The sequence below is a fragment of the Ylistrum balloti genome, unplaced genomic scaffold, assembly GCF_031769215.1.
Source record: "Ylistrum balloti isolate Yb309-2 unplaced genomic scaffold, AGI_CSIRO_Ybal_v1 Utg370290, whole genome shotgun sequence".
Lineage (NCBI taxonomy): Eukaryota > Metazoa > Mollusca > Bivalvia > Pectinida > Pectinidae > Ylistrum > Ylistrum balloti.
In genome coordinates this window covers 942,274-1,063,194 of record NW_026782220.1, presented here as the reverse complement: position 1 = coordinate 1,063,194, position 120,921 = coordinate 942,274, and the positions used below count along the sequence as shown (strand labels likewise).

The window sequence follows — 120,921 nt, the reverse complement described above, 5'->3', positions numbered from 1 at the left end:
TCTCATGAAGTCGTCGGTGTAGGTACACACTCATTTGCATACAAAGTGCTGTTTCACTTAAAATCCAATGCAACTAATAAAACCAACCTATAGAGAGGTATTCATGGTTAAAAACTAACAACTACATAGCAATATTTTCACGAAAAAGCTGAAATATGGTGAGATTTTAAAACTATTGTGTTCTGGTGTAGCGGATCTGTTTTACATACGTTCGATAAACGTTGCCTATACCGTGATACATAATGATAGCATGTAAAAATAATGAAATAAAATCAGTTAAACGGAGGAGAAGACTGAAAGTTTATTTTCACAATTTACAAAATGTAATGCCCGACATTACTTCAATGTCTGATGTTCGTTGGTATTCGTAAATTAGTGTATTTTGAAGTGAATAGATTTTAAGTACCGCGTTTAAGATTTTCCCTGTTGTATATATAGAATACAAAAGCAAGTTTAGAACACGTCTTCAAACAGAAGTCAAGTGTGATTTTCCTGGCAAGTCTGGGTTGTCACGTGAACAAAGCGCCCGAAAATAGTGTTCTCCTAATCCCCTGTCCTAGTCGCGTTTATGAAAAGCCAAGGTAATTTTGTTACGGTCTTGCAGGACCTTGTGAACACATGTTGACCGTCTCGTTATTTTACACTATTTATTAATGAATTTCTATTATGGTTTGTGCATGAAGTAAACTATAGGAAATGTGCAATTCCAAAAAGGTCGGTGTTTTAATACGTTTATTTAATTTCTAACTAACTGCCATAAATTGCACACGGTCGATATACTGTATGATCCAGGGCCCCTTATCATGAATGTCAGGGTTATGTCATTCAGACTGGTTGATATAATTCCATTTATTTATATATTAACACCTTTACAAATGGTATACAGAGATGTACAATATATATACAGTATAAGAAATACAGTGCGCATGCGTGACTATACTGAGGGAAGAATGTATCATAGATGTAATGTTCTTTGTTAAACTTATAATTACCCAGGGAACACACGTGGTTAATTTTCTTAATGAGGTTCATATGTTTTTAGGAAAGATATTTTTTGTAGATAACATGCTATTTTGTAACGATTACGCACTATGTTTAATAATTAATTTCGATGTTAAGCAACTTCTTTCATTTTCTAAAGTCGAACATTCAAATATATATTGATACTCATCACCAATGTCTCTTTTATTGTATCTCTGACAGATGCGTTCTTCTCTTGGTATATTTCTCCAACTGTCAATTTCGACAGGGAAATTAAATATTTCTTAATCTAAATTTACAAAGGGTTAAAGCATCCTTTTTAGAGAGAATATCTAAGTATTTTTCATATCAATTTCGTCCTCTAAAACCATACAAATGGTAGATTTTGGAGAAGTGTGGACATGTTTTCGACCAGATTTGTTTGACTGTGCTGTTGCTACATTAGTGGTTCCATATACACTAAGTGTATAGTTTGAATTGTCGATGTTTCTTCCAGGAAAGAAAACCAAACCATGTATATTTGTCTACACTTAGTATTTAAGTTAATAGAATTTACACCTGAAATTTAACACAAGAGACAGTCGTCTAGTGTCTGCGATCACTTTGAATTAGCATTAGTCACCTCCTAGGCTTTGAAATATTAGTCCCTTGATATCACTGACGAGTGCTATAATGACGGAACAGCTGTATGATACAGTTTAATTCGTTATTTGACTCTACTGTATCTAACTCTTAATTTTTATTATGGGTGTTTTCACTTTTGTGCCTTTTGTATAATATTCACAGAAACTTTGGTAAAGGCTACAAATCGACACACATATATAATTTGGAAGGTAAAAAAAAAAACAAAAAAAGTCACCGTTTTGAAAGTTAACTATGAACAACTGTTGGTAAAACCAGACATGTTACACCTGTGTAAATGTATTCATGGATATTGAAATACATGTATGTTCCAATCAGCTGGTAACTAAAAACTAACCTTTGTAGTCAGAGTGTATTACTTTTATAACCTGTTGTTCCTGATCAAGTTTAGACCGAAAATATCGAGAAAATCACATTATATTTAGATGTTTTCAACTGTTGAAGTCTTGCTTTTGAAGCAAGGGAACGCCCACCATCCTCCCTTTGACGTATTTCTTATACGTGTTTCATGAAGTCGTCTGTGTGGGTGTACACTCATTTGCATACAAGGTGCTGTTTCTCTTACAATCCAATGCAACGAATAAAACCAATCTATAGAGAGGTATTCATGTTTACAATTTACCAACTACGCAGCAATACTTTCACGAAAAAGGCTTAAATATGGTGAGATTTTAAAACTATTGTGTTCTGGTGTAGCAGATCTGTTTTACATACGTTCGATAAACGTTGCCTATACCGTAATGATAGCATGTAAAAATAATGAAATAAAATCAGTTAAACGGAGGTGAAGACCGAAAGTTATTTTCATAATTTACAAAATGTAATGCCCGACATTACTTCAATGTCTGAATTTCGTTGGTATTCGTAAATTAGTGTATTTTGAAGTGAATAGATTTTAAACACCGTGTTTAAGATTTTTCCTGTCGTATATATAGAATATAAAAGCGTGATCAGAACACGTCTTCAAACAGAAATCAAGTGTGATTTTCCCGGAAAGGCTGGGTTGTCACGTGAACAAAGCGCCCGAAAATAGTGTTCTCCTAATCCCCTTTCCTAGTCACGTTTCGGAAAGGCACTGGTATGTCTGTCACAGTCTGTTGAATTTGTATACCCTCTTGGGGATCGATGTAGACACATATTGACCGTGTCGTTATTTTATGGTATTTATCAATAAATTTCCGTTATTTTCTGAGTAAGAAGTTAAACTATGCGAGATGAGCTATTCCAACAGTGTCCGTCTTTTAATTCGTTTATTAAAATTTAATTAACTGCTGCAAATTGCATACTGTGGATATTCTGTATGATATAGGGCCCCTAATAGGAATGTCAGGGTTATGTCATTCAGATAAGTTTATATAGACATATTTATATAACCTGGAAAAATTGGCGATCATGACAGGTATTTGTTTTCGTCTAACAATGTAGATTTCTTTGACTGTGGAAGAAAGTCATTATAGAGCCATTTTTGATTTAAGCATATGTCAATGCATATAAATATTTACAAAATAAATCGGATACAAGTTTTCACAACTACCACAATACTTTGCTTTAAACAATCATCAATACAAGCAATAAATAGATAGGGGCAATTTACGCAATTTATTGATAAATGATGTCATATGGAGAGAGAGAGAGAGAGAGAGAGAGAGAGAGGGGGGGGGGAGAGAGGGAGAGAGAGAGAGAGAGAGAGAGAGAGAGAGAGAGAGAGAGAGAGGGGGGAGGGAGAGGGGGGGAGGGGGATTGACAGAGACAGAGAGAGTCGATTTATTAACCTGTTATAATCAGAATTATAAAACAAATGTATTAACAATTCTTTCTTTACTCTCTTGTACACGTAAATATCAAAACACCGACGTGTGTATGCTAATACTATCGTAATATTTCCAAATCACCAAACCAGGCATAGACATATTTTAGCCTTCGGTTTTCCGTATTAAAAAGTTATTAAATTCTACTCTCAGATTCTCTCGAGTCATTTATATACTTATACTGCTGAATTGTCAGTTGGATTTACATTGTTTACTTATTCATAGTCATGAATATCAACAAGCTTATCATTTGATAAGTTACGAATTCTTGACACACAATGTAAATCTCTAAAACTGACAAACTGAAGTCATACAAACTATTCTATACCTGCTTAATTATACCAAAAAATGTATTTCATAACAGTAACAACCCTGTTCTTACCTACACATGTATTCATAGATGTACATGCATGTATAATTGAATATAGCCGAATCACGATCCTTCGATGAGGGTTTTCCAACCTCTTAAGACAGTTTAAGCTCAGGTTTTTTTTAAAGAATGACTTATAGTGTTTAAAATCGGCTGTTGTATCTCTACTATTTGTTCTCTATATTTTTTATACTCAATAAAGTCTCAAATGTCAACATCTTGATGTTAGATGCTTACGTCACAGTTTATTACTGTTCGGTACTTCCCGGTCATTATCCGACAATTTCCGCCATTTAGCAACAAATGTTATGTTAACCTACCTCAAACCAACTCAATAAATATATAATATTTCACTATCAGTTAAGGCCATAGGAAAAAAAAATAAAAAAACGGGATCATATTAAAATGTCAACCTTCTAAACAATTGTTATGGTCAGTCAAAGTGTGTACAACGTGACCAGTCACCCAGTTTAAGTATGTGGCTGAATTCATAACCTTCATTATTACTTAGTGGAATTGTTCTGTCTCTTATTTCACTTAGAACTGTGGAGTAGTGTAACTATGTTATTTCCTGTGAAATGTGATAAAAATACACATGGATATTGCACACTTTTAAGGTTAATACTGTATCCCAAAAATGTCATGCGGCATATGCACGAGAATATATCATTCTTGGAAGTTCATGGTCAGACAAATGAAATATGACTTCTGTACGATTTAAAGCCAGAAAAAGTCTAGACATTTCCATTCTTCTATTGTCATTTTATCATGCCATGAGACTAGAAGTCTTTTAAAAGCTTAAAACTTTTGAGTTTTTGTAAAAAATGTGAAATGAGTTTTGATGAAAAAATAAACAACACATTTTCGTGTCTAAAAATGGCTATAAAATTGAAAAACAAATCACCTAAAAAGCAAAACGTTTAGCTACAACATAATTCCGAAAGCTCAGTAACGATTGTATCAACCAAATGGGAGGGTATTGGTAGTGTACTTTATATGGACAAAAAAGTTTATAAAAATCTTTATACGATTTTGATGCAAGAAATATTAAGTAAAAAATATTGGCATTTCGGAAAAATACCGATCAAAAGTTAAATATTCATTTAATTTCTATAACACCAATTTTAGAACTTTCATAATTATATCTGTCAAATTTTTCCCATGAGGGGGTCCGACCGAGCCTACAATGCAATATGCAATATTCATGCAATATAAAAGCAACAACCTTACTAGATGGAAATGTGGATGTTAGCCGTTAATTCAATATCAGCGTTTCCTGTTCTATTATTTTTTATTTTCTTTTTAATTTTTTCAATGTTTGAACAGAAGTGAAAATCTTACAAACTGCCCTTTCAGATGTAATTGTACAAGATGCTTGACTTGAGCATTCGTCTTTTGTCTTGCATCACAAATCTTTGGCAGATTGCACTTGCATTGATGGTTCGTGCATGAAGTAAGTGCATGAGGGCTAGCGATGACAATCTATCCTCATTCATTGTACTGCGCATATAGCCTTTAATGCGGCGAAGCCCAGAAAATGAGCGTTCGGCCTCACAAGAGGCGACAGGTAAGGTGCAACCAATGTGAAGAAGTGTTTTGATGTCTGGAAAGATGTCCCCGTCTGCAATTTTGTAGGTACCTAAAAGATTGTCCGCTGTGATGCCCTTTTCATCGAGTTTCCCACAAGCCCTCTTCCACTCCAACAAATACCCTTGTAGAACATGGCAAACCTGAGTCACAAAAGAAAAATTCAGAGGAAAGTTTTTGTATTTCAGAATCTGACAGGGTCAACATTTACTTAGGAACCAAACAACCAAATGCATATGCAACACTGTCATCTTTGTGAAATCTGTTATTGAGCTCAGTTGATAAATGATCCAGAAATGGAACAGCTTCCGTGGCTTTGTAATATTGTTGCGGACAGGAACTACCATTATTTGTTCTCTGTGTTTGCCTACCACATATTCTCGAGATCTTCTCTTCTATGTCAAGCTCGTTTGCGATTCGTTTGCAATCTTCATACCACGTTTCAAACTCAACATCCACTCCTTCTCTCATCTCTTTCACCCTCTCAATACGATCAGTAATCAGTGTACGGGCTTCATACACGTCCAAATCACGTTTCTGAAGTTTTGATGTAAGGTGTTTGACTGTCTACAGAACAGCCCTGATGCAGAAGAACGTAACCAAAAGCTGGTACGACATCGGAGTAGCCAGCAATCCCTGTGTTGTAATTTTAGTTTGAGCATCCCACGACCACTCATCTTGAGTGTTTTCCTCAAGCTCTGCGTTTACGATGGACCGGAGACATTCAACGATGGCAGTATACATGCTATAGAATATATCATAGTAGGTATGACGTTCTACCCATCTTGTTTTACACAAACCCAACAATTTTTTACGCTTTGATTCAGGGCCATGATGTTGAAGGTCATGTTTAAAGAAGCGTTGCCTTTTGGGCGAGACATCGCAGAAAACGAATGTGGCATTTACCCCATCTTTTATATTTCTCACAAGAGGTAATCTATGTTCAAGTTCAGAACGTGACTGATGCAGTGTGTGTAAAGGGCATGTTGATTGATAGAGTTTATTCGATCTCGGCAACCTACTTTTTCTGACGACATAGCTACTGCCTCGTCGTACGCCTGGCCCCTCATTTTGTCCACTGGAATATTGTTCTCTGTTAAAACCTCTACTATTTTAATTGCAATTGTTTTCCCAGTAGTACGTTTTAGATGGAGAAAATCAAAGAATTCTTCTCGAATACATAGCTCAGTTTGACTTTCGTCTAAAAATCGCACACACAAAGGCAGAACCTCTTGGTTTGAAAACGTACCCGTCACTTCATCAGCTATGATAGAGTAAAGCCCTCTCCCCTTCAGGCCTTTTAATATTTGATTTCTGATGCACGACCTAATGATGTTTATGACTTCGTTCTGTACGGTCTTGCTGGTATAGATTGTATTTTTCAGTCCATTTTCTAGATGATTTGCCAGCTCTTTGTCATGATTAGCTAGTAAATTTAGAATAGCCGAGAAATTGCCCTTCTTGGATGATGACTTCATGATCTCATACTTCAAAGACTGGAGGATATTATTGGGGACATTGGCCTGGTCAGAGATTGAGCTTTCAAAATTGTATTTAAAATATGTCGGCTTACTTGACATTGCGGTGAATGTTTCATGGCTGGTGTATTTTGAAAAGTTTGTAACCAGCTCATGCATACATCGTACCCGACACTCAACGTAATTGTTCTCTGTACCAAAGACCCAAACTAACTATTAAAACAGTTACCGTCTCCGACAACGTTCACAGGGAAAAGGTGTTTTGCTTGATTCCTGTGTTTTGATACTCCATCATTTGCGGAGGAGATTTTATCTCATGTTACAAGTGTCGTTGGTACGATGTTTTCACGTATAAAGGTGCCTCTCATGAGAGCCTGTAACTTAAGTACACCCCAGCCATTTCTGGCTGCATTTGCAAAGTCATTTCGTAACGACTCCCACTTGGACGGCACACTTCGTGGGTCCATTTTTGCAGCCCTTACCCAAATCAAGAATGGACTTTTCAGCTTACAGTATATATATATATCTAAGTTCAACTCTAATCTGGATCAGAATGGTTTGTATAACAGAAAATAGATTTTATTAGATCTTATTTATTGGCACAGGCCTGTATGAATGTGTGCTTGCTGCATGTTGGTGTAAATGCAAAAATGCGATTTGGTAAGTATCGGCAAATGTGCAGAAGCTTTCTCAAAGCTATAAATGAAACTGATGTCATTGTTGTACTTTTCATTTCCGCCTAAACTCTCAGGTTAAAAAGATGACGTCATTGTTATGTAGTTGAATCAGAGTCAAGTAATCAATTATGACAGCTACTATGACATCACGATTTCGTGGATCATAACGTCATCTTTGTTTTTGAATTGTTCAAATATTACCTCACATAACTGAACCGCGCATGGTTATTACTTAGTATTTATGCTAATAACATTAATATTTGAAGTTCAACAACCTGATTTCAATGTACCTTTTCAAATGGTCAACCACCCCTCCATCACATCATCGTACAATGTACCTGTTATAATAACGTTCAAATTCATACTAGTTCTCATTGTATCAGTTAACCCCCTCACATACAATAGTACTATGTACCTGTTATAAGTACGTACAAATTTATACCAGTTCTCATTGTATCAGTCAACCCCCTCCCCCCTCTCCCTCACATACAATAGTGCAATGTACCTGTTATAATAACGTACAAATTGATATTAGTTCTCATTGTATCAGTCAACCCCCTCCCCCCTCTCCCTCACATACAATAGTAACATGTACCTGTTATAATAACGTACAAATTGATACCAGTTCTCATTGTATAAGTCAACCCCCTCCCCCCTCACATACCCCCTCACATACAATATAACATGTACCTGTTATAATAACGTACAAATTGATACCAGATCTCATTGTATAAGTCAACCCCCCCCCCTCACATACAATAGTAACATGTACCTGTTATAAGTACGTACAAATTGATACCAGTTCTCATTGTATCAGTCAACCCCCTCCCCCCTCACATACAATAGTAACATGTACCTGTTATAATAACGTACAAATTGACATTAGTTCTCATTGTATCAGTCAACCCCCTCCCCCCTCCCCCTCACATACAATAGTAACATGTACCTGTTATAATAACGTACAAATTGATACCAGTTCTCATTGTATCAGTCAACCCCCTCCCCCCTCCCCCTCACATACAATAGTAACATGTACCTGTTATAATAACGTACAAATTGATACCAGTTCTCATTGTATCAGTCAACCCCCTCTCCCCTCTCCCTCACATACAATAGTAACATGTACCTGTTATAATAACGTACAAATTGATACCAGTTCTCATTGTATAAGTCAACCCCCCCCCCCTCACATACAATAGTAACATGTACCTGTTATAATAACGTACAGATTGATGCTAGTTCTCATTGTATAAGTCAACCCCCCCTCACATACAATAGTAACATGTACCTGTTATAAGAACGTACAGATTGATGCTAGTTTTCATTGAATCTGTCAAACACCCTCTTCCCTCACATTTAAATGTACAATGCACCTGTACTAGACCTTACAAATTGACTCTTGTCAACCACCCCCACCCCATCCCACCACGTCCCTCTCGTGCTATCCCTTATACCAGACCATACAAATTGACCCAGAGTCTTGACTTCATTGTATCAAACATCCCTCCCCACCATCTCATATAATAGTACAGTGTTCCTGAATTGTTTGTATAAGACAAATTAAATCTATATTTTTTTCTTCATATTTTTCATTGGTTCAAATACAAAAACCTCCTGTGTCAAATTATCAAATCCTTGTAAATTAAGATTATATAAAGTCTTGTATGTAAGGCTGTTTTATACTGTATATAAATGATGTATTTAAAGTGTCGAATTCTGGGTGCGTGCTGTATATAAAATTATATATATATCTGTATTCGTGTTATTTGTAAACCCTATCAAATGACAGATCATTTATCACTCCCGTCCTGATATCTACATTCCTGGCTTCTTATTTCATCTTTCCTTTCTTTTCCTTCCTTTCCTACCCACCATGAACCCTCTATAACTCTGCTTGCTGAGTGTTCATCTGTAACTGTGTGTACATGTGTAATGAACGGACCCGATCGCCGCACTATATATATAACTGTGTTTGTGTTTGATGATTATGGGTAATAATTTAGTGACCTGGTTTACTTTCGGACACACTGCGTTCTGACTATGGAACACTTTATTTTCTTTATTAATCTCATGAAAATGTTAAAAGGAGTGTGGTTATATATGATGTACACGGTGATCAAATTATCACATGTTGTGAAATTTGTCTTATCTAATCTAATTTGATAACCCGAACTCTTTTTTTAAACAAATACTTCTTTTTCCTGTAATGAGGTTCACCCGAACCCAGGTCCCGTTGAACATCTGAACATACGTAGTTTAAGAAACAAGTTATAACATTTAGAACACATAACATCTTATTTTGATATATAGTTTGTATTACAGAGACTCACCTTGATTTACATATAGCTGACGATGACAAACTCTTGGGTGCCGGAGATTAATGTGTACACTTCCAGTCTCCTGTGCACGTGTCATAGAAATTTCTTATAATTTTCTTCCTGTGAAATTGTATGGGTGGAGGTCCAGTTTCCCCGTAAAAAAAAATCCTTGTATGCACAGTTCGAAGACCACTAAATAGTCCTCACACTTTTTGAGACTTCCTTCGTTTCTCAACTGAAAAAGCTTTGAATGAAACTACACTTGAAGTTATACTTTGTGATATAAATGTTGACTTTCTAGTATTAGATGATAACCACACACTCGTTGACATAATGAAATCCTAAAGTTTAACTAACGTGATCAACAGACCGACATGGATTGGATGCACGCGCAACTCGCTTTTGACCCAATTCTTATTTCTGACACGTGCACTTTTACAACGACAGACGAAATCGACATAGACCGTGACATTTCCGACCAGCAAGCAACAACTGTGGAGGTGACTGTTGGGACTAACATTGTAAAAAGTTATAGAAGAAAAGTTACATATTATAAGGATGCAGATTATGAACATTTTAACAATCTACTTTTAGATACATTTTGGACTGAACTTTTTATGGACAAACATTCAGCAGACGTGTGACATTTTTACTACTAGGTACTTAGAAATTACTGATGAGCGTATTCCTTATAAAACAGTTACAATTGTACCTAATGACAAATCGTGGTTCAACTCCGACTTAAGACGAGAAATAAGAAAAAGAAACAGAATACTACAAACATATAAATGCTGTCGTACCCCTTATAATTTAAGTTTCATAAAACAGCGAAATTGCGTAAACAATCTGAAAAAAAAGACAAGAGATTTTTTATGCGGACATAATTGCTTGTACAATAAATACCAATACCCAGCATGGAAGTTATTGGACACTAAATTATACAGCAACTTGCGTTTTTAAACCACTGGACTGTGCAAGCCGTACTAGTATTCAGCAGTAGGGCTAATCTTGAAAAAAAAAACCCGAACTCACAAATTTTCTCCTCGGTTGTAATTTTAATAACACAATTTCAAGTCATACAATTTTGAGTATAAAATGGAAACGTTACGTCTCCTGGAAGAAAAAAAACGTAATGTTTTCTGGCAAAAATCAATTAGATGTAATCACTGTACTAAAACGCCCTCACTATATACTTAATCATTGAAAACTCGCCGAGAGCAGTTTCTTTATCATTTAACAATTCCAACATTTCACTTAAACGAACAGTTTTTTAAACAAAACTTCAGAACTGTATTTAGTCACTTATATCTGGTCTTTCGTATTGAGAATAGAGCTAGTAGACGGAGAAGTTGTCGTCTTTCTGTTTTCGAAACACATTCAGGAAAAATGTAGAGAGATTCGATGCAGGAAGTCGGGTTCAGGTTGAACTACTAATTTATTGTTTTTTGGCGGGAAATGTACTAATAATTGATTGTTGATTGCTTTTGACGGAAAATGTACTCAGGAACACAGAACAAATGTGATTGGTTCGTGGCAGTTGATTGACGGACCTGTGGTGTATATGTATTGGGTGAAGAGATGGGAGATAATTGCTTGGTCTTATCGCTCCATCGCTAAGGATTAGGTACGATTCAGCATTTAGTATTACTTATATTGGAACTCTTTTGTATGAAAAGTTGCGAAAAGGAAATAAAAGAAATAGAGAGAGGGACTCGGCACTCTGGACAGATTTGTTTATCGTCATTTGTTACCATACCAGATTCCCCGATCACAAAACATGATACAAGCCTGTTATTGAATGTCAATAGACTTGTGTACACGAGATATTTCGCGAACTCGTAACCGCCCACAGAAATATCTCGTGATACACTCGTCTAGACATCCAATAACTGTAACTCAAATCCTAGAGTTTTTGGAAAATCGTCCACAGACTAAAGAAGACAGTGAATTCTTTAAATGTTATACGATCTTTAAAGAGGGCAACTCGAGTTACAGAAATGGACGATGACATTGAGACTACCATACTTAACGACTACTTTGTCTCGATATCTACTTTTGACGGTGCTAACGTTGACGTACCTGCTGTTGAACCCAGAACCGACACTAACAAATCAGACATCCCTTTCACTATTAACGACATAACAGACATTCTGTTGACATTAAAATCAGGGAAAGCAGTAGGTTTATACACCATTAGTCACACCATGTTAAAAACACAACTGCTTATCTTCTCTCTTTAATTCCTTCCCCAAACAATGGAAACATGTTTTAATAATGCCATTAAAAAAAGGCGACGAGTATCAAATTACAAACCAATCACTCTATTAAGTACTATTGGTAAATTGTTTGAAAGACTGGTTGCTAATTTTTTTACTTAATTAACTTTTTAAATAATTCACTCCTTTACAAATTTCAGTCAGGTTTTCAACCAGGACATTCCACTGTGCATCAACTAATTGAAATTGAATCAATATATATGTGTCAATCTTGAAAATAATAAGCCTACATGTTTAGATTTTGTGACATTTCTAAGGCATTCGATCGCGTGTGGCATAGGGGACTGGAAGTGAAAATTGGCTAGTTATGGGATAACAGGTAAGTTACTTGACTGGATAATGAATTAAGTTAGTCAACAAGTTTTTAATGGAAATAGCAAATCCTGTATTGATAAATCAAATGCAGGCGTACTACAAGGCTCTATTCATGACCTTTTACTATTTATAATATGTATCAATGATATAACAGACAATTTGTTAAGTTATCTACAACATATTTGTGCCGACAACCAAGTTTAATCAGTGAAAAACATATATGGTGAACCTACAAACCGTGGATACAGCTAACAGGTACATGTAGGTTCTGTAAAATAGCCTCTCGTTATTTATAACCCTTGTTCCTACCAACCACTACATGTGAGTAAACCAGGACTTCTGATCAGCCCTAACCGTCCAGATTGTGTCTAACATCTGACAAATAAGTACAATGTCATAGCACTTTGTATGTCGCACGTAAGAAAGTTAGTGTCACCTAACTTTTTATCACATATCCTATTTTTCTGTTTAAAGTGAATAAGTCTGCAGCCACATATTATCCCTAGAAAGCATCGTTTTATAAATATTTGTACCTGAAGTACTACAGCCAAACAAATATTAATTCTAACATCTTTTATGTCTGTCTCAAGATGTTATCAGTTCTGTCCATATCTATAACTACTGTTCTTGCTGAATTTGATAGGAATAAATGACATTAATTTGAGATATCCCGTCCACATGGTACGACTTTAAACCAGAGGTCACACAATAAGCTACCATGAATCCCTATACTGGTAAAAAGTGACAAAATGTTTGGTTGTATTCCTTTGAAATTTTGACAAACTTCTAATTAGATGTTTTTGTGACATAGATTACATGTAGGTAAAAAGCTAGTTGTATTGTTAATTTCTAGTTTATAATAATGTCGGTAGGACAAGGCTGTTGTTTAATGTATTTGTCTGTAGTGGAAAATAAAACTTAGGTTTATATATAAACAAAAAATACCTGCAAGTGTTGACTGGAAAAACTGTCAGATTTCTGACAAAATATCATCACTTGTCTAATGACTCAAACTGATGAAGAGTATTGAAACTAATAAAACCTGTATGTTTTACAACACCACTGTTAACTTTAAATAAATCTTCAGTTTTATCAATCAGTATCACATCATTTCTTAATTTTACTACATATTATGTCGGATTGATAACCTGTCACTATTCACCAATATTGTGTATGTCTACCTGTCACTATTCACCAATATTGTGTATGTCTATGTATTGTCTACATGATATCACTAATTAACAAATTTTAACACCTTGATTTTTTTCCCCACATCATTCAGCACCTAAATTTTACAGAGTACTAATCAACATTTGACTTCTAATGAATATAAAATTATCTGTAATTCTAGACTCCATGTAAAGCCCTGGTGGAGGTAACAATTAGGGAAGATAAACACATTCTAGTGACAAACAAATCAAAACAAAGACATTGTAGGTTTTTATATACTTTATTTCCCACTGTTTAGGTGGAGTAATGTTTCATTAGAATTAGGCAAATCATCAGTAAGTAATGACACAGGACTGGTCAAGTGACCAGTGTCCGGAGTGATGACACAGGACCGGTTAACGGACCAGTGTCCTGGGTGATGACACAGGACTGGTCAACAGACCAGTCACTCGAGTTATAACACAGGACTGGTCAATGGACCATTGTCCTGAGTGATGACACAGGACTGGTCAACTGACCCGTCACTCGAGTTATGACACAAGACTGGTCAAGTGACCAGTGACTTGAGTAATGACACAGGACTAGTCAACTGACCAGTAACGACAAAGAATTGGTCAACTGACCAGTATCCCAAGTAATGATTCAGGACTAGTCACATGACCATCGTTCTGATTAAAAACACAGAACTGGTCAATTGACCAGAGTCCTGAGTAATGACACAGAACTGGTCAGTTGACTGGTGTCTACAACAATGTTTGATGATTACAGCACTACACCTAGGTCACACCACAGGTATATAAATATACTGCTGAAAGAAATTCTGGTCATTTAGAGGTGAGATAGTAGTCTCAGAAATAGAGACACGTTTCACCAGTCGAGAGTAAAATGTTTTCTGTCCAGATCACCTTTTTCCAAAATGCTGACAAGTCACCTACTATAGGATCTCAAAATGTCAACAACTCTTGTGATCTAAAAATCACTAAAACTGATGAATATTGTACTACTTTCTCAAAGTTATGACATCAATGCCAAGCTTCCTGTCTGACCAGAATAACCTTCAGCTCTAACACTATACTGAGTTTTACTGGTAACACCTCAGTAAACATCACAATACAAACATAGCAAATCTCTGGACTTCATACTATATACTGTCTCTCTATATTTACAAGAAATAAACACTACAATGTTATATCCATGTAAAGTTGACAGTCCCCCAGACCATTGTAGTACTGCTCCCGGTACTTGATAATAAACAATAATTACAGAAAAAGACAACTGTTACTTAAATGCATATTCCAGGGCTTCCATTTTCATGGATTCTACGTTGCTTTCTAAGTAGGTAAGCAGTTTGGGATTTCCTGTGAGTATTGGTTGATGATGACCATGACAATCAATAGTGGTAATATGAGACATTTGTTTTCTTAATCACTAGTGGTAATGCTAGACATTTGTTTTCTAAGTCAATAGTTATAATGCTACACATTTGTTTTTTTAATCACTAGTGGTAATGCTAGACATTTGTTTTCTAAGTCAATAGTCATAATGCCAGACATTTGTTTTCTAAGTCAATAGTCGTTATACGAGACATTTGTTTTCTAAGTCAATAGTTATAATGCCAGACATTTGTTTTCTAAGTCAATAGTCGTTATACGAGTCATTTGTTTTCTAAGTCACTAGACATAATGCTAGACATTTGTTTCCTTAGTCACTAGTGGTAATGCCAGACATTTGTTTTCTTAATCACTAGTGGTAATATCAGACATTTGATTTCTTAATCACTAGTCATATTACAAGACATTTGTTTTCTTAATCACTAGTGGTAATGCCAGACATTTGTTTTCTAAGTCAATAGTCGTTATATGAGACATTTGTTTTCTAAGTCAATAGTCATAATGCTAGACATTTGTTTTCTTAATCACTAGTGGTAATGCCAGACATTTGTTTTCTTAATCACTAGTCATATTACAAGACATTTGTTTTCTTAATCACTAGTGGTAATGCCAGACATTTGTTTTCTAAGTCAATAGTCATAATGCAAGACATTTGTTTTCTTAATCACTAGTGGTAATGCCAGACATTTGTTTTCTAAGTCAATAGTCATAATGCTAGACATTTTTTTTCTTATTCACTAGTCATAATGCTAGACATTTGTTTTCTTATTCACTAGTCATAATGCCATACATTGGTTTTCACAACCATTTGTGGTTAATGCAAGACTTTGTTTTTCAATCACTAATGGTAATGTAGGAATTCTGATTTCTCAGCACATTTTGTATTATAAATATATTATTATAAATGATGTTTGATTGGTGTTGGGAACAAACTACAGTACCTACAGGAAAGTCACCATTGGAATGTAGAAATAATGCAAGCTACCTAATAACTCTCCGCCACACTCAGGAGATGGACTAAGGGGAGACAACCTACCAGTAGAATATTTCTCTGTATTTAGCATCTTATTTTTAAAATTATTGTACTATAAAGCAAAGCATGAATACTGTTTAATGTCACAGAGCCCTTCTTAATGTACTTATTTCTTTAAAACAGTTAATTTCTCTGTAAAATGGCAATTTTTTTAATACCTTTACTGAGCCAAGAAACATTTCTTAAGAAATACAGTAACTCTTTGAAACTATGAAATTAGTTCAACAAAGCAGCTTCTAATTGGGCCCCAGACATCAAAAAAAGTTAAAAGAACTTATTTTTTTTATAAGCAAAATATTGATCTACAGAGCTGATAGTTCTACAACATCATTCCCTGAAACTTCTACCGCTAAAGGCTAAATAATATATAAAGTAGAACAGATTAATTTATAGTGGTGTGCTGCCATATATACTGTGGATATGGAGTAACCTCCCTTGTCCAGAACTCTCACACTTTTACCTTGCATCACATATAAAAACATTTCCACTTTCACATTAAACAAACACTCTCTCCACATGAATGATGTACACATTTTAGTCTTCATTCATTCTTTAGAACATCTATCATATTCTGTGTTTGTTGTCACATGACCACATACCAAATTGTCATATGACTATAAAGTCACATAATTGCATCACTCATACTGTTGTCACTCATGCATACCTCACAAACAATTGTTTATAAATTACAAAATGTAAACATAGCGTGAGCTTATATGAAAAATGCCACACAGAAAAATTGAAGTAGCCACTAATACTGTACAGTGGAATCTGCCTGTCGACAGAAGGATATCCTCCCATGGGCAAGGAATCCATTCTTTTAAATATGTTTTGGTTTTCACAAAAAAACCCCAAAAAAAACATTGAATTGAAGATTGCACAAGAATTGGCTGACCGTTAGAGATCATGCCACAAATGTGGCTTCTGTATGGCCACTTTGTCCGGGCTATGCCCAATTAGTCTTTGGAAACACCCACTAGAACCTGGGGCCACCCCCATTATTCAAGCCACATCAATAGGCCCTGCTCATTAAATGTCTTGAGCAAAGCTAAGAATAACATCAGGATTTCATCATTTCTTCTTTTCCTGATTGTCAAGCTTCAACCTTATTTACAACTCAATTCACAAGTCGCAAACTGCTGCCACATTGTCAACACCAGTTAAACTATCCTATTGGAGAAGTTGTGTGCTGTCTAATATCTACTCTTCCATATGTTTACGCCTGTGGGTCGATGCATTTCGTCACAACCAAGGACATGAGGTGTTTACAGCATTAGCCATGAAGGTCAGTGCTAAAGCGGGTGAGGTCAGTGGTGGAGATGACCTCCAGGACCAAAGCGTTCGCGATCCATGGCCAGCTGGCGCTGTATTGCCTCCTGGTGAGCAGCCTGGGCAGACAGCTACAAAGGGAGATAACTCATTTTAAAACAAGAACAGCAATTTTTCTGAAATAGTCCAGGCAGACAGCTACAAAGGGAGTTAACTCATAAAATTATAAAACATCCAATACAGATATTTTGCGTGTGACACATTTATCAACATTTTCACTGAAGTACTTTAAATAAAAATAAAAAAACTATCTAAAACAATTCTTTTCTTTTTCCTGTTATTATTTGGTTTTAATGAAAAGCATGTCTACAACTCACAGTTTTCTACATACATTGTCTATAGTGTCAGCATTTAAAGATAAATTTGATGGCTTCAAAATATGGGACTTTTGCCTTCAGGTATGACACGTATGGACCAGAGACAGAAAGACTGACCACTGACAGAAGGATGGACCACAGATACAGGAATGGACTAGACAGAAGGATGACCCACAGAGAGAAGGATGGACTACAGACAGAAGGATTGACCAGACAGAAGGATGAACCACAGAGAGAAGGATGAATTACAGAGAGAAGGATGGACTACAGGCAGAAAGATGAATCACAGACAGGATTGACCACAGTCAGGAGAATGGACCACAGTCTGGGAAGACAGCTAATATGAACATATAGGAAGAAACAGTAAGAACATTTACATGGCTTGGAACAAAAATTACAGCAACTACTGGATTTTCTTTTTAACAAGTTAACAAAATCTTACCTTGATTTCTATCAGATCAGAAAAAGCAAGACTTGAAGGAAAAGCTATATCGTCAGACTACACGAGACATTCCTTGTATCTATGTTTAAGTCTAAGACAAGAGAGAGTTTGGAAGATATAACTAAAACCCACCTGATGAGCAAATGCGGGGTCTGCATAGGCTCGTCTATAGAGATCACTTTGCAGCATCTCCTGTTCACGCCCTGCTAGCAGTGCTGCGTGTGGTGGCAGTCCCTGGGGTAGAGACTGAAGGTGTGGCCCAGCACTTGACGTCGGGGGGTTAGAACTGTTCATTCCTGAGGCTAATGGATCAGCTCCTGCAAAGTCAGATCAAAATTTTGTGTCATATTTCTGTAAAACGTCACACGATAACATGAAACTCAAATACATGTAACTAATAACACACAAATGTTCATACAAAACTCGAATACATATAACTAATAACACAGAAACGTTAATACAAAACTTGAAAACATATAACTAACAACGCACACATGATAACACAAAACTCAAATATATATATCTAATAACCCACACACGATAACACAAAACTCAAATATATATATATCTAGTACCACATATACGTTACACAGGACTAAAATATATAGATCTAATAACACAAACACAGTACTAAAATATATATATCTAATACCACATATATGTAACATAGAGCTAAAATACTTAGATCTTACAACATACACAGGTAACATAGGTTTATAACACCGGTTTATATAATCAAAATTTGAAATATATTTAAATGTATGGAAATGAGAATTTGTGTGATTATAAGAAAGAAATGTTATGTAAAATTATTTGCATAAAAACTTCAACAAAATGATTTTATTTTTAGTTTCTATGTAACAATAGATATTAGCCACAAATTACCACACATGTGGCATTTAATAATCAATTTGATCTCTTTTATTGACAGCAACTAGGCTGTCTCACATTTGATCTTTTAAAACAGTCCCTAGAATACCTATTGTCACTCATGGATATATACTTCTGTCAACAATGGCTATAAATCCCTATTGTGTTTCTCTGGAAGCGGAGAAACAGCTGACATAGTTGTTTCCTAGGGTAAGACACACTTAACCCTTATTGGTCAGGACACTCTCCCAAACATTGTTCAGGTCCTGCTACTACAAGGAGACTCAATTTCAAACTGACCTTGGCTGTTCATTGGCCATAAACCCGGAAAACCAAAATCCCTACAAATCATTTCATCACGGCCAATATTGTTATCTTTGACCAATGACTACCAAAACTGTTCAAGGGTTGATGAGGGTACACAAAATTATCACATTTGATGTTTAGAGAGGCCAGGTACCTATGTTTAACAGTGTCAGTCCTTTGTGATTTTAGTTTATAACAGATAAAACATATTTCATATTGAACAGGAAAATTTTCATTTCTTTTGTTAGGAACAGGTTTAATATACATTTAATAAAATTTTTAAAAAAAAAAAAAAAAAAAAAAAACCAACCAACATCTATTTCAATCAATTTTGACAATATTCCAAAATTTTACACAGCACCAATGTAAATTGTTTAAATTTAGTTTTTTCCATAAATACTGTACACACCGTTTCCTTTTCAGTATATTTTCATAGAAAAGTAAAACATATTAAAATCTTGCAAAAATTTTAAACCATCACAATTCATGAAAGTATGCGATGTTTAAAAATATTTTTTTATGTAAGTGTATATCAACAATAAAGTATCATATATTGGAATGTTACAAAATTCAACAAGGCCACCAAATCAATATTAGGATGCAAGTTTATATAGTATTTCTTTAATGTAAATAACACTGCACAATGTCACATACATCTATACAGTATTCTGCATGCGATATCAAGATTGATACACAAGGAGAAGTAGTAGTGATGGCACGATAAGAGTATGCTGTCTCTCAAAATTTTGTCTGCTTTTTTCATATTTCTTTAATTTGTTTCAGAATTTTCCAACATTGTAGTCAATTTTGCCAAATTTAATTTGAAGAAGTTCAGCACACACAGAGATGGAAAAAATAGACGGAAACACCAGCAGAAGATTTTGTCTTAATCATTACAAACTTATTTCAGATAATTGCATTTACTTAAATGAGAAAATATAGACAAATCAAGAAAAGCACACAATCATGCTTTACATCAGTGTTCTGTAGCAAGGTTTCTTCTACTAAACAACAAATAAACACAAATACAAGGCTTCATCACCAACATTCTTTTATGTGATTCAGTTAACGAAAAAAAAAAAAAAAAAAAAATGAAAATCAAAAATATTTAAAAACAACGGAAGGAGAGAAATAAAAAGCATCTACTTTTGTAATGAAATAATAAGGAACTAAAGAGATTGGAGAAAGCAGGGAAAAAAAACTAAACGGGAACTATGGCAAAAAGGAAAGCAGAGGAGAGTCAATCACTGACAATAGTTGGACATGTATGTTTGTCGTTCTTGAGAACGCACTTACTAGAAAACTGATAGGCCAAATGTGAGGTCGGATCAAGCATACCCCTATCATGCTTTGAGCGGAGGATGCACTCGTTAGAAACTCTTTGCATGTAGATTTGCTCATTTGTAAGGCGCTGAGTGTAAAATTGGTATATCATTCTCCCGGTCAATTGATCAGAATGTAGAATATCTGTAACGACAATTAGAGGTAGTGATTAATCATGAGAGACGACGACAGCTTACCTGGTGGTAGGGGAGGGAGAAAGTGATGTGGCAGGCCGTGCAGCGACGGGTGAAATTGGGAGCCCGAGGCTGCTGCTGCTGCGGCTGCTGCATCCTGCTGGTGAAGGTGGAGATGAGTGTGCGAGTGTGCATGTGTGTGCGTGTGACCAGACGGTGACATGCCCAGGTTGCCCATCTGTAGTCGAACCATGGGGTCGGTGGCGAGGGCCATACGCTCCGCATGTAGCCGCTCGGCCGACAGTCGCTCCACTGTGTTAGAGTATGCAGCCATGTCTGCACCAGCAGGGTGCACTAGATGACACTGAGGGAACCCTACACGTAAACATGTAAAGAAAAGTCACTGGTGATGAGAGCACTATAACCGTGTTACATCAGTCTTCTGGATCTGATAATAACCTGTGAATAACTCTTCCAACTTACCTTTCATATCTTACATGGCAAACAAGACAATACAATAGCTGTCAATTACATTCATACATTTGGTCAAAATTCAAATATTTTTTCTTGAAAAATTGAACCTTGATTTATTACATTCACTATGATGTATAATTATGAATAAATATATAATGAAATTAACATTCATATGTTAGTGCCTGAGGGAGCAAGTTTCTACACATCATCACCCAAATGTTGATAAGGTATAAGGTATGGACTTACTCAGCATGTAGGATATAAAGCAACATTACCAGATGTAAATCTCCAGTATCAATTTTCAGTGAGGTTTATTCACATCTAATTGACAGCTACTAAATTTTCATACATATACATATATTTTATTTAAATCAGGATTTTGGACATGAAATCAAATACATATTCAGCAGTCACGTCAAAATCAGCGTCAAATAATATTAAGAAACATTTGAAAATTCTTCACAGATGTGAGGGCAGTAAAATTTCTTCCATTTTTCCCCCAAGTTGTCTCCATTTAATACCCTGTCCCCAGCCATTAACTTTAGGTAGAAAATATCCCAGAAATTTTTGGCTGTGAAATATCGGTATTGTCTCCCTTACTTTGCTAATGGACCTTATGGTCTTATTGGTTATGTTCCTTCAAAGTTTTAAATTCACAACATCAATGAGAAATTCATTTAGTGATGATGGTGAGGTGAAAACACCAAGCATTTAATCATGTATTCACAAAATCCCTGAGTCTTAATGTATTTTAAATCTTACCAAAATACTCACAACTTACCAAGCCTATTTGGTACAGTTTTCAATGGGCAGTTCACCTCCCTAACATGCATTCCATTTTCTTTGTCACAAAAAAACAAAACATATTGTGAAAATTTCATCTAGATTTTTGCAGTAACAAGACAAAACTGAAAGGTACTCCCTGAAACGCTGTATTTAGGCCTGAAAGAATAAAAACCCTCGGGAAACCTTACACAAGCTGATACCCAACTGTTAAAAACTTGAGGCATCTCTTACGTATGCGGATACACATCTGTTAAAAACTCCAGGCATCCCTTACACAAGCTGATACACGTCTGTTAAAAACTCCAGGCATCCCTTACATAAGCTAATACACATCTTTTAAAAACTTCAGGCGTCCCTTACACATATTCTGATACACATCTGTTAAAAACTCAAGGCGTCCCTTACACAAGATGATACACATCTGTTAAAAAATCTAGATGCCCCTTTCATAAGCTTATATACATCTATTAAAAACTCCTGGCGTCCCTTTCACATATTCTGGTACATATCTGTTAAAAACTTCACGCGTCCCTTAAACAAGCTGATACACATCTATTAAAAACTTCAGGCGTCCCTTACACAAGATGATACCAAACTGTTAAAAACTTCACGCATCCCTTACACAAGATAACACACATCTGTTGAAAACTCCAGGCGTCCCTTACACAAGATGATACACATCTGTTAAAACTCTAGGTGCCCCTTACACAAGATAATACACATCTGTTGAAAACTTCAGGCGTCCCTTACACATATTCTGATATATATCTGTTAAAAACTTCACGCGTCCCTTAAACAAGCTGATACATATCTGTTAAAAACTCAAGGCGTCCCGTACGCATATTCTGGTACACGTCTGTTAAAAACTTCAGGCATCCCTTACACAAGATGATACACATCTGTTAAAAACTTCAGGCATCCCTTACAAAAGATGATACACATCTGTTAAAAACTCCAGGCATCCCTTACACAAGATGATACACATCTGTTAAAAACTTCAGGCATCCCTTACACAAGATGATACACATCTGTTAAAAACTCCAGGCATCCCTTACACAAGCTAATATACATCTATCATGACTCAAGATCTGTTTGACATGTTCGTATCTCATGCCTTAGTTAGTCTATGGTAACTACCTTCCTCAATCATAAAAAACCAAAATTTTTAATTAGATCTAATTGAAATCTGGTGTCAAATTCACCAAAACAAACTTTAATAAGTGAAAGAAACAACGAAAGTCTACTAAATTAGTGACCTACCTAGTCGTTCCATTCTTTCCCGTTCACGTTGCAAGAGATCACTGGCTATGCTGGTAGGAGGATAAACCCCAGGGATGTGATGACCCCCTCCAGGGCCCCCAACATTAGCTGCCGAAGGTAAAACATGACTTCCTGGGGGACAGAACCGTCTCTGTAGCTCTAACCAGTTAGAGTCAATCCCTGGTCCATGTGGTAGAATTCTATCCAATCCTGAAGACACACAAAAAGCTTTACTTATTCCTCAAATATTGATTTTTCCTAAGTAATGACAGGATCTTTTTTCTTTCTCTCAAATCACATGTTCTATCTAAAAAGTCAACATTAAGGATCAAATCTGAATAGAAATTTGAAAAAAAATTAGGTACAGGAACACTTTTTCACAAAAAATCGTTTTAAAACCCCTACTGCATATCTGCATAATAAAGTGCATCATGATGTGAAATTTCAGAAAGTGTCACCTAAGGTCACCTAGCCCTTGAACCAAATGAGCTATATTTTTTTTTAGAATTACCTGTAGGTCACTGATTTTTTTTTCTGAAGTGAGCTGTTATTTTTAGAGAATTACCTGTAGGTCACTGATTTTTTTTTCTGAAGTGAGCTATAATTTTTCGAGAATTACCTGGTTTACTAAGCTCTAAATCTGCTTTCAATTTCTCTCTCATTTCCATTTCACGTATCTCCCGTTCCCGCAATTCTCTCTCCCTGGCATCTCTTTCTCTCTTGTCGCGCTCCAGTTCCAATTCTAATCTGAAATCACAAATAAATAAAACAAAAATTATTGCATATACATTATCAAATGAATATTTTCATGTGAAAATTTTTATCTTCCTGTCTTAACTGTTGATATCTATGTGGTTTCCAGAGTAGGTAATTTACAAATATTTATTTGGATTTTAATGCATGTTTTACCATATTTATACAAATTACTCTTACCATATCATACGCAGAGCAAAATTTTTAATCTAAAAATTGAAATGTCACCTAAAATCTGCAGGCCAATTTCTTTGTGTGTTGAAGTTTGATTCAACGTAGTCAAAGAGAAATAACCCTAAAAATCTAATTCTAATACAAAAAAACACCCAACACATTCCTCATATAAAAAAAAAACAAAAACAAAAACACCTGCAACCAGTTGAACCTTCTCATATCTATAAACTTTATCTTAAAAATATTTTATCATTTTCGAAAATAACTTGAAATTATTATTTATTATTTTTATTTGACACAAGCTTGTATGTTTCAGATTACTGGCCACAATAGTACCTTTCACGAGAGCCAGGTGGATACATTGCTGCCATGCGGAAGTCGAGAAGGTGATCCATGGTATGGGGCATTCCTGCATAGGAAAGAGATCGTGCAGGTTCTGGGCCTGTCCAATCAAAAGAAAAAATTGTCATGAAAAAGTTCAGAAAAATGCAAAGCAATTCTTAAACTCATTAACACTCAAGATTTGTTTCGTTATACAAAATTACTGAGTGATTGACAAAATGAAACAAAGTTACGTTTCATTTCATCATACAATTCATTTGATTTATTTTTTGGAAAAGTTGATAATTTAATGAGGCCTATGGAACAAACCCAGATTTTATTATTTCATAAGACTAAACAGAAACTTTAGGTCCGGTATGTAGGACTATTATCTCATCTCATTTTTATCTTTCACTTTCAGATATTACGATATCAGTTATCAATATAAACACTAGGCTGATAATAGTTATCAGTATATACAGTAGATTGATAACAGTTATTCATATATACACTAGAATGATAACACAGCTGAGTCAATTTATCTTTGGTTGGTTCTGTCTCATTCTTTATCCTACAAGACCCCCCTCCTTTTTCTTTTCACCAACTTACCACTACCCATAACATGAGGTTTTGCATATTCACTGAGCTGACGTAGGGCTGGAGTGTCGGGATAGGATGAGCGAGGGGTGTGGCGTTCATAGGGATTATTTGGTGTTATGCTACTGGTGATCTGAGCATCAGCTGTTGAATTAGGAGGAGGTGTCTCTGGTTTTTTCTGTAGAATAAGAAAAATGTGTAAGAAACAAATCACAATTATCTGGCAGCATATTTTGAGCAAAAATCTGAGGGAGAAAATCATGTACATTTCCAAAGGAAAATTAAATAAAAAAAAAGAATTTAAAATTTTAGTTAACATGAACAGTGTGTAACATTATTTATATAGGTCAATGAACATACCATCTACAAATTGTTTATAGAAGAATTCTAGTAAATGTTTAATGTTAGGAGTCAAAGATAACCTTTCTATCAGGCTTAAATCTATATTTGTAATATGAATTTTATAACTTATTTAAAAGAAAAATATGAAACCATATTTGTATATTTGATTCTAGATAGGAAAATAATGAATTAAAACAAAAATGCTAGATAATGCCCTTTCTATCAGGCTTAAATCTATATTTCCGATATGAATTTTGTAACTTATTTAAAAGAAAAATATGAAACCATATTTGTATATTTGATTCTTTACAGGAAAATAATGAATTAAAGCCGAGAGCTAGATAATGCCAAGACCTGGGTAGTAAATACCAAAGATCAGGGTCACCACTAACTTACAGCACTAACAACCTTCTCTTCAGTTTTAACGGGAGTGGTGTGTGTCGGTGCTGCTCTCTTGCGTGCAAGCTTGGAATCAGGATGGGGTCTGAACACAACATCACAGCGAGAACAGCAATTGTTTTCTCCTCTGTTCAGCACTCTCATTAGTCTACAGATGCAACAGAATTTTTATATCTTTTTTCTAAATTTGTCCATGCTAATATCTCAATTTAAACAGTGTATGAAGCTAAGCAAAGGATATTTTCTTTGTCTTTTCACATTACAATAAAGTATGTTGAAAAAGCACTGAAAAGTCTTCTACTTCTAAAATATATTATTTGAAATGAAAAATAAATTCAATCGCTTTAATTTTCTTCGTCTTTTTACATTACAATAAAGTATGTTTAAAAAGCACTAAAAAGTCTTCTACTTTTAAAATAATATTATATGAAATGAAAAATAAATTCAATCACTTTTAAAACAATAATGTTACCCAGAGGTACTGATAGCCTTTTGGATTTGCTATCTGGTTTTGCTTTGGAACAAGGAATACTACACAAAACCACCAAGATGTACTTACATTGCATTTTCTGATTTGTAGATTTCTAAACTACATCGGGTAGGATCTGGCCCAGGAGAAGTTGTCCCTCCCTCATGGTCTGATTCTTCCTCTTCCTCCATCATAACACTAGTCTCGCCCACTGGTGTAGATGGCTCTGGTTTGACCCCTCCTCCAGGGGTCAATTTCTCTGTTGTACTTGTGTCCGTTGTGGATGAGGGAGAGATCAGTTCTTTAGGGGTGGTGGGCGGTTCATGGATGTGTGGGTGGGACCCATGAGGCAAAGTCCCATGGAGGAGGGGCCTAAGGGGGGAAGGTCCATGTGAGAGAGGTCCATGTTGAGAAGGCCCATGTGACGATGAGGATGATGATCCATGTTGGGTTGGTCCATGTGATGGAAGCCCATGAGGGGATGGTCCATGTGTAGGAGGCCCATGAGGGGATGGTCCATGTGTGGGAGGCCCATGTGTGGAAGGTACATGGGGAGAAAGCCCGTGTGGAGATGCCCCATGAGAATGTCCATGTGAGGAAACCACATGTGGGGGTGGTGGCCCATGAGAAACAGGACCATGTGTGTGTGATATATGGAGGGGTGGGGTTTTACTGTCCGATCTACCCCCACTACTCACAGAATCAGACACTCGACTGTTGGGCACTACAGTACTATTAGCACTGGATTCCAATCCTGGTTTGGAGAATGGTTGAAATGACTCTGTCCGAGAGGTAAAACTAGATAACGGTTCAGACTTCACTATAACACTATTCATGCTAGATTTGTCCTCGATTCCACTTAGTCGAGAGGCCGCATTGTCCATCAGGAGCTTGGAAGGCCCAAAGCTGTGTTTAGGAGATGGTGGTGGAGACACAGGCTCCTTTTTAATTGGTACTGTATTTGTGTGAAAGTCATCAAGTCGGGCTGGTGTTGACAAGGTACTGGCAGTGCTAACCTGAGGTAATGATAACGATGCCCTTGAGTGAAGTGATGACAGAGATGGTGGAGTAAATGGCGATGTTTCCCGGTGGAACGCCAGGTCCTGAGGAGTGCTGCACTGGAGCGACAGCGGCATGGATGGCGAAGTGGTTGACAGCAACTTCTCTGATGGCAATTTCTGCGATGACGGTAGAGAAATGGAAGATGATAAGGGTACAAGTGGGGGACAGGATGACACAGGGGAAAGAGGGTGCGAGTGATGGGGGAGGTGGTGAGGAGGGGGAGGAAGGAGTTGTGAAACTGGAGGGGGAGATGTATGAGGATGGTGAATATGTGCTGGCTCTGGCCGCACAAGTGGCACCTTGTCGTGAAGGTTGGCCACGGTGGCGGTGGAGACAGGAGTGACAATTGTTGCCACCGGAGACTGGACAGAGGTGTTGGTTGTAGAACTTTGTGATGACACCGGAGCTTTACTGGACTTGTAGTCGGTGTCTACAGAACGCGGAGTGCTGGGAGGTGAGGACGAGCTAAGATCATCCTGTAACAGATAGACAGATAGGCTCAGCCACTTAACCCCTCAGTGCCTATAAACCTGGCAAAACCCAACTACAACATGTCTTATCACAGTATCAACCCAGGCCTAAGGTGCAATAATCCAGATACTTTGTTATTATATTGAACCGGTCAACTTCTTCCTTATCATTAAAATAACCCTGTCAACTTGGTTCCTGAAATTACAATAACCCTGTCAACTTGGTTCCTGACATTACAATAACCCTGTCAACTTGGTTCCTGACATTACAATAACCCATGCAACTAGTTCCTTGATATTACAATAACCCTATCAACTTGGTTTCTTGCATTAAAATAACGCAGTTAACCAATAGCACTATCAGTTATTCAACAATGAGATCTAACTAGGATTGAACTCTTTCTGTCTCTGCAACAAACCTTGCTAAAAACTTGATATATACCTACAATCCAATCCCCACCACCCCTCCCAAATTACAAACTGATACAGACCTATCATCCCCACCCCCATCACTCCCAAATTACAAACTGATACAGACCTATCATCCCCACCCCCATCACTCCCACATTACAAACTGATACAGACCTATCATCCCCACCCCCATCACTCCCACATTACAAACTGATACAGACCTATCATCCCAGCCCCCATCCCTCCCAAAATTACAAACTGATACAGACTTATCATCCTAGCCCCCATCCCTCCCAAATTACAAACTGATACAGACTAAACATCGCCCCTAATTTCAAACTGATATAGATCTACAATTCCCCGATCCAAACTGTAACTAGTTCTACAGAATACTATAGCTGATATAAGATCCAATTAACCCTACCAACTGGTCTCAATCTACCATCCCAGTTCTACTGATGGCTGAAGTTAGGTGTAAAGATCTAAAGTGATTTGTTAGGTGCAGGTTAAATAGTAGAGAGTACAGAGTACATTGTAGATACAAACGTAGAAGACAAAACTAATGACACATTAGATGACATGGTACAGTAGAAAACATATTACACAAAACACACAAATACTTCACAGATATAAATATAAAATATGTATTCCTTACAAAATCAAATACGGGTATGATATGAATTTAACTGACAGATTATAGCTATTAAACAGATGGTATATACTCGAATAGACCAGAAAAATTGTTATTAAAACATTTCTAACTTTTAATATAATCAATTTTCTTCACTTTTTAAGCATCAACCATGACGTTTGATTCTATCCGTATTAAATGACCTCTGGTAAGACTTTTGACCTTTAAAACTTACCTGATTGTTCTCAATATCTCCTTCGTTACCATTCTCCTCCTCATTCCCAGATAAACTGCTGCTGTCAGACACCGACTCGGAATCTGACCGATCCTGTCAACAAATCAGTTAAATCTTACACAATCATGATAAATGTAGAATACATGAAAAGGGATTAAATGGTCATCAGACAATAAAGACTTATATATGATATAACTGCAGTACTAGGAAGTTATCAAATGATATAAACAATCAGATTCAGAATATTTTAGCAAATGGGAGGCCAAAGAGGCCTGAATTGCTCACTAGTTCTAAAACTCAAAGAAAGAGAGTTTTTCAACTCATAAAATCAATATTGGCAAACATGAAATCCTATTTCTCAAGCATACTGCTATATAAATACTATGACACAAGACCTGTTGCTTGTTGACAGAAATTTGAATTCCTCAACACATTTGACCCATGTGACCTGTAGAGTGTGTTAAGATCAATCATTTGAATAAACTTGGTAGCCCTTCATTCCAGCATACTACAAGCCTATCAGCACCATCCTGGCCCTTTTGTGTATCAAGAATAACTCATTTGAACAGAAGCTTTACATATGGCATAAAGTAGATGGCTAAAGACAACAGCTGAAACGCAATAGCTAACAGTCATCTTGACCCTTGGGATGGTAGTCTTTCAAGACCCACCCTTCAAAGTTACAAAGAGTTCAAATAAAATTTAGCATGGTTAGGTAGATATTGTATGACCAAGTAAGCTTTAGCTTGCAAACCCACAGAGTGACAAGATGCTCTGGTTACCTCAGCTTTCTTTTTCTTGTTGTGCTTGTCCTCTGAATCAGAGTTGGCTTGTCGCTTCTTGCCTTTGCTTTGGGCCTCAGTTGTCTTCTGTAATGACAAACACCAAAAGTTTGTTACACTTTTTCCACCAGCATTCTCAAGCACAAACAAGCAAACATTGAGTTTTACTTCAATTATAATAGGTCATCCTACTTTAACAAACCTGATATCTCTGTAAATTTTTGAATGCAGGTGTAATAACCTTGACCTAATTTGTTTGCATTTTATACGAACCCTATAATTACCTTTGACCTTCCTCAATTTCTCCCTATCTCCATTACAATGTATGACCTACACATGTGTTGACCCTCGTGACCTTTTTCTGGCAAGTACAACACATGACCTAGGTCTACTCACCTTGACCTTTTTCTGTGTGTCTGTGCTACTGTTGCTACAGGTACTACCAGTGCTGGGAGACTTGCGAGCCAGTGGGACGAGTGGATTAAGTGGGCTATCAATGATATCTGGACTACTAGTACTATTATTTCTCTCTTTCCTTTTGCCTTTTGTCTATAGAAACAAAATTTCAAAATTCATTTAAAACATTTGTTTTAAAAACAACTTCAAAATGAATAGAGAATGTAATTATTTCTGTGATTTTTAACCAAGAAATCTTCACATAGAATCTGTAATTGTCATTAATTTGATAGTCTTTATACTCACCGATTCTCGAGTCTGCCGCGTTCGCATATTGTGCCGACAGTTGACAGAATCCTCTTCCTTGACTGGCTGGAAGAGGAAGGGTGAAGGGTCGCGGGATGAGGGGTCTCGTGTTGAAGAATCGCGAGGACTCTCTAAGGGCCGCTCTTCCCCGTAGCGTTTGAAGTGGAGGCGACATTCTGTACAACGGAGACTCTTATCTTTACCAGCATGGTGCCAGTCTTTAGACACTGTAATAGAAAAAAAATAATACCTACAGTCACAAATATGTCTTACTATACAAACATAACCATGAATAAACATTTTAATTCTCATAAATATGCTAATATTTAGCAGTAGTATGGGGTAAGGCAAGTTCACAGGGATCAATTTCCCCATGTCTATACATGGTACATACATTTGCTTGATCCACTGTTATGGTTGCTGGGTATCTAATATTTGTGCTGAATCTAACGATAGCCAGAAAAACGAACACTAAAAATATAACCAACCCTACAGTCAGTACTAATCAAACTACTGTTGGTAGCAGCTGTGAATCATCTTTTTTTTAAGGTTTACTTGCTACAAAGTTTCAACATTCCTGAGCCCCTTAAGAGAATTCATATTTACGTATAAAGTTTCTTTTTATTTTTAACCTTTAAACCTTTGCTGGATCCTGCTCTTCTGTGGTCAAATTGATCTAAACCTGGAGAAAAATGTTTGATGTGACAGATGGAAGGCTTTCTCAAAGCTGAGTTACAAAACTAGTCGACTTGGGTGAAATCCTAAATGATATGAAAACCAAACCAGGACATCAGAGGACTCTGGAAGGGCTCCAGCCTTCGTTTGATGGACACTCAAAAAGGTTTCTGAATAAATTAAGAATACAAATTCTGTGTCATATCAAAGGGAAGTAACTGTGAGCTTTTGAATTTTCCCCAAGATACTTCAAAGGCTTTTCTCCAGTAAAGGAACTAAAACAGACTTTCTAGGGAACTCAAAATCTTTATATTAGTATCTAAACAAACCAATGCTGGCTGGTAAACATAAAGGTATTTTACTGTACATACGACCGGGTATACTGATTCTATGTAAACAGTGATACAACACTTTTTCTAGTCAATTTTTTGAAGACAGCAGATTTGAATAATGTTTCTACATTTGAAAAAATGATACAGGAAAATTTTAACTGATAACAACATGCGGAATGTTTGCAGACACACTTGTGAACACGGTTGTGTGGATTGGGATGTGACAACAGCACATGTGACATATGTGTTAACGATACTGTGTGCTGGGAAGTTCACAAGAACAGGTGTTATATACCCATATACTGTAATATAATTTAAAATGATAATTTGACAAAAAACTATAGGTATAATAATTACATATAAATGGTCTACCTTGAGTTAGCAACTGGCTACAACACTTGAGTTTAACACTATAATAATATTTACTACATACAAAATCTACAGGTCTGTTTCACTAATCATCACGTTCTCTATATCATTAACAATCTTTGCATGCATAATATATCAGCTATGCTTTGATGATATTTTCTAACAAATATCAGCTGTTATTGATCCTGGAGATAAGTATGTGTCCTTGACAGAAAATGCTTGCTGTTGATCAAGGAGCTAGAGGACTGAGAAAAGTGTTAAACCAACTTCCTGTTTGTATGTAATGAGAATGCAATTTACACTCAATTTTCAGATTTACTTATCAATACTTTCTTCAAATCTCACAGTCACTGGAGCGAATGACATAATATAAAAAAGTCATAGCACTTAATATCTGAATATCATTCTGTCTTGCTGATCATTCATCCATACCTTCGCTGTGAGTCTATTTTAGGACTTACTCGACAAACCAGAAGAACTTGGGTAGTAAGAGTATTTACTCTGGTATAAATTTCTACTTTATATCATACATTGTGAATGTTCAGATTTACAATAATTCTTGATCTAAGCAACTCACCTGTATGATTTAGATTTGTAGTGATCTAAGGGTACCTCTATGATTCAGATTTATATGGATCTATGGGTATGTGTATGATTCAGATTTGTATAGTACGGTTTGTATTATATACAGTTGTGCTGTTGTCGGAGGTCCAGTATGGTTTGTATTATATACAGTTGTACTGTTGATGGAGGTCCAGTTGTATTATATACAGTTGTACTGTTGATGGAGGTCCAGTACGGTTTGTATTATATACAGTTGTACTGTTGATGGAGGTCCAGTACGGTTTGTATTATATACAGTTGTACTGTTGATAGAGGTCCAGTACGGTTTGTATTATATACAGTTGTACTGTTGATGGAGGTCCAGTATGGTTTGTATTATATACAGTTGTACTGTTGATGGAGGTCCAGTACGGTTTGTATTATATACAGTTGTACTGTTGTTGGGAGGTCCAGTACGGTTTGTATTATATACAGTTGTACTGTTGATGGAGGTCCAGTTGTATTATATACAGTTGTACTGTTGATGGAGGTCCAGTACGGTTTGTATTATATACAGTTGTACTGTTGTTGGGAGGTCCAGTACGGTTTGTATTATATACAGTCGTACTGTTGATGGAGGTCCAGTACGGTTTGTATTATATACAGTTGTACTGTTGTTGGGAGGTCCCGTATGGTTTGTATTATTTACAGTCTCACTGTTGTTGGGAGGTCCAGTACGGTTTGTATTATATACAGTTGTACTGTTGATGGAGGTCCAGTACGGTTTGTATTATATACAGTTGTACTGTTGATGGAGGTCCAGTACGGTTTGTGTCATATACAGTTGTACTGTTGTCAGAGGTCCAGTATGGTTTGTATTATATACAGTCGTCTGTTGATGGAGGTCCAGTACGGTTTGTATTATATACAGTCGTACTGTTGATGGAGGTCCAGTTGTATTATATACAGTTGTACTGTTGATGGAGGTCCAGTACCATTTATATTATATACAGTTGTACTGTTGTCAGAGGTCCAGTATGGTTTGTATTATATACAGTCATCTGTTGATGGAGGTCCAGTTGTATTATATACAATTGTACTGTTGATGGAGGTCCAGTTGTATTATATACAGTTGTACTGTTGATGGAGGTCCAGTACGGTTTGTATTATATACAGTTGTACTGTTGATGGAGGTCCAGTATGGTTTGTATTATATATAGTTGTACTGTTGATGGAGGTCCAGTTTTATTATATACAGTCGTCTGTTGATGGAGGTCCAGCTGTATTATATACAGTTGTACTGATGATGGAGGTCCAGTACGCATTGTATTTGCTCCCACCTATTCTACACTCTAAGGTCTGATTTACATTTCCGTGTGGCACGTATTTCGTACACCTCAATACCTTTCACTGCTAGAACCAATCCTTGTGTCAATTCATCAGGAAACTGTTCTATCTAAGTTGTGTAATTTCTCGGTTAGTGGATAAGTTAGTTCAACAGCGTAGAGAGCTACTACCTTGATAATAGCCCTATACCCTGGAGCCTCCTGTTCTACATTCACCCTACAAATCAATAGACATATACTGCACACTAAATTGAGAATAAATGTGTCTGCTGCACATGTTGCAGGAACTGTTCTTAAACTTTGATAACTAGATCAGATAAAAGGTCACTGGGACAGTTCTACTGGGTCAATTCCACTGATAAAACACCTTAACATCAGACCAGCAGACTGAATATCCTGAGTTAGTGACATCATGTCTCCATAGGGAGTTCCCCATCACCATAATATAGGGACCATAGAAGTAGAGGATGATCACCACATGGTAACTACATGGTCACTTCATGGTCACCATATAGTCAACACATGGTCACTTAACACGATCACCTAAATGTAATCACATGGTCACTTAACACGGTCACCTCATTGTCATCACATGGTCACTTAACACAGTCACCTTATTGTCATCACATGGCCACTTAACACGGTCACCTTATTGTCATCACATGGTCACTTAACACGGTCACCTTATTGTCATCACATGGCCACTTAACACGGTCACCTCATTGTCATCACATGGTCACTTAACACGGTCACCTTATTGTCATCACATGGCCACTTAACACGGTCACCTCATTGTCATCACATGGTCACTTAACACGGTCACCTCATTGTCATCACATGGCCACTTAACATGGTCACCATATGGTCAATACATAGTGACTTAACATGGTTACCTCATGGTCACCAGTGCTCATTGTCATCACATGGTCACTTAACACGGTCACCTTATTGTCATCACATGGCCACTTAACACGGTCACCTCATTGTCATCACATGGTCACTTAACACGGTCACCTCATTGTCATCACATGGCCACTTAACATGGTCACCATATGGTCAATACATAGTGACTTAATGGTAATTCGGCTCTTAATTTCTATAAAATAAGACATACTTATTTGGGCTTGAATACTTTTCAAAGCTTTACACTACAATGACAATAAGTGACATCATAAAGATGTGACTTATTTATGACGTCACAATAGCATTATTATATGTGTCTTACAATACTTATGACATGGTCATATGACAAGACACAACAGGTCAGTTGTATGATAAATATAATTTAATCCTTTACTGATTTGTTATGATTTAGACAGGCAGACCCAATAACTGCAAGCATCAGTTTGATTCCTTTATCTCAGCCTATAACTTACAGAGTAACAGGAAAGACATGTATCTATGTATCTCCCAGCTGGCAGTCATTTTAATTACCTATTAAAGCAATAAAGAATGTGCTTTGTTGAAAAGGCAGGAAAGGGAAATTTATTTTTGTGTGCTGTGTTGAAGAGGTTGGACAGGGAAATTTATTTTTGTGTGCTGTGTTGAAGAGGTTGGACAGGAGAACCTATTTTTAAGTTGTCAATGAGAACATGCAATTAAGCATTTCTAGTAAAAGAAGCCTCATAACACATGTGCCCTGTTTTTTGTATATATAAAATATTCTGCTGTTTATAGATTCTCCGTTCTTCAAATAAATTTTCACAGACTGATCACCAGGCCATCAAGTCAGAGAAGTAGTAGATCACAGACTGATCACCAGGCCATCAAGTCAGAGAAGTAGTAGATCACAGACTGATCACCAGGCCATCAAGTCAGAGAAGTAGTAGATCACAGACTGATCACCAGGCCATCAAGTCAGAGAAGTAGTAGATCACAGACTGATCACTAGGCCATCAAGTCAGAGAAGTAGTAGATCACAGACTGATCACCAGGCCATCAAGTCAGAGAAGTAGTAGATCACAGACTGATCACCAGACCATCAAGTCAGAGAAGTAGTAGATCACAGACTGATCACCAAGCCATCAAGTCAGAGAAGTAGTAGATCACAGACTGATCACCAGGCCATCAAGTCAGAGAAGTAGTAGATCACAGTGGTAGATCACAGACTGATCACCAGGCCATCAAGTTAGAGAAGTAGTATCATCAGACTGATCACCAGACCATCAAGTCACAGAGATCACCAGGCCATCAAGTAGAACCAGTAGTAGAGAAGTAGTCACAGACTGATCACCACCAGGCCATCAAGTTAGAGAAGTAGTAGATCACAGACTGATCACCAGGCCATCAAGTTAGAGAAGTAGATCACAGACTGATCACCAGACCATCAAGTTAGAGAAGTAGTAGATCACAGACTGATCACCAGACCATCAAGTCAGAGAAGTAGTAGATCACAGACTGATCACCAGGCCATCAAGTTAGAGAAGTAGTAGATCACAGACTGATCACCAGACCATCAAGTTAGAGAAGTAGATCACAGACTGATCACTAGGCCATCAAGTCAGAGAAGTAGTAGATCACAGACTGATCACCAGGCCATCAAGTCAGAGAAACAGTAGATCACAGACTGATCACCAGGCCATCAAGTCAGAGAAGTAGTAGATCACAGACTGATCACCAGGTTAGAGAAGTAGTAGATCCATCAAGTCAGAGAAGTAGTAGATCACAGACTGATCACCATGCGATCTAGGTTAGAGAAGTAGTAGATCACAGACTGATCACCAGACCATCAAGTTAGAGAAGTAGTAGATCACAGACTGATCACCAGGCCATCAAGTTAGAGAAGTAGATCTCAGTCTGATCACCAGGCCATCAAGTTAGAGAAGTAGTAGATCACAATGCACAAGCCATCAGGTACACGGCCCACACACCTACCATCAAATCAACATTAAACTATAGCGCTACATCCTTCACAATAGCTTTATACTTTTTCCACATCTTCTTCACCATCAAAGTCCTGCCTTTCACAGCTCAAGGCAGTCATATATCTGTGTTATTGTGATGCTATCATTAAATTAATAGAAATTTGTAAACCATCCTTTTTCACGTGTCTACCACTGTGTTGGTAGATTTTGTAAGCTGGATTGATTTGTACACATGACTCCGGCTGTCAGCGCCTTTCCGGTTATAATCAGCTTTAATGCATGAACAGACTTAAAGCAGTATCAGTCACGGTTGAGTGAGAAAGAGAGGAGAACAAGCTATCCTTCCATGTCTTACCAGTGGCACATCACTGTGGTAAGAGTAGGCTTTGTTCTCTTTACTCCAGGTCAATCGTAACCTATTGTTTCAACACCAAAATAACACAAGCTGACAGCTGAACTGTTACCTATAAGGTACAACTGTACCACTTTATCAGCTGTCTGCCAGGGAGGGAGCTCTCAGGAGCATTTTGGTGTAATGATAATGATATTTGTATATCTCAGCCATTCCATCACTCCTGTCATAGACTAATCCTTATCTAAAACAACCATATAATATAGGTCCTATATGTTCCATTTTCCAGGAGTGCAAGTATTTCATCCCCTCATTCAGTTCTTCTGTGTTGCTCATGCCCTGGTATCTCAGAGCCACCGACCTCTAGTACCTGTGTTGTCCATGCCCTGGTATCTCAGTCACCCTCCTCTATTATCTTTGTTGCCCATGCCCTTGTATCTCAGAGCCACCCACCTCTAGTACCTGTGTTGTCCATGCTCTGTTATTTCAGAGCCACCGTCCTCTAGTACCTGTGTTGTCCATGCCCTTGTATCTCAGAGCCACCCACCTCTAGTACCTGTGTTGCCCATACCCTGGTATCTCAGAGCCACCCTCCTCTAGTACCTGTGTTGTCCATGCCCTGGTATCTCAGAGTCAACCTCCTCTACTACCTGTGTTGCTCATGCCCTTGTATCTCAAAGTCAACCTCCTCTAGTACCTGTGTTGTCCATGCCCTGGTATTTCAGAGTCACCCACCTCTAGTACCTGTGTTGTCCATGCTCTGTTATCTCAGAGCCACCCTCCTCTAGTACCTGTGTTGTCCATACCCTTGTATCTCAGAGCCACCCACCTCTAGTACCTGTGTTGCCCATGCCCTGGTATCTCAGAGCCACCCTCTTCCAGTACCTGTGTTGCCCATGCCCTTGTATCTCAGAGCTACCCTCCTCTAGTACCTGTGTTGTCTATGCCCTGGTATCTCGGAGTCATCCTCCTCTAGTACCTGTGTTGCCTATGCCCTGGTATCTCAGAGCCACCCTCCTCTAGTACCTGTGTTGCCCATGCCCTGGTATCTCAGAGCCACCTTCCTCTAGTACCTGTGTTGTCCATGCTCTGTTATTTCAGAGCCACCCTCCTCCAGTACCTGTGTCTCACAGTACCGCTTGCCTTATACACATGAGTGTTGTCCCTTAAAGAGCATCCCAGGGTCCCTGATTTCCTCTATAACATGTCTTGTATCTGTAATCATGGACCCTGACCTCTAACACTGATGTGCTGTCCCTACCTCTATAACATGTCTTGTATCTGTAATCATTGACCCTGACCTCTAACACTGATGTGCTGTCCCTACCTCTATAACATGTCTTGTATCTCTAATCATTGACCCTGACCTCTAACACTGATGTGCTGTCTCCACCTCTGTTACTTAATGGCACCTTGCCGTAAAGCTCTATGTTATGTAAGTAGCTCCATCAGTTATGTGTATATATCTTTCCAACCTACACACAAATCATTAATGGATAGTAGGCCATCAGCTGACCCTAGTTCTCCCAAGTCTTACATTTCAAAAACTATCAGCCTCTGTTCTCAGATAGCAAGAGTGTTGAAAGATTCACTCTTACAAACCTCCATCTATAGGCATGCGAGAGGTTCTTACTTAACAAGACTTAATCTCTTCAGTCTATATGCCACCAGATATAGGTGTCCCCAATAGGTTTTAAAAGTATTTTTGAACAAAAGTGGACACTTCACTGAGCTGAAACATTTCATGTTCCAATCATGTAAAGCTGAAATAGTCTATGAGCTAATAAATAAGGACTGGGGTGACCAAAAGAGGTGTTGCTTTCAGGCTGGAAAGCATGGTACTCCATTTATTTCCCAGTTAAAATTCTGATAATTTGAGATAGTTAGGAGCCTTACCTGTTGTGCAACAGTGACGACATGAGTACCCACTCAGCTCGCGACTAGCACCACTATCATCCGAGTCTTCTGAACACTCACTGGCTGAACAGCTTTGGTCACCTGAAACAGAAAGGGTAAAGGTCATATAACATCAAAGGTTATTACTGCACCTATCTTAACTGAGTCTTGTAATAACAAATTTAGAAGATAATCATATTGTCTTGTAACAAGCCCACCTGCTAACTGCAGTGGCAAGAGGTTATATCTGTAGTCAGAAATTATAACTGTAGTCAGAGGTTATACCTGTAGTCAGAGGTTATATCTGTAGTCAGAGGTTATATCTGTAGTCAGAGGTTATACCTGTAATAAGAGGTTATACCTGTAGTCAGAGGTTATACCTGTAGTCAGAGGTTATACCTGTAGTCAGAGGTTATATCTGTAGTCAGAGGTTATACCTGTAGTCAGAGGTTCTACCTGTAGTCAGAGGTTATACCTGTAGTCAGAGGTTCTACCTGTAGTCAGAGGTTATATCTGTAGTCAGAGGTTATACCTATAGTCAGAAATTATAACTGTAGTCAGAGGTTACACCTGTAGTCAGAGGTTACACCTGTATTAAGAGGTTATACCTGTAGTCAGAGGTTCTACCTGTAGTCAGAGGTTATATCTGTAGTCAGAGGTTATACCTATAGTCAGAGGTTATAACTGTAGTCAGAGGTTACACCTGTAGTCAGAGGTTATATCTGTAGTCAGAGGTTATACCTGTAGTTAGATGTTATATCTGTAGTCAGAGGTTACACCTGTAGTCAGAGGTTATATCTGTAGTCAGAGGTTATACCTGTAGTCAGAGGTTATATCTGTAGTCAGAGGTTATACCTGTAGTTAGATGTTATATCTGTAGTCAGAGGTTACACCTGTAGTCAGAGGTTATATCTGTAGTCAGAGGTTATACCTGTAGTCAGAGGTTATATCTGTAGTCAGGGTTATACCTGTAGTCAATGGTTCTACCTGTAGTCAGAGGTTCTACCTGTAGTCAGAGGTTATACCTGTAGTTAGATGTTATACCTGTAGTCAGAGCTTACATGGTTGATTAAAAGTTAAAAATAACTGCAGATCAATTCCGATTAAACAAAACCCTATCAAAACTTGGTCAATGGTCAGAGAGGATTCATAATTTGACAGCAATCAGTTATCAAGGATCATAATAAGACAACAGATTTTAAAATCTACAACAGAACTTAGAAATAACTGCCCCTGAATTGACCTGTATTTTTAAGGAGAAATTTCTGTTAGACATTTTTAGGAAACTACTTGACTGGCGCTATAAAACTTCAGTCCTGTTGGATTAGTTATTCCAATATCAGTTAGAAATGATCCACAGTAAAGTGTGGTGTCTGGTGATGTATCCCATCTCCCCATACCATGTGACCTCATATAACTGCAAAAGTATATTCATTTTTATCTGGAGTAATCATACTGATACACAGGGGAAGTCAAAATGTTTGCAGAACACAACTGTATTTTATATATAAAACTAGCAAACACATCTTAGACACAGTAATCAATAATCTCAAACAAATGCACCTGACCGTTTTCTATAAATAGTTATGGTGACCCTGACCTTGTAAATCTGAAACAAGAACTTACCAACATCAATAAAAACTCCTGGAAAATTTTGATATCTGTCAAGTGTGACCTTTGATCCTTAGCCTTGACCTTGTCTTATCAGGTGTTATTACTTTAATGCTATATTGTAAATCAAGATCAAATGTACTGAACTTACACAAGTCCTAGTTCCTCCAAACAATGTGGGGAATTATTTTTTGATGAGAAATGAAACTTTCCTTCATTAGTCTTTGGTGTGAATTCAACAGATAGATTTAAAATTTAACTTATCATACACTCAGGGATTTAAAGCAGAGTCTCATGAGACAAAATTTTGTGTTGTGAATTGGTTGTGATGTGATGTTTGAATATCAAAAAAAAAAAAAAAAAATTGTTCTTCCTTATTAAATAGCCATCTATAAAACAGTCTTGCTAAAATAACTGTACTTGTCTTCTGTCAAACCAGCATTCATGTGATACAAACAAATGTTCAGCCAAGCTGGAAACCAAGTTCTGTATCTAGAAGTCACTTTTTCAAAGTGTCCATATCAGACTTGAGATTTCCACAAAACCCAAAAGATAATACTTACCATTAAATTGCGAATTTTATTTGTCTTGACATAAAATCAGAAGTATTCTGATACAGCAAAAAAATAAAAATTCTCACTGTAAAAAATATCCGTCTTCCACTTTTTCATTATCTTTCAATACAATAAACAGAAAGAATGAAATGTATATACACATCTTAGATTTCTGTCAATAACAATTGTCTACATTCAACGCATCTCTATTTCATATCTCTCAAATTGAAGCCAGGATGTACTGAATATCATGGGAGTGTTTGCTTTTCACAATAATGCAGTATTGCAGATATTACAAAATCTTTTTTTTTCTTTTTTTCTTTGTTAGATTTATAAAATGTACTTCCCAAATTTTACTTAGGTGCATAAGTATGACATTTTTGATTGCTTGGTCACTAGTGGTGAACGACCAATAATGGAAAATCCATTAGTCGAAATGATGTGTGACAAAACTACTTCATAACTGGGTCCCATTTTTTGTATTTCTTTTTTTTCCCAACTTTTTAAAACACAGTATCCCAAATATCTAATATTTCTGCTAAGGAATTCCATTGCATCAAGAGAAAATCCCGGTCAAGTAGATACTCACAGAAGTCACTTGAAGTCGGGCGCTGGGAGCGAGTGTTGCGTTTGAAGGCAGGACGTTTGTGTCGTCGGTACGGTCGATTGGATGTGGCACCAGGAGTTTTCTTCCAAAAATAATAGTATTCGACCAGTTCTCCCTGTAAAGACATAAGACCAATACATATATGTAAGTATGTAAATCACTTTGTGTACAAAATACAATTATTCCAGAACCATGCATCAAGCTACAGCCATGAATGTTGATGTTGATGAGAAAATTTCATACAGTAGAAGAATTTCTCACTAAATACAAAGTCCTAAGTAATTTCTGTTTTTATCTAGCTTATGAGGTCTTCTTTGCCTCCTGTGTACCATCTTCAGTTCAACCAAAAGAAAATACCATCATGTGACAAAGAAAACAAACTGAATCTGGTCTGTACATATTACAGATGCTCACGCAGTAATTATCAACAAGTAAGCCCATACTTGTAATGATCTATTGCTATGGTAACAAATACCATGTCACTGTCCTACAATAAGTGTACCTTCTCTACTTTCAGTCAAAACTTGTGGGTTGATTCCCTTGGTTAGATAAACACAGTACTGTTTTGACAGTATAAAGCCCCTCAGGAGCCCATCTGAAGTAAAAACCTGGATATTTAATAATTTATTCAGATTTTCTACGTTAGTCTAGAATATCTTGACAATAGATCTTATTACACACCAAGTTCTGGCTGTATCAGAGTGATGTAGGTAGCTACACCTATAACACAGAGCTAGTGAGCTGTCTGGCTGTATCAGAGTGAAGTAGGTAGCTATACCTATAACACAGAGCTAGTGATCTGTCTGGCTGTATCAGAGTGAAGTAGGTAGCTATACCTATAACACAGAGCTAGTGAGCTGTCTGGCTGTATCAGAGTGATGTAGGTAGCTATACCTATAACACAGAGCTAGTGATCTGTCTGGCTGTTATCAGAGTGATGTAGGTAGCTATACCTATAACACAGAGCTAGCGAGCTGTCTGGCTGTATCAGAGTGATGTAGGTAGCTATACCTATAACACAGAGCTAGTGAGCTGTCTGGCTGTATCTGTGTGATGTAGGTAGCTACACCTATAACACAGAGCTAGTGAGCTGTCTGGCTGTATCAGTGTGATGTAGGTAGCTATACCTATAACACAGAGCTAGTGAGCTGTCTGGCTGTTATCAGAGTGATGTAGGTAGCTACACCTATTACACAGAGCTAGCGAGCTGTCTGGCTGTATCTGTGTGATGTAGGTAGCTACATCTATAACACAGAGCTAGTGAGCTGTTTGGCTGTTAGAGTAATAAAGTTAGCTACACCTATAACACAGAGCTAGTGAGCTGTCTGGCTGTTATCAGTGATGTAGGTAGCTACACCTATAACACAGAGCTAGTGAGCTGTCTGGCTGTATCAGAGTGATGTAGGTAGCTATACCTATAACACAGAGCTAGTGATCTGTCTGGCTGTATCAGAGTGATGTAGGTAGCTACACCTATAACACAGAGCTAGTGAGCTGTCTGGCTGTATCAGAGTGAAGTAGGTAGCTATACCTATAACACAGAGCTAGTGAGCTGTCTGGCTGTTATCAGTGATGTAGGTAGCTACACCTATAACACAGAGCTAGTGAGCTGTCTGGCTGTATCAGAGTGAAGTAGGTAGCTACACCTATAACACAGAGCTAGTGAGCTGTCTGGCTGTATCAGAGTGATGTAGGTAGCTATACCTATAACACAGAGCTAGTGAGCTGTCTGGCTGTTATCAGTGATGTAGAGCTGTTATCAGAGTGATGTAGGTAGCTACACCTATAACACAGAGCTAGTGAGCTGTCTGGCTGTATCAGAGTGATGTAGGTAGCTACACCTATAACACAGAGCTAGTGAGCTGTCTGGCTGTTACAGTGATGTAGGTAGCTACACCTATAACACAGAGCTAGCGAGCTGTCTGGCTGTATCAGAGTGATGTAGGTAGCTATACCTATAACACAGAGCTAGCGAGCTGTCTACTTGTTGTATAAACAGATTGTGGTTTAAACACCTGATCAAGTCTTGACACATCAGGGTAAGAACACCTGATGTCATTCACCAAATTATTTGTCATCTTTAGTTAAAACTTGTCCAGGCAATCTGTGGTAATTACGTTGCACATGGAAAAGTCCTCTACAACATGTTTTTTTACACATAACAAAGGTTAATTATAAATATGTGAAGCAGTTAAATATCAGCTATACATATCAATTGTCAAGGTAACATGTAAGATATATTTCTTAAAGTTTTAGGGTATTCTAAGTTAATATTCTATATGCATGTCAAAAAGATAAATAATTTAATTCAACAACATATGTATGTCTAGAACAGAGCACAATAGTTACAAAAGTCACAGCTGATATCCATCACAAAGTAGGGTGAAAATGAATCCAACCATCAGAGGTTGGTATCTGGTCAAGTGAAGAAATAACCAATTACAGGACACTATAATCAATAAAGGAACAGACTGACCAATACTGTTGTGTGTCCATCAGGAAGAGTGGTACAACACCAGTTGTCTGTCCTTGGTGTGTGTGCACGGCATTACTTTACCTGTCTCCTCTTTGTGCCTGTGTAAGCATACATGACAGAGGATAAAAAAAACAAGCCATGAAGTTTATTTCTGCATATGTCCGGCAATAATAGGCCATCTGAGGCCAACATAAAGATGTTGGCTGGCCTGTCAGATATGTCAGAAATGTGGTTATTCAGAGTGTTGAATGGCTATCAATATTAATATAACAGAGCTTATAATAGCCAACAAGGCTAAAGACAATAGCTAAAAGCTTGCCTTTTGTCCATAAAGCTGGTGTGTCCATTGATTTCTGTGTCAAACAGGGTGTTTGCACATGGACATTGGGCTTAGGGATTGGCCTTCTACTAACCTAAGAGATCATCCTTACTACACCTCCGACATATGACCTCTCTAGGTCAAACAACCTGATAGAGTCTATATAACATTTGGTATCTTAGGTCAGCCAATCATCATGAATCTATTTAACATGTGACCTCTCTAGGTCAGATAACCATCCTTAGTCTATAAAATATCTGACCTCTCCAGGTTAGTCAGGTTCTCTGTCCTATTAATCATATTGCTTTTTCAAAACCATACTGACTGTTTAAACAGCCAAAATATCATTATAGGAAGCAACAGCATTGGTGGTATAACAGGAGTTATCTGCCCCTGAGTAATTAAGTCTTCCCTTTACAACTTTTGTGGTAAGTACCAGAGCCTAATAGAAAAGTTAAACACCAAAATGAATGACAGTTGTAGATACAAGCTAGGAGGCAATACACTTATCAAATTGGCTCACAGATATCATAAGTAGCCCTGATAGTATACAGCACCGTGTGTATAATACTGTAACATATATTTACCTATTAAAGGTTAACCAAAGTAACTACCGGCTTCAAAGACGCCTAAAACAAATATCTGGCCATTAATATGAGAGGTGAGAGATTTTAACATCAACCAGCATTTCCTTAACATTATCTGAAATATTTCAGCTTCTGAAAATATGACACCTTCAGGTAAAGAAACATTCAATTTCCAGGCAACCAGGGCCATAAATGTAAATAGCTGTGACAGACTTACTGATACAATAAAGAGTTGTCGTTAGGTTTCACATTTTTTAAAACAACGTGTGTTCAAATAAATTAATAATTCAGAAAAGACAAGCATAAGCTTGTTGTAAGTATGATACACTATAACAAAAGGCCGATAGGGTTGGTATTGCTCATCTGGATCTTTTAGCTTTCACTTCAAAAAATATTTCATTTCGAATTATATCATTTTCCTGAAACGATGAAGAATCTTGTAGCTTTTAAACTGTTTTCTGAGAAAAAATAACTTCACCCAAGCAGAGAATAACAGTGGGAAATTTAAAATCCTATCTCTATTTCTCATATGCCCGTCAGCAGACCCTTAATTTATGCCAGAATACTTTCATTGCAACAGAATGTGATGGATATAAACAATTGTGTCTATCTATCCTGCCTGGCCATGCCCCTTAGCCTTCAGGAGGACTAGATCAATCAATTACACAAAACTAAGTTCTTGTCTTCCAAGAATGCTTAAGATAAAGATTCAACAAAGTTCTGGTCAGATCCTTCCTTTATACAAAATGAGATTCCTTCACCAAAGGATGCATCCGACCACATTTAAACAAAATCCAAACATTCGGTAGAGAAATAAAATTTTATAAAGAACATTTTTGCTTTGGGCATCCCCCTATGGCCCCTACAGCCCAAGATCAATCATTTATACAAGATCTGTAAACTTTCCCAAGAGATACTTCTAGCCATATGTGGTGAAATTCCCCTTATAGGTCACACCTGTATAATACTTAAATAAAATGTTGTACCTTTAATGAATGGGTCAATTTGTTTTATATTTGATATTTTGAATAAACAAGATCCACACATAAAGTTTCAATTAATTAACAGTAAACTATTGGTGAAATTCAGAAATGCTTTGGGATATACATAAATATAAGTATATTCCAGGTGTAGATATAATTAAATGACAGCTCATGACAGAAATAAAGTACGGAGCTAAAGTTCAACATGGCCAGATTAATTCACTAAGTCCAATTGACCGTACGCTGTTCATTGAATTCCGGTCTGCAATATTTTGTTGAGTTGGTCATACATAAGAAACCAAGCATATTCCAAGACTAGTTATAGAAGCTCATGTGGTTCTAGAAAAAACTCAAATCCAAACAAGCTGGAAAAAAAAAATAATTGGCCCAATTATGAGTCAACTGTAGGTAAAAATTAGAATCTGAAGTGCGTGTTGTCATTTATAGATATATTTGAAGTTTTGTCGTGCTTACAAACTTTAAAGCTTTATGTGGAGCTATACAGAGAAATTGTCATGAAACAAAATCCAATTTATTCCCAACTTTATGTTAAAAGCTTTATTGAAAATATGTATTAAGATGATTTGGTTATACGATAGCACTCGTAATTTTATTGAACACTTAGAGAAAATGTAACATCTATATTTCTTTTTGCAACACCGTGGCAGTTCATTGCAAAGCAAAATGTAAAAAGGTAACGAACTAGGCAGTATGACATCAGCTCACCAGCCCTCTGGACCAGGTGAGATCAACATACTATAGAGTTTTCATGTATATAAGTCAGTTAAGTGACAAACTGTGGTAGGGTGCTAGAAGGTACATGATATAACTGGTCTACATAGTGGTATACAGCTGTCCCCTATATAATATGTATATTAGTAAGTAAAGTATATATTAATACAATGTTGTGTTATCAGTTAGCACACAAATCCTTACACAATCAACAAAACACAGATGAGGGGGATGGGAGGGGACAAGAGCTCTATCTCTCTTACCCTGAGAGGGAAAACTGATATGTATCACGCTATGTGACGGGAGTGTATCTAGAATAACCTCGACACCTGTGAGAAGAATGTATTTGTGCACAAATCATTTGAACCCCACTGATACATACTAGTCTCACACCTCTGGAGCTAAGACATGGCTGACTGGATGTCTCCGATACACTGGACAGCCCTTTAAAGCTCTGTGTTTATACCACAGCAGCAGACTATAATGACATAACAATGGATTGTCCATTCTGACCACCAGGGACCATACCTGTCAACATGCACTAGACCAAATAATCCCCCTAAACAGTTTAACACACCTACCATTAACAATTCATATAAAAGTGGATACTACAGGCAGAAAACACGTAAAAACAGTGTTCAAGCTTAGGTATACATAGGGAGCAGCAGTTTACAGACACTGTCCCTCCGTCCTGAGGAAGAAACCCCCGACAACCAACAAATATCTCCCCCAAACAATGGACAAACAGCTCACACTTACTCAGTACTGGCCCTGGACTCAGCTACATGCTTGTAAAAGTGGTGTTACACGACTTGAAAGTAGTCAAGTGAACGGCTTCCGTTCATTTCAATATGGCGGCCTGTTTATAAGAGAATGTATACAGACAGGCCGCTGTAGAGTCTCTCTACCAAACCCTGTGTGTGTACACTGGTGGGTTAGACAGGCAGTGTTACACAGGCGGAGGACACATACAGTAGAGTACAACATGCACCCTGCACATAGACACACGTTAGCAAAGCCTGTACACAAGGAGACTAAAGGTGCACCCTCTGATACTATAAGGGAATGGACAGGGTCAGGACATCAAAGGGATACACAGGTGGGACAACAGCTGTCACTGTTATGGCCCCATACTGGGGCACATCTACAGTACCAAAATTTGGACTAGTTTATCAAACAATTTGTATTTGAATGGATTTAACTTACACAGCTAGTTCAACAGACTACATTAAAGGTGGAAGGTGGACTGCCCTAGAGTATCTCAAGGAGCAGGTTCTCAAACATTTCATTGTGTACAGTGACAGGGGTATGTGATGGAGAAAGAGAAAGGGGTATGTTTTTGATGGATGACAATATTTGTTGTCGGATGAATGATGATTATGTGTTGTTTATGAATGACATTATTTTGTTGTTGATGATGACATTGTGTGGTTTTGAAAAAGAAAGTATTTTGTTGTAGTGTGGGTGACAGTATTGTGTTGCATTGTGCTGTAGTGAGGGTGACAGTATTGTGTTGTAGTGAGGGTGACAGTATTGTGTTGTAGTGTGGGTGACAGTATTGTGTTGTAGTGAGGGTGACAGTATTGTGTTGTAGGGAGGGTGACAGTGAAGGTGACAGTATTGTGTTGTAGTGTGGGTGACAGTATTGTGTTGTAGTGAGGGTGACAGTATTGTAATGTAGTTAGGGTGACAGTATTGTGCTGTAGTGAGGGTGACAGTATTGTGTTGTAGTGAGGGTGACAGTATTGTGCTGTAGTAAGGGTGACAGTACTGTGTTGTAGTGAGGGTGACAGTATTGTAATGTAGTTAGGGTGACAGTATTGTGCTGTAGTGAGGGTGACAGTATTGTGTAGTAATGTAGTGAGTGACAGTATTGTGTTGTAGTAAGGGTGACAGTATTGTGTTGTAGTGTGGTGACAGTATTGTGTGTAACCATGTAGGGAGGGTGACAGTATTGTGTTGTAGTGAGGGTGACAGTATTGTGTTGTAGTGAGGGTGACAGTATTGTGTTGTAGTGAGGGTGACAGTATTGTGTTGTAGTGAGGGTGACAGTATTGTGTTGTAGTGAGGGTGACAGTATTGTGTTGTAGTGAGGGTGACAGTATTGTGTTGTAGTGAGGGTGACAGTATTGTTGGTAGTGAGGGTGACAGTATTGTGTTGTAGTGAGGGTGACAGTATTGTGTTGTAGTGAGGGTGACAGTATTGTGTTGTAGTGAGGGTGACAGTATTGTGTTGTAGTGAGGGTGACAGTATGGTGTTGTAGTGTGGGTGACAGTATTGTGCTGAAGTGAGGGTGACAGTATTGTGCTGTAGTGAGGGTGACAGTATTGTGTTGTAGTGAGGGTGACAGTATTGTGTGGTACAGTATTGTGTTGTAGTGTGGGTGACAGTATTGTGTTGGTAGTAAGTGGTGACAGTATTGTGTAGCAGCAATAAGCGGTGACACTATTGTGTAGTAACCATCATTGGTGACAGTATTGTGTAGCAACAATAAGCGGTGACACTATTGTGTAGTAACCATCAGTGATGACAGTATTGTGTGGCAGTATTGTGTTGTAGTGGTGACACTATTGTGTGTAGTGGTGACAGTATTGTGTTGTAGTGAGGGTGACAGTATTGTGTGTAGTATTGTGTGGTGACAGTATTGTGTAGTAACCATGACAGTATTGTGTAGTAATTGTGTTGTATCAGTGACAGTATTGTGTTGTAACCATCATTGGTGACAGTATTGTGTTGTAGTGAGGGTGACAGTATTGTGTTGTAGTGTGTGACACTATTGTGTAGTGACAGTACACTATGTGTTGTAGTGAGGGTGACAGTGTATTGTGGTGACACTATTGTGTAGTAACCATCAGGGTGACAGTATTGTGTTGTAGTGAGGGTGACAGTATTGTGTTGTAACCATAGTGGTGACAGTATTGTGTGGTAGTAGACAGTATTGTGTTGTACACTATTGTGTTGTAACCATCAGTGGTTACTGTATTGTGTAGTAAACATCAGTGATGACCGTATGGTGTAGCAACTATCAGTGGTGACACTATTGTGTTGCAGCCATCAGTGGTGACAGTATTGTGTAGTAACCATCAGTGGTGACACTATTGTACAGTAACCATCAGTGGTGACACTATTGTGTAGTAGTGAGGGTGACAGTATTGTGTAGTAGTGAGGGTGACAGTATTGTGTTGTAGTGAGGGTGACAGTATTGTGTGACAGTATTGTGTTGTAGTGAGGGTGACAGTATTGTGTTGTAGGGAGGGAGGGTGACAGTATTGTGTTGTAGTGAGGGTGACAGTATTGTGTTGTAGTGAGGGTGACAGTATTGTGTGGTAGTGAGGGTGACAGTATTGTGTTGTAGTGAGGGTGACAGTATTGTTGGTAGTGAGGGTGACAGTATTGTGTTGTAGTGAGGGTGACAGTATTGTGTTGTAGTGTGGGTGACAGTATTGTGTTGTAGGGAGGGTGACAGTATTGTGTTGTAGTGTGGGTGACAGTATTGTGTTGTAGTGAGGGTGACAGTATTGTGTTGTAGTGAGGGTGACAGTATTGTGTTGTAACCATCAGTGGTGACAGTATTGTGTTGTAGTGAGGGTGACAGTATTGAGTTGTAGTGAGGGTGACAGTATTGTGTTGTAGTGAGGGTGACAGTAGTGTGACAGTATATGTGTGTAGTGAGGGTGACAGAATAGTGTTGTAGTGAGGGTGACAGTATTGTGTTGTAGTCAGGGTGACAGTATTGTGTAGTAACAATCAGGTGACAGTATTGTGTAGTAACCATGTACAGTATTGTGTAGTGTATCAGGGTGACAGTATTGTGTTGTAGTGAGGGTGACAGTATTGTGTTGTAGGGAGGGTGACAGTATTGTGCTGTAGTGAGGGTGACAGTATTGTGTTGTAGTGAGGGTGACAGTATTGTGTTGTAGGGAGGGTGACAGTATTGTGTTGTAGTGAGGGTGACAGTATTGTGTTGTAGGGAGGGTGACAGTATTGTGTTGTAGTGAGGGTGACAGTATTGTGTTGTAGGGAGGGTGACAGTATTGTGTGGTAGTGAGGGTGACAGTATTGTGTTGTAGTGAGGGTGACAGTATTGTGTTGTAGTGAGGGTGACAGTATTGTGTTGTAGTGAGGGTGACAGTATTGTGTTGTAGTGAGGGTGACAGTATTGTGTTGTAGTGAGGGTGACAGTATTGTGTTGTAGTGTGGGTGACAGTATTGTGTTGTAGGGAGGGTGACAGTATTGTGTTGTAGTGAGGGTGACAGTATTGTGTTGTAGTGAGGGTGACAGTATTGTGTTGTAGTGAGGGTGACAGTATTGTGTTGTAGTGAGGGTGACAGTATTGTTGGTAGTGAGGGTGACAGTATTGTGTTGTAGTGAGGGTGACAGTATTGTGTTGTAGGGAGGGTGACAGTATTGTGTGGTAGTGAGGGTGACAGTATTGTGTTGTAGTGAGGGTGACAGTATTGTGTTGTAGTGAGGGTGACAGTATTGTGTTGTAGTGAGGGTGACAGTATTGTGTTGTAGTGAGGGTGACAGTATTGTGTTGTAGTGAGGGTGACAGTATTGTGTTGTAGTGAGGGTGACAGTATTGTGTTGTAGTGAGGGTGACAGTATTGTGTTGTAGTGAGGGTGACAGTATTGTGTTGTAGGGAGGGTGACAGTATTGTGTTGTAGGGAGGGTGACAGTATTGTGTTGTAGTGAGGGTGACAGTATTGTGTTGTAGTGAGGGTGACAGTATTGTGTTGTAGTGAGGGTGACAGTATTGTGTTGTAGTGAGGGTGACAGTATTGAGTTGTAGTGAGGGTGACAGCATTGTGTTGTAGTAAGGGTGACAGTATTGTGTTGTAGTGAGGGTGACAGTATTGTGTTGTAGGGAGGGTGACAGTATTGTTGGTAGTAAGGGTTATGGGCTAGAGTACTGTGATATTTGATGAATAGAAAGTTTTGGATGATTGATTGATGACAATATAATTATATATATTTTGTGAAAGAAAGTGTTTGATGCATTGATGTTTAGACACTGTATATTTGTATGGAAATTCTTTTCAAGGATAAAATTCTTGTATTTTTTTTCCAACAAAGAACAGAAGATTTTTACTTTCATTTTAACATCAGGTTTGATATTTTTCCTCTGTCTATCCTCATTATATTACCGAATCATGAAAGCAGTTTTATATGCCATTTGCAGGTTGTTTGAAAATCTCCCCAAGACAAGATGTTTTTCACATAGCAGATGAATCATTATTTTGTCATTAACTGATCCCAATAAACCATTATTAAAGCTAAACTTTGGATCTTCAGTCAATCGACAGATATGGAGGCTTTTTTATCTTGTGATTCATTATCTACAAACAAGAAGATTAGGCTATCAGCATATTCAACCATCACACAAAATGTTGAATATTTTCATTTCATCTTTGTAGAAACCAAATAACAGATCACCTAAGTTGTTTTTGCATGAAATTTTATATGATAGCCCTTGTAGCTTTCATAACCTTCTTACTGCTAAGTGGAGTCAGACAGATAATTATAGCTGTCTTATGGTTTTCAAAAATAACATACATTCTGAACAAAATAATAAAACAGAAATGAAAAAGAAAAATCACAATATTTACACATTATTTATGTATTTTTTAGTCCCACTTTGTTAGTAATTTTTAAGCAAAATGAAAGTACATCAAACTTAATTTCATCGCCTCTCACCTCTCCACCCCCTATTCCCCCCAAACACCATCAACAGCAAAGTTTTCATTGCTATTTGATATTATGTAAACACCACATGTTGTCAGACAGAAGAATTAATGCATTATAAAACATAAAATGGAAGGTTTTTTTTTAATTCTTCAGTTCATAAAACTCACTCAAGTATGAAAATTTTACACCAAAATTATCACTCTTAGGGAGTGAGAGGAATACTTATCTGATACTTTACAGTTCTTGTTTCAATATTTCAGCTAAATCTGAAGAAACTAGAGTTACCTATCAAGACTCTTAAACATTTCTGGAAATATAAGATGTTTACAAGATGTAATATTTATTTTGTGATCAGATAATGATACTAAAAAATATTCCTGTAATTTTATTTTGTTGGGTTTAGATAATTCTTGTATTCTTGTAATGTTTTTGTTGGGTTCCGATCTTGATACTACAAAATATTCTGTATTTTTTTTGTTTGCTTCAGATAATTATACTACAAAGTATTCCTGTAATTTTCTGTTGGTTTCAGATATTGATACTACAAAGTATTCATGGTATACATGTAATGTGACTGTATAAATAAATATACTACAGGAATAACATTGGTACTATGTGTGAAACTGTGCTACCTTCTCAGCATCTGTGGATCATCAAATCTGATATATTTCAAGTGATGGATGTGTTGAGGTGTTCACCATGTAATTAAACCAAATTTGGAGTTATTCCTTTCAACCAATGAATTGGCAAGAATTGACAGTGAAATGTTGATACTGCCACAGTGAAATTTTGACACTACCATTGCTGCCACAGTGAAATGTTATCACTGCCACTGCAGCTACAATGAAATGTTGAAACTGCTACAGTGAAATGTTGATACTGCCACTGCTGCCACAGTGAAATGTTATCACTGCCACTGCTGCCACAGTGAAATGTTGAAACTGCCACAGTGAAATGTTGATACTGCCACTGCTGCCACAGTGAAATGTTATCACTGCCACTGCTGCCACAATGAAATGTTGAAACTGCCACAGTGAAATGTTGAAACTGCCACTGCTGCCACAGTGAAATGTTGACACTACCACTGCTGCCACAATGAAATGTTATCACTGCAACTACTGCCACAGTGAAATGTTATCACTGCAACTACTGCCACAGTGAAATGTTGAGAAAATAAATACTATTGGCATATAACACCAACATGTATTATCACACCTTCCAAGATTTTTTGTGATGAGAAAATAAATACTTTATTGTTCCTAACTGTTCCTGTATTACTATATAACACCAACATGTCTATTATCACACCTGTACAATACCTGTCTATAAAGGCCATTATTACAACACAAACATTTTGATATGGTAACACCTGTACTACACCTGTCTATAAAGGCCATTTCAATAATACAATCATGTCTATATGGTCACACTTGTACAACACCTGTCTATAAAGGCCAGTATTACAACACAAACATGTCTATATGGTCACACCTGTACAACATCTGTCTATAAAGGCCATTATTACAACACAAACATGTCCCTGACAAGTTGGTCACACTTGTACAACACCTGTCTATAAAGGCCATTATTACAACACAAACATGTCCCTGACTAGTTGGTCACACCTGTACAACACCTGTCTATAAAGGCCATTGCTATAACACAAACATGTCCCTGGCAATACGGTAACAACTGTACAACACCTGTCAATAAAGGTTATTTCTATAACACAAACAGGTCAATATGGTCACACCTAAGTAAAGTTAGGAACTAAAACAGAATTTTTCATCAACATTTTTAACAACAAGGTTTGACAAGGTTGTAAAGATTTGGTTAAAAATGTCCCAAGGCTTTACCACAGAACCTAACAAAGCACAAATCAAGTTGCTACTGAGAGGTATCAGTTCCTGATTCTCAATTAGAGTTGCTTCCCTTTAATCCTGAAAATGAAGCCCCCAACATCAGCCCTCCTCCTCGTCCTGACAAAGTCATGATTGGCAGATGGTTATAGGTCATGTGACTTGTGTTGGTCCACAGAGACAGATATCAACATGTAAATTATAACAGTACATTAAGTGATTAGTATAATTGACGATGATTGGAGTCGACTGGCAGATGTTTCCATTCACACTATACACATCTGTACAATGAATAAAATCTCTCCCTATATCTTAATTCTACAAATGAATATTTCAACAATATATTTAATTTTCTGACAGGCCCAGGTAGATTACAGAAAGACACTGGACACAGACACATGTCTAACAGGTCCATGTAAATATTGAGAAAACACTGGACAGACACATGTCTAATAGGGCAATGTAAATATAAGGAAGACACTGGACACAGACACATGTCTATCAGGTCCATGTAAATATAGAGACACTAGACACAGACACATGTCTAATAGGGCAATGTAAATATAAGGAAGACACTGGACAAAGGCACATGTCTAACAGGTCCATGTAAATATAAGGAAGACACTGGACACAGACACATGTCTAACAGGTCTATGTAAATATAAGGAAGACACTGGACACAGACACATGTCTAACAGGTCCATGTAAATATAAGGAAGACACTGGACACAGACACATGTCTAACAGATCCATGTAAATATAGAGAGACACTGGACACAGACACATGTCTAACAGGTTCATGTAAATATAAGGAAGACACTGGACACAGACACATGTCTAACAGGTCCATTTAAATATAAGAACACACTGGACACAGACACATGTCTAACAGGTCCTTGTAAATATAAGGAAGACACTGGACACAGACACATGTCTAACAGGTCCATGTAAATATAAAGAAGACACTGGACACAGACACATGTCTAACAGGTCCATGTAAATATAAGGAAGACACTGGACACAGACACATGTCTAACAGGTCCTTGTAAATATAAGGAGACACTGGATACAGACACATGTCTAACAGGTCCATGTAAATATAAGGAGACACTGGATACAGACACATGTCTAACAGGTCCATGTAAATATAGAGAGACACTGGATACAGACACATGTCTAACAGGTCCATGTAAATATAAAGAAGACACTTAACTTCTTGCTAAATGATTTTCCCATTAGGCATGTCACAAAAAACCTTCAGATTTGTGAACAGTTAGTTCATTAGCTTTGTTGTGAACAGACTTTATCAGATATGTTTTGAAGAGTGACTTTATCCTACTTTTTGTGAACAATGACTTTATCATATTTGTTGTGAACAGTCACTTTAACAAAACAGTCACTTTATCTGATATGTTTTGACTTCATTTCCAACCTTCAATATTAACTTCTTCATTTTATGAACGAACACTTAACCTTCATTTCGCGTTCAAATTTTCGGCTTAAATCACTCTAAACATTTTAAAATCACATTTCAAATGTGATAACCCTTGCCTCACTGACAGGGCCTAATTTTTACACCAGTCAGCAGTTGCAGAAATTGGCATTTTATCAAAATGTATTGCTACTTCTCAAGTCAAATATTGCTATTAGTCTGCAAGCATTTAACACTAATTTGATAATTTCGCATTTGTAGGGCATGATATAAGAGAAAAATATGCGTTAATTGTGTTACACAGATAGCTTAAATACAAGTCTAAAATCCTTTATCTAACCTGTACAGCCAAGGTTTTTTACCAATTAACACACGAGAAAAGACACCAGAAAACAAAACACAAAGTGGCCCTTGGTGGGATTTAATAGCGCATTTTGAATGCAAAATGTTATCGTGGGCTGCCAACGTCAACTTGTCACCCAACCTGGCCTTCCTCGCACTGTAGTGATGTAGTGCTCTTACCCCTAGTGATGGCAACCAGCGCCCAACAGACATTGTCGATGACACACACAGCAAACACAAGACAAAGACGTTAATTTCACTATTTTTCTAGCATCCCATCAAATTGACAAGAGGAAGTGTGTATTGATTAGTCTAATCCCCTTCTATCATGTACAAATTACTCTTAACCGCATGTATAGTGGTGACAGGATACGGGGAACACATATAGTGATAGCAAACGCAGGCAGAACTCCAGTCCCGTGGGGTGCACCATAAACTCCATACCAGAGATACGTTTGTATTGGACCTAGTCGATCGCCTCACAAACGCTTGTCATCGACACTTCCTGTCTGTCCGAATCAATAGAGACTGGCAAACACAATGCTCGCAGACCTGACTTTTTGGTATGTTTAACTGTGTTTAAAGTGACAAGATATTTTGTGATTGGCTGACCATCAGGTCTGCTGAGAATGTGGTGCTCGTCATCAGCACTGATCAATAGACCCCTGCCATCATAAATTGCCGAGCCATCAAGCAACTGCGGGTGTAAATGTGACATTGTGTCTCTAATACCAGATATACATCCTTTCTCATTGGCTGACCATTACACGAGTTCAGGAACTGACATTGTCCTGACATCTGACAGAGTTAGGGGATATTCTATTTGAGTTCCACGAATCTGCTGGTTGCCACATAAAGGCAGGCGATAAACTCACTTGTCTTGGGTTCGTCACCACTTTCGTACTCATTCAATGAACAGACGACTACAGTTTACAAAACTATGATGAATTTCTTACTGGAACATCGTAATTAAGGGAACCCATGTGAGGTGCCTTAACTTTAGCCAATAAATTGGAGTGAAGCATATGGTGTTATCACCCAAAAGTTGATAAGAACCAAAAGGGTGGCAACCTCAGTATAATATAAACAGGGTTGGTCTAGCTGTGTACATACTGGTGGTCAGGCTCTGTCGCTCACTTCGTCTTAACACTGTTTACTCTGATTAAAGGCAAATCTTCCTGTTATGTTGATGGCTTACATTCTTTATCCTGCTTATTTTCTCAAGAACAAAAGACTATTTATTGATCTGGTGTCAGGAGAGTGAGGCCTTCCAATTATCTCAGCCACATACAGATATGACAGACAGCTCAGAGTGGCATGCTACTATGGTGTACCTAACCTTGTGCACAATGCATGAAAATAAGTGATATGTCACCATTCAATTACAAAGCCTTATCAAACTCTATAACAACAGGCCTTGTGTAGTCCTCCGTGGATCAAACCTCCACATACTTGACATTCATAGTCAACATATCAAATTCTCTGTGTCATTATTCACATCACATCAAACTACTAGTATCCACATCTTAGGATGACTGCCATAGGTTGGCATGGTTACAAAAGGAATATCCATGCTTTTTATGTGATGAAGACCATAAATTTGTTGCCAAACAGTCTATGTGGAATCCATATATTTTATTGTCTAACCTATTACTGTTCACATGTCGATCCTAAATCAATTTTTAAATAAGGTTTATGGGAGTAAACCATTAAAACGATGTGTCTGTTCTGTAGTATACCAAGAAACACAAGCACTACGAGTCTGTCAAACAACCTCTTCTTATAACTTTGATACCTTAATCATGAAACTCAAAATTACATCATAAAGCATTGTGAGTATCAAGTCTGGGTTGTTTTGTAATCTGATTCTGGATTCAATTTTTACGTTACATTTCCCCTGGTCGGTGAAGAATGAAGTACATTCATTCTCATTAGCCAATTAACACTGTGTGAACCAAAAGTTATCCTGGTAACACCAGAGTAACCATAATATTGTGGGAGTTTTTATTTCATTGTTTTTTTTCATTTCTCCTTTCTAGAGTCTTTATTTACTGTATTTATCCTTTCTAGGGTCTTTATTTACTGTATTTATCTTTTCTAGGATCTTTATATACTGTATTTATCCTTTCTGTGGTCTCTATTTACTGTATTTATCTTTTCTGTGGTCTTTATTTACTGTGTTTATCCTTTCTCGGGTCTTAAATTACTGTATTTATCCTTTCTAGGGTCTTTATTTACTGTATTTATCCTTTCTGTGGTCTCCATTTACTGTATTTATCTTTTCTAGGATCTTTATTTACTGTATTTATCCTTTCTGTGGTCTCTATTTACTGTATTTATCCTTTCTCTGGTCTTTATTTACTGTATTTATCCTTTCTCTGGTCTTTATTTACTGTATTTATCCTTTCTGTGGTCTCTATTTACTGTATTTATCCTTTCTCGGGTCTTTATTTACTGTATTTATCTTTTCTAGGGTCTTTATTTACTGTATCTATCTTTTCTAGGGTCTTTATTTACTGTATTTATCTTTTCTAGGATCTTTATTTACTGTATTTATCCTTTCTGTGGTCTCTATTTACTGTATTTATCCTTTCTTGGGTCTTTATTTACTGTATTTATCCTTTCTAGTGTCTGCATTTACTGTATTTATCTTTTCTAGGGTCTTTATTTACTGTATTTATCCTTTCTGTGGTCTCTATTTACTGTATTTATCCTTTCTCGGGTCTTTATTTACTGTATTTATCTTTTCTAGGGTCTTTATTTACTGTATTTATCTTTTCTAGGATCTTTATTTACTGTATTTATCCTTTCTGTGGTCTCTATTTACTGTATTTATCCTTTCTTGGGTCTTTATTTACTGTATTTATCCTTTCTAGTGTCTGCATTTACTGTATTTATCCTTTCTGTGGTCTCTATTTACTGTCTTTATTTACTGTATTTATCCTTTCTGTGGTCTTTATTTACTGTATTTATCCTTTCTGTGGTCTTTATTTACTGTATTTATCCTTTCTAAGGTTTGTTGTGTATAAATGATAAATCTTCAATACCTACAATTTGATGACAAGGGTTTGTTGATAAATCTATCAGAAGAGGAAGAGGGACATAAACAGGCTGACTATCTCAACCCTAAAATGTGCTCAATGATCCTGTTTTATTTCATCAGAAGAGTTAAAGTTCCTCTAAAGGAAGTAAATAAGATTAAGGACTTACAAATTGTTTTCAACATGAAACAACACAAACTTGTGATGACTAGGGGTCACAATGTATGGAGTTAAAACACAAACGTGCCATGTCTTACATGAAAGGCAGTGAACATAAATACATGCCTGCAACAACATACAGTGGTTGAAAGAAAGACAAATTAATCGTCCTCTAGGTGTCGGAACTAGAAAAAAAATCACATCCCTCCTAGAATACATCCATCACGTCACGGTTCACCGACACAACCGGGACTTGCTTCTCGCCTGGATCATACCTTGTACTCATACGCTTAATACCTGTATAGTGCCGATCATTATCTTAATGTAGATTTCAACAACAAATTAGTATTACTAATGATGACCTAAGATGTCACACCTGTCACAGGTATAGTTTGTTACCTGGCTTTAACTGTCAACTACTGACAGTGACTTGGTTTATATCAACCACTGACTAACTACATTATGTGAGGTATCCAAATACCTACCTATATATCAACAGGAGTGAACAGTTCACAACAGACAACAAAAATATCAAACAATGCTTTTAGAGATTTTTTTAATATTTCTCATTAAGTGTTTCTATAAAAATATTGAAAAACATCATTTGAGTGGGATTGATTTGTTTATTAGTAAATTATTTTCATCATGTACTTGACATGACAATATATGAAGGTATACTTTATTCCCAGGTTCACACCCCCTACTTTAAGGGGTCCAATCACCTTTTCTAAATTATCACAAATAATACAAATAATAAAGAGTATTTTAGAAATCTGGAGTTAATGTTTAGGTCAGCTTGAAGGACCATGAGGCCCAATGGGCCTGCATCAATCACAGTAACTAAGTGCTTTTTGGACTCACATTTTATAACTGTGAAATTATAAGTCAAGGTGAAAACAAAATGTGTTCTGAAACCATGTCGAAGTTGCATTTTATTCCAAGCATTGTTTAACTTCTTACAAGTAAGAAAGGTATATTTTCAATTTTCTAATATACAAAAGTGGTTTGTTCATTTGAACCATGAGACTGTGTAGGTTGATGTCATTTATTTGAACTATCTAGTAGCCCAGCTCTTCATCTGAGCATACCAGAGACCCAATATCAGTAACCTAGACCTCTTGAATACCAAGTTGTTTCAACATATTTGACCTGCATGACCTTAAAAAATAGGGTCAAGGTAATTAATTTATATAAACTTGTTTGCCTTTATCCCAGTATGGCACCAGTTCACACTATCAGTACCTAGGGTTTCTAGGGTGTTGAGTAGAAGTTTTTTTTAAAAGAAGAAGTTGACACTTGATAGACAGAAGAAGATGCTGCAGTGAAGCTTAAGCTAATTAGCCCTTTGGGCACTTGTCTTCCACACTGGTTTAGCTAATTATGTAAAATAACACTTACAAGTTTTTCTGATATTTTCATTATTAATTGGGTGAATTATTGGTGACATTTGATAAAAACCCTAGATACCAGTAAACTATTCTCTATACCAGCCTAGAGTCTGTTGGGTACCAGTAAACAATTCTCTATATCAGCCTAGAGTCTGTTGGGTACCAGTAAACAATTCTCTATATGCTCCTAGAGTCTGTTGGGTACCAGTAAACAATTCTCTATATCAGCCTAGAGTCTGTTGGGTACCAGTAAACAATTCTCTATATCAGCCTAGAGTCTGTTGGGTACCAGTAAACAATTCTCTATATCAGCCTAGAGTCTGTTGGGTACCAGTAAACAATTCTCTATATCAGCCTAGAGTCTGTTGGGTACCAGTAAACAATTCTCTATATCAGCCTAGAGTCTGTTGGGTACCAGTAAACAATTCTCTATATCAGCCTAGAGTCTGTTGGGTACCAGTAAAGCCTAATTCCAGTAAACAATTCTCTATATCAGCCTAGAGTCTGTTGGGTACCAGTAAACAATTCTCTATATCAGCCTAGAGTCTGTTGGGTACCAGTAAACAATTCTCTATATCAGCCTAGAGTCTGTTGGGTACCAGTAAACAATTCTCTATATCAGCCTAGAGTCTGTTGGGTACCAGTAAACAATTCTCTATATCAGCCTAGAGTCTGTTGGGTACCAGTAAACAATTCTCTATATGCTCCTAGAGTCTGTTGGGTACCAGTAAACAATTCTCTATATGCTCCTAGAGTCTGTTGGGTACCAGTAAACAATTCTCTATATGCTCCTAGAGTCTGTTGGGTACCAATATACTATTCTCTATATCAGCATGTTGGGTAATCATACCCTACAATGTCAATAACAAGGGGCCGGGTCTTGTCTGATTAACACTGTGTACAAACTTACACCCCATAGAGTAGTCTCAATACCTAGTTTTTACAACATTACAATCCTAGATCAGTATGAATATAGGGCTTATAGCTGTTTGTTTGTCAAACTACACAGATCAACTAAAATATGTGGAGCGAGGACATTTAACAGACAAACAGCTCTATGAAAGTATTCCTTATCTACCTTTTACAAAGTGCACTCTATACTTTGAAGGTAAATCAAGGTGATAAAAAGTTGTGATAACACAAAGCCTTAGAAACACAATCCTAGTCAATTGTACAGGTATTCGAGTGTCCCAAGCTTGCCAGCCGTAGAAACACAATCCTAGTCAATTGTACAGGTATTCGAGTGTCCCAAGCTTGCCAGGCGCTAGTTTGTTGACATACTGATATATTAATTTGTGATAGTGTAATGGACATTAATTTCTTACGACAGTCAAAATGTAGGAGAGCTGTGATTCAAGAGTTACCTCCCTTTAACAGTGCTGGACTTTAAGAGACAAAACAATAATTTGTAATTCCAAATATCGCTCACTTTTCCGCACTAAAATAATGTTTGATACATATGTATGAAGTAAAATCAGAAAATATATCCTGATTTATCACTGGTCGAGTTTCAGAAGACTATATATTACAAACCTTTTTTTGATACAGAATACAAATATTACAGCAGCATATCATTTGTATCAACAATAATGTCAGTGTGATGTAAGGAGTGATTACTCATTAGTATGAAAGGTGTTGGGGGTGGGTGGGGAGGGAGGGGCATTTTTCAAGTGGTAATTACCCCAACAAGCAGATAGACAGTAGCCATGCTCTACCTTGACAACTAATTTTAGAGGGCAGTGACACTTCAATGGAATCGATTGGCTGACAGATCAAGGACAGCAGATGGAAATGTTAGGAGTACCTACGCAGAAATTAAGTGGGGTCTTTGTCAGCTAGAAAGTTGTTATGGCAATAGCAAGTTACCAATCCTCTCAAATTGGTTTTATGTAAAATACAGACTACTTACTGAAGCTGTTTAAGGTGGTGTTTTGTGTGGTCAGTCAGGTGTGACATGAGAAACCAATGGCACATACAGTTCATTAACTCACCATTAAGATATCAAACAGAAGGCGGAAATCATCAAATTTCATCTCAATGCATGACATTAAACCTATGAATAGTGGAGATTACATCTATCATTACGGACTCAATCCAGCATATATCTTACTGTACTACCATCAAACCATTCCCAACACTGGAACACTCCGCCACCAAAGGACATAACTAATACTATTGAAATTCTCATTTACCAGCTTTCAGTACAGCGTTTGCATATTAAATTCTCATTGATCTGGGCCAATCTCCTTTTGAGCTCTCTGTTTGATAGACAGCACTAAGCTTCGATTAGAAAACCTGTTCACCAAAGACTGTCTGCGCTTGACTATTAACACACTGACACATGAGTATTAGAGGTCTTGTGTTATGAAGTGTGAAGGTCAAACATGACCTTGTACTCATCAACTAAGATTCTGGTCTTTACACACATGCATGCTTAATTATTCACACAAACATAAAATGGCAGTTTATGCATTGGCATTCTAAATTGAAAATTAAAAATTCATTTTCACCGGCAACATATGTTGCCGTGCACCACTGATCATTAAAGGGCCTACAAACAAACGAACCTGAGGCATAACATATTGCTAATTGGTAAAATTTGGTACAGAATATGTCAAATTTAATACTCTGCTTGGTCGATAATTTACAATGACACAGAAACACCATTTGACAGATTGGTAATACCACCTGATACATTGGTAATACCACTCAATTCGTAGGATATACCACTCGACAGATCAACAGATTTCTTGCTGAAAATGTTAGTACCATGGTTTACTATTTCCTGTTGTAAATGTTAGCTTCATGGTTTCTTATTTCCTGTTGGAAATGTTAGCTACATGGTTTGTTATTTCCTGTTGGAAATGTTAGCTCCATGGTTTGTTATTTCCTGTTGGAACTGTTAGCTCAATGGTTTGCTATTTCCTGTTAGAAATGTTAGCTCCGTGGTTTACTGTTTCCCATTGGAAATGTTAGCTCCATGGTTAACTATTTCCTGTTGGAATTATTAGATCAGGTCTGGTATGTATATTAGACACAAGAACGTTATGTTACACCATAAAATAAAAACACTCACCGTTTCTTTGTGTGGAAGTAGTTCTTTACGGATCTTGAAGAAATTCTTGCCATACTGTCGAAGACCTTTGATGAAACGTTTCTGTAAAGAATGAAAAAAAATATGATATTGATATTGTTGCATGGAATTCCAGTGAACTTCATTATCTAGAGTTTGTTGGCATAATTATGGAGATAGAAATATATATATATATTGTTGCAACTGAGTAAAATATAAATCACAAGAGTGGTACAATGCAGTGACTCAATGGAGTAATACAATGCAGTGACTCAATAATAGAGTGATACAAAACAGTGACTCAATGGAATGACTCATTGAATGATACAACGAAGTGATACAATGCAGTGACTCAATAATGGAGTGATACAATGCAGTGACTCAATGGAATGACTCATTGAGTGATACAACAAAGTGATACAATACAGTGACTCAATAATGGAGTGATACAATGCAGTGACTCGAAAATGGAGTGATACAATGCAGTGACTCAATGGAATGACTCATTGAGTGATACAACGAAGTGACACAATGCAGTGAATCAATAATGGAGTGATACAATGCAGTGACTCAATAGAGTGATACAATGGAGAGATACAACACTGACACAATGCAGTGACTTAATAATGGAGTGATACAATACAGTGACTCAATGGAATGACTCACTGAGTAATACAATGAAGTGACACAATGCAGTGGCTCAATGGAACGATACAATGGAGTGATACAATGATGACTCAATGCAGTGACTCAATGGAATGACTCATTGAGTGATACAACAAAGTGATACAATACAGTGACTCAATAATGGAGTGATACAATGCAGTGACTCAATAATGGAGTGATAAAAAACAGTGACTCAATGGAATGACTCATTGAATGATACAACGAAGTGATACAATGCAGTGACTCAATAATGGAGTGATACAATGCAGTGACTCAATGGAATGACTCATTGAGTGATACAACAAAGTGATACAATACAGTGACTCAATAATGGAGTGATACAATGCAGTGACTCAATGGAATGACTCATTGAGTGATACAACAAAGTGATACAATACAGTGACTCAATAATGGAGTGATACAATGCAGTGACTCGAAAATGGAGTGATACAATGCAGTGACTCAATGGAATGACTCATTGAGTGATACAACGAAGTGACACAATGCAGTGAATCAATAATGGAGTGATACAATGCCGTGACTCAATGGAATGACTCATTGAGTGATACAACAAAGTGACACAATGCAGTGACTCAATAATGGAGTGATACAATGCAGTGACTCAATGGAATGACTCATTGAGTGATACAACGAAGTGACACAATGCAGTGACTCAATAATGGAGTGATTAATACAGTGACTCAATGGAGTGATTCAATAGAGTGATATAATGGAGAGATACAACAAAGTTACACAATGCAGTGACTCAATAATGGAGTGATACAAAGAAGTGACACAATGCAGTGGCTCAATGGAACGATACAATGGAGTGATACAATGATGACTCAATGGAACAGTATAATGGAGTGACTAAATGAATTGATTGATGTATTGTGTTTGTGACAACCAATCTTAAATTATCTTGTAAAGAATTTAAGATTCAAACAACAGTGAAAAGTAATGAGAAATCTTTAAAGACTATCAGTCAGTTGATGACAGATGATCAAATATCTAAGGATAAGTTTGGCGAGGATGATATACAGGGAGATTACCAACTTTTACATGGGACAAACAGTTTTATACTGTATATACAATCATAACCATTTAATACAGCTTGTATTGACAAGCTTTTCAATACAAACTAATCCTCCGCTTAAAGCATATAGCTGGAATGATAGAACTCTCTTGTTTATGAAGGAACATAAAGGTAGCAGTGTATCCTGTTCTGGTTGACACTTGTTTTGATGATAAATATTTGTTTTCTGTGCTTACAGTCCTTTTCATGATAAAATACTGATCAAGGAGTTTTGGCAAGTTTGTGATATATAGCAAAATAAAAGTCTTGTGATGGGGAGAACCTCGTTTGTATCAACTTAGGTGATATATCTGTTGCCGAGAAAGTCCTTGTTAACATTTACTGATGGGCAAAATGTTGACCACTGGTCAGATATTGATAATATCAAGACATTACTACACTAATTAACAAATGTCTCTTATTGACCAATACACAACATCAGTGAAAAATAATACTGTATCTATCCTGACTGTGTCTGAAATCCATGACAACAGCCCCTCCTGTCATACAACAGGGATCTAGACAGACTCTGCCCCCTTCCTGTCATACAACAGGAATCTAGACAGACTCTGCCCCCTTCCTGTCATACAACAGGGATCTAGACAGACTCTGCCCCCTTCCTGTCATACAACAGGGATCTAGACAGACTCTGCCCCCTTCCTGTCATACAACAGGGATCTAGACAGACTCTGCCTCCTTCCTGTCATACAACAGGGATCTAGACAGACTCTGCCCCCTTCCTGTCATACAACAGGGATCTAGACATACTCTGTGCCCTTCCTGTCATACAACAGGGATCTAGACAGACTCTGCATCCTTCCTGCTTCGTTTTGTTTTTTTTAAAACAGTTTCTTTCAACTCATTTTAAGCCTAGTAACTTGAAATTTCAACTGAAGGCTAATTACCTTAGAATTTTCTTTTTATTCAAGGTTAAAAGTTCAAGTTTCCTTAAAATGTCAACCAATCTAACTTTCAAAAATCAATCAAAATTGAGGAGAAAAATGATCCCATATATGTACATCAAACATAGGGCAATTTTGATAGCATCAGTTGGTATTGCTACACCCAGTAAAATAATTTTACATGTTTTCCTGTACAATGTTACAAGTTATAGCATTCTCTTTGAAGTTGTGCAGATGTATGTAAGAGATAGTTAGAATTGTTGGTATATCAGGACTGTAATATTACCTACAAGGAAATGCACTGCAGGATGTTTACAAATACACATCTGTCTGTTTTCAGAGCCATCATTCTCCTGCTGACTGATAGACTGGATAACTCAAGTGTCAGATAATGAGGTCTCCAATCCATCAATAAATAGGACTTTTGATTGGCTACTCTTTACTCCCCCACCCTCTCATTGGCTAATCTTCTTTCCTTCTATTAATATCAGTTTGTTGATTGGTTATTAAGTAGTATGATACCAGAATAACTAGATGGTGCTGTCTACAATTAGCCCAGGGTTTAGGTTTGTGTGACTGAGACTTGTGATAGGCAGTAAGGGTGTAGTGAATACCTGGTGTTATAGGGCTGGATCTCACAGGAGATAGGCCTTTCTGAAGTGTAGACACTCCAACATCTGCTGCCTGGTAAGACAGAGCCACAGCATCGTTACTACTATACAAACCATGTTATCTTAACTGGTGGGTATAATTTTGAATTACCAGCCTAGCTCCTAGTTGAATATACAGGTACTTTCCTATCAGAACTTGTCAGATCTCAATCCCCTAAATGCATTCCAGCTGGTCGTAACAGCCCACTAATCATAAAACCACCAGATATATAACAGATAAATCATATCTTTTTCTCACAAATCAATAAGAAGCCTGTGTACTAGCTCTCCTGGTATGGCTGTAACACTACCTCCCTTAACTCATCAGACAGAATTCATCACAAGCCGCTGCCATAGTTAAACAATTTGTGCAGAGGCCTGGCTTCCACTGATGTGCGATTGCTGTTGTAAGTGACTTTGACCCAACATCATTATGATTTCTCTTGAATCTTACTGAAAAACTAAGGAGACTTAATTGTGAAATTCATCAGGATTTGTCTATGACATTAGGAGTGCCAACCTTAAAGCTGCTGTCTATACAAGGGAGGTAACCATGGCAATATGAAATAGGATATTCCCTGAAGACAGAAGACAGACCGAATACATAGACATTCCAAAAACTTGGATGTTCCAGACTAAATCAACAGATCAATAAACAAAAACAAACTTTAAGTTTTTCTTCATTTTAGATATTTCAAATTTTTCATCCTTGCGAGCTATTCCAATACAATTATTTTCTGCCGTATTAGATATCTTAAGTTTCTCATTCTCATGAGGTACTCCCATATGATCATTATTCTCTGTGGTATAGATCTTTTAAGTTTCTTATCACTATTAGTCTTACTTAGTATAGGCTTCATAATAGGGCATCATCACAAAGTTGGTATTGATACAATGTGTATCTCCGCAACTTCAATAAAATGTTCTGAAGATCGCAAATTGAGCACTGCTCACAAAAATAGCCAACACAGCTCGAACTGTTCACCTTTGAAATGCCACCTTTCATTGGCTGTTAAATTAGTGGTTGCTTTTAATGGCCAATCAGATGTCGTGAAACATGCATTGGGAAAACCTGGTGTCAGAACATTTTACTGTCACCTTACCAGTGCTCGCGATAATTAAACAATTATAAGATTTGAAGAAAGATTAACACTCCATATGATAGGTTATTTACCCGGAATGGCCAAAGAAAAATGATTGTGATATCAGCATAGATGTAAGCCACCCAGTGAAGCATTTTTTTAATTAAATTAAATTCGGCCTAATACCTGAAGTCCAATTTGGTTATTTTATCATCTTAAGCTTTGTATCAGGAATGCGTTATTGTAATTTTTCAGATGGAGACATTCACCAAACAAACACAATTATCATATATTATAGCTAATGGTTGATTATTTTCTGAAATGTCTTTTGCAAAACAATCCCAGTATGCATACTAAAGACTCATTTTCAAGAAGTTTCGGCAGCATGTCAGACACTTCAGAAAACACTGGTTGCATCATGACAAGTTCCAAAGGACACAGGGTTTAAAAACCCATTTATCACTTGGAATTTGCGAGCCAATTAAGAAAAAACTATGCACTAGACTTCCTTCAACCTAGCTGGACCTTATAGGTAAACAGGTCAATCTTATTGTTAGGGAGTCACAAGGTGTTGGCCAGTAGGGCAATGACAGTGTTTACATAACGCATCCAGGTGTGATGTATGACCCTTCAGGCATGGATACATAGTACCTGTCCTCACTTACCTATGATAAATCTGGGTTTTTTGTGATGGTCATCAATATGAAGTGATACTAAGCGTTGCCCACATGAAAATAAGTGACATTGTCAGATGTTGGATTACAATAATAGGGAAAAATATGATGTTTCAAGAAAACATGATATTAAAAGGAAAGTGACATTAACAGATGTGATATGAAGTAAGTTGTACTGTACTACTAACTTTTTCTTCTGTATAATTTTTTTAAGTTTCTCAGTCGTGTGAGCGTTTTTCTTTGTTTTTAGTATAGATATTTTCAGTTTCTTATTCAGTTATACCAGTACCGTTTATTCTGATTTAACTCTAACAGTTGGCTACAGCTGTTGTTTCCATTCCATTTTACAAGTCTTCTGACTGGAGTTTACATGTCGGAAACATTTAACATGTTGCTGAGCAGTGCCCCTCGGAGTACCATTGACACCTACTTCGGCTGTATTACGGTATAATGAGAAGTGACAAGGCCAGGCTTAAATTGTCTCTTCCAGCGAAAAATCAATATCAGCATACATAACACTGTATGAGCCTCTAGCTGAAACATCGCCATCTAATTCACAATTTTGATCTTTCAATCTTTTAGATTAAAAACCAAATTACAAGTTTTGAGTTGTTTGCACAATTTGATGCACACATTACCCATTTACAATATCCTTTCTTCTTGATCCTTTTTGAAGTATCACTTTAGAATTGATCATATTGAAATTATAATGTTCATATGCTTGTTAAATTGAAGAGATTGTTCACACTGGCATGAAATGATATTTCATCCTGTCACTTTTCATCTTTTGTTTAATTTTCAATGTGATAAACTGCCTCAAAAATTTTTAATAGCAACTAGTTGTAAGTGACATTTTTTTAATTCATATAAATTCAATCAAAAATGCATAAAATAAAATGGAGTAAGCGCCTATTGATGCAGTCATACATCAGGTGCATTTATGTAATTATATATATATCTATCAGGTGTATTTATGTAATTATATATATCTATAAGGTGTATTTATGTTTTAACATATATCTGTCAGGTGTTTTAATGTGATTATCCAACAGGTGTTCTTATGTAGTTATCCAAAAGGTGATATCCAAACATAGACATTAAACATTATCATCATACAATTAACTACAAGCTGTGTCACAACTCCTCTGGAGAATATGATAAAGCTATGACCAGGTCCCCATGTCACCTCCTCCTGTACACACAATGTCTAGGCTATGACCAGATCCCTGTGTCATCTCCCCTTCTACAGACAATGACAAGGCTATGACCAGGTCCCTGTGCTGTCTCCTCTGGAGACAATGACAAGGCTATAACCAGGTCCCTGTGCTGTCTCCTCTGGAGACAATGACCTGGTTTTGGCTATGTCCCTGTGCTGTCTCCGCTGGAGACAATGACCTGGTTATGGCTATGTCCCTGTGCTGTCTCCTCTGGAGACAATGACCTGGTTATGGCTATGTCCCTCTGCTGTCTCCGCTGGAGACAATGACCTGGTTATGGCTATGTCCCTCTGCTGTCTTCTCTGGAGACAATGACCTGGTTATGGCTATGTCCCTCTGCTGTCTCCGCTGGAGACAATGACCTGGTTATGGCTATGTCCCTCTGCTGTCTTCTCTGGAGACAACGACCTGGTTATGGCTATGTCCCTCTGCTGTCTCCGCTGGAGACAATGACCTGGTTATGGCTATGTCCCTCTGCTGTCTCCGCTGGAGACAATGACCTGGTTATGGCTATGTCCCTGTGCTGTCTCCGCTGGAGACAATGACCTGGTTATGGCTATGTCCCTGTGCTGTCTCCGCTGGAGACAATGACAAGTCTATGACAAGGTCTCTGTGGTGTCTCCTCTGGAGACAATGACCTGGTTATGGCTATGTCCCTGTGCTGTCTCCGCTGGAGACAATGACCTGGTTATGGCTATGTCCCTGTGCGGTCTCCTCTGGAGACAATGACCTGGTTATGACCAGGTCCCTGTGCTGTCTCCTATGGAGACAATGACCTGGTTATGACCAGGTCCCTGTGCTGTCTCCTCTGGAGACAATGACCTGGTTATGGCTATGTCCCTGTGCTGTCTCCGCTGGAGACAATGACCTGGTATGCCTAGGTCCCTGTGTCAGCTCCTCCTCTAGATTTCCCTATACACTCACACCAACACCACTTGCAGTGTGATTGTGGCTATATGTATGTTATGCGAATCATTAGGGACTAATACAGTGATAATGTGTTACAGTGCTCTTTGGTGATGAAAGCTGCTGCTGGCTTGGCGGCTAGATTGATGTCGGTATGTATAGTGAACATGCAGTGGATGACTTGTGTTATCTCCACTGTAGGGGCATGTCCACCCAGAACTTCTCTCACAGTCATCACAAGCATATACATGTGAGCTGGTGATGTAGGTCAGGACAACACCATGCATCTGCACTGTAGAAATATCTCAATCTCATGACTAAATGACCTGCAACATATGTAAGGCTTCAAGGGTGTCGAAGTGCCTACAAGTGCTACAGACCTGCGACATCTGCAACTTCTACAAGTAACAGTCCTTAGCAGCTATGTGATACCATAGCTGCATTGCAACACATGCCAGAAGTTACATTGATATATGCTGTATACCCATGACCTTCACCTTAGGAGTGTGGTTCTAATTTAGGTTACCATAGAAACAGATGTGTAACCATGACCACAGAGCAACCTCCTGGCTCCATTTTCTCAAATATGTAACCATAACGTAATATTACAATATTTAATACTAAACAATAATTAAAGCAATATGAAGTAGGTGTAACTTCAGAAACAAAGTAGTACTGAGTAGTGTGAAATGAAAACATAACGATGTTTTTCATAAATACTGAAAAGGAACCATTGTGATGAGGGAGTAACCAAAGTCAGGGAAAAGTAACCATAGTTAGGAGACAGTAACCAGAGTTAGGAAACAGTAGCTAGATTGTGGAAACAGTAACCAGAGTTAGGAAACAGTAACCAGAGTTAGGAAACAGTAACCAGATTGAGGAAACAGTAACCAGAGTTAGGAAACAGTAACCAGATTGAAGAAACAGTAACCAGAGTTAGGAAACAGTAACCAGATTGAGGAAACAGTTACCAGATTGAGGAAACAATAACCAGAGTTAGGAAACAGTAACCAGATTGAGGAAACAGTAACCAGAGTTAGGAAACAGTAACCACCAGAGTAATGAAATAGTAACCAGAGTTAGGAAACAGTAACCAGAGTTAGGAAACAGTAACCAGATTGAGGAAACCAGAGTAAAGAAATAGTAACCAGAGTAATGAAATAGTAACCAGAGTTAGGAAACAGTAACCAAATTGAGGAAACAGTAAACAGTTAGGAAACAGTTAGGAAACAGTAAACAGAGTTAGGAAACAATAACTAGATTTAGGAAACAATAACTAGATTTAGGAAACAGTAAATAGTATAAGGATACATTGTGTGAAGTTTGATTTAGATTTGGCAAAACAAACTCAAATTATCACACAGAAACTGATTTTAAATTAAAGTTACAGTAACCTTTGACCTTTGGACCTAAACAGCAATTCATCTCAAACAAGCTTTTTTTGTTAAGAAGCATAGCATCAAGTTTGAGTTAAGATTGGCTACAGTAAACTGGACTTTTTCCACAAAATGGATTTTCCATTATAGCAACAATAACCTCAACCTTTAACTTCTGGGTATGAAAAGTAAGCACTTCTGGTAAGAAAGCATTGTAGGAGGCTTGAGGCCCTAATGAAACAATAACCATAGTGATGAGACAGAAACCAGATTGAGGAAACAGCAACCAGAGGGATGAGACAGTAACCATAGTGATAAGGCAGTCATCATAGTGATGAGATAGAAACCAGATTGAGGAAACAGCAACAAGAGGGATGAGATAGTAACCATAGTGATAAGACAGTCATCATTGTAATGAGACAGAAACCAGAGAGATGAGACAGTAACCATAGTGATGAGACAGACATCATTGTAATGAGACAGAAACAAGATTGTGAGAAAAGTCAAATTATTTTCAGTACACAAAAATGATAGATTTGTGTGTAGATTCATAACAAACCTAATATTTTTCCCAGTAAGCATGGTAAACCCTTTTGCATCCATTTAATGAGCCCTGGTCACTTTTATAATTAGCCTGTTCATTACCCCAGCACCCTACACCTAGTCAGTTTACCCCTCCGAGTTTAAGACAGTGAAGATATTTGACTGCATCTGGGATAAGAAAGCTGATTGTTTGTCATGGGTTGATAACAAATTTCATACCAGAACAATGTAACATATAGGTTCACAAGAAAGTGTTTTTCAATTTGAAATTACTTGTATGTAATCAATACACCAGGGTAAAATACAAAGAGTGTATCACAAAGTTGTAAGTAGGAGAGGTCAGAGTTTATACAATTCCCATTCTTACATAATGCTTTAATTCTATAAGGTCAATAACAGAACATCATTTATAAGACATGAATGCTGTCTGTCCTTAGAACATATTTTAATAAATGTGAACCAGAATCTGATCAGGTGTAGAACATGCTGTTATGAAACTATAGGGTAAGTGTGAACCAGAATCTGACCAGGTGTAGAACATGATGTTATGAAACTATAGGGTAAGTGTGAACCAGAATCTGACCAGGTGTAGAACATGATGTTATGAAACTATAGGGTAAGTGTGAACCAGAATCTGACCAGGTGTAGAACATGATGTTATGAAACTATAGGGTAAATGTGAACCAGAATCTGACCAGGTGCAGAACATGATGTTATGAAACTATAGGGTAAGTGTGAACCAGAATCTGACCAGGTGTAGAACATGATGTTATGAAACTATAGGGTAAGTGTGAACCAGAATCTGACCAGGTGCAGAGCATGATGTTATGAAACTTTAGGATAAGTGTGAACCAGAATCTGACCAGGTGCAGAACATGATGTTATGAAACTATAGGGTAAGTGAGAACCAGAATCTGATCAGGTGTTGAACATGATGTTATGAAACTATCGGGTAAGTGTGAACCAGGATCTGATCAGATGTAGAACATGATGTTGTAAAACTATAGGGTAAGTGTGAACCAGAATCTGATCACAGGATAAATGTGAACCAGATTCTGATCTGGTGCAGAACATGATGTTCTGATATTATAAGGTAAGTGTGAACCAGAATCTGATCAGGTGTAGAACATGATGTCATGATACAATAGGGTTTGTGTGAACCAGAATTGATCAGGTGTAGAACATGACGTCATGATTCTTTAGGGTAAGTGTGAGGCAGAATCTGTTGTTAGATTCTCAAGTTCTGATCTTGATAATGTCAAAAAAAAAAAAAACGACCTGACCATGTCTGTATTTATCATCTGAAACCATTTACAATCTCAAGATCTTGCAATAAGCAAACAGGGAGAGGGGTGGATGAATATAATGTAATCTTGTTAACCAATGTTGCTATATACATACTGAATCCTCCTCTGTCCATTTCTTCTCTATACTTCGGAGGGCAGGAGACTTGACAAGTGCCTGGAGACCCTTGCCTGTATCATAGGTATATCGGTGCAACTAAAAATGAAAACATACATCTGATTAACATTTTCAAAAATTGTCAATTTGGCATTATAATCATAGTGAAAGACATCAGAACACCAGTAGAAATGGCGGTTTCATTAATTGATTGGAAGTTTTTGGTAACAAGCAACTAATGTAACATTGTAAAAAAACACCTTTGATCTGTCTTGTAATGGCATATCATTTTACAAAAGACACAGAATTCCATGTCACCATATCTCAAACAAATCCAAAATGGTATGTTTACTGGCATAGCTGTACCATTTTCACACATCTACAATGATCGCTTTAGAATTCTGATCTGATTATTTTGTAAGAATTTTTCAGGCATGTCCAGAACAGCAATTCTAAAGTCTGTAAGTAATATAGTGGTACAGAACTTACTGTATCCATGGCATTGATAGTGGTCTCATCCATTGAGGCAGCCTGACAGCCATCTTCTGTAGATCCTCCATCACACATCCCCGCGAATGCTGCCACGCTCCTGTCAGAATATGGAGGATTGCCATCAGATTTTCAAGACTAGGTATATGTACAGGTTCACAAGATGGTCACCATATCACGTAAATTTACCCTGATTATCCAGTGATGAGATAAATTCAAGCAGTAATTAAAACCTGCTCATCATAACATTATATACACCATATTAATGACAGTTGTGGTAACCTACTTTGTGACCTATATCGATGACAGTTGTGGTAACCTACTTTGTGACCTATATTAATGACAGTTGTGGTAACCTACTTTGTGACCTATATCGATGACAGTTGTGGTAACCTACCTCATGACCTATATTAATGACAGCTGTGGTAACCTACTCATGACCTATACTAATGACAGTTGTGGTAACCTACTTTGTGACCTATATTAATGACAGTTGTGGTAACCTACTTTGTGACCTATATTAATGACAGTTGTGGTAACCTACTTTGTGACCTATATCGATGACAGTTGTGGTAACCTACCTCATGACCTATATTAATGACAGCTGTGGTAACCTACTCATGACCTATACTAATGACAGTTGTGGTAACCTAATTTGTGACTTATATTGATGAAAGTTGTGGTAACCTACCTTGTGACCTATATTAATGAAAGTTGTGGTAACCTACTCTGTGACCTATATTGATGACAGTTGTGGTAACCTACTTTGTGACCTATATTAATGACAGTTGTGGTGCCCTACCTTGTGACCTATATAAATGACAGCTGTGGTAACCTACTTTGTGACCTATATTGATGAAAGTTATGGTAACCAACTTTGTGACCTATATTAATGACAGTTGTGGTAACCTACTTTGTGACCTTTATTAATGAGTTGTGGTAACCTACTTTGTGACCCATATTAATGACAGTTGTGGTAACCTACCTTGCAGCTCGTAGATACATCATCAAATCTCCATCCATGACAGCATTTGGCCGCCATCGAAGCTCTTCCCAATACTCCATTTTCTCGGGCATCTGGGATGGCATGACATCGCGCTTTAATTCGGGCAGGCGAGCCTGAAAAAAGTATAAATGTTTACTACCATTATTAATATCAGCATGTGTTTTTTGAGATAGGTCTGTAAAGCTATTCAACAGACAGAGGTGTGATATTTACACTTTACCAGACACTTATTTTTTTACAGTTTTGAGGCATCTGATGAAAACCTGACCCTCACTTGTGTTTTCCTGAGTGTCTCTAATTGTCAATCTACCTGATGACAACCTGACAACCCCTTGTGTTTTCCTGCCTCTAATTGTCAATCTACCTGATGACAACCTGACCACCCCTTGCGTATTCCTGACTGTCTCTAATTGTCAATCTACCTGATGACAACCTGACCACCCCTTGCGTATTCCTGACTGTCTCTAATTGTCAATCTACCTTATGACTATCTCACTCTGACCACATCATAGATTAATCTAGACTTTTCAGAATACTACCCATTGTAGAAAAAGGGGAATTTGGGTTATTTTGAGAAATTGGAAAAATTTCGAAAAAAACCCTTTGGTCACAATTGAAAAGAGGGATAGGTTAAAACTATATAGCATACATGAAGATTACACAAATAAAATATGATAATGTAGAGGTTATAATGATATTTCAATTTGACGATGGAATGATTTGAAAATATATTAAGTAAAAATATACTAATTACCTCTGTTTTAGGGAAAGTTTTCTCTATTTTGGGGAAATTTTCCCAGTTTTTATGTATATTTTCTTTAAGGGAAATTTATTTATATTCTTAGAGGAAAATATACCACTAGGGAAACGCTACCCTTTGGTGGTAATAAAATTTGTCTTGATTCATCCCTGTACATCTTGTGTTTTTTGACTGTCTGTAGTTATAAATCAAATGATTATTCTGTTCCACATACATCTTTTTGGGAACCTGACATTGTCGCCTGTCTGTTCATTTACCTGATGACTCTGTCCCACCCGAATCTCCCCTTGTGTGGTCGCCAGCCTCTTGGTTTTAGGGTTGTATTCAAGGACGTAGAAGAAAGAGTCTGGTTCGGGCTTGAAGTCTCTGGCAGCGCTGAGGTCGTGGTAACGACTAACTTTACACCTCCCTCTGTAAAGAATCATAAATACAATATTAAATCTGGTCACATGTTACACCCATCAATTCCTTGCTGATTGATAAAACAAGACCTTCCTTCTATCCGACAATAAGCCCGGGGGGTATATTCTGATGCTATGTAGAAAGATGAGATTATTTCAGGACAATGAAATTGACATTTTTAATCAAACTGTAATACATGTGTTTGGGCTTATTACAAGTCAACAGTAGAAATAGCTGCCAATAACATATCATATCTGTTACTAACTCAAGTAAGAGTAAATACGATACCCCCCTGGACAGGATAAATATGGTATTTTAACTTCTTAACATCAAAACATTTGTTCAACACATTGCCATTGAACACTAGCTCTACAATCTGTTAATTAAAATGTTTCTACCAAATTTGAGAAACGACCACATGGATTCAAGGGGAAGGACTGTAAATACAAGGCCATGATAGTTAACATAAACTATAAGGGTTGATAAACTTGATTAAAGACCTCAGAGCCTTGACAGGGTAGGAGTCAGCAGCATCTGATATGAAGAGCTCCCTTGAGCGGATGTGTGGGTCTGGTATCAACGATTCTCTTCCACAGCCTGAAAATATACAAATATCAGAACTCTTAAAAATTCATTCTACCAAAAAATATAAATATTCAACACATGATGATTTCTTAAGAATGTCAGACTTTTTTTTAACTTTTTTTTCCTCGCTTGATAATATACTACAGCTGTTCACCTTTTTTTGGGGTGTCAGTTTTACTTTGACTGTTAACTACATACATACAGACTTGTTACTGGAGGAAAAGGCAGCCAGAATCAAAAGACAAGACACAGTTCTAAAGGCCTCCTGAAGAATGACTGTTTACATCACAGACTTCATATACTGATCATTGGTTCCTGTTAATAGCACTATCTGTATAATCACCATCACACCTCTATCATTAAACCAGATCAGATTCTACATAGGTATACTGATACACAGGTATACTGACACAGAGGTATACTGACACACAGGTATACTGACACAGAGGTATACTGATACAGAGATATACTGACACACAGGTATACTGACACACAGGTATACTGACACAGAGATATACTGACACACAGGTATACTGACACACAGGTATACTGACACACAGGTATACTGACACACAGATATACTGATACACAGGTATACTGACACAGAGATATACTGACACACAGGTATACTGACACAGAGGTATACTGATACAGGTATACTGACACACAGATATAATGACACACAGGTTTACTGACACACAGGTATACTGATACACAGGTATACTGACACACAGATATACTGACACACAGGTATAATGACACACAGGTTTACTGACACACAGGTATACTGACACAGGTATACTGACACACAGATATAATGACACAGGTTTACTGACACACAGATATACTGATACACAGGTTTACTGATACACAGGTATACTGATACACAGGTATACTGACACACAGATATACTGACACACAGATATAATGACACACAGGTTTACTGACACACAGGTATACTGACACAGGTATACTGACACACAGATATAATGACACACAGGTTTACTGACACACAGATATACTGACACACAGATATAATGACACACAGGTTTACTGACACACAGATATACTGATACACAGGTATACTGACACACAGGTATACTGACATAGATATACTGACATAGATATACTGACACACAGATATACCGACACAGAGGTATACTGACACACAGATATACTGACACATAGGTATACCGACACACAGATATACTGACACACAGGTATACTGACACACAGATATACTGAGACACATGACACACAGATATACTGAGACACAGATATAATGACACACAGGTTTACTGACACACAGATATACTGACACAGAGGTATACTGACACACAGACACACAGATATAATGATACACAGATATAATGACACACAGATATACTGACACACAGATATACTGACACACAGGTATACTGACACACAGATATACTGACACACAGATATACTGAGACACAGATATAATGACACACAGGTTTACTGACACACAGATATACTGACACAGAGGTATACTGACACACAGACACACAGATATACTGACACACAGATATACTGACACACAGGTATACTGATACACAGGTATGATGATACACACATATAATGATACACAGGTATGATACACAGTTGCTACTGGCACAAGACCAGGTGTATAACACCACTGGATGCAAACATGTAAGTAATCATAATTAACTTCACACACTTTTTCACGTTTTAAGATTTCTCGAAACAATGATATACGTTGCAATACCTCACCGGAGAAAGGCAGAGTTTTCCTGCTGGTCTTACTATCTGTCCATCTCGTCTGTTACTTTCTGTCCTATCTCAAATACTCTCGTCCTACATTTAATATAGGTCACTTAGCTGATGCAGTCTGCACTGCTTCCAGTAACTCCTCTAGGTATGTAAATTATAACTCCTTACATCAATATAATATTTTTTCAGTGGAATAAAACTCCACTCGAACCATTAGTTTTACTTAGGTTCCAGTAATATTTGAAAGTCTCATAAAGAACATACAGTGCACTACATGTGGCTAAAAATAGCACCAATACAAAGCTATCAAAATTCCACTGATCCCAGCTTAAAACCTCCAAGGCTAGTAAATCTCACCAGATATCTGTACATCAAAAACTGCTGAATGCAATATAAGCTAAACCCACTTCACCTTCTGAATTATCCATGAATAGCTGAACACTTTCTAAGGTTTCCTCTGTGACGGGACAGCGGCCATGTTTGTTTGGGGTCACAGACAAGTAAAGCTGGTCGAAGATTCATAGCCACCTAGTCTGGTATCTGTCTCATACAACTAGGCCAACACTACCTCCCCTAGCCCAGAAAGACATGCCTGTTGTGTGGACTACAAGCTGTTCATAGCCAGCATAGGAAGGGAGGCAACAGCAACTTTCTGTCAAAATTTACTCACCACCAACAAAAATGAAACAAAAGCGTAGATACTCTGTTTTCCTTTTAGATTTGGCACACAAAGAATACCACACTTTTGAGGTCTTTTTTTTTTATAAAGCTTCTCTTTTCACTATTTTTTAAAATAGATATGTTGGAACATTACCTCTTTTTTTTTATTTTCTGTGCATTCATCAAAGTATATTTACATAGGTGAATCTATACATCCTGTTTTATGTGCGTTAATGAGTAGCAAGTTAAATATTTTTTATCCCAATGTAAATAAATAACACTTATTATATTTCCATTTCATAACCACAGATCTCCATAAAACATTCAACAAAACAAATACCCTTCTACACATCGTTACAACAGCAGAGCATACTTTCATATTATACAGGTAACAGTAGGTGGCAAAACTTGGGCATCAATGACGACACCTCAATAACAAAATTATTCCAAGAGAAAATGCTTAAGCCGATAATTTTATTTACCATAAATTTGAAAATACATATATAATATCACATCTAGATGTCTTGCATGTCTCTTCAGCCATTTAGTTTTACTAATAACACTCAAAATTGAATGTGCACAACTATGGACAATTGAGATCCTAATATTGGAAATTTGAGAAATGTCCTACCAGAAACTCCAATGAAATAGCGATAACAAGAATTATTTATGGAAAATTGGACGATATGGACCAGGAAGACAGATAAGTTGAGTAGTCTACCATCTAAAAGTAAGATTAAACCCACATAAGGGATAGCAATATTTAATATGTGACAAGTTTATAGTTCTCTCAAAATGTCACGTAAATGCTCTATCGTGTGTCAAAAGGGGAACTCATCGAATCCTTCCAATCTATAACACATATCCACCATTTTATTGGATTGTTACAAAGTATTTCCAAACAAAAATTCCATAAAAACGATTCAATTCATTTCACAGGTAGATTGCAGCAAACAAATGTCAACCTATAACTATCATAAACATCACACTGTTGTAAATTATCATACCTACAAACTTTCCCGATTTTGTTGTGAGTTTCCCAATTTTCACTTCCCGGCCCCACCTCCCTATCCTATCAATCAAATATAGAGTAATCTCTTGATTTCAGAGATCCTGCAAAGTAGTTCACAATAAACATATTATACTTGTCAAATAGGCCCGATAACAGGTAAAATTGACCACCTGACCACACAATAATGGCCTAGGTGATTACACTGCCCAATTAACTAATTAGTATCACCTTATACTCCATTAACGCCACACATGTATTTGACCCAGTTTTCGCTAATTAGTGCTTATTAGGCCTAATCTAGACCATAACAGAGGACTCAGAGCGGGCCATGGCAAATTGTCAGTTAAGATGAAGTAATAATATAGTTGATGAAGCAGTTATTCCCAAGTACATGATACACCTGCTCGGCTAAGTAACCAAGTCAACAAGGAAATGATTTTAAAAATGTATTTTTATGATTTAATATTGTGTAACCATTACTCAATACCAATTATTTAATCATATCAGTCTTAAAAAACTACTTATTTGGTATCCTGCATAAAATATCACCCCAAAGAAGCATTTCACTTTCTTAAAATATGACAAAAATAACATGATTGTGAGTTCTCCCCCAAAACCATGTTCTTGGGCAAACCAAACTTAGCTACAGGGTACACATTATTTACACAAAAGAGGGACTGATCAGGACCAGACTTTCCAATTTATAGCTACCTCCTAGTATTTTGTAAATATTTATTTCATACTGAAAAAAAATCATGAACCATTAGATCTAGATGACAACATGGTGAATTTCATAAAGAAATTAATTTCTTTTTATTTTCATGAGAAAATAGGAATTTTTCTTCTCATTTCAATTTAATAAATTCCCTCTGAAGCCTCATATTTGAAATTTTAATACATATATCATTACCAACCACCAAGCCGATAATCATCTATCTCTTACATTGTACGAGTTTTATGATTGCTGAACATTTAAATAAATTCCATTTTATAGAGGATCCATATTATCTGTAAATCCAAACTTGATTCCGAGATATGCTAAATATTCTATTACAGTTTTTCCCGCTTTCTTAACACTGCCACAAAGTACTGGGTTTTGTCGTAATACCCTGCGGAAATACTTCGTGGGATCATTAAATGAGGTCATTAAAAGAAACATTTTGTTAAGGACAAAATTGTATCAAGTATGTTTATTTAGTAAGGATAAAGATGAAAATGGCTCGCGATAATTATTTTATTCTTATCAAGTGAATTTCGGTATCCAACAGGCTCGTAATAGTTTACATTTCAACGATGCATTAATATACTACAGATAAGAACGACATTACGGGACAAACCATGTTTTACTACCCACTTGGTGATACAAGCCCATTAAAGTTGCATTTTCTGTTATTTTTACTTAAATAAGTGAGTAATATTGTCACAATTTGGAGGCCTATAGTCTGGAAAACTTGCTCATTCCTACTACAGTAACAACAAGTATTAACTGTAACCGGAGTCCCCCAAACTACCCCTCCAGTCATGAAGGACCGTCTGTTAAACAGACATCCTGATCTTTACAATCATGAACTTGACACAGGCAGGGAACCCCATACAACACCTTTAGATGAAACTTTTGACTAACCTTTCCTGGTCTGCTATTTTGTCCGATTAGAAAACGGATGTACCATCATTCAGATATCATCTTATCATCACCTGTATACCAAATTTCACAAAAATTGGACACAATCTCAATTTTGACCAATCAGATGTCACCATTTGGCAGCCATTTTGATCACAATGCCATTTTATTTATTATCTTAGCCTACAGTTAACATTTCCATTAATTTTCATCCTCATATGCTGAATTGAACAGAACAAGTGAAGGTCCAACTCTTTATTTCAGAGAGAAGTGTCGGAAGCCTATAAAATGGACAGTACAATAAGACAGAATAATAACAATAACAGAGTTAAACAAGAATCGGGGTAAATCCAGTAAGTCACTAAACACTGTTCTGGGGATTTAAACCACTGCCTAGCAATATACCCATGTCTGGTAGTAAGTCTTATAACAGCTTAGTAGCATTACCAATAATAATACTTCAACCTCCTGTAATAAGCCCACCCCCTGACTAAATCTGAAAACAAATATCATCTTGATGCTATCAATTTAGCACCTGATGGGTCCTATGTCGTTGGTCTCCATATTTTTTCACCCCAAAACTATAATAAGCACACTTCAAAAACACAATATTTGAAATGGGACTTAACAGAATGATAATGAATTAAACATCTGAATAAATGAAAGCTGTTTCACTTCATGAGACCCTATAAAAACTGAACACCCCCAAATCTTAAGGCTAAATAAAATACTAATCTGTTTCCTATCTGTTGGTCTATTTCAAACATGTTTCGGGCAATTTTCTTCCAGTTGTATCTATGCGTTAAATATACATTATGTATTAGCAAAATGTTTTCCGAAACGAAAATGTTCTTATTTCAAGGTCACAGGAAACACAAATATAATTCTATTTGGCCTCACTTACTGACAGCTGACATATAGCCATGTATACATGAGACATATCAAACTCACATGTATTTCTATCTACAAACTATCTCATTCAATTTAGTAGACATGCATTAATTGAGTCGGCTCCAGCCTTTGTATTCTAATGTCAATAACAAGACATTTCTAAAACATTTCGCGTGATGAAATTCATTACACAGTTTTACAGTTCTAATAAATAAAGATTAAAAAGAGAAGTTTAAATAGAAAATTGACATTGGTTGATGAACATACACTACAATAAATAAATCAAAACTCCTGGACCTTTTTATAATTGAGTGTCTAGTTCTACTGGGAGCAAATGTATTTAAATAATTGATAACACAAAATAATCATAACTGATCAATACGACTATATCATTTAAATATTTACCAACCTTTTTTGTTTAAACAAAGATACAAAGTGAATAAAATACATTCCCTTAATTGTTTGAAAATTTGAAGTAAATTATTAACTTATACAAACCACCAATGTCGCAGACATCAGTATCAAATACACCTCCCAACCTGATGTGATGACAGTAAACCTATGGTCAATTCCAGTCAGTGAAACGATTGAAGTTTGAAAACTTGTGGTCCCCGCCCCCCAATAAAAATTATTTTCTGTCTAGCAAAAGTATGAATCCTTTGTACTGTTGTTTCATTACTCTTTGTAGTGTACTGGACAAATAAAGTTGGAGATATGGGGGAGGAAAAACTATTGATAGAAATAATGGCCTAGCATGTGGTCACCATTCACAATGATAGTAATCTATACACACTGTTTCTGACAATTATACACTTAAATTCACTTATCAGTGTTTACTCAGATTTCTCTCTACCGCTTTTGCTTCACATCCTGCACACACCAGCTGACACAACGTCTTACCAGAGATGATACAGAACATGGAATGGTAGACTGTTTATCATCAAAAAGCAAAAGTTATAAGTTTACAACAGTTAGATAATATGATCATGTCTAGATTGTCTCTATCACATCAAATAACAAGACATCACAACTGATACCAGAATGTTGTGCAATATCTGAAACAGTAGGAAATGTTATTTAATGAAACAACATTTGAGTGAAATGAACAATAATTAATTAAATAAGAGAGTTTGTGTTATGAAAATCAAACCTATTACTAAGTATTGCCACAATAAGCCATGTATGAAGTTCCAAAAAAATTCTGTTGAGTGATATAAACTAAGGGCAATAACTCCACAAATAAGGGAATGAGGGTAATGAAATCAGGAGACAACTGGGGAACAGAGAAAACTCAGAACATATCAAATCTTAGAAAGACCTTTACAATACTTCTAAAAAAGAATTGTGATAACAGGACTTGTTAATGGACAGATAGTGGATGGACAATGGATAAAGGACGCAAGGTCTATATGAATAATCCAACATCTGAGGAGGGGTGGAGGATGTGTATGTATTGACAGATTTTGCCAGAAGATGTGACAATGTTTATTATACAAATAAATTCAGAGACAACGAATGGCTTTTCCCTTGCTTAACAATTGAAGGGACAGTAAGATCAGTTCGACTCAAATGAAATTTTGACTCCATGAAATTCCAGTCATCCAAACTAAAATAACAAAGATATAGAAGGGAAAAATCAGGAATTGGAAATTATTTTGACCCAAGCCATTTCGAGACAGTTCCAACTGTATATGGTACTTAATTAGCTCCATGTTACTATGCGTGAATAAAGTTCTTTATTCCAACTCATATATCAGAAAAATATGCAAAAACCCTGGAATAATTTTCCCATTTGACTGGCTTATTTAGACTTGAATGGATTGTTTTTTCATTACCATGACATCATAAAGACCTGACTTATATCTGAGGTCAAAACAGCACTATTACATGATCAAGTGTCTAAAATGATTTAATGGTCTTACCCATCATTGTCAAACACAATTACATCAACTGATCATACCAGTTTACATGGTCAGCGATCGATTCAAGACTCAATGATAAAAGAATATCTTCTGGAGACCATGTGACATCTCTGTATTTATAACAAAAAATCATGTTTTAATGTTTATTTTAATCAATAATCTGTGTAAAACACATCTTGCCTAACCATGTATACATAACTGTACCTTACTCAGTTGAATTTCAAGCCCCACTAGAGATATGTTAATTAGAATTCTGGTCTGTATTTGTACAGCCTTATTAGCCTGTCACCAAGTTGAAGCAATTTCTCTCTATCTACCAATTCTGGTATCTGGTTTATGAAAGTAAGTTGATAGTATGCACCAATAAGGTTGTAGAAGCGACATATATCCGCCATTGTGTAACTGTATACCACAGGTGTCAAGGGTCACTAAATACAGCAGATAATTAAGATAAGTGAGCCGAACAAAACCACACCGTATTAACACATACTAACCCACCTCTACCAGTTCAAAAACTTACAAATTGTTAACATACTTTAGGCTTGAAACATACACAATCAAGAGGTTCTTTATCAATGTCCTACTGAGCTTGATGACAAATCTCATCTTATACAGCAATGAAACATCACCAGTCCTTAATAAACACTGCACACAGAGCCCCTCAACTGGTATCCCAGGATAAATGTCTCACAGCTGGTATCCGTGGATATATATCCCACAGCTGGTATGCACAATATATGCCCCACAGCTGGTATCCCGGGATATTCATCCCTCAGCTGGTATCCCACGATATATGTCCCACAGCTGGTATCCCGGGATATATATCCCTCAGCTGGTATCCAAGGATAAATGTCCCCCAGCTGGTATCCCAGGATATATATCCCTCAGCTGGTATGCACAATATATGCCCCACAGCTGGTATCCCGGGATATTCATCCCTCAGCTGGTATCCCACGATATATGTCCCACAGTTGGTATCCCGGGATATATATCCCTCAGCTGGTATCCAAGGATAAATGTCCCCCAGCTGGTATCCCAGGATATATATCCCTCAGCTGGTATGCACAATATATGCCCCACAGCTGGTATCCCGGGATATTCATCCCTCAGCTGGTATCCCACGATATATGTCCCACAGCTGGTATCCCGGGATATATATCCCTCAGCTGGTATCCAAGGATAAATGTCCCCCAGCTGGTATCCCAGGATATATATCCCTCAGCTGGTATCCCAGGATATATGTCCCACAGCTGGTATCCCAAGATAAATATCCCTTAGCTGGTATCCCAGGATTAATGTCCCTTAACTGTTATTCCAGGATAAAAGTCCCACAGCTGGTATCCCAGGATAAATGTCCCACAGTTGGTATCCCAGGATAAATGTCCCTCAGTTAGTATCCCAGGATATATGTCCCTAAGCTGGTATCCCAGGATATATGTCCCACAGTTGGTATCCCAGGATATGTATCCTACAGCTGGTATCCCAGGATATATATCCTCAGTTGGTATCCTAGGATATCTATCCCTCAGCTGGTATCCCAGGATATATATCCTTCAGCTGGTATCCCAGGATAAAAGTCCCACAGCTGGTATCCCAGGATAAATGTCCCACAGTTGGTATCCCAGGATAAATGTCCCTCAGTTAGTATCCCAGGATATATGTCTCTAAGCTGGTATCCCAGGATATATGTCCCACAGTTGGTATCCCAGGATATGTCCCTCAGCTGGTATCCCAGGATATATGTCCCTCAGCTGATATCCCAGGATATATATCCCTCAGCTGGTATCCCAGGATAAATGCCCCTCAGCTGGTATCCCAGGATAAATGCCCCTCAGCTGGTATCCCAGGATATATGTCCCTCAGCTGGTATCCCCGGATATATGTCACTCAACTGGTATCCCAGGATATATATCCAACAGCTGGTATCCCAGGATATATATCCCTCAGCTGGTATCCCAGGATATATATCCCTCAGCTGGTATCCCAGGATATATGTCCCTCAGCTGGTATCCCAGGATATATATCCCTCAGCTGGTATCCCAGGATATATATCCCTCAGCTGGTATCACAGGATATATGTCCCTCAGCTGGTCTCCCAGGATAAATATCCCTCAGCTGGTATCCCAGGATATATATCCCTCAGCTGGTATCCCAGGATATATATCCAACAGCTGGTATCCCAGGATATATATCCCTCAGCTGGTATCCCAGGATATATATCCCTCAGCTGGTATCCCAGGATATATATCCCTCAGCTGGTATCCCAGGATATATATCCCTCAGCTGGTATCCCAGGATATATATCCAACAGCTGGTATCCCAGGATATATATCCAACAGCTGGTATCCCAGGATATATATCTCTCAGCTGGTATCCCAGGATATATATCCCTCAGCTGGTATCCCAGGATATATATCCAACAGCTGGTATCCCAGGATATATATCCCTCAGCTGGTATCCCAGGATATATATCAGCTGGTATCCCAGGATATATATCCCTCAGCTGGTATCCCAGGATAAATGTCCTTTTTATCTGTACCATTTTAAGTCTTTAGTATCTGATATATACAATATCTATCTAACGATAAACACATGCATATAGAAACCCCACCCACATATTTTGCAGTTTCAATAGAAAAGCCAATTCTTTATATTATTGTCCAGTAGTAAGCCCACATCTACACTCTGAGATTAAATGTTGCCCCCCTCCCACTTTCTGTGGCTCACTGCAGGAAAATTTGCATTTATCTTGTTAAATGCCCAAAGGGTCAACCCATTATTTCTAACTTTAGCTAGGTAATACTGTTGAACAGAGATACTGAGGGGCTGTCATTGCCAAGCACTTAAAACTGTATACAATAAATATGTGAGAATCAGAGCGATCAAGGCATGCCTTAGCTCACTGCATCAGAGCAAGTAGTAAGTACACATAAAACATCGGTGTTAATGACCGCGAGATAACACACGTAGTTAGCACATCAATACCCACCGACTTCTAATTAGTATAATGTTAATTAGCAAGGATACAATTGGACATCATAATAGTAGTCAAGCTGTGCATTAATAAGAAATCAATGGTGTAGGTAAACATTATGGTACAGGTTGCCTGGTCAGGCTTTTAAGTCATTTACAATGTACTCAGTCAGGTAAAGAATGGCTGTTTTAACCTATACTGATCTCAGATATGTACATTATACAGAATAGCAAGTTTCCCCTCATTGAAGTATAGTAAAATACACAGTATTATGTGTATACAAACAGTTTACTGTACAAGCTACTCAGTATGTGTACCTAGTGTAAACATGTCCATATATTCCTAAGTGTTTGTCATCTGACAAGTTGTGACTTACCTAAATACCACTGCACAAGGCGTTTATATAGGTATAGATCCTGACTAACAGACTGTCAGTCGCTACCATTACTGATTAATTAATCCACAGATAAATAGCTATATCACACATGCACAAAACACAGCGAGTTTCCCGTCCTCATCGAGTTTCCCGTCCTCATCGGGAGCTCCCGTTCCTGTACGCACCTGTACCAAACGGTGGCTATTGACACCTCCGTAGGTACCAGCTGTCTGACACAGTGTGCTCCTCATCTACTGAACGCCACACAACCAATGGAGAAAAAAACTCTTCTCATTAACGATCCAGCACTGTTAGATCCCAGCACAAAGTGTATTACACGACTCTACACTGCCAGTCCGTGGGGCGATAGATATAATCCTTTGTTTACACACACAGGCTCATTAAATCCAAGGTAAAAACGGCTCTATGACACGAATGTCGTCTCCACTGTCCAGTCACAGGTATATATCCTTATTACAGGTAAGGTGATGGAGGACCTTACTAGCAGGTATGACACACCTCCCAGGTACACAAATATACACCTATTGGCCGAAATCAATCTTACCTACCTGTAAATCTGTTGAAGGGTGTATATATATATATATATGGAGAGGTATTGTATATACAGTTCCTTAAGGTAAGAAATCACAACAGGTAAATATCATGTAATCCTATTTATAAATAAATCTACAGGTATAATGACTGTATGGCTGACTGATGTTTATACAGATAGTGTTGATCCAATAACTCAAGTGTTAACCTTCCACGCTTGGAATTTTACAGCTAAATGGTACCCTGGTAATATATACAACGTAGTATCGATGACAAGAGATATGTACTGCTAATTAATACTCAGCATGTATAATATCTTACAATGTAATCACCTGTGTCCTTTAAACAGTTTTAATCAAAGGTTGACTTTTCTATATCACAGCCTTCAACTTATACCTATATCTGGTAACAGTTTAGTTTAGCCTAGTCAGGCTTATTTACATATGAACGTCTCCCTGATATGTTCATTAATTACATACAAACGTCCCCGTGATATGTTAATTATTTACATACAAACGTCCCTCTGATATGTTCATTAATTACATACAAACGTCCCCGTGATATGTTAATTATTTACATACAAACGTCCCTCTGATATGTTCATTAATTACATACAAACGTCCCTCTGATATGTTCATCATTTATATACAAAAGTCCCTCTGATATGTTAATTATTTACATACAAACGTCCCTCTGATATGTCCATTAATTACATACAAACCTGCCCTGATATGTTCATTATTTACATACAAACATCCCCCTGATATGTTAATTATTAACCTCCCCAAATACCCCTAATGTATCAGCTACACCCCGTCCCCCGGTACCCCTGATGTACTAGCTACACCCCCTCCCCAGGTACCCCTGATGTATCAGCTACACCCCCTCCCCTGGTACCCCTGATGTACCAGCTATACCCCCTCCCCTTGTATCCCTATGTATCAGCTACACCCCCTCCCCCGGTACCCCGATGTACTAGCTACATCCTCCCCTAGTAACCCTGATGTACCGGCTACACCCCTCCCCTGGTACCCCTGATGTACCAGCTACACCCCCTCCCCCAGTACCCCTGTTGTACCAGCTACACCCCCTCCCCTGGTACCCCTGATGTACTAGCTACACCCTCTCCCAGTACCCTTTATGTACTAGCTACACCCTCCCCCGGTACCCCTAATGTATCAGCTACACACCCTTCCATGGTACCCCTGATGTACCAGCTACACCCCCTCCCCCTGTACCCCTGATGTATCAGCTACACCCTCTCCCAGTACCCCTTATGTACTAGCTACACCCTCCCCCGGTACCCCTGATGTATCAGCTACACCCCCTCCCCTGGTACTCCTGATGTATCAGCTACACACCCTTCCCTGGTACCCCTGATGTACCAGCTACACCCCCTCCCCCGGTACCCCAGATGTATCAGCTACACCCCCTCCCCTGGTACCCCTGATGTATCAGCTACACCCCCTCCCCTGGTACCCCTGATGTACCAACTACACCCCCTCCCCTGGTACCCCTGATGTATCAGCTACACCCCCTCCCCTGATACCCCTGATGTACCAGCTACACCCCCTCCCCTGGTACCCCTAATGTACCAGTCATACCTCCCTATAGACCTTACATACCTGATCAGTACCTGTCCATCTTTAATGTAGTATACACAACACATCACATGGGACCAGTCAAAAGATGTTCAACCACCACTGGTATAGCAGCCTGGCGACACGAGCACATACACCTCCAATTACTATTGCTAAACAATGACAGGTAGGGCCAGATGAGGAGCAGGGTCACAAGCGTACCTGTGTCTCCCCACTAGACCGGCTTTTATTCCTGATAGAGTGACTGATAGGGCCTTTACTCTAGAGTGTTCCACCAAGACAGCTCCAATCATATGATACACATGTACTTCTACCACACACCACTATAGGTCTGAATACCAGTCTGATAAGCCTTGTCAAGTACACCTCAACAAGCCAAGCTTGTCATCGTAACATACCTCCCCACTACCTATAAATCACACCTCACACTAAATAATTAACATACTACCTGTAAGCTTTAATAGTTATTTGCCCACAAGCTATTTCTTCACCACAAACCTTTAATGAGTAATCCGTATTTAGTTATAAGGTAGATACACTTTACCACCTAACAGATATTGATGTAATTCCAGTCATATTGAAGACACTTCAGCACCAACAGATAATGATGTAATTCCAGTTAAAGTGAGACACTATAGCACCAACAGATAATGATGTAATTCCAGTCAAGTCAAGACACTTGAGCACCAATAGATAATGATGTAATTCCAGTCAAAGTCAAGACACTTCAACACCAACAGGTAATGATGTAATTCCAATTAAAGTGAAGACACTTGAGCACCAATAGATAATGATGTAATTCCAGTTAAAGTGAAGACACTTCAGCACCAACAGATAATGATGTAATTCCAGTCATAGTGAAGACACTTTAGTACCTACAGGTAATGATGTAATTCCAGTTAAAGTGAAGACACTTCAGCACCAATAGATAATGATGTAATTCCAGTTAAAGTCAAGACACTTGAGCACCAATAGATAATGATGTAATTCCAGTTAAAGTGAAGACACTTCAGCACCAACAGATAATGATGTCATTCCAGTTAAAGTCAAGACACTTGAGCACCAATAGATAATGATGTAATTCCAGTTAAAGTGAAGACACTTCAGCACCAACAGATAATGATGTAATTCCAGTCATAGTGAAGACACTTTAGTACCTACAGGTAATGATGTAATTCCAGTTAAAGTGAAGACACTTCAGCACCAATAGATAATGATGTAATTCCAGTTAAAGTCAAGACACTTGAGCACCAATAGATAATGATGTAATTCCAGTTAAAGTGAAGACACTTCAGCACCAACAGATAATGACGTCATTCCAGTTAAAGTCAAGACACTTGAGCACCAATAGATAATGATGTAATTCCAGTTAAAGTGAAGACACTTCAGCACCAACAGATAATGATGTCATTCCAGTTAAAGTCAAGACACTTGAGCACCAATAGATAATGATGTAATTCCAGTTAAAGTGAAGACACTTCAGCACCAACAGATAATGATGTAATTCCAGTTAAAGTGAAGACACTTCAGCACCAACAGATTATGATGTAATTCCAGTCAAAGTCAAGACACTTCAGCACCAACAGATAATGATGTAATTCCAGTCAAAGTCAAGACACTTCAGCACCAATAGATAATGATGTAATTCCAGTCATAGTGAGACACTATAGCACCAACAGATAATGATGTAATTCCAGTCATAGTGATTTTTTGTCAACGATTCCTATTCACTTTTGACAGAATAATTTTGTGTGTGACCATGTTAACTAGCTGCATCGTTTTTGTGTAGAAACTTGATATAAGATGGGATGTATAAATACAGAAACAGTAATTACTTTGGAGCAGTGAATAAAAAATTCTGCCACTGAGGTTTTCTATTTACATACTGAATAGGCTCTTTTATTCAAAAACTCAAAACAATTTAAAAATATATTTTCAAATCAAAATTATTGATTCAATTCTCTAGTGGAGTATCTTTTACCATTCAAGTGATTCAATCATCATGTTCATACCAATATGAAATTTTAATCAATATACAAAGGCTTGTACATGTAATCATCTTTTCTCCAATCATTATTACACTGAATAAACTCATCTTACCTAGTCCATAAGTTCATAAAAAGATAAGGATCCTTTTTTGTTCTATATCATACTCTAGAAATGATTAATTAGCCATGACTTTTTTTATCTAGACTTCTTAGTGAGACTTCTAGAGTTTTGTGCTCTGAGATTTCTAGATTGCGTACTCTGATATTTCTAAAGATCTGTACTCCAATACTTTTAGAGTTCTGTACTCAAAGAATTCTAGAGTTCTGTACTCCAAAATTTCAAGAGTTCTGTACTCTGAGATTTCTAGAGTTCTGTACCCTGAGACTTCTTGAGTCCTGTACTCTGAGACTTCTTGAGTCCTGTACTCTGAGACTTCTAGAGTTCTGTACCCGGAGACTTCTAGAGTTCTGTACTCCAATACTTCTAGACTTCTGTACTCAGAAACTTCTTGAGTCCTGTACTCTGAGACTTCTTGAGTCCTGTACTCTGAGACTTCTAGACTACTGTACTCCGAGACTTCTAGAGCTGCATATTGATTCACAAAAATGTATATCTTTCATGATGTCTTCAGACATTACATATAACATGCATTCTTTACTTTGTGACATCTACAGACGTCATGAAACATGCTTGTGTCACTCACCAGTTACGGTATGGAAATCTGCTTGTTGATGATGTGCAGACAAGGACAAGAAGTGCTTATAATAAGCCCTACTTCCTGTCATTCTACCAGACAACAGCCACATTTCCATGTAGATATTTAGTAAACGTCATTTCATATCAAAGATTGCAACAAAGAAATGGCGACGTACCAATATCATAGGCACCACAGAATTGTAAATCATCAGTTATCGATGTAGGCACGTACAGCAATATGGTCATCAGGGAGAATCCTGCTCAAAGGGAGCCCAGCGGCTGCTTCCCATAGCGACCGCAAAATTTGAATTGAATACCCAAGGAATGAATCCCTGACAGTGTGACTACTCATCCCCGAATGTATTCATGATTGTATGACAACACAAATCAAGTGCTCATCAGCACTAACCGTACTCTAAATGCCAGTAGAGCATGAGATGGTGAGACGAAACCTTGCAATATAGATGCATTCATGTAAGTGGTAAATAACATTGGTTATAATATCATGCTGAATTTCGATATGGTGTTTATTCCTCATTGAAATTAAAGTTTGTAAAATATTGTATTACTTTCAAGATTAATAAAAATATGGTGTTTATTTCGAATTAAAATTAAAGTTTGTAAAATATTGAATTAGTTTCAAGATTTATCTATATATGGTCTAGAACCAAGTTACATCACCATCAATGTCAATTAATTTGTCCCGATATCAACATCAAGGCCTTTATATTATTTTCTACGTGTTGGACATTTTTTTGACATCTGTATATATATCTAATATTGAAATTCAAAACATCAGAAGTTTGAAAATGATGCTCTGGACTCACTAGATATACACCCCTATTACTGACATACAGCGAAATCTAATAGTTTATCAACAACTTATGTTTGTGTATATTTTACAACAACTCTAGTATGTAAACCTTTCTAAATCATATCAAAACACAATATCACACAAACATTAAGTAAATATGAGCCATTATCCTATTGACAAATTAAAAGCCCTGCAATTTATCAACACTGTGTATACAACAGCACAGGGCTATCAAGTCCTACAGTGTTGATTGAGTTGATAACATATATAAAGCTAACCTACTACATAGCATGACTGTACCTTACATATTCATATTTATAGCCCCAACACACCACAGCAGAAATATAATATCATATCAAACAGATCCAGATTACCTAAATTTCATTTTCTTCTTTCAATTCAAGATCAGAGACATTTTTGAGACCATGTATATGTTCTGGAGTGATAACAATTCTGTAAACTGTCACTTGTGATTTACCTTTTTTTAGATCAGTTATGTTATGTATATGTTATAACAAGCCCAGAGAGTCAACATGTCATGTATATGTTATAACAAGACCAGAAAGTCAACATGTCATGTATGTGTTATAACAAGCCCAGAGAGTCAACATGTCATGTATATGTTATAACAAGCCCAGAGAGTCAACATGTCATGTATATGTTATAACAAGCCCAGGAGGTCAACATGTCATGTATATGTTATAACAAGCCCTGGAGGTCATCATGTCATGTATATGTTATAACAAGCCCAGAAAGTCAAAATGTCATGTATGTGTTATAACAAGCCCAGAAAGTCAACATGTCATGTATATGTTATAACAAGACCAGGAGGTCATAATGTCATGTATATGTTATAACAAGCCCAGAAAGTCAACATGTCATGTATATGTTATAACAAGCCCAGAAAGTCATCATGTCATGTATATGTTATAACAAGACCAGAAAGTCAAAATGTCATGTATGTGTTGTAACAAGCCAAGAATGTCAACATGTCATGTATATGTTATAACAAGACCAGGAGGTCATAATGTCATGTATATGTTATAACAAGCCCAGAAAGTCAACATGTTATGTATATGTTATAACAAGCCCAGAAAGTCAACATGTCATGTATGTGTTATAACAGGACCAGGAGGTCAACATGTCATGTACATATTATAACAGGACCAGGAGGTCATCATGTCATGTATGTGTTATAACAGGACCAGGAGGTCATCATGTCATGTATATGTTATAACAAGACCAGGAGGTCATCATGTCATGTATATGTTATAATTAGACCAGGAGGTCATCATGTCATGTATATATTATAACAACCAGGAGGTCATCATGTCATGTATGTGTTATAACAAGCCCTGGAGGTTAACATGTCATGTATATGTTATAACAAAACCAGAAAGTCATAATGTCATGAATGTGTTATAACAGAACCAGGAGGTCATCATGTCATGTATGTGTTATAACAAGACCAGGAGGTCATAATGTCATGTATATGTTATAACAAGCCCAGAAAGTCAACATGTCATGTATATGTTATAACAAGACCAGGAGGTCATCATGTCATGTATATGTTATAACAAGACCAGAAAGTCAACATGTCATGTATGTGTTGTAACAAGCCAAGAATGTCAACATGTCATGTATATGTTATAACAAGACCAGGAGGTCATAATGTCATGTATATGTTATAACAAGCCCAGAAAGTCAACATGTTATGTATATGTTATAACAAGCCCAGAAAGTCAACATGTCATGTATGTGTTATAACAGGACCAGGAGGTCAACATGTCATGTACATATTATAACAGGACCAGGAGGTCATCATGTCATGTATGTGTTATAACAGGACCAGGAGGTCATCATGTCATGTATATGTTATAACAAGACCAGGAGGTCATCATGTCATGTATATGTTATAATTAGACCAGGAGGTCATCATGTCATGTATATATTATAACAGGACCAGGAGGTCATCATGTCATGTATGTGTTATAACAAGCCCTGGAGGTTAACATGTCATGTATATGTTATAACAAAACCAGAAAGTCATAATGTCATGAATGTGTTATAACAGAACCAGGAGGTCATCATGTCATGTATGTGTTATAACAAGACCAGGAGGTCTTCATGTCATGTATATGTTATAATAAGCCAAGGAGGTCGTCATGTCATGTATGTGTTATAACAAGACCAGGAGGTCGTCATGTCATGTATATGTTATAACAGGACCAGGAGGTCATCATGTCATGTATGTGTTATAATAAGACCAGGAGGTCAACATATAAACTCTGACTCATAAAGCAGTGGCTGGGCCTATTACAGGGCAACAGAACATAGAATCTCAGACTCGTACAGCAGTGGCTGGGCCTATTACAGGACAACAGAACATTTAAACTCTGACTAATATAGCAGAGGCTGTGCCTATTACAACAAAACAGATTTATAATGTATAAATATCTTCCTGGGCTTATTATCTGTCCTGGGCTCTAGCAAATCTCTATAAATATCATATAAGGAAATATCCTATGTAAATTATTCTCAGTTCTTATACTGTTTTGATGTTCGCTTTCTTAATATGTCCTATGTGGTCCCTCGGGGAGTTTGTCAATGCTGAAAAATTGATATTTAACAGGTATTTTTGAAATTGTGAGAAAAAAGGGACACCATTAACAGCCTACCAAAGTGGAAATAGAAATAAAGATATTCAAACTGCTGTCCTACCAAAGTGGAAACATAAATGGAAATATTTTAGCCAATGGCCTACCAAAGTAGAAACACAAAGGGATATATCCTTACCAAACGAAATGAGTTTGTACATGTATGTGATCGTTGCTGACTATCTGTGGTTTAAATATCATTTCAGTTTTATTTGACCTCCCAAATTTTTAAATCATCTTTCCTGTCGTTTTCCCTTTGAAGTAATATGCTATATGCACTCAGTTAAAGAGGAAATTTCTTTCTGAAAAAGATTGCTGTAAGACTTTCTCAAATATCTTAAGACACTTGAACTCAGTCTTTTTTTTTTTCAATATAAGATAACATTACATGCACCTATATCAAGAAATAAATACATTCACGTGAGAAATTCATGTCGTAGCAGGACTAGAGTTTAATCCAAACTGACGGGAAGATTGTGTAGGGTTATAAGTGATTTCTATATGATTAGGGATATTTGCCTGGGGCTACCTACAACTAACGGAGACCTTAAATGCAGTGTATACATACCACCAGGTATAAAGCGTCTGAAAAGCAAGTAATAACTTTTCACAAGTCCCCTTGCGGAACATCCTTTTAACATTGCCGTCTTTCATAAACAACAAAAGCAAACAACTTAACATGTCAAATATAAAATTCATGACCTCTGAGCTGTGTATTGTATACAATAACAAGTCAATTGGCTATATCTCAGTGTGTTAAAAATTAAACTCCTATCACGCACATCTATTTGCCAAACACGAGGTGTAAAAACGATCGTTTTATCTGCAGTTAAGCATGAGTACACTTAACGAGTTCACATGTCAAAATATGAAAATGAAACCCTATACCATGTATGCATTGATAGTATCACAACAGGTCAGCGCGCGGGACAAGGCATACTGCCAGCCGGCTTTGTGCAATTGCAGCGTATTTAATTTACCTCATATCAATCTCATATCTGTATAGACCTCATCAACTATTCACCAGAAGAATATGCTGTGAACTCAATACCTTCTCAAACCATATAATCATTTGGGTCCCCGAGACAAAAATCTATCAAACCATGGATGGGTCTATCAAACATTTTTATTATTTTGACAAAGAGTAAACAACACTCATTGACTGTGACCTGTACAATGTAATGAAGCCTGTTAATCTTAATCTTGTGTATAGAAGTACGTGGCTGTTGATATATAGAATGTTTCCTGTTAGGATCCAATTGTATACACGAACTACAATATATCAATACCTATGGATCTTAATGTGAAATTAATCATTAGGTGTTACTATCCATCACTGTCCAAGCCGCAGAGGATCCTTCAGGAAGTTGATGTTTAAACTCTATTGATTTCTGCAAACACTATGTAACACCTTGATATCATTACACATATGCGTAAACTCAGGTAAATCATATGTATCTGATTACCCTATTACGAGGTAGAGCATTCAGGGGCCGTGCACATAGCACCTGCACACAATATCAAGACATATGTTAACAATGTTATATATTAGGTAAAAAAATGTGGACAATTTTTGTGGGCAACATCTGCGGAGTTGATAAAACCCAGCACAAGCCAATTATATTCAATATTAGCAAAAGACAATAAAGCTGTATCAGGATTGAAGAAAATAGATATCAACATCAGTTTATATATAAGACAGCCTATAGGAGCAAGAGGAGATACAAGTGACAACATCAGGCAACAAAACTTAGTGAGGACATCATCAGTGAATGGGAACATACTCTGAGACAACACAACATCAGACATCACCTGGAGAAATTTGGGGCCATTGTTCAGAAGTCTCTGTATGAAGAGACAACATCAGGCATCACCTGGAGAACATGGCGGCCATTGTTCAGAAGTCTCTGTATGAAGAGACAACATCAGGCATCACCTGGAGAACATGGCGGCCATTGTTCAGAGGTGACTGTATGAGGAGACAACATTAGGCATCACCTGGAGAACATGGTGGCCATTGTTCAGAGGTGACTGTATGAGGAGACAACATTAGGCATCACCTGGAGAACATGGTGGCCATTGTTCAGAGGTGACTGTATGAGGAGACAACATTAGGCATCACCGGGGGAAAATTGTGGCCATTGTTCAGAGGTGACTGTATGAGGAGACAATATTAGGCATCACCTGGGGAAAATTGTGGCCATTGTTCAGAGGTGACTGTATGAGGAGACAACATTAGGCATCACCTGGGGAAAATTGTGGCCATTGTTCAGAGGTGACTGTATGAAGAGACAACATTAGGCATCACCTGGGGAAAATTGTGGCCATTGTTCAGAGGTGACTGTTTGAAGAGACAACATCAGGCATCACCTGGAGAACATGGTGGCCATTGTTCAGAGGTGACTGTATGAGGAGACAACATTAGTCATCACCTGGGGAAAATTGTGGCCATTGTTCAGATGTGTCTGTATGAGGAGGCAATGGCATTTAAGTCAAAGGCAAGACCTTCTTTAATAAGCAACTGTGAGGTTAAGCACTGTAAAAATGACAGAGCTGTATGCAGTGATATAAGTAAAACAGCATTAAAAGGACAATGTTCACATAACATCAGATGTTGTTGTGTTTAGACCAGTTTTCTGACTATTTTTACCATCAATGACAGTTTTTTTTTACTTACTTCTGATTTAGTCACAATTGCACACCAACATATTGTGGAAGCACAGTAATGGTTTCATGTTTTGATACAGGTCTAATCTGCTTCACTAATGTAGAACCTACTGGTAGAACTGCCTACACTCATTCTGTTGGTGCCAGAAACAACGGCTGATGAGGAGAGCCATTTGGAGTGCCTGCTGAGATATTGATCTTTGGTGATCTTGTCAGAAAACATTAAATACTGGTTACTAAATAATGCAGATCCATACATAAACACCAGACTTGTACAAAGAGTCTGGAGAAGATAGTGGTGTCTAGGGACCAAATCTGGACAATAAGGGTCTTAGGCTAAACCTAAGTGTAACAAAACCTTATCCCACAGTCTGTATATATGTACACACTGCAGTACATTTTCATATAGAGAGTGCAGTTCCAAGGGAGTCATCACACCCTATATAACTAACTGAAGTCAAGATTCCCCACATTCCAAGTCGGGTTACCTGCCACTATTTGTTTTTGTAGAGAATTTATCATGCTTCTACTAGATTATCTCCCCTACATTTTCTAGTCCAGAGCCAACCATGTCTAATTTCTGGAGATAGAGGCAAGTCTAGTGCCAACCAAGTCTTAAGTCCTTGAGACAGGGACAAGTCTAAGAGCCAACCATGTCTTAAGTCCTGGAGACAGGGGCAAATCTAGAGCTAATCTAGTCATGCATCCTTGGGACAGGATAAAGTGCATAGCCATCCAAGTCTTTAGTCCTGGAGTTAGGGGCAAATCTGGACCCAACAAAGCCATCGGGCCTGGAGATAAAGTTTAAATGAGCCTACCTCATCATGTCATATCTCTGTCAGGCTTCATCTGATATTGCTCCTTTTTTTAAGTTAAAACGAATCATTTGAGTCTTCATTCTTAGGTCATCATACACTTTTTCCAATTATTCAAACCCTTTATTCATGTCGGTATCGCTGGTAACCACAAATAGTTACACACCTGTCTTTTGACTCGCATCTCATATTACCATTAACTTTCTCACACACCTTACCCTTGTAAACTGTCCACCGTACACCTAACTAAAGAACCAATAGGTGATTTTCTACTTTTGTTTTGAAGTTCAAATATCACTACAGTGAGACATTTTATTTCCAGGTTACAGGTATAAGACCTAATTAAAAAGCAAGCTAGACTGGACGTAAATGATTCACCAAAACTTCAATAACTTTGAAAGTGTAAGAATGAAAGATTTCATAAAAGGATTTTATTGTGTCATAAATGTTCTCTTATCAAATTGAATTTGTAAACTTGAACTTGAAACTTAAATTTGATATCCAAATCTCTGTACCTATTATAGATTTCTGTCCAGAAGTCTCACTCTATAATGCACCTAAACTATAAGTGATAATAATTACATTATCATCATATTTTTTTGCTCAGTAGAATTACCTACTAATGTAATTTCAATGTTCTGTTCTATGTTGGAGTCTGAGGTGATGGGTTGACCTCCCCTGTCACATGCCATTCAGTTCATACTCACTTATACACATAGCTGACATTAACACTACTAGTAGTCTCTGATTAGTAACGAGTCACACCTGTAAACAACGCACAGCAGGACTCTGATGATGAGGTTGCATCAAAGCACTGTGAAAGTATAGTATGCGTGTTATGTGCATATTCATCATTGTAAAGACTATTGTGTGGAGAGCAGTCAGATCTGTCAGAATGATATGTATTCTCCAGGCATCACTGTGTTTACACCTGTACAGACTCACTGTGTTTACACCTGTACAGACTCACTGTGTTTACACCTGTACAGACTCACTGTGTTTACACCTGTTCAGACTCACTGTGTGTTTACACCTGTACAGACTCACTGTGTTTTCTCCTGTACAGACACACTGTGTTTACACCTGTACAGACTCACTGTATTTACACCTGTAAAAACTCACTGTGTTTACACCTGTACAGGCTCACTGTGTGTTTACACCTGTACAGACTCACTGTGTGTTCACACCTGTACAGACTCACTGTGTGTTTACATCTGTACAGACACACTGTGTGTTTACACCTGTACAGACTGTGTGTTTACACCTGTACAAGCTCATCATGTGTTTACACCTGTACAGACTCACCTCTCTTCTGACTCCATAATAAACCATTCAATTTTATTTCCTCATTGCTTAGTGTAATTCTGCAATAAAAATACACTTTCATATCTTCAGTGCAATGAAGATATGTTGGTATACAGGACTCTCACACCCTATTTTGGGACTGGGGCCCGGGGCCCTTAGAATTGGGAAAAATAGCAGCATTTTCCTTAGAATTGGGAAAACTTGGGGTCTAAATTGGGAAAAAAAGATACTATTTTGCATTAGGGATGGGGCCGCATATCGGTCCCAAATCTGGCAGATCCAGAGCCCTGGTATATCAATATTACATAATTACCCTCTGGTCTGGAGATATGAAAGTGTATTTATATTACAAATTACACACAGCAGTAAAAAAATGTTGGTGTATTACATTACAGATGTACAGCAGCTCCTAATCCCTGACCATAAACTCACACCTTTAATTTACTACACACACAACAATAGCAAAGATCTAAACACAAGGATCACTAGATTTCAGACAGTCTTAACTACTTGAACTTAAGACCAAAATCGGAAACAAAACTGCTGCCAGTGATCGTATAGAAAGCTTAATATTTACAGTAGGCTCATTGTCTGCTGATGTGTACTGATAGATAGGTACCTTCATATCACACATTCCAACAGAGGGATGATAATGAGATGACTTTTGAAGGCCTAGTCAACAGTACATTTACCAAACGAGAGCTTCCATAATAGAGTCTTTTGGCCATGTTCAAAGGCATGTGAAATGCACATACACTGCATTGGTTCTACACCCTGGATCAAACGAGAGGATATTACAGACAAATCAACCCCCTCAGTGAGAAGTAATGCCGAGGCTGCTTTGTGTATACTCAGATACAATTTGCCAAGCATGCCAAGTCTATACAGATTTGTTTAACAGGCAGATCAAAAGTCAACTGTATAACATCACAGAGGTTACACATCTTGTGCCCCATCAGAATAAGCAATGTCTAGAAGATCTTCCAAATTCACAATAAAGTTTAAACTTTTGGCAGCAGCATTTGTTGAGAAAATATTGAAGATGGAGTTTTCTTCCTGGTCTATGATACATGTGTATCACTTCTGATCGGACATGATAAAATTATCGTGTTTATCGTTCATGATCATATAAGCTATTTTTATGGATACTGGGAGGGAGAGTAGACCATAGACCTCCAAAACAATGATTGCCAAGATATCAAAACTGGATGCCAAACATGACAATTCTTCTGGTTGTGCTTTGGAATCAAATACTAGCAACAACCCTAGAACACAAAAGTACTGCTATCCTAGGAGTACAATACCTTCGTAGTGGTGTGTGAGGCTCCCTGTGTCAGTATAAGGTGAGGATATGCCGGGGAAAGCAGAAATGTTTATGTATGTATCAAGTAGTAGTATCCGCAATGGCAAGTGCTTGCTTCTTCCTCATGTGATCCTACTTATAAACCTAGCACATTCAGGACCTAGTGTTCAAGAGATCTGTACCATGTACTTACAATCTAACACAACATATACACCACAAAGAGTCCGCAAAATCGGGTTACTCCAATTGTAATTGTGATAACATTTTCAGCTTGGTTATCTGAAGCAGGTCAAAAAGTGGGGTTTTCTAAGAAATAACATGTTTGAAGACAATATCATAATAATGAATTAAAGACCCAAACACAGGGGACTGACCTATTACCACAGAGGCCATGGACTTATCACAAGACACTGAATATTGTCCGATACTGTAATGGCAGGGTGGGCTTATTAGCAGGCATGGACATATGGATGACCTTCTTTTTTTGTTTGAAAAAACATATTTTCATTATTGAAACCACAAATTGAGACTTTATAACCCCTTCAAAGTAATTGGATTTTAATATGAAATATTGAACTATACCTGTCTTTCATCAATTTCATCTTTATCTACTTTGCCACAGGATAAAGTTATTAGTTATTTAACTATACAGCTAGATTTGAACTTGTGGATTGTTAGTCTCTGTAATGGTACATGCTGAACCAGGGTGAGAACAGATTGCACCAGATATAACAGATTAGACCAGGTTTTATGTAGAATGTTGTGTACACTGGATCAACGCCCCAACAGCTGTATCTGCCCTATCATAGTTTATCTGCAGGACTGCACATACATCCTAAGAAAAAATTTCACATTTTCACCACAAGAGGACATGTAGCAGTAGTTAACTGATGAATGCTCCCTAAAAACTTCTCACCATAGGTTTGCTGTCTGTTATTCTGTGAATATACCTATGTCATACTTTTGTGTATTACACATACCTAATAAAGTATACTATGATATTACTTTAGATATTGGCATCACACATTCACAGCTGACATTGTAACATAACAATGGAGACAATGGATGATATTAAACAGACAGGATGACTTCTGTTTACTGTAATATCTGCTTGAAAAATTGATCAGGCGATAAAAAGGGTTTTATTTATGTTTCCATTTGATATCTTGCAATTTATGAAAGTCATCATGAATTTTTCTTTTGCTCACCAATGGCTCATTAAAATAAAAAGGAACCTGTTTCATTTGTAAAATATCAAATGGAAACACAAATAACAGCCTATATAAAATGGAGACTTCCTTGTCAATAAAGATGTTGAAATGGAGAGTTTGGAAGAGGTAAGAAAAATGTTTTAACATGTTACAGCCAAACTTTACTATGCTTGAGATATAAAAGAGTATATTTCACTCGGCCTGATAACACTGCCACTGATTTTTAGCTTTATGGCACATGTGGAACTGGAAAAATTAAAAATATGTTTTTCAAGATGGCGGCTATCTTGGATTTCAGACTGACCTGAAAAATAAAAACACTTGGTCAAGACTATCTCAGGATTATCTTAGACAAGTTATAACCCAATCCCACTGGTGAAACTTGAGAAGTTTGAAATAGGTGTTGTATAGGAAAATCATGATAGCCCAATCATGTTACAAAATGACCTTTCTGGCTGCTGTATCAAAAACTTGACAAGGTCGAAAAATAACAACACTTAGTTGACTACTTTTCCTTTACATTCCCACCAATTTTTAGCTCAATGGCACCAGTGAAACCAGAGAAGAAGTTTCAAATATGGTTTTCAAAATGGCAGCCAGGGTGGTCATCTTGGATTTCAAACATACCGGAAAAATAACAACATTTTGTCAGGATCATTTCAGGATCATTTCATGCAAGTTTGAGCTCAATCCCACCGGAGGAACTTGAGAAGAAGTTTAAAATGACAAAAGTTTATGCACGGCGGACGAGGACGGACAAAGCAGGATGGCTAAAGGTCATCACGACCCTTTGGGTCAGTAACCTAAAAATGATTGGTAACTAAACACAAAAACATTAATGAATTAAACTTTATGAATTATACATGAATTTCCATTAATTTTTCCCTATTGTTTCACCGGGAATGTCACAACATTAATTATTAAAATACATATGAATCCCTACCACTGTTACAAATTAAAGTCATTTAAATCACTTTTTGTCTGAATTTGTAAAAACTATTCACAGTATTTTTTTTGCCTTCCACATTTGAATATATAACATGTGGGAATTTTCATTTCTAAAGGATTTTATGTCCTTGAAAACAGACACTATTTTTGCTACGCTAATCCCAGAGGCTCAAAAGCACTATAAATTCTTAAAACATTAATGCAGGAGCATGTTGGAGGTCTTATCCATTCGATGAAATTTTACATTTTCTATCTTATTTACTCTGCAATAAAACCGCAACATTTCAAATTACAACATTAAAATTCGATTTAAAAAAAAAATTATATTATCTTTTAATCTGTTAAAAATGCAGATTAAACCTGCCTTTTATTACATTGGAACATAAAACGGTGGTAAATATGTCAACATTCTTACTTGTACAAAGTGGTACCTCATTTCCATTTAAACCATTCTAAAGAATGTCAATCAAGCCAACAGGCCACTAAACAGTAATGTCACTGTAGATGTTTTCTTTCTGTTCATATTAAATTTTCATTTCCGTATAATGCATAATTTATTTTGACAAATTACAAATGACAATTATTTCAAGATAAAAATCACCCCTACATGGCAGAACAATTATAGATGTGTTTGTAGTGGTTTAGAAATCATATAAAAAAGAATTGCTCCAACGGTGGAGAAAATGGGAGAAATGTACCGAGTGTTTTGAATGGTGGAGGAAAAGCCGAGATTTGTACAGAGTGCTCTGATTGGTGGAGAATTTGAAATCCCAATTAGATAGTCAATAGTCTCGTCCTGATAGCTGCATATCACAGAACAGGAAGTCCATTATGAAAGTGGTTTACAAAACATCATCCATTTTACATGGTTTCCCTCACATCATCATAACTTTGATTGGATTTTTAACATTGGCCAATACACGATCACCTTCCGAATATGGTTATATATAATTTACATTAATTTAAATCTATTGCTCAGTCTTAATGGCCAACAAACACAACAAAATCATACTGGATATCTGATACTATATTAACTTAAAATTAATCTAAAGTTTATTGTATAATGTGTAATTAGTTATATATATCCTTAACTCCTACACAAAAATATAAGGTATAATGTGTAAAGCAGCATACACCCTTAACTTTAACATAGGTATGTGTAAGGTAGCATATACCCTTAACTTTAGCACAGGTATGTGTAAGGCAGCATACACCCTTAACGTTAACACAGGTATGTGTAAGGCAGCATACACCCTTAACTTTAACACAGGTATGTGTAAGACAGCATATAGCCTTAACTTTAACACAGGTATGTGTAAGGCAACATACACCCTTAACTCTAACACAGGTATGTGTAAGGAAGCATACACCCTTAACTTTAACACAGGTATGTGTAAGGCAGCATACACCCTTAATGTTAACATAGGTATGTGTAAGGCAGCATATACCCTTAACGCTAACACAGGTATGTGTAAGACAGCATATACCCTTAACTTTAACACAGGTATGTGTAAGGCAGCATACACCCTTAATGTTAACATAGGTATGTGTAAGGCAGCATACACCCTTAATGTTAACATAGGTATGTGTAAGGCAGCATATACACTTAATGCTAACACAGGTATGTGTAAGGCAGAATATAACCTTAGTACCAACACAGATATAATGTTTAAGGTGACACAACTCTAATCACAGGTATAGCCAAAGATATAATGTGTAAATTACATATAACCTAACTCTAACACAGGTATCATGTGAAGACTGGGCTATTAGATATATCAAGATTATCAATGTAACAGATCATATTACACATTTTATTGAATCATTAAACAAATGAACTCTTGTTTCATAAAAAATATATTTCTACCATCATTGCATGTCTCCTGATCTATTCCCAACAGCACACATCATAAAAGACAAACATATCTTTATACAATCACCCACAGATAGTCTACAATGATATACCACCTAATAAATGATAAGCCCTGATCTCATGGCTGACGATTCTCTTCTCAAAGTCAAGCTGACAGATTAAAACCTCAACAGGTTGTCAATACTCAAATTAAAAAGATATCTTTGACACAGACAGATCCAGGTCGTTAAGTTAGATACAGATTAACCAGGACCAGAAAACATTACAAAGTCATATGTCAATAACATGTCAGCCATTGATTAGAAAGAATGGTATAAGATCACGTCAACTACAGATCAAGTTTAGAGCCTGCGTTTTATTATAAGACAAGTGATATTTAATCACATCACCCACCAATCATGCACAGGGGAGGTAACTTTTACACAATGAGAGAAGGTAGTTTACTAAATGCAAGTGAATTACCTGTATTATGGGAGAGAGATGATTAGTTTAACTGATCCCCAATCACCTGTGTGTGAGGCTAGTTTTAACAGATGGAGGAGATCTGGTCTTACAGACAGAACATTCCCCAGCGTGAGTGCCAGATCAGAATTACCATCTATATACACACAGCACCAATACATGTACCAGTTTCTGTCTAAAAACACTTCCGAGCTATACAATCTCACTATTTACATTATCAAAGATATATCTCCACTGTTGAAATAAACAAAAAAAACTTCCTTAAACAATCTAGGTAAAAATCAAGGACATGAACAGATATTGTCTTTATAAACCTAGGTAGAAATCAAGCACAAGAACAGATATTGTCTTTATAAACCTATCTCCTGGCTGAATTGACAGGCAGTGCTTATAATACTGTCCGGTATATAGTTTTAGATGTTGTCCTGTAGATAAATTTCCATGTTATTACATATACAGCAAACAAAGGTAATAGATTTTCAGGACAACTAGCCATGAAGTTAGTTGGTTAATCCATAAAACAGCAAAACTACAGAATACTGGTCATCAAAATAATGTAATGATAGCTTATCACAGAAAAGTGGTCATTCAAGACAGATTATGACAGTAAATCACAGTTAGTGGTCATTCCCGACAGGTAATGATGACCAATCACAGAAGAGTGGTCATTCAAGACAGGTTGTGACAGCCAATCACAGACAGTGACAGCAAATCACAGATAGCGGTCATTCCCGACAGGTAATGATGACCAATCACAGAAGAGTGGTCATTCAAGACAGGTTGTGACATTTTATCACAGAAAATTGGTCTTATAATAGACAGGTTATGATCGCCAATCACAGAAACTTCAAGGTTATCCTAGACAGGAATTGGCAGCTATTCACAGAAAAATGGTCTTATTAGACAGTAAGTTGACATCCAAAGATACAAACAGGACTTAATGAAACAATGCCAGGAAACATTTTTCTTGGGGCATTTTGTGGACGATAACAATAAAGCCACTATTTATGTAAATTTCCAGTTTATCCCTTGGAAACTAAGCTTCCACAATAAAACCCAATCCCAAGGGACAGGGAAATAAATCTCCTCAGACAATTGTACCAGTAGAGAGAACTAATGGAAAATATCTTGAAAACTGGGGTGTTAATTTGCCAGCCATGTAGTGACATCCTGAGGCGACTGACTAACAGTTTGCCTTATTCTGTAGTGGTGGGATCAATAGTCTCCGATGGCCTGAAGAGAGGCTGACGATGACGGGCCAGGCCTCTCCCTACCTTGGCACTTATTCACAGCGGGACACTACCCAGCCATGTGTGAGACAAGCAGCCTTGGAGAGGGGAATGTGATTGTGGTGATTGAGAATGTCTACTCTACATGGATGTGTTGTTTAATGAGATTTCCTCTTCAGGTGATTTGCCCCATACACATCATTGTACAACATTGTAATAAAGTCACCTCCCCTGAGTATTCATCAAGATGATATATTCCTCATCTCAGAAACAATTTTCTACCAGAGGTTCCCAGGCAAGAGCCAATATAAGATGTATCTCGGGTCAATAATGCACACAAGGTATTAACTTGTTTACCACACCACACAGCTTTTAGAAAACGAGGTTGTTAGCATCATATCCTGCAGGAAAACCAAATAGCCAGGTAAATATTAGACTCTATAATTTGGCAAAAACAGCAGATATCTAGGCAAATATTAGACTCAATAATTTGGGAAAAACAGCAGATATCTAGGCAAATATTAGGACTCAATAATTTGGGAAAAACAGCAGATATCTAGGCAAATATTAGGACTCAATAATTTGGGAAAAACAGCAGATATCTAGGCAAATATTTGGCTCAATAATTTGGGAAAAACAGCAGATATCTAGGCAAATATTAGGACTCAATAATTTGGGAAAAACAGCAGATATCTAGGCAAATATTAGACTCTATAATTTGGGAAAAACAGCAGATATCTAGGCAAATATTAATAATTTGGGAAAAACAGCAGATATCTAGGCAAATATTAGACTAAATAATTTGGGAAAAACAGCGGATATCTCGGCAAATATTAGACTAAATAATTTGGGGAAATTTGGGGAAAACAGCAGATATCTAGGTTTTTTATCATGAAATTTCACAGACATACAGGTGATATCTAGCTTTAAATAGACACAAACATAGGGGATATCTGGGTTTACATTGAGACACTACTGGGGAAATTTGGGTTTACATTGAGACACTAACGAGGATATCTGAGTTTACACTGAGACACTACCAGGAATATCTGGGTTTACATTGAGGCACTACTGGGGAAATGTGGGTTTACATTGAGACACTTACAAGGATATCTGAGTTTACATTGAGACACTACCAGGGATATCTGGGTTTACATTGAGACACTACCGGGGAAATCTGGGTTTACATTGAGACACTACTGGGGATATCTGAGTTTACATTGAGACACACACTGGGATATCTGGGCTTATATAGACACACACAGGGGGATACTTGGTTTATACAGAAACACAGACATTATACAGGTCTATCAAGTCATACATTGGAGCTCAGTCACAAGATACTCACTGACTTGAATTTACAAAGAAAACTACAACAGTAACATTATTGTAGTAATTAGTGTTCCACACATCATAAACAGAGGAATATGACTCTATGTTTACATTTAAACTTCCTTCTCACAGTGTTTTATAGCCTACACCACATGTAATACAAAGTTGCTGATTTCTTTGTTGTACAGTGTAACAAAGGTCTCCACAAACATATGTAAAATGTCACTGCCACAATATGTTGTGAATACATTGTTAAATATTCAAAATTTTTGTCAACACTTTGGCACTTGGGAACTATTCATTTTCAGTAATGTACTGGGCAATTGACAGCTTGCTCAGACAAGTTATACATACACTAGGTCCCCAATGTAAACAGCATGTCTAACAATAACTTAGGTTTAGGATTAAGAGCCACACAGGATGTGGTCTGTAAAGGATCTAACAGCATCAATCATTATATAAACATGAGCAGGTGTTTAAACAACTGTCAATGGTTTTAGAAAAATTAAACTTGTAAAAAAATATCATTCTCAAGGATATTGAGAGCAGTACTTATATCAATAATAACTGAATGTTAAACGGCCTGAACTCCTACTCACAAAGGACATGACTATAGATACTGATCCCTTATATCTTAATAATCCCGATATATATAATATGATGTATAAGCTAAGAGTGGAGATTAATCCCAGTGACTTATGTCTAACATTTTTTTAAATTCTTAAGTCTCATCTCCTACTCGAAGAGACACTTAGTCAGTGAACTGTGTCCATTGTGTACCATAATCTATGGTCTTTGTCTCTCGGTCCTGTGTGACCTTAACCCTAGACTCTTTCCCACGCCAAATTATGTAGCCTCTCCCCAGGTTAGCCTTCCCCTATAGACTGCACCTCTCTCCCCCATGCGGCCTACCCTTTGGACTGCATCCCCTTTCCTTCATGTGGCCTACCCTAAGGACTGTGTCTCTCTCCCCCATGCGGCCTACCCTTTGGACTTCGTCCCCCTACCTTCATGTGGCCTACCCTATGGACTGTGTCTCTCTCCCCCATGTGGCCTACCCTATGGACTGCGTCCCCCTCCTCCATGTCGCCTACCCTATAGACTGTTCCCCTCTCCCATGCAACCTACCCTATGGGCTGTGTCCCTCTCCCCAGGTTGGCCTTCTCCTATGGACTGTGTCCCTCTCCCTAGTACAGTCTACCATATGGACTGTGTCCCTCTCCCCCATGTTGCCTACCCTATGGACTGTCTCCCTCCCCAGTGCCGCCTACCCATTGACTGCATCTCCCTCCCCAGTGTGACCTATCTACCCTATGGACTATCCCCCTCCCCAGTGTGACCTATCTACCCTATGGACTGTGTCCCTCTCCCCATGTTGCCTACCCTATGGACTGACCCCCTCCCCAGTGCCGCCTACCCTATGGACTGTGTCCCCCTCCCCAGTGCAGCCTACTCTATGGACTGTGTCCCCCTCCCCAGTGTGACTTATCCTATGTCCTTTAAGTCCTAGTAATCAATAAAAGGTATTACCACCACAAACCCATCTGTTTCCCTACCATTATCACAGACAAACAGGCAGCCTGCTCCAGTAACTGTTTAAATCCCTGTGGCCATCAATAAAAGTCAACTCCCTGTAGTCATCAATAATAGACATGACAGTTAACGTACATCCAATCACAGATACACGATTGATTACCAATCGGTATGTTCAGGAGGTGTACATTAACCAATCAGATCAGCGACAAACAAACTGCTGATGAAAATAAATCAGGCACGAGGCTACAATCAACAGAGTAAACTTGTAAATATCAATATTCTTGCAATTTTCTGGCAGTACTGATCAGTCCTATGATATTTAAGTGGAGGTAATGACGCTTTCTATGATGTTTAGTGATAATTACAGATGATAGAACAATGTTCTATAATAAGCCCACACTTTTCTTTGAGTCTGAGGTTGTGATAACAGATAATATATCATTGTCCTGTAATAAGCCCACGCTCTTCTTGGAGTCTTAAGTGGGTCCATTGCAGGATAATTAAGCCTGTTCCAATGTAAAGGGTTGGGTGAAGGATATATTTGGTAGGTTGACAGGTTTTGATTTTTAGATACGTTGCTCCTCCTTAACATATAACTGATGTTTACTGGAGTCTGAAAATAGAAGTATTATCCTGTCCTGATGAAGGTAGTCAGTACTCTACAGTACACATTATATACTGCCTTGTCTTGTTCACTCTCACCACAACTTCATAGTGCACACCAAGAAAAAGTAAGTACTGATGTTAGGTGAATGAGAATGGAGAGACTAAAGGAAGTAATTTATAGATAGAACCTGAAACAGAGAATAAACATAGGAATGGGGACTTAAGTGTTCAGTAGAAGAATGAGACAGGGATAGGAAACCAGGAACGACAAAGGATGTTAAAATCTCCCTACACAGCCCCTTTACCATCTAGATACACTGGTTCAGTTAATAGTCAAATCAAATTGACCACCCCTGGTTACCAAATATCTTGGTTCTACTTGAGATTCAGGGTCAATGACCCATCCCTGGTTACCAAATATCTTGGTTCTCCTTGAGATTCAGGGTCAATGACCCATCCCTGGTTACCAAATATCTTGGTTCTACTTGAGATTCAGGGTCAATGACGAACTCCTGGTTACCAAATATCTTGGTTCTTGAGATTCAGGGTCAATGACCCACCAATGGTTGCCAAATATCTTGGTTCTCCTTGAGATTCAGGGTCAATGACCCACCGCTGGTTGCCAAATATCTTGGTTCTCCTTCAGATTCAGGGTCAATGACGAACTCCTGGTTACCAAATATCTTGGTTCTTGAGATTCAGGGTCAATGACCCACTGCTGATTGCCAAATATCTTGGTTCTCCTTGAGATTCAGGGTCAATGACCCACCGCTGGTTGCCAAATATCTTGGTTCTCCTTCAGATTCAGGGTCAATGACGAACCCCTGGTTACCAAATATCTTGGTTCTCCTTCAGATTCGGGGTCAATCATCTCCTAGTTACTCTATCACACTGGGTCTTTCTGTTTTCATCAGTTACCAAAATCATGGCTATCATTCAGTCATCTGATTCACCTCTGGAATACAAACTAGTCCTGTTCCATTTGGCCTTGGATCTACATGCAAGGAACACACACAAGATACATAAAGATAGAAGCCAAACCAACTGTTTTTATTGGCTGTAATCAAACAGTAAGATTGCTGCCACAGCACCTAATGACAGGGACTTGTAAACAGTGTTGAGTCATAAATGAAAACCCTTCTCGAGGAACAATCTGTGTAATACTATCATTACCGGTCACAATCAACCCTGCATTCCTATTTAATCAAGATTTTTATTTTCAATCACAGATCCAAGATTTCATTTGAGAAGTATAGTTTAAGGAAATTTAACTATTATCAGCAAATAAACTACAAATTTTAAGGTTAAAGTTTTCTATTTATGTTTTATTTTAATGTAAGTAATTTTCAATTCTGTTTTTAATCACTAAACATTGATGAAGTACCTTTCAATTTAACTAAACCCAAATGAAATTTTGATTAAAAACTGTCAGACAAAAATCAATTACCTTGGCGATCTGATTGAAACGAGATGTGGTTTGTGTCTACATTATATTGCAAGCAGGGTTTAAGACCAAAACATGCCAAATTACCCAACAGTCGTGACAAAGGGTATAAAATGTTTACCTTACTCTGGATAGATGATGCTGGTGAAAGACCGATCTGGTGTTTTCAGGGCTGAGTAAATATTGATCCAACAGCATTTCCTTTACAAGTTAATTAATCTATGAACAATCCAGAAAGTATGGCCCACATTTGATTTACACATCAACTGATCAGAGAATACATAATGGTGATAGAATATCTTAAATTGACTGTAGAATAATGAATCAAATGGGCAGAAAATTGATCAATGTTTAAGTAATTCTATGTTACCCACCCTCTCATCATTACACAGTGCAATTTGTAAGTCAGGAATAACTGAAATATCTTTTGTCTCTCCTGTTTTCATCCTGATGACTATTCACTTATATACAGAATACTCTTGTCTTATGAAGCAATATTCTAAGCGTAATACATATAACCATTCTGGAATTCTGTCAAGTTATTGTGAAGAACATGTACCTGTTTAGACAATTTTTATTTGGTGAACTGATGAGTACCTGTTTAGACAATCTTTATTTGGTGAACTGATGAGTACCTGTTTAGACAATTTTTATTTGGTGAACTGATGAGTACCTGTTTAGACAATCTTTATTTGGTGAACTGATGAGTACCTGTTTAGACAATTTTTATTTGGTGAACTGGTGAGTACCTGTTTAGACAATCTTTATTTGGTGAACTGATGAGTACCTGTTTAGACAATTTTTATTTGGTGAACTGATGAGTACCTGTTTAGACAATTTTTATTTGGTGAACTGATGAGTACCTGTTTAGACAATCTTTATTTGGTGAACTGATGAGTACCTGTTTAGACAATCTTTATTTGGTGAACTGATGAGTACCTGTTTAGACAATCTTTATTTGGTGAACTGATGAGTACCTGTTTAGACAATCTTTATTTGGTGAACTGATGAGTACCTGTTTAGACAATTTTTATTTGGTGAACTGATGAGTACCTGTTTAGACAATCTTTATTTGGTGAACTGATGAGTACCTGTTTAGACAATTTTTATTTGGTTTGAAAGATGGATAAAGGAAAATATTTCGCACAAGAACATTCAGATAATTCTATGGTCTGAAGTGACGACCTCATAAACAAGGGAGGTAATTCACTATGGCTCCATTATTATTCCATTAAGCATTTCGGGGTCTGCAAAAGCCTGTACAGACATCAACAAAATCATAAATCAACACTTTTATGCTGAATTTGATCAAGCAAGACTTTAATGAGAAATCTCGCATGTTTGGTTTGTCTTAAATCTGACACTCCACAAATAAACTCAACAGGCAATAAAGGAACATTATAGTAAATAGGATGTAATTCACACAGATATGTTTTGTAAACAAGTTAGAATTTAAAACTGTTGCTTGAGATTGACAGCAAACAAGAAACAGCAAGTTTCAAATGTCATTTAAACAATTTCAGTATTCACTAGAATGGTTGACAGGTGACATGGGAAAACTCTTATCATCTAATAATGTCTGTATAGGCAGTGAGGCTGTTTCAGGTATCTAATGTCTGTATAGGCAGTGAGACTGATACAGATATATAATGTTTATATAGGCAGTGAGACTGGTACAGATATATAATGTCTATATAGACAGTGAGACTGATACAGATATATAATGTCTATACAGGCAGTGAGACTGATACAGATATATAATGTCTATATAGACAGTGAGACTGATACAGATATATAATGTCTATATAGGTAGTGAGACTTATACTGATGATGTCTGTATAGGCAGTGAGACTGATACAGATATATAATGTCTATATAGGCAGTGAGACTGATACAGATATATAATGTCTGTATAGACAGTGAGACTGATACAGATATATAATGTCTATATAGGTAGTGAGACTTATACTGATGATGTCTATATAGGCAGTGAGACTGATACAGATATATAATGTCTGTATAGACAGTGAGACTGATACAGATATATAATGTCTGTATAGGCAGTAAGGCTGACACTGATACAGAATGTCTATATAGGCAGTAAGACTGATACAGATATATAATGTCTATACAGGCAGTGAGACTGATACAGATATATAATGTCTGTATAGACAGTGAGACTGATACAGATATATAATGTCTATATAGGCAGTGAGACTGATACAGATAAATAATGTCTGTATAGGCAGTGAGACTGATACAGATATATAATGTCTATATAGGCAGTGAGACTGATACAGATATGTAATGTCTATATAGGCAATGAGACTGATACAGATATATAATGTCTGTATAGGCAGTGAGACTGATACAGATATGTAATGTCTATATAGGCAATGAGACTGATACAAATATATATTGTCTGTATAGGCAGTAGGCTATACATACAGATATATAATGTCTGTATAGACTGATACAGATATATAATGTCTATATAGAGTACAGATATATAATGTCTGTATAGGCATATAATGTCTATATAGTAGACTGATACAGATATATAATGATATATACAGATATGTCAGTATATAGATATATAATGTCAGTGAGACTGATACAGATATATAATGTCTATACAGGCAGTGAGACTGATACAGATATATAATGTCTGTATAGACAGTGAGACTGATACAGATATATAATGTCATTATAGGCAGTGAGACTGATACAGATATATAATGTCTATATAGGCAGTGTGACTGATACAGATATGTAATGTCTATATAGGCAGTGTGACTGATACAGATATGTAATGTCTATATAGGCAATGAGACTGATACAAATATATATTGTCTGTATAGGCAGTGAGACTGGTACAGATATATAATGTCTGTATAGACAGTGAGACTGATACAGATATATAATGTCTATATAGACAGTGTGACTGATACAGATATATAATGTCTATATAGACAGTGAGACTGATACAGATATATAATGTCTATATAGGCAGTGAGACTGATACAGATATATAATGTCTATATAGACAGTGAGACTATATAATGATATAGATATATAATATATAATGTATAGACAGTATAGACTGATACAGATATATAATGTCTATATAGGCAGTGAGACTGATACAGATATATAATGTCTATATAGGCAGTGAGACTGATACAGATATATAATGTCTATATAGGCAGTGAGACTGATACAGATATATAATGTCTATATAGACAGTGAGACTGATACAGATATATAATGTCTATATAGGCAGTGAGACTGATACAGATATATAATGTCTATATAGGCAGTGAGACTGATACAGATATATAATGTCTATATAGACAGTGAGACTGATACAGATATATAATGTCTATATAGACAGTGAGACTGATACAGATATATAATGTCTGTATAGACAGTGAGACTGATACAGATATATAATGTCTATATAGGCAGTGAGACTGATACAGATATATAATTTCTACTTATACAGATATCTTAATTTGTTTAATTAATGATGAAAGATTACACGTTAGGTATGTGGACCACTTACCAGGTGTAAGCTACATGAGCTGCTGACTGAATAGAATCTCTTGGGTTAGACGTCAAGTATTTTCCAATGTTGGGGGTGAGGTTGACCAATAAACCAATGATAACTACACAGATGCCCTGGGGTTGGACTTTGTTAACATATTATCCACCAACACTGTAATTTACACCAAGTCCCCGGGGTTGAGACTTTTCCCGTTATGTAATCCACGATCACTGATAAGTATACAGAAGTCCAGCACGTTTTGTAGTCAAGTAACCATCAATGTTGAAATCTAAATACAAGAAACGCTTTAGGAAATGACTTCAATACACTAATAGTTTAGAGTATTGTAATCAAGCTCATAGAATAAACATTGACACAAGTATACAATACAGCTGTAATTCAACTGATACCCAACTAGGTGTCAAGTGTATCCTCATTATCAACAATCGATGGACCACTACAGGTTCAGTTACAGTCTGTGGTCCACTACTGGTCCAGTTACAGTCTGTGGTCCACTACTGTTCCAGTTACAGTCTGTGGTCCACAATTGGTCCAGTTACAGTCTGTGGTCCACAATTGGTCCAATTACAGTCTCTTGTCAACTGCTGGTCGAGTTACAGTCTGTGGTCCACTTAAGGTCCAGTTACAGTCTGTGGTCTACTACAGGTCTAGATACAGTCCGTGGTCCACTACTGGTCCAGTTACAGTCTGTGGTCCACTACTAGTCCAGTTACAGTCTGTAGTCCACTACTGGTCTAGATACAGTCTGTGGTCCACTTAAGGTCCAGTTACAGTCTGTGGTCCACTACAGGTCTAGTTACAGTCTGTGGTCCACTACTGTTCCAGTTACAGTCTGTGGTCCACTATTGGTCCAGTTACAGTCTCTTGTCAACTACTGGCCGAGTTACAGTCTGTGGTCCACTACTGGTCCAGTTACAGTCTGTGGTCCACTACTGGTCCAGTTACAGTCTGTAGTCCACTACAGGTCCAGTTACAGTCTGTGGTCCACTACTGGTCCAGTTACAGTCTGTGGTCTACTGCTAGTCCAGTTACAGTCTGTGGTATACTACAGGTTCAGTTACTGTCTGTGGTCCACTACTGATCCAGTTACAGTCTGTGGTCCACTATTGGTCAAGTTACAGTCTGTGGTCCACTGCTGGTCTAGATACAGTCTGTGGTCCACTTAAGGTCCAGTTACAGTCTCTGGTCCACTTCTAGTCCAGTTACAGTGTGTGGTCCACTACTGGTCCAGTTACAGTGTGTGGTCCACTACAGGTCCAGTTACAGTCTGTGGTCCACTGCTGGTCTACATACAGTCTGTAGGCCACTACTGGTCCAGTTACAGTGTGTGGTCCACTACTGGTCCAGTTACAGTGTGTGGTCCACTGCAGGTCCAGTTACAGTCTGTGGTCCACTACTAGTCCAGTTACAGTCTGTGGTCCACTACTAGTCCAGTTACAGTCTGTGGTCCACTACTAGTCTAGTTACAGTCTGTGGTCCACTACTGGTCCAGTTACAGTCTGTGGTCCACTACAGGTCTAGTTACAGTCTGTGGTCCACTACTGGTCCAGTTACAGTCTGTGGTCCACTACAGGTCTAGTTACAGTCTGTGGTCCACTACAGGTCCAGTTACAGTCTGTAGTCCACTACAGGTCCAGTAACAGTCTGTGGTCCACTACTGGTCCAGTTACAGTCTGTGGTCCACTACTGGTCCAGTTACAGTCTGTGGTCCAGTTATATATTGTGTTCCACTACAGGTCCAGTTACAGTCTGTGGTCTACTGTCCCACTTTCCTTCGGTAACACTCAACAGAAATGCTAGGCGATTCACTCACGCATTATTGATAAACATAGATCTGACCTGTCCTGCAGACAACTTACCAAATTAAAAGGCATTTACACTTGAGCACTTCCTCCCTGAATCCTGCGTACAGTGTAGCAGTTTCCATTGTGTCATCCTGATCTTTACCTATACACACAAATTTACAATGAGGACTTCAACACAGGAAATTGGTGTGTGTGTGAAGATCAGCTACTCTGTTACACGGATAGGACGGTGATCCCTGTACATACTGCCTGCTCCTCCTCCACTTGGGTAGCATGCCAGCTTTGATTATAAGCTGTTCACCTCAGAGTGAGGGTCCACAGGGGGGCGTTTTACAGTGTGAGATGTACAGCAGCCCTGACAAACATGCCATTGATAATCTTATCACCTTTCACTGTCACTTAATGTAGTCACCACAAAATGTTCCTTTGATCCTTGGAGTACAACATAACAATCCCATCATACAGCTCTCTACAATAATCACATTTCCTTCAACTTTCACTTATCCTACAACAAAGCAGTCTTAAAATCCTACCATAAGGATACAAGACATCCCAGAGTTTCATGGCGCCCACTGTTATATGTCTTCCTTTAAGAATGCATCATTTCTCTTCTGTTCATCTGTTTTTTGCTCTTAATCATATCAAATTTAAAAACTGTTTTGAAGAAATAGTAATAACAATATTTATCTGTCAAATCCAAGATGATTGTCTGTTAGCCATGCTATTTTTCTAATCAATCCCAAAAATGAAAAAGGCATAATAGGGACTGAGCTTAATGGGAAACCTATACCTTCTAAATCTAAATAAAATCCATGCAGCATTTCTCAATACATTGTGATAACAATGACACATTCATTGTTAAAGTAATTGATACACACCTGTCAGCCATTTTACTTTTCTGGCCAGTCCCAAAATCATTAGGGCACAACAACAGGCAAATTGGAATCTACATTTCAAATTTTCGAAAGATCCATCCACAACTTTTCAAGAAATAGTACTACCCAACCTTTATTGTGAAAATCCATGATGGGTACATGTCAGACATTTTGTTTTTTCTGATCTCAGTCCCAAAACTAATGGGCACAACTATTCTAAGGACAAAACTTACATAATATCAATAACAGGCTTTGTTCCAGGACTGATGTGAGACGGACTGATGTGAGACTGATGATGGACATACCACAGACAATGGACAAATGGACTGAAGATGGTCGGCTAATATACCCACTCAAAGTTTTAATCACAGCCTACAATCTGATGATGATCCCACTGTAAGATTTAAATCCAGGTCCTTGATGGTGGAATAATTATCCTACTACAAACTAACTACTTAATCCCATCCTAAATTCATAATTACACAATTATAATAATCCTATCCATCCTTCCAATAAATTGAAAATCCCACCACACAAGATATCAGAGATTAAACATATCAATATTTCCTACCAAGCATCGTCAATCTTGTTACGATACATCTGATTGGCTAACTTGACTAAAACTGTACTCGGTATTTGGATCACTATTTCTGTAATGGTTTGGTAAAGTGTGTTAAGATCAAAGGAAGCCACTAAATATACACCAAGAAGGTAGCAGCGAAGCACATATTATAATTCTTCAGAGAAATAGTTGCAGCAATTCCAGTTTATTACTTTAAATGATTTTTATACACTACAGTAATTAAATCCCATGTGTTACCA

At 37.4% G+C, this 120,921-nt stretch overlaps 1 protein-coding gene across 3 annotated transcripts; it reads right to left on the bottom strand.

The window, feature by feature from the left end:
• Positions 1-13,883: 13,883 nt before the first annotated feature.
• LOC132552982 (arginine-glutamic acid dipeptide repeats protein-like) lies at positions 13,884-79,834 on the bottom strand. Of its 3 annotated transcripts, none has more exons than XM_060217187.1 (22): positions 79,768-79,834; positions 77,516-77,612; positions 76,871-77,024; positions 75,833-75,966; positions 74,848-74,947; positions 74,359-74,457; positions 63,870-63,950; positions 41,767-41,899; positions 39,013-39,114; positions 30,636-30,862; positions 30,330-30,482; positions 29,934-30,020; positions 29,152-29,244; positions 26,433-27,880; positions 25,871-26,021; positions 25,145-25,310; positions 24,551-24,656; positions 23,907-24,034; positions 23,288-23,497; positions 20,831-21,142; positions 18,267-18,451; positions 13,884-17,446 (listed from the first exon to the last, which is right to left on the bottom strand). In XM_060217187.1, the coding sequence occupies exons 1-22, from the start codon at positions 79,781-79,783 to the stop codon at positions 17,354-17,356; spliced, it is 4,275 nt and encodes a 1,424-aa protein (XP_060073170.1). In that variant the 5' UTR covers positions 79,784-79,834; the 3' UTR covers positions 13,884-17,353. The 3 variants fall into 3 exon arrangements, with proteins under 3 accessions (XP_060073170.1, XP_060073172.1, XP_060073171.1); XM_060217189.1 differs by lacking the exon at positions 20,831-21,142 and adding an exon at positions 20,607-20,777; XM_060217188.1 differs by having other exon boundaries at positions 25,883-26,021.
• Between the last annotated feature and the right edge of the window lie 41,087 nt (positions 79,835-120,921).

Excerpts from the sequence above, each read along its gene's own strand:
- LOC132552982 (XM_060217187.1), bottom strand. Across the intron at positions 39,115-41,766 it reads CCCGACTTCAAGTGACTTCT|GTGACCAAAGCTGTTCAGCC; the intron begins GTGAGTATCTAC and ends TTTCTGTTTCAG. Across the intron at positions 30,863-39,012 it reads TCGTCACTGTTGCACAACAG|TGTCTAAAGACTGGCACCAT; the intron begins GTAAGGCTCCTA and ends TTTCTATTACAG.